This window comes from Aethalodelphis obliquidens, unplaced genomic scaffold (genome assembly GCF_003676395.1).
Source record: "Aethalodelphis obliquidens isolate GAN/ISIS:26980383/991018 unplaced genomic scaffold, ASM367639v1 scaffold2, whole genome shotgun sequence".
Lineage (NCBI taxonomy): Eukaryota > Metazoa > Chordata > Mammalia > Artiodactyla > Delphinidae > Aethalodelphis > Aethalodelphis obliquidens.
The window spans coordinates 46114796-46258974 of record NW_020837946.1 but is presented as its reverse complement, the minus strand read 5'-3'; the positions used below and the strand labels follow the sequence as shown (position 1 = coordinate 46258974).

The 144179-nt window shown below is 33.6% G+C and overlaps 1 protein-coding gene across 7 annotated transcripts; it reads right to left on the bottom strand.

Moving 5' to 3' along the window:
- Positions 1–26632: 26632 nt before the first annotated feature.
- On the bottom strand, positions 26633–131514 carry CALCRL (calcitonin receptor like receptor). 7 transcript variants are annotated; one of them, XM_027126277.1, is made up of 17 exons: positions 131309–131514; positions 111918–111985; positions 74986–75099; positions 71398–71487; positions 71121–71209; positions 69975–70067; positions 67545–67677; positions 64728–64838; positions 64518–64630; positions 63034–63125; positions 47068–47194; positions 43965–44118; positions 42547–42607; positions 42397–42463; positions 35287–35505; positions 35090–35131; positions 26633–29766 (listed from the first exon to the last, which is right to left on the bottom strand). In XM_027126277.1, exons 6-17 carry the CDS (start codon positions 70026–70028, stop codon positions 29551–29553), a joined length of 1389 nt encoding a protein of 462 aa, XP_026982078.1. In that variant the 5' UTR covers positions 70029–70067; positions 71121–71209; positions 71398–71487; positions 74986–75099; positions 111918–111985; positions 131309–131514; the 3' UTR covers positions 26633–29550. The 7 variants fall into 7 exon arrangements, with proteins under 7 accessions (XP_026982078.1, XP_026982097.1, XP_026982070.1 ...); XM_027126296.1 differs by lacking the exon at positions 74986–75099; XM_027126269.1 differs by lacking the exon at positions 111918–111985.
- Positions 131515–144179: the final 12665 nt, after the last annotated feature.

Here is a 144179-nt window from a genome sequence, read left to right as displayed (position 1 = left end):
TACTTTGTTTTAACTGAGATTGTACTTCATTTTACATTACAGCAAAAGAAGGTTTTTTGAACTTTCTTTTCTGAATTCAACAATACTGTTAACCAAAAGCCTAAATTATGTTAACTGAAATACCCATGTAGTGGGAATTTTAAAAAAGCTTTTCATCTCACACCAGGAATCATAATTTATCTGAAAAAGACTCTATTCAGCAAAGCAAATAAGAATTTTAATGTCATTAAGAACAGGGTGTTAACAATGAAGCACATCTTATTTTCAGTAATTAAGAGTATACTATTCTAGCAGTCTTTTCTACTGAAGTCCCATATGACCATTTCTTTAGTCTACTTCAGAATTCATTAAAGAGATTTTAAGATGAATACATACTGATATTAATGCAATAAATTATATTCGTGAGTAACAGCACAATTCTAAAGCAAACGGAATATTATTTGAAGCTAAAATTTTGTGAGATTAAACTTCTCAAATGATTTTTATAATCACCATTTCATACCCCTCCAATCATTTTTCTTCCTCCCCTTTGCAGTGGAGTTTTCTTTCATTAATTCCCTACTAGTGTAATTCAGTGTTCAAACACAGAAAGCAATCATTAGGAGCTAGCCAAATTGTCCTATATTAAGCAAACTGAGAGTTTTCCTTGTCATTCTATCTTTGCAAATTGGCGATGAATATTCATTAAGCTATGGAAAGATTTGCCAGCTGCAAATCTTTGTAGGGTGCCCTAATGCTCCAAGCCAAAAGGAAGACAAACATGATAAAGAGTCTATTTATTTGTATAATAAAGGATGAAGAAAATAATCTAACAAAAGTATTCTCAGGGAGGAAAATGTTCTACCACATATTTTAGAGGAATATGTACATTTTTTGTGTGAAACTATGATTTTCAGGTTTTTTTCCAAGATCACCTTAAAATGACAAAATGGGAAGGATATCTTATAATTATACTAGTCCTTAATTTTATTTCCTTTCTGCTATACTATGGGGATCTATAAAGAAACTAAGGTTTTTGTGTTTTTCTTAACAAATTGTGAGACTTTTCAAAGTAGCCAACACCTTATATTATATTTAGTCATTATGAATGAGGATGGAGCACTTCTGCCTTATGGGAACCATATTTTTCTTATAAAAATCTGTGCTAAATTCTTGGATATTAAAATATTTGTGTTAATTTTGTGTTTTCTTGTGTTGAAATTACCAGATTTAAACTGAAAAGAATTATGCTCATGTGTTTGAAAAACATTACATGTATTTACTGAATCATAGTGTACTTTCAGATTTTATATTTCTTTAGCTAAGAATGCTCCACATTTTAATGTATCAGCCCAAAATGCAAAATTTAAAAGTTTTAGCTTCACTTTTCTCTATACTTCAGAGTGAGAGTTAATAATTCTTTAAAATCTATGTTAATTTGTATTAAATAAGCATGCATTTGTTCACTTTAAGTCATAATTAAGAATAATAAAGCTGTTATTTTGCTCTCAAAATATTTATTTCTTAATTAAAATTATTAAAAAGATTTCTTCTTGGGCAGAGAACCAAGAAGAAGAGTTTCCCACAAGCCAACAGTAGCTTACTGATGGCTTGGAGCCATTTAGTTATACCATCTCAGGCCCTGGTCTTTTTTGGCAATTTGCATTAAGGTTTGCAAATTTATGTAATACATAAAATAGGCAGTGTCTGTTTTCCTAAATCATTATTGTCCAACTGGTTATTCTTGCTAAACTTCTCCATTTAAAAAATGATTGTGGGCTTCCCTGGTGGCGCAGTGGTTGAGAGTCGGCCTGCCGATGCAGGGGACATGGGTTCGTGCCCCGGTCTGGGAAGATCCCACATGCCACGGAGCGGCTGGGCCCGTGAGCCATGGCCGCTGAGCCTGCGCATCCAGAGCCTGTGCTCCGCAGAAGGAGGGGCCACAGCAGTGAGAGGCCTGTGTACCGCAAGGAGGAAAAAAAAAAAATTATTGTGATATAATTTACATAGAACATTGTGCAAGTTTAAGGTATACACTGGTTGATATATTTATACATTACAATATGATTATCACCATACCATTAGCTGACATCTCTATCATGTCACACAATCATCATTTCTTTTCTTTATGGTGGGAACAATTAAGATATAGTCTCTTGGCAACTTTGAAGTCATAGTACAGTGTTGCTTTCTATCATTTTTATGCTGTATATTAGATCTCCAGGACTTATCTATTGGTGCGAGTTTGTACCCTTAAATAACATCTCCCCAATTCCCCCACCCCTGACCACTGCCCCTGGTAACCACCATTCTATTCTCCGTTTTCACAGCTTTTGGCTTGATAAACTACTCAAAGAGGATTCTCTGACTTTCTATAATTTTGTGAGAATTGCAAGTGTCAATATCCTCCCTTCATAAAAATGAAAAATCCATTTCTGAAAAGAGTGGAGACTTCCTGTTTATAAAAGTACGCTGTATGTTCTAAGGCGATACCATTAGATGATCCTTTGGCTATAAAATCACCATAGTATAATTAGGTTGAAAGGGCTCTTAACTCATACTTACAAACATTTTCAGTTTTATAGAATATTTGGAAGATACTACTGATTAATTTTTTTTAATTCTCTATAATGTACTTGTATCTATGCATAAACATTTAGAGAAATCATTTCTAATGTAGTATAGTATATATAAAGAGGATTTCATATTTAAGTAAATTTCCAAATCTGGGTCACTGGATTTGGAATAATCTCCCTGCTGCCTCTCACCTGCTTGTTTGGTTGCCTTAGAGCTCACTGTAACTGTGACTTCCTTAGGGAGGCCTTTCCTAGACTAGGTGAATATCACCTGTATTTCCTCTTTCATAGCACCCAATACAATCTTTATTATTTGGGTGGTAGTTATATTACACCCTTCCCACAAATAAATGGTAATGATGGTACATACTCTATGTATTTCTGTTTTTTTTTTTTTTTTTTTGTGGTACGCGGGCCTCTCACTGTTGTGGCCTCTCCCGTTGCGGAGCACAGGCTCCGGATGCGCAGGCTCAGCGGCCATGGCTCACGGCCCAGCCGCTCCACGGCATGTGGGATCCTCCCGGACGGGGGCACGAACCCGCGTCCCCTGCATCGGCAGGCGGACTCTCAACCACTGCGCCACCAGGGAAGCCCTTGCTCTATGTATTTCTATCCATCTTACCCATACTGTATCCCCAGCACCTAGCAAGTTAACTGACTTGAAATACTCAATAAACATTTGTTGAGTCAATGAATAAATACATTAAGTTTTTAATCTTACCATTGGAATAACTCGATCTGTTATATTGACTTTTAGTTTCATGCTCATATGCATGTTACCTGATTGGCATATCTTTACAAGTTGCCTCCAATAATTGGTGAAACTGAAAATAATAGGTAGATAATTATGGCCACATCAGCAAATTAGAATAACATCAGATAACTAAACAAATAAGCATTCCATATCATTATCACCAATCATTGTTACGTGTATTCATCCATACATCTGTTCAAGTAATGTTTTTTTTGTTTCACCTTTTTCTTTTGCAAAAGTTTCAAGCTTTTAGGAAAACTGCAGAATTAGAACAATAAATTGTCATATACCCTTCACTAAGATTCCCCAACTGCTACTACTTTGTCACATTTGCTTTATCTCTCTCCATACATAACTATATGTATATATATTGTTATTTTATTGATGAATCATTTGAGAGCAAGTTGCAGACATCACAACCATCTACTCAAAAGATAGATGCGAAAGTATTTAGGAGTAGACGGTTGTTCAAGCAGTGTTTATTGAGCATGTATCTCAAAGCACAAGGGAGATAGCAGTCAGAAAGGTAGAAAATATCCCTGACCTTATGGAATCTACATTTTAATGGAAGAAAACAAACCATTAATAGGTAAGCAAATAAATGAAAAGATAAAAATAATTGAAGAAAAAATAAACCAAACAGGCTAATAGGATGAAGAGTAATTAGATGGGGAAGAGGAGTGGGAGGACACTTTGGGAGACTGCTCTGAGGAAGTGATATTTGTGCTCATTCATGAGGAGTCGGTCAATAAGTTGGTTATATCCAAAAATTCTACTCTTTTCTAAGATCGTTAATAAAATGATGGCATGAAACACACCCAAAGAGCATACCTTAATCATTCATTCATGTAGTACACAAATTATGGTTTTTCAAAATAGAAACTTGAGAGTAACAAATTAGAATTTAAAGACTATGAATTAATTTGTAAATTAAATTAGGTGAAAAAGAATTTCATTATTTTCAGGATCTTAGCAGAAAATATGAGAGATCTTCTTGGTATTAGTTTCAAAATTTGATACTGATACAATGTAAGACCTATGAAAACCATAGATTTTAGGAGATCGAGATAAAGCTAAAGATACAATTAAAAGCTTCTTGATGGATTTTTTTTTTTTAGTATTTCCTCGACAGCCATGTTATCATCCATAGGAAAATGTTTTTCCTTAAATACAGACAGTTGAGAATAATGATGTTAGCATTTATGGAATTTGCTTTATGTAGTGGTCATGTGCAAAGGATAGGAGATGGAAAGATTATCTGGTCCGTTTAGTTACTGCTAAAAGTGGGAAAACTTTACCACGGAGTTAATGGAGTTAATGACATCAAAGGAACTACTCACAATGTCTAAATCACAGAAGAACTGAATGGTAATGTGTAGTATTGCTTTGTCTGATATTTGTTAGACCCTAAGTGTTAATTATGAATAAAAATCCAAATGTTAGCTAGCACGTTTCAATTCTGTCAGTCCATAATTAACAGAAACAGTTTTTATAAGAACCATGTCACTTTTTAATATTCTTAGTTATACCTACATAAACTTGTGATTCAAAATTTTTATATCATTATTGCAACACAAGGAAGAAGTACCAACTGATAAAGAAATATAAAGTTAAACATAAAACCACATCCCTTTGCCTTCAGAATGTGAGAAAAAAATTTGGGAATGGTTTTATATGGCTATTTTTAGCTAGTATTAATTTCATTGATATTTGTATTTTCAAGAGTTATAATTCTTCAGACTGTATCAGGGAACAAAAGGGCATCTTCTTCTCTTCCTCCTCCGTTTGTCTGCATATTTAGGTACATGCACCCTTTGAATGTCTAAAATTAGACATTCTCACAGTCTTTCTTGGCATTTCAATGCTAGATATAAAAATATCAACAGTAGTTATCTGTGTTCTTAGTTTAACTGCTCTTTGATTTGATAGTTGCAAAATATTTTTCACCATATTCTTAAAAAATCATAAAATATGAATATAAACGTATATAAGTTATCTCTGTGTTTTGTTTTGTTTTGTTTTGTTTTGTTTTGTTGGTAGGGACTGGTTTGCAAACAAAAACGTCCGCTCCTTATCCTGTTTTGATTTTCTGTTTCTTTAAATGGTGAACATTTTCTTTACTCCAGACCTCTGCAGGCTTCTAGAACCATTATGGGGGCACCAAGTTTCCTTTATTAAGTTGTACAAAATCAGTACAATGTATGTACTGGTAGCACAGGCTCCAGAGTCAGAGGACCTCCATTCTAATCCTGGATCTTTGACTCTATTTCTCTGGAAATTTCTGGAAACTACCTACTCTGTACCTTTCTTCACTCATTGATAAAATGAGGATCATACTATTGCATTCGCTTCATTAAGCCACTGTGAGGACTGACTGAACTAATGTATGTAAAGTGCTTGGAAATACCCTGGTATATAGAAGCACTACACTAAATGTTACCTGCTGCTCTTATTCTCACTTCCCTCCATCTGAAGGAAGGGACATACATAGAGCATGTTATCCCACTTCTATTGGTGAGCCCCTGGGTAATGCAATGACACATGAAGGAATGAAATTGTTGTAATATCAGAGAAATTATAAAGATTATGTTGTAAAGTACTTAGGAGAGTACTTGATATGTAGAACATGTTCCCCTAACTTTATCTTTTCCTTAGTGCATAGAATTTATAGACTGTTTTTTATTGAAGGATAATTGACATATACCATAATTTTAGTTTCACGTGTACAACGTATGATTCAATATTTGCATATATTACAAAATGATCATCACAGTAAGTCTAGTTAATATCTTTCACCATAGTTACAAATGTTTTATAACTATGTTTAGATTTTTTGTTTGTTTGTTTAGATTATTTTTGATTCATTTACTTTTTAACCAAAATAGTCCAGTGCTGAATGGCGAATAAGAAGCCAAGAAATTTGATTTTTGTTATTATTTGAAAAAGGTCCCTCAGTGTTTATTGGCCTAGGATTTTTTAAAAATATATTAAATGTTCTGGCGAGTCATGTCTGGGATGAATGCTAGCTCTGCTATTTCCTAGTTATGTGATCTTTGGCAAGTTACAAAAGCTCTGTGAATCTCAGTTTTCCATCTGCAAAATGGAGACATAAGTATCTGAAAAATTTATTGTGAAGATTAAAAAAAATAGATTTAGAAAACTTAACATCATGTCAAGCACATAGAGTAGCACTAAATAAATGGTATTAGCTCTTCTCTAATTTTTTCCTAACAGTCTAAATGACAATTCACTGTCTGGTTTACCTCAGCTTTTCTTCTTGCTCTTACATGGCCATTCCTCTTCCCTATCAAGTCAAATGAGGCAACATGCACGTGAAAACATTGATGACACAAAATGCACTGTACACATGTAATTTTAAAATTAGCATTAATAACCTCTACTATGGCTATTATCATGTTTGACCTTAGACCATCTGTTTTCCTTTAAATGTTCTCTCACTATTCCTTCTCTTGCATGACTTCAATGATCATCTTTCCAGGCCCTTGGGCATAAAATTTCAGTGTTCCCCATCTCTTCCTTCTCTCTCTTTTCATAATCAAAATCTTACAAAATATTTCTCTGTATTCCTCTGAGAAACTTTTTATTTTATTTGTCCCCTTTTATCTATCCTAGTAGGATAATCTCTGGTGAAAGTTTTAGTCACATCATACAGTTTTCTTTCCAATCAATGCTCTTTTATTCTTGATAAAAATCTTCCACCTAACCCATTGATTCGCCTATTCTTAGACTTTCAAGTTCATTGCTGAGTACCTAAAGGTCCTCTACTTCCTCCTTATCTATGACTTTTCTCTTTCTACTTCCACACACACACACACACACACACACACACACACACACACACACACCTCCTTTTTTCAATTTTTGTTAGAGAACTGAGTAATTTTAAGACTCACTGGGATTAGTGACCATTTTCTGTAGTCACCAATGATATAAATATTTTAATTTGTATTACTGAATTAATAATATTGTTTTGAAAATTGAGAAATATAAAGATCAACAATTTTTTATTTGTTCACATCTAGTAAATTCTAATTCAAGGCATAATCATTGTAATATCAGTTAAACATCTTTCAGAAACTGTCATCTATAATAAATGTACATAAATATATTTATAATGATGTAATAACCACAGTTTTTAAGCAAAACTAAAGGACATGATTTTAATACACGTGAAAAGCCACATATACAAAAGGAAAGATGTTTTCTGGCTACATATGTGTTTGTTTAACTCACTGGACAGACAGTGGCTGGGAAAGTACAATTCAATCTGTGATACCTTTAAAACTGGGAGTGATTCCAATTTGATGAAACAAGAAAGGGGAGTGGGGGGATAGGAAATGTTTGAAAAATGTTTTTTCAGTGGCATTTGTCTTCTTTGCTAATCTTAATTTTTGCTACAACAGATTCATAAACTTTTGACATTATGAGTTGGATTGAATTCAGCTGTTTAGAGGAAAGTAATTACGACTATTGTCCTCAAGCCAAAATAACAACACACCAATTGTGACTAGCCAAGAAGCCTGGAATTCACAACCGCCTTATATTTATTTATTTCTTCGTGTTGGCTGTTTATCAGGAAGTGACTTCAGTAAAGAAGAGCTGAAATTCATTTATTAAATAAACTTTCAAGCTTTCACATATGCTATACTGAAAAACTAGTCCTTCCAAATATGTAGATGTTATTGCATTTAATTTGATGAACACTTTTTAATCATTTGGAAAAATAGGTCATAGTGACATGAGTGAATGTGACTTTTAATCTCTTTGTTTCTGAAACACCTTATTGATCTGTGTACAATACTTAATTTACAATAGTAAATATAATGATGATATAGAATACAAATTACAATTTCAGGCATCTTTAAGAGCAAAATTCAAAGTAAAGTTTACATGAATAAACTGAAAGCAAGTCTCGACTGAGTTGACTTTGATAATTGTAGATGTAAAAATACTTTCGCAAAAGTTGTTTGGAGCAAATGCTAAAACATCTAAATGACAGGGGAAGTTTTCTCTGTTTCAATTACCCCTTTTTCTCTATTCCAAATAGTAAACAAAATAACAACATTTTTGAGAGCTAATTATTTTTTAAAATATCCTGTTTTATTTTAGAATACTGTAAACTTAAAAAAAATTTTGGGCTCTCAAAAGTACTCTTAATTATTGCCTTGGAATTATTTTATCTCTGATCTATTTCCCTCTCTCTCTCTTTCTCTTACTCCCCAGCTTTTTGGGTTCTTAAACTTCTGGGTAATTATAGGTTCCTTGGAGAATCTGATGAATGCTATTGACTCTTTCTCCATTAAAAAATACTGCAAATTATTTCATGTCCTAAAGCCCATTCGTGGGGCCCACATTAAGAAACCTTGTTTTTCTATCTCACTCTTCTTTCTCATTTGTATACCTAAAAGCATATTAGCAGACAAAATAATATCTAACAACCCTTCACTCTCATCACCATAGGGCAAAGGAGCATGATGATCACGTTTATTAGAGTTGCCTTGAAAACTATGCTTTATCTTAAGAGCTTTTGTATTACAGTTCTGGGCTGTGTTTTACATGTATATTCACACCGTCACGGACAACTTATTATTTGGGGGCAAAGAATAAGAAAATGAATGTCCTTTTCCTTTTCTATATTTCTAATATGAGTTTATTGAATTTGTGAAAGTTGCTCTTTCTTTAAGATAGATTATCTAGTGGTATAATCGCATAAATAATATTTCCCCAATCGCCTCCTCTGTACCCTTTAAAACTTTCACATCCCACTTATTTAATAGCTATTTTAACTACTGAATTTCCTAACTTCTTTCTCTTTCATCATACATAGCATGCTGATTTCTCTTTTTATCTAAAATTTTTGTTAATTATAGGAATTTTTAATGATGCGTTTTAAGTAATACAATGCTTTGCAGATCTCTTGCCCAATAGACCTAATAATAGAAGACTGTAAATGCTGTGAGGACAGGCACACTGTCTGTCTTTGCTCACCATTGATTGCATCTCTTGCACAGTACCTTGCACAGTATAGAAACTGAATAAACATTTCTTTTTTTGCGGTTCGCGGGCCTCTCACTGTTGTGGCCCCTCCCGTTGCGGAGCACAGGCTCCGGAGGCGCAGGCTCAGCGGCCATGGCTCACGGGGCTAGCTGCTCCGCGGCATGTGGGATCTTCCCGGACCAGGGCACGAACCCGTGTCCCCTGCATCAGGAGGCGGACCCTCAACCACTGCGCCACCAGGGAAGACCTGAATAAACATTTTTTAAATAAATGAATGAAGTAAAAATAACGTAATTACAAATCAGGCAGGATATTGCAACTGCCACTGAATAGAAGTTGGTTACTGTAGTTCCTAGTAAACATCAGTATTCCTAAATATAACTCATTACCCTTGCAAGGAAGTAGAACAGATCATTGAAATACCCACAATATCTTTCATAAAATCCCATCAGTAAAGCCATAGATTTTATTCTCTAAGAGAGGCCAATAGATTCTTCCTTGAGGGGTATTTGTTCTTTATAACACAATTATAACTTACTTATAATATAAAAGCCAAATCAAATTTTAAAAATTATACATGAATAGGCTGTAATTTGTAGACTTAGCAATAGTAAGAGAAACCATGACTAATAACCTATCATGAAGGCCAACACAATAAGAAGCAGATTTATGGTAAGAGATGGATTTCATATTGATGAATCTATGCATGCCTGAAAGGTGGCATGCGGATTATATTAGTGATCATCATTTTTAAAAATATAAAATATTTAAATAAATAATTTATTTTAAATAATTAAAATTATATTAGGGTTTACCAAAATTTTGAACTAGCTAAATCATTATTACACTGACCACTATAACATTAAGCTGAAAGGACAAATGAAATAATTTAAAAAGAATATTTGAATGAAATTTTGGCATGCAGATATTCATATATGCATGCATAAATTCAAATTACTCTACAATTATTATATTAGGGATGGAGGCATGGATGAATAAAGCAGTACAGTGGAGAAGACAGATATCAGAACCAATTACTACCATAGCATGTAACTGCTGATATAATCACTGTGTGAGCATGACTCCTTTGGGAGAGGAAAACAGAACAACTACTTGCCTGAGGGAGTGAGGGAAGGCCACGGATGAGATGCATTTGAACTGGCGCTGAGTGACGAGCCGGAGTTTGCCAAGAGGAGGAGATGGAGTGGGGTATTCCAGGCACAACATTCTGAAAGCATATTGTGTGTTCAGGGAACAAGGAGGTCAGTGTGCTTGGCACAAAACCATAGAGAAGAGAGGAAAAGGTGGGTAGAGAAATAAGTTGTAGCCAGCTTACAAAAAACCTCCCTCCCTCCATCTATCTCTCCTTTCCTTCTTCTCTTCCTCCCTTTCTTTCTTTCTTTTCTTTCTTCTTCTTTCTTTCCTTCTCTCTCTCTTTCTTTCTTTCTTTTCTTTCTTTTTCTTTCTTTCCTTCTCTCTCTCTTTCTCTCTCTTTCTTTCTTTCTTTTCTTCCTTCCTTCCTTTTTTCCTTCCTTCCTCCCTCCCTCCTCTTTCACACCCTCCTCCTTGTCTTTCTGTTTCTTCAATATTAATGTAATAGTTGAAGCCATATCACTGATTGGGGTCGCTCAGAGAGAGTGAATATGATTGAAGAAGGTAATTAAGGGTGACCAGTAAAAACTTGCACTGTGAGATGGTTAGAAGAGGAACAGTCAGTAAAGGAGAAAAACTGATTGCAAAACTAGATACAGAAACAAAAATCTCAATAACATCATAGAAGTTAAAGAGAGTTTAAAGAAGTCAATTTGTCAAGCAGCAAATTCTGCAGAGGTGGAGGAGTAAGAGGATATTAGTGCCCTTGGTAAGAGCAATAAGTGTGAAAGATTTTAATTAATCCATTCGTTTATTTATTTAATCAGCATTTTTCAAAAGTCTTCTATGTGCTTGGGCTTGACACACAAATATCTGCAGTATATGTCACAATGTACATTGTAGTGAAAAAAGGGAATTTCTGCAGTGTCAATAATTTTGTCGGCGAAATAATCCATTATGGGTAGGCCATTATGCTCATGTTCAGGCTTTACACTGCAACCCTCTCCCAAAAATGACATTTCTATTAAAGATGCATTTCATTATATGGCATCTATCACTATCTGGTCCATAATCTCTTTTTAATAAATCAAAAACATGAACTAAATGGGATTTAGTTCTATAAGAATGTTTACCAAATAGCTGGTAACTTGAAATGACAGTTCTATAGAAAATTCTCCCAATTATCCCCACCACTCACCAATTATCAACAGCCACACATCATTATCTAAAATTCCCATATAAAATGGGATTTGCATAAGTGAATTTTTTAATTCATCAATTAGAAGCACAAATGTTCCCTGCATATTTTAACTTAATTTTTAAAAACAAATGACACATCCAATTGTAAGCTGTATGAAAGTCTGGTCCCAGATATAATCCTTCACTTTCTCACTTATGGCCACATGACTTTTAGACAAATGACTTAATTTCTCCACAGTTCCACAGTAGGTAAACTAAGAATTACAATACCTGCCTTGCAGAGTTATGAATTAAGAAGAAATGAACTAATATTAAAGAAATAGCTAAGAAAGAGTTTGGCACAATTTTGATATAGTAATTATTGTAGTAATTATTAATAGTAATTATAAATAAAACATAAAGTGTCTAGCAAAATTCATAATACAATAGTAGCTATTTACCAAGCCTAATCCTAAAACTGTGTTTTTTGAAATATCCTCCAGTTCTTAGCACCCCACTAGACATTATAAATACCTTAACTAATTTATTTCATACAAAGTTCTAAAAGTTGCTATTTTTACCTTCTCACTGAGGAGCCAGAGAAACAAAAGTACAATTCAAGTTACTCAAACTGGCTAAGGTAGAAAATGATAGAACTAGAATTAGCACAGTGGCCTTTCTAATTTAGAATCCTGTGCAGCTGAACACTGCATGACCCAGCATGCTTCTCCTTTAAAACTCCTCCTCACCATTTCCTCCATCTTTTTTTTTTTTTTTTTTTCGGTACGCGGGCCTCTCAGTGTTGTGGCCTCTCCCGTTGCGGAGCACAGGCTCCGGACGCGCAGGCTCAGCGGCCATGGCTCACGGGCCCAGCCGTTCCGCGGCATGTGGGATCTTCCCGGACCGGGGCACGAACCTGTGTCCCCTGCATCAGCAGGCGGACTCTCAACCGCTGCGCCACCAGGGAAGCCCTCCTCCATCATTTGATCTAATTTCTCTTCTTATATTTTTCATTTCCCATCAATCGTTAACAGGTATCCAGAGAAGCAATTGATTTTCTGAAACTCCTTTAGTATGTGCTTGCTCCCAAGATCAGTAACTTGGGAAGCCTCAGGTTACAGTTTCACATAGGGGTACTCTACTGTAAAATCCCTCTAGGGGTTGCAATGATTTTTATTAGATTTATTAAGATTTTACATATCAAATAGTTCAAAATATTTTCGGCAAGATTGAGATGTTTCCCCCTTTTCTGACAGACACACTAAATATCTCTTTATGTCACTGAAAGCAATCCCTTTAAAAAGTGGATCCCATGGACAAGAAAGTGGGAAAACATGAAATGATAATTAACCCCAGCCATTAGTGATGCAAGTTTCAGAGCTACATTATCTTTTCCTTACTTTTCACAGAACGAGAACGATATCAAATTAATCAAGTGATGGGCTATTATCATTTACTACTTAATAAGTATTCATCCTCCTTTGAACACTTGAAAAAATTAGAGGTGATAATGATTCTACTAATACTTTTCCCATACGCTTATTCTCTGAACTAGAATAGATCTTGAAATGTCTTTGAGATCTTGGATGCTAATGAAAACTTTCATTCATTTTGATTAAAAAGGAAACTAATGTCATTTTCCTTTATAGTTTAGCATCTGTATTTCAGTCATTTTCCTTGTTGCTTCTTTTGTGAGTAAAAAATAATGTTTCACAGTGAAACGAGCCAGGCCTTATCCTTTGAGAAATCTCAGTGGTTTTCTACTTGGGATTCTCAAATTCTAAATGCCTGCGGTCAAATTTGGCAGGAATTATTTAAATTTACTAAACCTATTTGATTGCTGATTTTCCCACATATTTATCGATGTATCTTCACTCTGAGCTTTGGCAGCTGCCCACCGTCCTGGGAATATTGTTTGAGTATATACATTTCCTTTAACAAACACACATTAACGCTAGTCCCCTGTACATTTTCTCACTCTAGCTCCCTCTATGCTCAGTCAAATATTACCTTTTCTTTTACTATGTAAGCTAAGTTTGAATAGAATGGTTGTATAGGCAAAGAACTTGTGTACACTGGGTCCAGGAGAATGGAATGATGTTAGAATTACCTCAATTTCTAGAACATAGTGTGTAGAGAATACCACGTGTATTGATTCACAGTCACACCATCTTTTTTCCTTTCAACTCATCTGTGCATCTGTCTCTTCCTTCTGCTAGGAAGAGTTGCTAAATGTATAATCTTATCCATTAACACTCACACGTATAACTCAGGAGCTAATGTTAATTAAGAATCTACAGTCACAAGGAGAAGAGGCTGTAAAACAAGAGTTTATCACCACACAACTTTTTAAAATACTTTTGCCTGAGATGAAATTGACATGCTCAAGACTCCAGAGGCAGCTAATCTAATTTGGAGCAACTAACTGAATTATAAACACAAAATCAACCTTCAGAATTTACATGAATTATAGATGTAAAGATTCCTTCACTATTCATCAGTTTATATTAAGATATGCAATTGGATTTAAAAATTTCCTGTCTTGGACAGGTTTTTGCAAAGTGACCTGGGTAGGAATAAGAGGAATAGAATGAGTTCTCTATCATTACAATGGATCATTCATCACTTAGAAGGGAGACTTCACATGCATGGTACATTTAAAGACACTGAGTTTTGAAGGAGATACATTTGAAAATACATCTTAACTTGCAGATTTCTTTCCTTAATCAAGGTAAAAATGTGTTTTGTATTTGATAATGGTGTTGATGTTTTCTATTGATTTATATTGTTATTGTTAGGAGAGGAAACCAGCTGTTTAAGATATAAATCTTCATACAGTGGATTTGCTGTGCTCTGATAGTAAGAAAATCATTTGAGCATTTCTTTTTAATGTGTGTGACCTTCAAGTTTTTCTGAAATCTTCCTTGCCAACATCCCTGTAGTATTTTTAAACAATTTTAGGCTTTGATTTTAAGAGCTGCCCATTCTTTCTTCCAAGCAATGCTGTTGCATTCATTTAAAAAGTTTAGTCATTGCACCAATTGAATCAGCATCACATGGGAACTTCTTTGAAATGCAAGTTTTCAGGTCCCCCCAGACTGGCTGGCTGATGAGAAAATCTTGGGATGGGGCTCAGTAATTGGTGTTCTAACAAGCTCTCTGGGGATTCTGATACACACTCAATTTTGAGAACTACTGCTCTTCTAAACTATGGCTTGTCACTATTTTGTATATTTTTGACCCCTTTCGCAGTATGGTAAAGCCCATGGATCTTTTGTCAGAATAATATTTTTAAATATCTGAAAGCCTATGGATCTTTTGTAAGAATAATATTTTTAAATATCTGAAATAAAATACATAGAGTACTAAAGAAATAGATTACGTTGAAATTTATTTATCCAAATATAAAAAACAAATGTGTGATACCATCATACATGTGCTTCCTTATTAATAAATTTAACTGATCAAGATCCAAGAGCAAGTCTAATAACTATCATAGTTTTAAAATATTGGTGATCAGAAAAAAATCATTTCCAGATATCTGCAACAATCACTATGTGATATGACTATATCTGTGATTTATATCAGTGACAAAGTCACAGATATTACTAATGCTGTTGTGGTTTATGCCTACATTTGTAATTGAAGGAGACATTGAATTTCAGCCAGCAGTTAATAAAAATAAACAGTTTTCTGTGCATCTAAATTCATGTATCCCCTGAATTCTATCCACAAACCCCAGGGGAATAGAAGCCTTGAAAGATGGGTGATTTTTAGCCCATCCAAAATATGCTTATCTTGTAATCTGATAAATATAATAATTGGGTTGGCCAAAAAGTTTGTTCGGTTAGAGAATATGTTGTTCAGTAAAGTTCTTGGTGAAAATGAAAAATGTGTCTTTTATTTTTACTTAAAACCAAATGAACTTTTTGGCCAATCCCAATACATTGTAAAATAACATGGGAGACAGGATGTGAATCAAATGTGTTCTGGAAGCCATAGAATAAATTGTTCTCCCCTGGGGCACCTTGTGGCCTAACACCTGTGACAGTTAAAGCATAGCTGATTTAATAGTTTACTGGAAGTTACCAACAGTGCTACATATTTTCCTGCTTAATCATACAAGACCTTCGTATTCATTATAGTTTAAAATTTCTTTCCCTGTGCTTTGCAGATCTTTACCTGTCACTTTATGTCTTAATTGACACCTCTTGATTCTTTAGAACTTCTTAGAAACAGTGAGTTTTCAACTTTTTGTATTGCCACGGCTAGCTGCATTTGAGGAAATGGATATTCAAAGATCACATAAACAAGTCAAGGTCATGGAGCACAGTTTAGGGTCATGACCCCCACTGGGTTCCACATTTCTGGTTCTGACCTTGCTGGGCATGGCTGCAAAGAGTCAGGCAGCCAATGAGACCTGGCCTGGCCACCGTTTGAGATAGCTGAGTGACCATATCAACTGAATGAAAAGAACAACAAATGATTCTTTCTCTTTCAGCCACTGATGACTGACTACTCAAACAGGAAATAATCGTAGTATAAAAGGATGAATCTACTTTCATCATGAGATAGAAGAGACAACAGACTGTCAGGGAAAAAAAAAAGTTCCTATTTTGTAGATGGGATTGTGCAAAGGAATTTTTGCCAATTCCTTATTTTGGAAGCCATTATTTTAAAACCATGTCTTTGCCTTTCAGCTCATTTTCTTTGACAGATTCTTCCCCCAAACCCTTATTATCAAATGACAGTAAAAGGTCTTCTGAGGGGCTTTCTTGTAAAGTATTTTATTCTATACTGTCTCTTTTTGGTATGAACAGTTTGATACTGTTTCTAGTATCAAATACGGACATTGATTTCTAGTCTTAACTTTATATTTTGGAAACAGTATGGCATTGACATAAGTTTGCGAAGCCTCAATTTTATTAATCAGCTGAGGATTACATTTGCCTTACTGATTCAAATATATTTTTTAATAGATGAGGGAAGAGAAACCATATTTACTGAGTGCCTACTATGTGCCAAGCTCTTAAAATATAGAGGAAGCCGTGTAAGATAGGACATAAGGTAACACCTCCTATTGGGCAGGTAGGGTAGAGGGAAAAGAAAGTCTCTGCAGTTGTTACAGCTACTCAGGGAGCCAGAGACAGTGAAGAGGCACAAAACAAAGAGACTACAGTGCAGAAAGAACCCATGAGCATCTTAGTGGGGTGTTCGTGTCTGCAAAGGATCAAGAGTAGCAGGCAACCAACAAAGGATTTTGGTCATGCAGAGTGCTGAGTTTTCTCCTTTAGCTTTAGACAGGGGTATAGAAATGTCTGCAGACACCTGCAAAAGGAAAGTTTAAGAAAGATAAAAGGCAGGGCAAATCTTTCTCACATGGAACAGAACTGAGTGCATTTTTACAGCAGAAAGAGAAGGGAAAGCAGTGTTTTCTGTTAGTTTCTATTTATCATACATAATATCTACATTTGGAGGTTGAAAAAAAGCAGAGAAGAGGACAACTTGCACAGTTTCTGTGCAGGAGAGAGTGGGAGGATCCTTTGAGGAAGAGGCTTCTTTGTGAGAACCAGTGTCTCTAGAGAAAGAACAACTGCCCCCCAAACTCTGACGTTTAAGTCAATGTTTAGGAATGCAGTAGATATTTATTATTATGTTAATGCCAGGAAATAAAGAACTTTCAAATGATCTTTAGAACAGCAGTGAATCTGGGTTTAAAATGTATCAGTAGAAGAAACATGACTTTTGGAGGAATCCTATTGCAATTCCACTTAGCAAGTCAAAGACAGAGATTATTAGTTACCTTCAGAGGTGGCCTATGCTTCACAGGACCACGCAGGTATGATATTTGATCAGTAGAGTTATTAGAATAACATGAGTAAAACTAGCTGTTTTCATGGTTATTGTGAAGAACTATTAGGTTATTACTGATTGAAAGTAATGGGAAAATGTACGCTTTAGTGTGCATAATAAAAGCATGAAACACATCTGTGGGTAAAAAAGAAAAGGAAAAAACAAGAAAGGTTTAACCATTTAATATGTACTTCTCAAATGGGGTTAGGGGAGGTTTAGAGTAGCAGTGAATAAGGGAACATATAATTCATTATCCAAACTAAGAAATGTTTATTCTAAGAAAATTGCTCAGGCTTTTCCCTAGTATCTGGAGCCTGAGGCAAGGGTACGAATTAAAGCCTGTGTATGTGACATATTCCAAGTATATAAAGGAAGCCACAACACTATTTGGTAACTTTCTATACCTATTTTTACACGTAAATATTCAAAACACCCAAGAAGATAAATTTCAAATTTACGTTTCTCAGAATTCTTAGGATCCTTGGAGTTTTGTACAGGAATATGCTGGTATGGGATAAACTGTTGCCTGTCCCCCAAAAGGGCCTTTTTTGTCCATCCCCAGTTCCTCCTTGCACTGATGGGGCCTCTCATGTGGATGTAAGTGTTCATTTCAGCTTGTGCATCTGAGTTCTGTTCACTTCTCGGTGTAAACACCCATCCCATGGCTACTTCTTGAGACTAGGAATGGGCACAGAAGAGGCAAGGTCCATCATGCGAAAGGAGAATCCAGCCAAAAGACCTGTGCAGTTCCTGGATATGAGCATAAGCCACTGGAGCTGGAAACTCTGGGGTCCCAGGGTTCTCAGTATATGGTTAGAAGGGCTAAGCTTTAGGTGGATATGTTTCCTTGGATCAGATAACTCCTTGTCACATGGAAAGGGATCAAGCTAGAATAAAGCCAGAATTAGAGTCTCTGAAGTGCCGGGAGAAGAACATAGCTCCTTTCTCATGGATCTGAGGCCAGTACTGCAAATGCTAAGCTGTAATTGATGCCAGGACAATAAGCAACAAACCTAGACTCAAGCAAACAAATGTATATGGTTACCCTAAATTTATGGAGCACACACTGGGGTGTAAATTGCAGTCTAGAAAATTGTCCTGGGTTTGTAGACTTGGATCAAATAGGTTTCTTTTCATAGAAAGAGCTCTTTGTATATCCTCAGAGATGAAGAACATTCTTATACAGACTTTGTATGACTAAGTAACAGTGAAAAATGATACAGCTGGGCGAGCTTCCTGGACACAGAATCCAAAAGAGAAAAATGACTGGCTGCATTTGTTACATGAACACAAAGAAATAAAAGTTTAAAATAACCAAAATGAACCTTAAAGGAGAGAGAATTTTGAAGTTTGTGAGGAAACTAGTTGTCCTATGAAGAATATCAAGAAGATAGCCATCAGCAACAGTCTGGAAATAGACTTAAGCAATGACATTTTTGCAGAACTCATTTCAGAAAAGGGGGCACTATCTGATTTACAAGAGGAATGCAAATTTTAGTTTTTTGTTATGTTTTGTTTGCTTTATTATGAGGTAATAGGTTGTACACAGAGAACTTGTAATGAAATAATGACGTGTTATGCATTGAATGTTTGCATCCCTCTCAAATTCATATGTTGAAGCCCTAACCCCCAGTGTGGCTGTATTTGGAGATGGAGCTTCTAAGGAAGCAATTAAGGTTAAATGAGATCATAAAGGTGGGGCCCTGAAAAAATAAGATTAGTGTACCTATAAGAAGAGACACCAAGTAGCTTACTCTCTCCACATGCCCAAAGAAGAGGTCATATGAGCACACAGCCAGATGGCAGCTGCCTACAAGTTAAGAGAAGAGGACTCAAAATTAAACTTTAATCTTGGCACCTTGAACTTGGGCTTTCTCTCCAGTACTGTGAGAAATAACTTTCTGTTGATTAAACCACCCAGTCTATGGTATTTTTGTTTTGGAAACTGACCAGACTAAGACATGCAACAAGCAGTAAGAGGCTAGGGTTTAAATATATAAATGAGTTTACAGAAAATTTATGACAATAATGGTTGGAATATAATATATACCCTGAGATAAGATAAAGAGAAAAAGGTCAAAGGAAAGTTAAAATGTAAAGGACAAATTGAAATAGCAAAATTATTTAAGAAATACCTTAAAACAAAATTGTATGGTGAAGATATTTGAGCTTTCAGAAGGCCTGAGAAATGCCTTCTAGCTGGAGTCTGAGAGAAGAGATTGTAGATGGAATTTAGAAACAAAAGAATAACTATTCAACTTTGCTGAAAATGTAGGCCAAAGGGATTTACTTAAGGTTTAAGTACTCCTAGGTCATCCACAGATGTAGTTCAGCATCCATGAATCTATGAAATCACTGAAATTATATGCTTATAACTGTAACTTGAACAAACAAACAACTGGCATCTCCACTTTTTTTCCCAGGCAAAAATTAATGAGGAAGATGGCTTTTTCTACAGACTTTTATACTTAATGGGTAATAGTTTCAATGAGTTTGGCATTTTAAAGCCAAGGGAGAAACCACTACCAGTTATGTCCATTTCTTACATCTGGTATTCCAGAGTTGGCACATTTTTAAAGAAGAGAAAGTGGGAAAGGACAAGAATTAATGACTCTCTGAGTGATAATGTCATTCCACTCCCCATTCTGATTACTGTTTTCTGCTCCAAAGAGTAGTCTGTATACACACTTCCCCTCCTCCTGTTCTCTCTGTTCTAATCATGTACCGTTACCACTGTTTTAATTGTGTTTCATAACATCTGTTAGGGCTTATCTCCTAACCACTGTTATTTAGAATCTTCATGACTATTTATTTTTATTACCCTACAGTCCACCCTCTGTATCCAAGGGTTCTGTATCTGCAGATTCAACCAACCTCAGATGAAAAAAAAATTCTAGAAAGTTCCAAAAAGCAAAACTTGGATTTGCCACCCACCCAGCAACTATTTACATAGCATTTACATTGTATTTACTATTTATATAGTATTTACATTGTATTAGATATTATAAGTAATCTAGACACGTATACAGGATGTGCATAGGTTATATATAAATACTATGCTTTTTTTATATAAGGGACTTGAGCCTCTGCAGATTTTGGTATTGGCAGGGAGGAGGAGTGCCCTGGAACTAATCCCCCAAGAATACCAAAGGATGACTGTATATGAAATTTAGAATCAGCACATCTGATTTCAAAATAACTACCTACTATTATTATTTAGATCATAAATACTTTATAATTTATTTAGGGGCCAAATTACATCTTTACGATGATCTTCCTATTTAAGAACATGGTGCCTTTCCACGTAGTGATGTCCTCTGTTGTGACCATAGTAGTGTTTAAAATGTATTTCATTCATTTCTTGCTTATTTTTTTCCTATATGTTTTATTTCTCTTGATGCCATTACAAATAGCATTTGCTCCTTTTTTTCCCACTGCATCTTCTACCTGGTTGGTATATGTATATACGGAAAATATTGAGTTTTGCACATTTACTTTGTATGTTCCTAAATTTCTGAATTCTCTTACTGCTTAGATTAACATTCCAGGTGTGTCTGTATCTATCATCAGAAAATCTTGATAGTTTTCTGCTCCTTTCCATATTTTTTACCTCTGTTTTGCTTAATTTTATTTTGTTTTGCATTGTCAAATTACATTGGCTGGTTCATTTAGCTGGATACTAAATAATGGTGGTTATATGTAAGCATTTACATCTTGATCCTGACTCTAGGGACAAAGCTTCCAGTATTTTTCTATTAACATGGTGATGATTTGGGGGCTGAGGTATCTTTTGTCATGTAAATGAAGTGTGTGTATATAAATTCCTTATTTATTTTTATTTTAAAAAATTAAGTATAAATTGAATTTTGTCAAATGCTTCTCCACTCTCATTGAAGATGATTATTTGATATTTTTCTCCTTACTGCTATTACTATGGTGTATTAAGTTAATAGATTTCTAAATATTGATTCATCCTTGCATTCCTGAAATATATCTTGCTTGGTTGTGAAAGATCTTTAATATGCATTGAATTCTGTTTGCCAGTATTTTACTTTAGTATTTTATCTACCAATATTCATAAGATATTAATTGTACTACTTTGGTGCAATATCATATTTTGACTTCGATGATATTCTCACTTTATAAAAGTAGTTTGAAAGGTTTACTTTTCTAAATATGTTAATTATGTCTTTTGGGGTTTTTTTCTGATATTTTTGTCTACTTTATCATTGTTGAGAGAGAGAAATTAAAGTCTGCTACTACTTTTGTGTTTTTGTCTAGTTCTCCTTATGCCTCCTGTAATTTCTTCTATATATTCATAACTTCACAGGTATTCATATGTGTTATGCTTTCTTTGGGACTTGTACTCTTTAGCATTATAAAGTACATTTATTTTTCCCAAATGATGCCTTATTAAAAAACCTAAATTCCTCCCTGACTGATATTAAGATCAGGACCATTGCTTTCTCGTTTGTTTGATTTCCCTGATATCCTACCCTTGCTGATCCTTGTATTTTCAAGGTTTTTAGGTTTGTCTTTTGTCTACCTCAAAGATATGGTTTTGCTTGTGATCCAAGTTGAAAATCTGCTAATATGTAAGTTAAGCCCTAGATGCATTGGATTTGATTCTGCCATATTATTTTTATGTCATGTTTTCTATTTTTTATTTTGTTCAAAAAAGTATTTTATGATAATCCATTTCTCTGGAACCCACTGTAATCAAGATTTTGTCTCAAAAACTCCACTGAAACTACCTTTGCCAATGTCACTAATAATGCTTATGTTGCCAAAAAATTAATGAAATTCTCAGCTTTATTTTGGTTAAGGCCAAAATGTCAGTGCACCACAAACTTTCAGACCATACCAAGTGGAGCGAACCAGGATTTTGAGAACTTTTTTAATTGCACAAGAGACATCTTAGTGACATTGCTAATGTGAGATCCACCAGACCAAGAATTAATTTCACAGAATTGAAAGAACTGATAAGGAAAAATATTTTTATTGTTATTTGTATGGAATATTTTTAATATTTTGTTTTAGCATTCTATTTTCTGGATATTATCAGTAAACCTTTTCTCTTTCATTTTCAGATATCTAACTCAAAATAATATTATAAATTTTGTTTTTAAACTGAAATAAAACATTTAAAAATAATAGATTCTAACTGATTCCCAAGAATTTTAGAAAAAAAACTTAAGTATTCTAACTTTTTATGATAATATAGTTATTTGAATAGGTTCATTAAGAATGAATCCTCCTTCCTACCAGTATGTAATAGGACAAATAGATTGTGTACTAAAGGCCTTAACCAGGAGTGTCATTTTTGAGAATGATGGTCATTAAATTATGGTCATTTGGGGAAGAAAGTGTGACTGTTCTTATGGAGCCAATGACTATTAAACCTTCCTAGGAAAACTGGCTTTGTGCTTGACTTACAGGTCCCACCCAGGCTTATAGGTGGTAAGGATGGTCAATTCCTAGCATGCTAGGAACTATGTCACATTTGGGAGACCTTGAGAAAAATGGAATTCACCCAAATTTATAGACACAGCAGGTGAAATCTGGCATAGAGACTTTTTGTGTGTGTGTGTGATTTATTAGTCCCAAGATGGCAAAAAAAACCCACAGGTTTTAAAAAGTCCAGTCCAAGATTCCTTATAAAATTTCCAGCCAAAAATCAGTTTGTGACCTTAGAGATTGTTCAATACTGTATGGTTAACAAATTAGACAAAGTAGATGAGACGGACACAGTCCTAGAAAAATATCAACTACCAAAACTGACTCAAGGAGAAATAGGCAATCTGAATAGGACAATACCAAGTGAAGAAATTGAATCAGTAATCAAAAAGCTGCCCTTATCTGGTCCAAGTCCAGATGGCTTTACCACTGAATTTCACCAAACATTCAAAGAAGATTTAATACAAATGCTTCAAGGAATTCTTCTTCACAAACTCTTCTAAAAACAGAAGAGGAGGGATCACAATCCAAATCGTTCTATGAAGATGATACTATTGTGATACCAAAACCAGACAAAAACATCACAAAAAAGGAAAACTACAGACCAATATCTCTTATGAATATGGATGCAAAGCTCCTCAACAAAGTACTAGCAAACTGAATTTAGCGACATATAAAAAGAATTAAACATTAAAATGACCAATAGAGGTGATCCCAGGGATGCAAGATTGTTTTAAAATCTGAAAATTAAATAATGTAATACATCATATCAGTAAAATATAAAACAAAAATCACATGATCATCTCAATAGATGCAGAAAAAGCATTTAACAAAATCCAACACCTTCTCATAGTAAAATCTATTAACAAAGTAGGAATAGAAGGGAACTTCCTCAACTTTGTAAAGGGCATCTACAAAAAACACACAATTAACATACTTAAGGAGGAAGGACTGGGTGCTTTTCCCTAAGATCAAGAACAAGACAATGACGTGTGCTCTTGTTGCTTCCATTCAACATTTTACTGAATGTTCTAGCCATGACATTTAGACATGAAAGAAATAAAAGGCATTCATATTCAAAAGGAAGAAGTAAAACTGCCTCTATTTGCAGATGGCATGATCTTTTATGTAGAAAGTTATGAGGAATCCACTAAAATATGTTATAACTAATACATGAGTTCAGCAAGGTTGAAGGATATACGATCAATACACAAAAGTTAATTTTATTTCTATACACTTGCAATAAGCAATCCAAACATAAAACAAAACAATTCCATTCATGATAGCATCAGAAAGAATAAAATGCTTAGGAATAAATTTAACAAATGAAATGCAAAACTTATACTCTGAAAACTAGAAAAATTATTGAAAGCAATTAAAGATTTAAGTAAATGTAAAGTCATCTAATGTTCATGAATCAGAAGATTTAACATTAAGATGGCAATACTCTCCCAATTATCGACAGGTTCAATGTAATCCCTATCAGAATTCCAACAGGCTTCTTTGTACAAATTGACAAGCTCAGTCTAAAATGCATATGGAAGGACTTTCCTGGTGGCGCAGTGGTTAAGAATTGGCCTGCCAATGCAGTGGACACGGGTTCGAGTCCTGGTCCGGGAAGACCCCACAAGCCACGGAGCAACTAAGCCCATGCACCACACCTACTGAGCCTCCACTCTCGAGCCCGTGAGCCACAACTACTGAGCCCACATGCCACAACTACTGAAGCCTGCGTGCCTAGAACCCGTGCTCCACAACAAGAGAAGCCACTGCAATGAGTCGCCCATGCACCACAACAAAGAGTAGCCTCCGCTCGCCACAGCTAGAGAAAGCCCGTGTGCAGCAACAAAGACCCAACACGGCCAAAAATAAATTAATTAATTTAAAAAATTAAAAAATAAAATGCATATGGAGTTCCAAGAGACCCAGTATGGCCCAAACAACTGTGAAAAATAAGAATAAAACAGAACAACTCACACTACCTGATTTCAAGACTTACTACAAAGCAAAGTAATCAAGATATGTGGTTTGGACACAAAGAGAGACCAATAGAATTTTTCAGAAATAAAACCATAAATCTAAGGTCAATTGATTTTAATCAGGATACCAAGACAAAGATATCCTTCAATGCAGAAAATATTTTTTTTCAACAAGTATTACTGGGACAAATGGAGAGCCACATGCAAAAGAATGGATTTGGCCCCTTATCTCACACCGTATACAAAACTTAACTCAAAATGGACCAAAGATCTAAATGTAAGAGCAAAAACTGTAAATTCCTTAGAAGAAACTGTAGGAGTAGGTCTTCATGACCTTCAATTTGGCAAAGGATTTTTAGATAAGACACCAAAAGCCTAAGAAACAAAAGAAAAAAGTAGATAAATTGTATTTCATCAAGATTATAGACTGTTGTGCTATGAAGGACACCATCAAGAAAGTGACAAGACAACCCATAGAATGGAAGAAAATGTGTGCAAATTTTATATCTGATAAGGGACCTGTACCTGGAATACATGGAGAACTCTTTCAACTCAATAATAAAATACAAGCAATCCATTTAAAAATGAACAAAGGATTTGAATAGACATTTCTCCAAAAATATACAAATGGCCGATAAAAACATGAAAAGGTGCTCAACGTCACTAGCCACCAAAGAAATACAAATTAAAACCACAAGAAACCACTTCACACCCACTAGGATGGCTAAAGTACAAAAGACACATAATAACAAGTGTTGGGAAGCATGTGGAGAAATCAGAACCCTCAGACACTGCTAGTGGGAATGTGAAATGGTCCAGCTGTTTTGCAAAACAGTCTAGCAGTCCTCAGATGTATTTAACATATGATCCAACATTTCCACTTCTAGGTATATAACCAAGTGAAATTAAAATATATGTTAAAAAAATTACCTTGTACACAAATGTTCATAGCAGCATTATTCATAATAGCCAAAAGATGGAAACAACACAGATGTCCATCAACAGACAGATGGATAAACAAAATGTGGTAAATCCATACAGTGGAATAATTTAGTCATAAAAAGGAATGAAACTGGAGCAAGTTATGGACTTGTGAAAACATTATAGGTAAAAGAAGTCAGTCAGAAAAGATCATATTCCATATGATTCCATTCATATGAAAGTCCAGAATAGGGAAGTCTATTGAGACAGAAAGTAAGTTAGTGCTGCTTAGGGCTTGGGTGGGAGCAGGGATGGGAGGATAGAAGAGTGATAGCTAAGGATACATGGTTTCCTCCTGAGGTCATAAAAATGTAATAAAATTGACTGTGGAGATGGTTACACATCTTTGAATATATGTAAATATACTATACCAATATAATACACTAAAAACAACTTTAAATGAGAAAATTATATTTTTAAGTAGTTCTTTTCCTTCTGTTTCTTTCTGCTATTCAACACAAAACTATACAGTAGAATATAATGGAGAAAGGAGACAAATCTTTGTGCATTTTCCTATTTCTGGGAATCTTTTCCTTTCATTTAGCCTAGGAAGGAATTTGCGTACACTGTACTTTATTTGGAATTTTTTAGCTTACAAAATGAATTCATAATTTTAACAAACAGGTTTATGGAATGATTTACAGGTTTATGGAAGACTTCAAAGAGGGTAATGGTGATATAGTCATCGATTTTAAGTATTACACTGATTGCTGTAAAGAATTATATTTGTAATTTAGATTATTCAGTACTCCAGTAAACATGAGTGAAAATCAACTTTAGCTCATAACTTTAATATTTTCGTACAATCAAAATATAGAGATATACACTAAGTAAGCATAACATGAGTTATTTTAATTGATCAGAATATTTTGGGTATGTTTTAGAAATAAAAGAAATGGTTTTTATTAGCATATTAAAACCAAGAGAAAATTAGATAAGTTCACATTTAAAAAACATTATCAAGCAATAAATACAGCACTATAGCTACCACTACTTCTATGTACATTGGATTACATTTGAACAAACACTAAATCCAGAATGAATATTTTATGAATAAATGCACTAAATAACTTTAGAAATTAAAAAAAAAAATGACAGACTAGAATTGTTTAGAAATTAAAATGACTTTCACAAATACTTTCAGAAAAGCAGCAGATTTGCATTTTAAAAGTTAGAAATTCCCCAAATAAGTTTTTAGATACCAAGGAAGTTTGCTTTTAAACAGTATTGATTTTACTTTTTTATATGAGTAAGATACAAAGGAGATCTTAATTATTAGTACTTCAGTTTTAGAGAAGTCTAATATTTAAAAATATTACTTCTAAAAAAAAATGGGTTCAAAATTAACACTGATTAATCATGGACTGTCTTCACCTAAAGATGGTACAATAGATAAATCCTGGCCACAAAGGAAATCTGATCTAAACTTAATATGATAAAAGCACAATAAAAAGACTTGAAAGTTACAATGTATTTTTAATATAAGGCTTGTTGATAATTTGACATTTTCTACTGTCATTTATGGTTGAGACTTGATAGCTTGTCTGGAAGAATGCTGAAATATATGAACAGTGCCAGTGAAGGATTTGAATCTGTATCTTTGAATAATAAATAGCTAAAATATGAGATTATTTAAAGGAATTATTGTATAATTTAGGCATTAGAAAGTTCAGAACAGCCTGAGTTCCTTTTTATAAAAGCTTGTTTTGAAATCCGTAAATCTGAAACTAACAATACAGCTTTTACATGTGTATAGATAAATCATAAATCTACTGACCAGGCCTTTTAATAAGTGAATTCTTACTAATTTAGATAATTTACCTGGACAATTTCAAATGACTTCTGAACTTACCATCTATTGACAGCTTAAGAAACAACCTATGATGACTAAGTCATTAGTTTAATCCATTTTAAGCAGATTGACACACCACAGCAACAACAACAAAAACATATAGATGTAATGAATTCTCCTGCCAAAACTGACTTACTAATTGAAGGCATTTTGGTTTTCAGAAATCAGTGGAAAATGACATTAGGAAAAATGAATCCCATTTAAATGTCACTTTAATTCATTAGCGAGGATTTCTTCCATCTTAATTTAATTATTCCATAAATGTTCTGACAACGATTCTTCCTTACTGATACATTCAGGTCTTTTACTATATTGCATCATCATATATAGTATCTCTATTAAAATATAAAAACATTGTATATGATATATATTGTGTTCCTCTAATTTTAAAAAATAGCCTTGCAGCATTTCCAAAGCTTCATATAGTAAGTCAGAAAAGTAATCTTTTTAACGGGGTAAAAACCATAAGAATAGCAGATTGGCATTTATTATAGGAGTCATTTAAATTTTCTGGATTAGAATGAAAGTTCATCATCAAAATAAAAAAAGAAATATGTCAAACATATCTATTATTAAGGTATGAATCACCAAAGCTAATATATTCAATAAAACAATGGCCTTGAGGATTTTTTAAATAAATATTTTATATCTTATCATAGATATTTCTCAAACTTAGTTCTCAAACTTCTGATGCTGGCATCTGGTTGTCTTTAAAATAGTTACCAAATAAGAATTCCAGATTCTATTTTATTATAAAATCAGCCCAGACACAGTATCAGATATTAACATGCACACATTGTTACATTAAGTATTTGTTTTTAAAAAAATTACCTAGATTGTATATATTTGAGACTATAAAATAGAATAACAGAGTATTTACAAGCTTACTTTTCACAATTTTTTTACAAACTTTTAAGAAAATAAGAAATCCTTCATTGATTTCCTTCATGTAAAATAATTGCTAATTTGTCCACAAAGTAGAAATGGAAGGGGCAAAGTTTCTATTTACAGGTATATGGACACGAATTCCTTCCCACTTGTGTAGTAAGATGGGAAAGTAGTCAACTACATGTTTTGTAGTATCAACCAAGATTTCTCCCTAATGTTACCAAAGTAGGATTGCGTATCATACATACTATTCATCAAGCCTCAAAAATGGATATGACAAGGGGTATAACTGTGATGAATCAGCAAATGAGTAGCCAACAGCAATTCTGCTCATTTATTTTTTGGGAGGAGAAGAGGGTAAGCAAACAGGAATAATTAATTCTTTATCTGGTCCATTTGAAAAAATAAAAACAAAAAGGGCTAGAATACTTTCTGGGCAAAAAATCAACTTCACCAAGGAATATGGGATAAAGATTTTAAAAACAAATGAAAAGCTCATTTTCTTTCCAAGTCTATAGGCCTTAGCTAGGTCTCTTTAGGCAACAGGAGTGGAATTGTGCCCATTGTGTCTATGAACTTTTATGGTCTATTCATTTGTGGATTCATGCAATGGTGTGCTAGAGCTGGCTCACACCAACCTACAACTGACTGTGCTCATTTTTACCCAAGTCCACATTCACTGATGTCAAGTTGGTAACTTGAAATCAGCCATGGCGGGAGTACTTACACCATAAAAACTGGCAAAACTTACAAATCAGGACTGTTTTCCCCCATGGAGCTAGTGTGAAACATTTATCAACACACTACTGAATTCATGTGAGGGTTTTCTTTGTCACCTTCAAATAATTCATTTAATATTGAAGTCTTCTGGTTGTAAAGTCATGGATCCAAGTCCTTGAGTTAGGAGTGGAACAAAATAGTTCAGCAATACACGCTCTATTATCAGTCGTATAACTTTTCTGGTTTTATGACAACGTTTTCAATATCGTGGATGCTTTTTCCATTTAAGTGTTCAGTTGGACAGTCATGACTGTAACCTGCACCATCACTGATTGTTGACACTGTGTAAGATGCACTACGGAGAGCATCTGAGTGGGAAAAGCTGTTTCCAAATTGGATTTTATATTGATTCCAGTTTCTTCTCAGAATTGCTTGAACCTATAAAACAAAAAGAAACAGAAAGGGTAAGAGCAATTCATAAATGAAATGAAGATAATGTATTTAATAATACAATAAAATAAGTTATGTACAAAAGCTTTTTTTAAAAAAAGCATTGATATTGAGTGAATAATATTACTTTATTTTCTTAATTAAAAAATGAAATTGAGTAAACTATCTTTATATTAGGAAATCTTTGCAATTACTCTATACTTTAGTACAGACTACAGAAAACTTCATATTTCTCTTTCTATGCCTTCTCTTTGAAGCTCTAAAAATGCACATGAATGTTTTGCTGTCAGATAGTTAATCTACACCCTTACTTACAAGTTGGCATGTGCAACATTTAGTTTTGTATCAATATTTTTATTAAAAGAATGAGATAATTAGTGAAATATAAAAGAAGAGAGAAAAAAGATTTAAAAACAGGGATACAGGGAATATAAATAATTATCACCATCATCATCAACAGCAGCAGCAACAACATTTTACTGTGATTAGCATGTGCCAGGTATTGAGCTACATTCTGGAAAAAAAAGATCAGGGTTTTTGTCCTCATGGAGCTTACCCCCAGAGGGAAGAAAGTGTTGAACAGATAATTACAGCACTGAACATATAATGGGATGAGTATTGTGGGAAAAAAAAGTTTAAGAATGTCACCACTCCACTTTTTTGTATTTAGATACCCCCCTGTCTGGATAAATTTGAAGTGTAATGACTCTTCTATCTTTTCTGCTTGGGGATAGAGATGAGAACTAGGTAGGTCATATACAATGATTTTGGTTTTAACTGAACATAAGACATAGATGATTTTCTTCATATTGAGTCAATGAGCATAAATGAGAATATCAAATGCATCTCCAACTCAATCACCTGTACATTTCCTGTCTGCTTCTAGGTTAAGAATGTATTAGCCACATGCTGTGACCTGATCTGTGTCTTTGCAAAGCATGTATAGCTTTGAATTGTCTTCCCCAAATCTCTACTGCTCTTTGACCCTTTGATTGTTTCCCCAAAGGGAATCTGAGCATCCAAAAACAACTTTCTAGTAGTTCATGTCCTACAAACATACTCATACAATATTGTTTAACTTTCTACGAATTACATAAATTCCTCAACTTTTTACTCGTTACATTCATGTGTACATATCAATATTAAACTTTAAAATAGGGCTGCTTATTTAAGTCTTTTCATTTTCTTATCTCTTCTCCAAATTACAAACAATCTATAGCGAATAGGTATTCCCAGGATGTCTGCAGCTCTGTGGGATACTTTAAGGTCCTGTTAGTCTCCTCTAATCTGTCGCTTAAAAGGAACACAAAGTTTTACTGTCTCATTTCATATTTTAACATGTAGAAAAACAAAACAAACAAATATAAGGTCAATCAGTTTCTTCAGTAAGAATTCAGAATGAGTTATTAGAAATTCCAGGAGGGGCTTCCCTGGTGGCGCAGTGGTTGAGAGTCCGCCTGCCGATGCAGGGGACATGGGTTTGTGCCCCGGTCCGGGAAGATCCCACGTGCCACGGAGCGGCTAGGCCCGTGAGCCATGGCCGCTGAGCCTGCGCGTCCAGAGCCTGTGCTCCGCGGGAGAGGCCACAGCAGGGAGAGGCGTCTCCCTACTCTATAATTCAAAAATTATGTAGTTAGGAATGCAATACATTGTTTTATTAATATGAAATTCAGAACTTCAGGAATTTCAAGCTTACTTCTTTACATATGGCAACTATATCTGAAGGAAATAATTTTTATTCATATAAATTTTCTTTGAAATAACAGCACTTATAGGAAAATGAATACATTTATCTTATAAAAATTATACTTTATTCCTCTCATGGTTTAGTGATGTATTTCTAAGTTCTCCAAATAACATATTTAAATTAAGGTAATTAAAAAATACCATCTGCGTATGTAATATCTTCAAGAATATAAGCAAATGACAAATGGAATGGCTTTAGAGTATGACTTTTAAATAAATATTCAGAGATTTAAAACAAAAATGACATTTGGCCAATTATCTAGGTATTTCTAATGGGAGTTGTTTTTGATCCTGATTTTTATGCTTAATTAACTTCTCACTTTGTTACTAAAAGCTGGACTGATTGAATCCATGTGCTATATAGTTTCTGTTTGAAAGGAGGTGGAATGTAGCTTTGTACAAAAGATTCTACATAAATGTTGGGAAGAAGCTGACATGAAGAAATATTTTAGCTATGAGAGTAGTACTTATAGTCTTAACAAGGAAAGCTTAAATTCAATTCTAAAAGCGAAAATGGCTTTGAAATGTATGACTGTTTGCTCTTGAAATATCTACTTTGATTAAGATCATCACCCTATTTCTTCCTTGCAACTAAATCGTCAGAAAAACCATGGAAAGCCAATTTCCTGACTTATTTACTAAAGCTAAATATAAAGGTAATTAAAGACCCAGAGGCCTTGTAGACATCTGTTTGTTTATGGTACTCTCTATAAGGATGTTATTTTTTTTCATCTGCTTTCTCTAACACAACATCACACCTGATTAACAGAACATTAAAGTGGCCACTCTCAGTAAACTTACAATGAGAAGAATGTAATGGGGAAAGATAAAAAGGGAAATTGCCATTGGATGGCAAGAGAGCCTGCCTGATGTTATTAAAGATATGAAAGTGTTTTCATTAATTTATGCATAAGTGTTATATAAATAGTAAGGCCAACTTTTTAGAATATAACACTGCAATATATAATTTTGTATAATATAAAGAATATGGGTTTATATGACCATTAGTACCTGATAAGAAACCAACTCTACACTGCTTAACCTAAATCAATTAAAAGGTGTTTAATAGAGCTGTATATAAAAATTCTACCTACTTCTCATTACAGGATGTGAGTTTGGTTATTCTCAACAAATCTTTTTGTTCACGTTGTAAAAATATCTACTCTCAGGTGTTGTTAAAGATACCCGTGAGACTAGGGAGGGCCCTTCTGATGTCTAGAGTCCCTAGTTTATGCTAACAGTGCACATTTTTTTGATTGAGAGGACTAGAGATGAGATGAAAGTGACCTGAGTACTTGTCAAGCCACGGTTATTTAATTAGTGAGAAATGCAACTAGGAATATTTTGGCTAATAAATAAAAATAAAATGTGAGAATAAAAAATAAATAGAGATATTAAGATAAAGGCAAGCTATTTGACCTAACGTGGAAAGCAAGAAGGAAACTAAGCCTGAGCAAATGATTTCAAGAAGTACATGACATAGTTGGAACCACACAAAATGGGTTTGGCAGCTGTGTCTTCATGTTATGAGAGTGAGAAAAACTAGAGGCAAAGAGACAAAAAAAGGAAGCATTATAGTATTTCTTAAGATGAGAAATGAATCATACACAAACAGGGATTGTATCTAGAGATGAAGACAAGGGGACAAATATTGGGGATGTTGTGAGATGCTGAAGGATTTGCTAACAAGTTGGCTCAAAGATTTTTTATTGTAATTTTCCAGTGCCAAAGTTTTCTCAATTTTAGAACATGGCAAAAGATCAAGGCCTGTGTCTCTTTTCCTTGCACAGGTAGAGTGCAATAAGAGTGTTAGGCATTAATTTAGATATTCCCTGGGCACTTTTTCTAAATATAAGGGCCAATTTGAGATTTGATTCCGATATGATTAATGTTCCCATTTGTACATATATTTTTGTAAATGAGCGATTTGACAAATCTAAAAAGGAATCTATAATGTACTGAGTATCTACTGTGGGTGGGGCATGGTGCTAAAAACTTTATATTCCTAGTTTACGTTAATCCCTGTGAGATTTGTGTAAAGAACTTGCTTTTATTTCCCTTTAATAAAAGTACACACTGAGACCTCTGGAAGTTCAGAATATTTCCCAAGATGTTACAGCCAGGAACAAAAAGGCATCTTTGGGTTTAAATGAATTACTGTGTCAGCGCCTTTATTCTACACTGCCTTCCATCACAAAATATTTTAGTAGTGGTTATAATTTGTACATCTAAAAAATACCCTTTATAAAAATCAAATCTGTTTCTGCAGATGCAAACGTGTATCTTACTTATTTCATACATGCTTTATGGCATATTGTCTGTAGCTTTCTCATCTATATTTAACTGTAAAGTCCTATGTAGGCAGAAATTGGATTGTCTAATCCAGTTTATACAATAATTAATTTATAGAGTTATATAATAAATGCTAATTGAATTTTATTATCAAAACAGATGATGTATCTATTCTTCCTAATTGCATTCTCTGTCCCTACTTCTCACTGACTTCAGAAAAAGTCACTCTTGTCCTCGATACAGCAGAAGAATCATGGAGACACCACTCAAAGATATGAAATATAGTCTACTATGTTTGATAGTTCTATATGCCATTATAAATAAATAAATATATAAAATAAATATCTATATTTTAAAATTAAGAAATCAAATATGAAATTTTATTGTATGCTAAGAGAAAGAATTAAAATATTACGTAAACAAGGGATAACAATATTTTATAGTTTTTTATGACATGTACATGATTTCCAACATTGATTAGTTGTATAGAAATGGTTCTTATAAAGTTATGACGACTGGTTCCATGTGTTGCCCATCTGAAGCTTTGTGATAAGCTTCACCATTACCAAATATATGTTTCATTAGTTGCTGTCTGAATTTCTAAACTTTATTGAATTTTGCCAAAATCCTCCAACAGGTTAAATTTTGTCAAGTAGATTAAAATCATATAAAGAACTAAATCAACATAGCTCAAACCACTGAGTTATAGCCCTATTGATATGCGTAAGAAATATGGTACCAGTTTCTAAGATGCCTGAAACTTCCCAATTAGAAAAAATATATTGGATAAAAATCTTGAAATATCCAAAAGCACATTTCCATGTTACAAATCAGAGGGCTCTTCTGTTTCCTAACCCACTGCAGCTCTTCCCAGAAGAAAAAGGGGAAAGGGGGGAAATAAAAATGACCCAATTTTATTTCCTGTTAGAGTGTATGTTCTATGAGGATAAGGATTGCCTAACATTGTACCTAGGACAAAGTCCAGAATTAGTAGGATTAGTTCAAGAGGTAGGTCGAAAGACTAGATGAATAAAAGTCATTGATGGAATATTTTAAAGTGAGGCTGAATTTGCCCCAGCCTTGAACTCCAATATGACCTGAGCTTTTGGGAAGGAGAGTTACATCTAGTAAAAGAGATTCCATGGTTCTTTTTCCTGACAGAGATGGAATTTGAAATACTTGTTCTTAGGGAATTTATAATTCTGTCTAATTTCTTAAAGTAAAAAGTATTGCAAATACAAAATGATAAGAGGAATAAAATCAATCACCATACCTCTCCATTAAAGAAGCAGAAAATTGTAGATACCAAAAGACCCTGTAAAAGAAAAATAGAATTATCTGATTCCAAATGGAAAAGATACATTATTTGTAACCAACTTGATGCACATATAGTTAAAAATAAAACCAAAGCTATATGTAAATTTAAAACCAAATTTCATAAGGTGCCTTCCTGATGCAAGAACACCATACCTGATAGTGCATGAGGATGTGCATGATGTAATCATATACCTCCTCTGCAATCCTTCCTTCAGGTCGCCATGGAAACAGTACAAATTCAATGCCAAGTAATGGCACCAGGATAAGCGTAGCTCTCACAGCTTTCATGTAGAGATTGGATTCTGCTTGGTGAGTAACTTTTAACTTGGTGATAAGAACACGTACAATATTTAATAGGAAAAAAAGATTCACCTAAAAGAAAATAAAATGGCATATGGAAATTATTTCATATTTAATATTAAGAAACATTACTGAAGGATCTTTTATTTTATGAATCTTAGAATATTTTCAGTACACAAGAATATGTTCTATTGATGAGAATATTTGCCTAAATATTAATTTGTATTTCTGCTACTGAATTTTTTCATATTTTTCCCAGTTTTACTGAGACATAAGTGACACTATATAAGTTTAGGTTGCATAGCATGATTTAACTTACATATATTGTGAAATGATCATCACAATAAATTTAGCTAACATCGATCATCTCATAGAAATACCAAAGATTGTATATATATATTTTACCTTATGATGAGAACTCTTAGAATTTACTCTCAGCAACTTTCATGTATATCATAGAGCAGTGTTAACTATAATCATCATGTTGTACATCACATCCCTCATACTCATTTATCTTAAACATGGAAGTTTCTGTCTTTTAACCACCTTCCTATAATTCCTCCTCCTCCACGCCCTGCCTCTGGTAACCACAAATATGTTCTCTTCTTTCTATGAGTTTGTTTGTTTATTTGTTTAGATTCCACATATAAGTGAGATCACAATATTTGTCTTTCCCTGTCTGACTTATTTCACTTAGCATAATGCCCAACCAAGTTGTCTCAAGTGGCAGGATTTCCTCATTTTTTATGGCTAAATAGTATTCCATTGTGTGGTGTGTGTGTGTGTGTGTGTGTGTGTGTGTGTGTGTGTGTGTGTGTATAAATACCATAACTTCTTAAGTTGTTTCCATGTCTTAGCTATTGTGGATAATGCTGCTATGAACATGGGGTACAGATATCTCTTTAACATAGTGTTCTTGTTTCCTTTGGATATGGAATTGTGATTTATTAATTTAAAAAGTACATCAATCTTAATAGGTTTAGATTTTAAAAATTAAATTTATGGTGGAATTATTGTGGACCACCTTCAGCTAAGTAATATTTGATTGTTTTGCTTAGTTCATTTTCTTATGCAAAATTTTAAAATTTTGCTATGATTAAAAAAACCAAAGCTTCTGAACATTTTCAGCTCAAAGAAAGGAAATAATTGTTTGTAGCAAAGGCTAATTATTTTAAGTGTCTACTCTGAATTAGTGTTCATACTAGGTACCTACCAAATATGTATTATGCCATAATAACCATTTTCATCTTTTTGGTTTATCCTTCCTGCATTATTTGTATGTGTATGTGTGTAACAACAATCCTCACAACTCCCCATGATAGTAATATAATCCTCTTTATCCTTATGAGGAGGCTGAATCACATATTGGAACCAGTTGATATTCAACCTAGATCATCCTAGAGTTAAAAAAATTTGGCACCCAACAAGGCCTTCTGTCAATTACTTTCTGTAATTATAAACTTACTATGAGTTTACAACTTTCCCCAAAACAAATCATTCTCTTTGAAAGGGAGACATGAAACTTTAAAAATATAGTGTTCAGGGATAGAAAGTCCAGAGATGAACCAATGCACATATGGTCACCTTATCTTTGACAAAGAAGGCAAGAATATATGGTGGAGTAAAGATAGCCTCTTCAATAAATGGTGCTGGGAAAACTGGACAGCTACATGTAAAAGAATGAAATTAGAACACTTCCTAACACCATACACAAAAATAAACTCAAAATAGATTAAAGACCTAAATGTGGGCTTCCCTGGTGGCGCAGTGGTTGAGAGTCCGCCTGCCGATGCAGGGGACACCGGTTTGTGCCCCGGTCTGGGAAGATCCCACATGCCGCGGAGCAGCTGGGCCCGTGGGCCATGGCCGCTGAGCCTGCGCGTCCGGAGCCTGTGCTCCGCAACGGGAGAGGCCACAACAGTGAGAGGCATGCGTACCGCAAACAAACAAACAAACAAACAAGCAAACAAAAGACCTAAATGTAAGGCCAGACACTATCAAACTCTTAGAGGAAAACATAGGCAGAACACTCTATGACATAAATCACAGCACGATCCTTTTTGACCCACCTCCTAGAGAAATGGAAATAAAAACAAAAATAAACAAACGGGACCAAATTAAACTTAAAATCTTTTGCACAGCAGAGGAAACCATAAACAAGACGAAAAGACAACCCTCAGAATGGGAGAAAATATTTGCAAATGAAGCAACTGACAAAGCATTAATCTCCAAAATATACAAGCAGCTCATACAGCTCAATATCAAAAAAACAAACAACCCAATCCAAAAATGGGTGGAAGACCTAAATAAAGCTTTCTCCAAAGAAGACATACAGATTGCCAACAAACACATGAAAAGATGCTCCACATCACTAATCATTAGAGAAATGCAAATCAAAACCACAATGAGGTATCACCTCACACCGGTCAGAATGGTCATCATCAAAAAATCTAGAAACAATAAATGCTGGAGAGGGTGTGGAGAAAAAGGAACACTCCTGCACTGTTTGCAGGAACGTAGATTGATACAGCCACTATGGAGAACAGTATGGAGCTTGCTTAATAAACTAAAAATAGAATTACCATATGACCCAGCAGTCCCACTACTGGGCATATACCCTGAGAAAACCATAATTCAAAAAGACACATGTACCACAATGTTCGTTGCAGCACTATTTACAATAGCAGGACATGGAAGCAACCTAAACGTCTATGGACAGATGAATGGATAAAGAAGATGTGACACACATATACAATGGAATATTACTCAGCCATAAAAAGAAATGCAATTGAGTTATTTGTAGTGAGGTGGATGGACCTAGAGTCTGTCATACAGAGTGAAGTAAGTCAGGAAGAGAAAAACAAATACCTTATGCTAATGCATATATATGGAATCTAAAAAAACAGCACTGGTGAACTTAGTGGCAGGGAGGGAATAAAGACGCAGACGTAGAGAATGGACTTGAGGACACAGGGGCAAGGGGAAACAGGGATGAAGTGAGAGAGTAGCATTGACATATATACACTACCAAATGTAAAATGGATGGCTAGTGAGAAGCTACTGCGTAGCACAGGGAGATCAACTCGATGCTTTGTGACAACCTAGAGGGGTAAGATAAGGAGGGTGGGGGGGAGGCTCAAGAGGGAGGGGATGTGGGGATATATGTATATATATAGCTGATTCACTTTGTTGTACAGTAGAAACTAATACAGCATTGTAAAGCAATTATACTCCAATAAAGATGTGAAAAATATATATATAGTGTTCAAGAAATGAACAGAGTTCTATTGAAATACATTTCTCTCTCTCTTCCTGAATACTACGTTCTCTCTTTCTTATCTTTATCCCTGTCAATATCTGTTACTTTTGTCTATATCCTCTATGCCTATTCCTTACGCCTTCCACAGAATTATGGACAATAGCCCCAGAAAAGTCCCTTCGGGCTCTTATTCTCCTATGCTGTTCTCTTTCCTTTTTTCTCACCCTGACCCTGATGTAAATTTCTGTAATTTTCTCACCCTGACCCTAATGTAATGTAAATTGTAAATGGTGTAATTTCTCACCCTAATGTAAAAATTTCAAACTGTGTACTATTATGCAATTTATATCCACATACTTTAATCAGAAAAATAATGGTAGCATCTCATTTAATGTAGAAAGCAATGAAAAAATAACATACATTTGCTGATTTAAGGCATGTGTTATGAAAATAACTGGGCATAAAAATATTCTATTCTTTTAGAGAAATCAATGGAACATATGCTTCAAAAATAAACAGCTAACTATAATCCTGATGGAAACACATCTATGAAAAGTAACATGGTTACAGACACAGGACTGTCTGCTAAAGACAAAAGCAGAATAAGCTATTGCAACAGGTGTAAGAATGAAACATGATGAATCAACACATCAGCTGTTATTCCACCCATCCTACTGTATTCCCTTCCCAAGCATTCATTACTGTTTTAAAAGTTTTGACTAAGTGGAAATTACTACCAGCCCATTGAATAAAAAATAATAATGCCATTTTATCTGCTTGTAAATTTAGAATTTAGAATATTTTATAATCCTAATATGCAAAAATTATAAAAATCACTATAAATGTTGCAATTTAAATGCCCATTATATAAAAATTTCTAAATGCAAAGTGCTTCTCCAAATGGCAAGTCTGATTTAAAATGTGAACCTAGAAACTAGAAAGTCATCCTACTTTATTTTCTGCAAATACTTCCATTTATTTTAAATACAAATAGAACAAGAATAGTGAATTTCAGATGAATTACATCTGAATCTCATCTATCTTAGAGAAAAACTAGGTAAGGAAAAGAGAAGAAACTTGTTTTTACTCCAATACCCATAAAGTTCACATAGATGGTCGTAGGTACAACAGGACATTTTCACATCATGATACCGCCTAGGGTCATGGCAGGAAGCCCTGTGAATCAACCCAGTGGCAGCAGGATTCCTGGAAGCCATTCCTCTACTAGATTAGCCAGCAATCACTTAACTGCTCACTGAAGTGACCTAAACATCTCTCACTAAACACAAATTAACCGTATCCCCTCTCAACTTCCCCTTAGCAAGATCTCAAAAGTGCTGTAGACACTCCAATACCACCCTGCTCGAGGGAATATGGGACAGAGGAAGTCTGAGTGGAAAGAAACTGATTGTGGTTGAAATCTCTTCATTTATAAAAATTGTACAAAAATATGTGACCATATAAAAAATTGCTAGAGCCCCTCCCAAGACCTTGGAATTGGCCAGGACCAGTGAGGAGCCCTAGAGCTTAAACAAGGACAGATCATATTACCCTGTTAGAAAAATAGGCTCCTAATCTTTGGTTAGGCCAGAAAAATGGAAAAAGCTTTCTGCAAATAATGTGGATTTTCACTTCCTTTCTTACTGAGCAGCTTGATGGGCTATATTCCTATGTGATATTTTATCCTAACTGCACCATCTACTCTTCCCTCCCAAAGTTGTTGTGGACAGGCTCTTCCAAGGATTGTGTTAATTGCTGTTATATTTTTCATTTGTTAGGTGCTTTTACTTATTTCCTGAACCTCTCTGATTTAGGACTCTGAATCACATACCCCTCTCTAGAGCCAGATCTCTTATAATAAAATTTTGCCTTGTATTTGTTCTGTAAGCTTCTGGATGGCCCAAAAAAAGAATCTTAGTTTCTTTGTATTTACCTCAAAACAGAATCATGGTATCATGTAGAAAATATAAGTGAAGAATCTTTTAAAAGCATTTTTTGAGAGTTTATTATATTCTAGGCACTGTGTTAATTGCTTAACAGGATACATCTCAATCCTTACAACACCCTATGAGGTATTTATTCTTATTACTGCATAGTCATAGATGAGAAAACAAAGGCATAGAGAGGCTCAAAACAAAACAAAACAGAACTTGCCCTGAGAAACACAACCAGCAATGGTAGAGCTAGGTTTCAATGCTGGTTCTTTCCAAGAATACAAAGCTAGGACTTCTCAGGATACAGCTTAAACAATGTGTTATACATGTTCCTAGTATGTGCAAGTAGCAAGGGAAGGAAATGCTTCTGCCTCTGAAATTTTCATAAAGTCTGCACTAAGGTACATTAAAATTTCCATGAGATATAATAATAAATTTCATGTGTTGATTTTTTGAACTGGCTGTCTTGTGTAGCCAAGCACAAACCAGAAATTTGACACTTGCTCCATGATTTATACATGCCAGGCTAAGCACTCTTTATGTATTAACTCATTTAATTTCTTGTTAAAAAAAATTAAAAGTATCTGTAATTACATTCTCTGTTTTGCAAATAAGGGACTTGAGGCCCAGAGTGATGAGTTTAATTGCATAAGGTCACATAGCAAGTAAGAGGTAGAAGAATTCAAACCCAGGCAATCAGCTTCTAAAATTTACCCTCTTAATTATGGCAAACTTTTGAAAATAACAGTGATACACTTGAGAATGGCTTGAATAGTGTTCTAACATAACCACATACTAAATTGCAGCTAGAAAATGTAGTAAAATAATAGAATATTTCTCTAAAAAAGGATCTGAAAAGAAGGGTTAGGAAGCTTTGAATTTTGGCTGAGAAATGTGCCCCCTTCATCTTTTTATATATAATTAAATATCAGCTATAGTTACAGTCTTAAAGACTGTAATTGCAATCTGGTCTCTAATGCTCTATGAGAGAAAGCATGTTAATTTAGATTAATTTATTTCCCCATTGAAACAATGTAATAAAAGCACTGAATTTGACTTCTGTTTTCCTGCAACCACACTTAAAAATGTCCAATTCGTGCACTTGGATTAAGTGCTGATTATTATGATAAAACAACAGTTTAAGCAATACTTTCTTTTTCCAAATTAAAGTCTTTTCTTTATGGGGATATTAGTCTTATTACCATCACAGGTGTGTGGTTTTTCCTGTTTGCCATCCCCACTCACTAGATCCATCCTCTGCCCTTCTCTGCTCTGCTCCCCAGCAGGCTCTGAGGCAGGTCTGAGGACTGCATCATCACAAGGCTTTTTTACCCTTGGCATTTGCTGCATTTGGCCAATGGGAGGATCCAAGAGATCAGGGCATGGGAAAAGAGAGAAGTTTGAGTATTTCTTTCTCCTTTTTCCCTGTCAGGCTGTGGTTTTGACAGTAGCTGTGTTCCTCTACCCAAGGCCAGACCTCTTGTTGGGCTACCCCTCCTAGCACTCACCCAACCCCCTCTTAAAGTCTATCCATGATAACAGCTTCCCACTGTTGGTGCCTGGTGCCTCACCATCCCTTATGAATTAGTTCCTTTCCTCTTCCTGCCAACACTTCAAATATAACACCTTCCTTTAACCCTCTTCAATCAAACACTGTGAGTATGCCGTCTATGTCTACTGAGATCCTGAAGGATACCATAGGCCAGATGTTTCAGGAAATAAAGTTGAACTATGAACAATGATGAAAAAGGGAGCATTTTAATTACGTACCAATAAAGCAGCACAAATTGGGCCATGGATAATGTAGAGGAGATGGGTATCAGAACTGATCCAGCAGCTAAGGGAAAAAGCAGGGAAATTATGTTGAAGATTTTCATTGTAATTATTTCCAATTGAAATCAAAAAGAGAGATTATCTTACTTGTCATTGTAATATAAGCTTCTGGCAACAGCATGTATACAAGCAGGAATCAGTGGAAATCCTGTAAATGTCAAACAAAAAGAAAATAAATAGGCATCTTTCTCTGTAGATGGAATTCCTAAAATATGTCATGAAATATGAAACTCAGAGATACTCTAGGAGCAAAAATAGCTGGTCACTGTGTGCTTCTGATGTAAATATTATCTGTCTACTCATACAGTAAATGTGATGAAGTATTAGGTATCTGTCTTCAGGCTTGTGTGTGTGTGTGTGTACAGTTTCTTCTAATCTGAGCCATTTTGAATCAGTGGACTCCAGACCTAAGTTCATAAATGTGCTGCCTGGGCTCAAAAGCTTAGAAGAAATTCAGCATCCACATATCTTCCATAAGATGGAACTGGCCAATCAGATGTGGGAAGAAGTTGAGACTGACTATGTGAAGAAGAAGAGAAGGAAGAGAGAGATGGCTTATATATCAGAAAGTTTGCATGTTCTTAGCATTCTAAATCAGATCTTTCAAATGTAAAATGAAGGTATATTTTATAAAGGTAACCTGAGTGTACTAATAGCCTCAACACATACATACATATAATTGAGCAAAAATTGGACTCACTTGGAAAATATATATATGACACTTTTATTATCAATAATATCAAACAACCAATAGGAACAATATTTATTTCAGTAAAAAAATATATAGTGTGTGTGTACATACCTCTATATATCTACATCTATTATCTGACTGGATAAATAGGTAGATAGATGGATAGATAGATAAGTATCATTTCAGTTATGTTTCTGGAAACTAGTCCTTTTGAATTCATGTACAGTGAATTCATTTTCAGCATTTTATGTTTTGTATTATTCTGGTTACTTTTAAAAAATATGCTAGAAGTGTATTATTTTTTGCTTTGTGAATAATATCATGTCAGGAGATTGTGTGGAAAAAGCAGATTTTTTTGGCTGTCTTTATTCAGTTACTGTTGCCTCTACTCTTAAAATAAAATAACAATTTTTTTAAACAATCATTTTTAGAATGGAACTTCAAAGCTGGTTAAGCCCAATGCCCTCATTTGGCACATGAGGAAAAAGGAGATTCAGAATAGATCCCTAATTTATGATTCTAATTCTATTTAATTAGAAACAATTCTATTGTTTTAGTCACTACATATTTGGCCAAAATATACACTGGAATATTAAATAGAAAAAAATTGTATTATTAATTGACCTGTGGTTACCGAAAACAGTGAGTCAGTGGTACTTTAAATATTTTAATTTACAACAATGAGCAAAGGTTAATCACTTGATATTGTTTAAAAAATGATTAATAATAAGAATATTTTTATTACAAAGGAACTCTGCATCCTCCAAAAGTTTTCTTAAAAGATGAGTCAGTAGATATGCATGATGGCACTTACCCCAGCCAAGAAAATAATACCACATCAAGTGCTGCTTCTCTGCAAACACAGCCACCACAATAAGTGTGTGTAGGTAAATGCCTTCACAAAGCATCCAAAAGTAGTTACAGCCCATCAGGTAAAGATGAATGAATTGGAACACTTTACAGCTAACCTATGAGGAAAGAAAGATATATATATTAGATATAGATATATAGATATATGTATGTATGTGTGTGTGTGTGTGTGTGTGTGTGTGTGTGTGTGTGTGTGTGTGTATATATATATATATATATATATATATATATATATATATATATATATGTTTTGGCTGTGCCATGTGGCTTGGGGGATTTTAGGTCCCCGAGCAGGGATTGAACCTGGGCCCTGGCAGTGGAAGCACAGAGTCCTAACCACTGGACCACCAGGGAATTCCCAGAAAGCAATCCATATTTAGTTGTTTATAAATGTACGTGTAAAGCAATATTCTAGTTTAGCTTAGTTATACAGAAACACAGAATTTTCTCTCCTCTACACAAAATCTTTCCTACTAATGATTCAGATTTATAAAAGCCAGTCTTCATCCCCATCTAATGGTGCCTCTAAAGTATTTAGCCACTGACTTCAGAGATTTAAAATGATACACCTCCCAGGAAATGTGTGAATGCCGAATTTACTACATTTAGTGGATGTGTATTTTCTTAATATTGTTTTAGTTATTGTGTAATTACAAGTATCAAAGTTTTGCACATGAATGAATTTACATCTATTTTAACCATGTCATCATGAACTCCTCAATTGTTGCATTCTGCTGGAAAAATCTTAATAATTTTAAAAGCAGTTCATGAAAAGTGCCAAATACTTAGGAAGTCTTGCATATCGTGTGCCACCAGTGCAGATACTTATTAAATAATAATCTAATGAGCCCATTCTTTGTTTTATTTAAATACGGGGTTTGAGGGTTTCACGTAGGTAAAAAGAAAAAAAAGTTATGGTTTTCCTTCCTCTTTTCCTGAGGTCTCACTTTCTCAAAGAGACAGGAAGAGAGAGGTTTAAATATTGGGTAAAGAAAATACAAAGGAGTAAAAGAGATATTTACCCCTTAACAAGGGGAATAAATTTAAAGCTCTCCAATTAACTCCCATCAGCTCCAGTTTCCAGACTGGAACTCAAACATTTAGTGGCAATTATCACTGTTTTTGAAATAAATATCTTTTTCACTAAAAGGAAAACTGGAAATTAAATGCACTAGAAAATAAATATTGTATTATCATAGAATAGTAGTAATAACATTGGCATATAAGTTAGCTTAAAAATATTTTAATATGTATTGTTTTATGTAATCCCTGAGATAATTCTGTGAGGCATGATTTATCACTAGCCACATAGTTTATAGATAAAAAACTGAGTACTGGAGAAGTTAAATGATTTGCTAATTCATACAACATCAATCAAAGCTACATCCTGAACAAAATTTTGTTTTCTCGACCATACATAATGCCTTCTGACTGAGGATATTTATAAAACTATTCTTTTATTAAATACATCTGCAGAATGTATGATATTAAATTTTAAATATTGTACATTGATGTCAAACATTGTATTAAAAAGTTCTCTCAAAAATAAAGCTGAGTTATTTAACTATGTTATATAGAAATGATAGGCTTCAGCTTCAAAATTTTATCTGAATAGTTTTTAGATACATATATCTAATTGGGCTTCCAACTCCTGATTTCATTAAAAATTTAATCTATAAATTATTATGATAAAAAGAACTTAAAGCATGCTTTAGAAAAATATTTTTATGATGGCATTGGCAATATAAGCAGACAATAAATTTTCCAAGAATACATTAAAAGTAACTATACTACATTTTGCAATTTATGTGATAAACAGTATCACATGTATATAAATGTAAGATTTAGGGTCTCTTTCTCTGAAGCTTCATGACAAAACTCCGACTTTCCTTGCTCTAGAGAAATGCACTCTAAAATGGCAGGATATTTGCCAATTTTTTATATTGCTAATTATACCCCAGTGTTTCCTCACCCAGTGACTTTAGAGTGGAACATATACAAGATTAAGCATCCAGCTGCATATGTGCAGACAACGCAGGGAATTTTAGAATTTTGGAAATTACCCTAAAAGCACACATAAAACACATATGAGAGTATCGTTTATTGAACAATTAAGTGAAAATTCCTTCCCTTCCCTGATTTCAGTAACCAGAACTTAATCTTTTATAATCTTAACCTTAATCTTTTATATAAAAACTATTTTATATATCATATATACACACCCTTCCCAAATCTACATCCAAAACTGTATTATAGATACTACAAATATAAAAGCAGGCAATTAAAAAATCTCAAATATATGCTTGCTATTTATGGAGATATTTTAATTTAAATATAGTTACATATGCATATAACTTGCATAAAATATATAAAATTGTATTGTAAATGTCAGGTTATATTTTTAAAATATAGCTTTTGTATTGTGATAGTCTCTGTACTTATTTTTGTGTCTCTTTTTATATTTATCCTAAAACCTGTGCTTCCAAAGGGATTGTAAGGGAACAATTTACAAATATTTGCTGAGACAGTTAGGATTTGGTAGAGCACTTGAAAAATTTTATGTTGATAAAGTTCAATATTATATAGGCATAATTCATTTTCCCTGGTTTTATTAACTCTTTAAAGTCAGCCTGATACCAAACATATAATTTAAATTAAATTTTCCATTTTCACGTGCTGCCTTTCTCTAACTGCACAGTTAGTTGCTTTGCTTGATTTTTTTAAAATTTGATTGAGGAAATGTTATGTCCCACCAGCAGTAAGACTCTAACCATAAATGAGGTGAAGACATTTAACATATGTAGGTAACTGAAACAAAGAAATTACTCTTCCTTTTGTTATTCAATATTTATAACTTGGGGAATATTGAGATATATTTACCTTTCTAAATTGGAATATAGCTACATATACATACTCTTTATATGGCAGACATAAAATATACATATATTAGTACTTAATTACACACATATACATGTATCTACCCCTGCCCCCCACCTCTCCTATTTCTTCCCCACTAACCCCTTGAACCTAAACTTCATTTTACTTACAGGATTTGTGGCCACTAAGGGCTGGTTGTTGGCCACTGCAGTGAGATGAATGATTATTACAATAGAGTTACAAACGAAAGAGAAGAACAAATTTTTGTGCAAGGTAATTCTTTGGCAACTTAGGCTCCTGAAAGGCAAGAGAAACCAAAGTGTGCTGACATCATAAAATGTTTCCACATTTTGTATTAATAATCATTCAAATAAGATACATTCACAATTCATAGCAGCTGCTCCAAATTTGGAAGAATTATTTTTTCTCCCCAAGATTCACTCATGATAAAATTTTAATTGGGGAAAATCTATAATTCCTTAAAGCATAGAGACACATGAGTTGCTTCAGTACAGGTAAACATATATAAGGAAAGGAAATTTGTCTGTACAAGGCCTCTACATAAATTTCTTCCCTTAATCTCTCATCATGATTAATATTCTAATTCATTCTGAAGATGTAGAAACTGAAATTCAGTGAAAATAGATAATTGATCAAAAAGCTGCAGCTAATTAATTTGAAAACTTTGGATTTGTCATCAGATTCTCACATAGATAATGGTCTTTTCATTATACCACATAGGCTGTTCTATTTATATAGCCTGTTTATGGTTATTTATGGTTGTTCTGTTTATATAGCTCCTATGTGGTAGTGGTGATTATGTAGACCAATCATGAGAAAAATAACATTGTATTTAGAAGAAATGAGTTGATAAAAATATAGATTTAGCAACCAATGAGGTTTGCTCAGCTTCACTGAATTTTTTTCCAATTGGCCCAGTCATGCATAAGATATAAAAATATTACCTCCTTTTACTGAAGGTCCTCATGTGTAAAACAAAATTTTAAAACTGCCTAAATGGAGTTCATATAGAAATAGATTTCAGGAGCAGATGTCATTCGTGACAAGTAATGCTGGTCTTCAGATTGAATCCACATCTGCTCTACAAGATTGTATATGACTGCCTTACCCATGATCAAAGACCAATTCAAGTACTACCTCTTCTATGAAGCATTATTCAATGGCTTATTATGGGTAAAGTTTTAAAATAATATAAAGGAATCCGTTTGAAACTGAACACTTAATATCAAAACAAAACATATGTAGGAAGACATGAGGAATCATTTCATTACAAAGAGTTAAAAGCTCATTTTGGGTTTTACACAGTTATACAATTAATATGATCAACCTAGATAATCTGCCTTATATAACTCAAATCAATGACTTTGAGATTTTAACCTAGTTTTATCACTATATCACCTTATTTTAAATAGAATATGTGCCCAGGATATTATAGTTAGGCTGGGATGCCAAGGTTTTCTATATTTAAAATGCAAAGTTTAGGCTATATTGTCTCTGAAATTTCTTGCAGCTAAAGGTCTGTGATCCTGTATATAGTTCTAGTATTTTAAAGGATCTGAAAGTGAATCCAATCCAAATCAAAATTTATGGAATTTCAATACATGCCTTTCACAGAAGTAGATGCTATCAGGGAAACTTCTTTGAAAGGCTTCATGAACAAGAAGGCCCTCAGATCAATCATTGTGTGTGAGACAGTCATATACCAACAATTGTGAAGTCCAGATGGAGTCCATCAAAATAGAAACAGCTGAGAGTTGCTAGTATTTTCATATTAGAGAGTCTTTAACTTGACTTGACTTTGCAGTGCATGACAGTAGTGAGAAGCAGGCAGGGATCAAGGAACAGTGTAAAAATGATACTCTATAGAGAAGAAGAATCTTTGAAAGTTTTTGAATTAAGGAGTATCATGAGTTCTGCTCTTTAACTGAAGTCAACATTGAGGCAAAGATGGCTCTATTTTTGATAAAATGCCACAGCAGTGACTCGAGTGCTTGTGTTTACTGAGAGTGAAGAGAATTAATGAATATGAGGAGAGGTCTAATAAAAAATACTCTTTTCAAATCATTTATACATATTATGTGTAGTTTATTTCTTATAATTTATCACTCTTCTGTGTTGAAAATTATGAACACATAAAATTTGTCAACATGGTCTTATTTTAAAATGCCTGTCTTGGGCTTACCCTGTGTCTATGGAGTGCCAACTATTGTTTAGGGAAAAACTGCTTATCCATGCAATTATAAAACACCCATGCCCTTTTTTAGTAACAGAATTTAGATAACTCAGCTACCATCATGGGAAAAAAAATAAAATGTTTTCCTTAACTGGGTTGTTTTGCCCTTTTCTGCTGAACACACTTATATCCAGGTCCATTGGTTAAGACATATATACATAAACAAAATTTCATATTTTTCAAATTATGACCAAAAGACTAGGAGGGTTTGCTTACAGAGCAAGTCAGAAATATTTGTAAAGAGTAAATTGGAATGCAGGAAAACAAACATTGAAGAAGGCTTTCAAAAATAGCAATTCATTATAGAAGTAAGAGCTGAAAGATATGAACTGAGGAACATAAAACAAACAGCATTTATATAATAACTGTTGATATTTATAGTATTCACATGTGAAAAGATTGAAAATACGTAAAATAAAATGCCAACTAGTTAGTTGAAAAACCAGTTTAATTTTCCTTGTGTTCATTTAAACTTCCTTCTCTTCTCTATGATAGTCTGTATTTCTGTTCCTCTGAGAATCCCCTCTTTTCTAATGACTCTGCTCCCACCTCAATCTTGCTTGAAAGTTAAAGACTTAAAAATGAGCTGCTGGATGTAGAGAATGGACTTGAGAACAAGGGGAGGGGGAAGGGTAAGCTGGGTAAAGTGAGAGAGTAGCATTGACATATATACACTACCAAATGTAAAATAGATAGCATATATGTACACGTATAGCTGATTCACTTTGTTATATAGCAGAAACTAACACACCATTGTAAAGCAATTATACTCCAATAAAGATGTTAAAAAAAAAATGAGCTGCTGGTATCTATTCTCTTCTAAAGATGTAATTATTGTGACTACAGTCACCAAAAAAATGGTTTCTTATTCTCTTACTATGTGATAAAAGAATATACCATATTTCCCTCTTTTAGACCCAAACAATGCCATATTATGGGCAAAATTTTGAAATGATAGAGTGAAATTCTATGGTAAATGAATTTTTGAATACCAAAACCAAACAAATACTTAAGAGGACACATGAAATCATTTCAATAGACACATGAAGCTTATTTTGAGTGTTATACAAAATTATCCAAGTAGTATGGTCAACATAGATAATCTACCATATATGACTCAAACCATATACTTCTGCATTAGGAACCCTGATATCCTGTTTAGCTGTCTATATCGTTGTAACATACTGAACCACTGCCAAATCATTTCAGTTTGTGTTGTGTAAAATAAGTCCTACTCTCTACAATACTAGACTATAGTTTTGGTTTCTTCGATTTTTTTCCTCCAGGTTCTGTGTAACTTAAATGTAGACAGATGCCATCTGACATGTTTTTTCTCAATGTCTAGTGGTAAAAATGGTTCAGATTTTTCTAGTGATGAGTATTGTTTTCTTTTAAACATATTCATTAATACGTTTAAGTACATTAAGCCAAATAAAATAAACTTGAAAATGAAAACCAAAATATGTACTTGGTAAACACACTGGTTTGCTTAAATGAAATACTAAAATATTTTGCTATTTTTTCAAATGTTAATCTGCAACCAATTTAACCTATCCTAAATTCTTTAATGTGATTATTTATTCAAAATATTTTAAAAATTGTTTTATAGGCTTATAGAATGTTTTACAAAAATCTCTGTCTGCTTTCTTTAAATGTTATCCTAGCATAACCATAGAATAGAAAATGTGGTTTGTGGGTCTGGATTGTTTCCGTTTCATATTCTCTACATATAATTATTTTAGAACACTATTTCAATATGCAATTTTGACAAGCAGAGTAATAGAGGCAGTTGGCATAAGTGTGGCAGCAAAACAATTACATTCCATGTGTAATGTAACCATGCCTTTCAATTCTCTTTTTGTGCCACCTACTGAAAGTGTGACTTTGGACAAGTTATTTAAAAACTCTAATCCTCAGTTTCAGTTTCCTTTTCTGTAATATAGGGATAACAATAGTACTTCATAGGATTGGCTGGAAGGTTAAATGAGTTAAATCATGTCTAGTGCTAAGCGTAATATCTAACCTATAGTGAACATTCCAAGTTAACTATTATTTTTAACATAGTTTTCATGCGGTTAATTTTAATCAAATTCTCTAATGGTTTTCTCTCACAAACAATAAAATAGCATCAAGGTTCGTGTCAGTAATATAAAACTGCCCATGTTTTAAGTAACGCAATGATACATTGTCATCTTTTTGTTACAAAACACAAGAATTCAGCGTCAGAAAGATAATTTCCATGTGATGAAGGGCAATAGATCAAGCAACCTAAATTATCTTCCCAAGGAGTTGTCTGCAAATTTCCACTTTCCTTATCATGCTGATGCCAGGTATTATGCTACTCCATATTCAAAGTTCTGCCACAGTATAGACAAAATACTTGCCTTTGATTCCCATTTGGTTTTGACATGAGGTCGAAATTTCCAAATTACTTTCCTTAGTACTAATCCTGAGCAAAACTAGTCATGGAAGGAGGAAATACAAGCAATAAAAGAATAGCCCACTCTACAGTGTACTACTTCCTTATGCTAGTTTATCTAATTTAATTTCCAAATGCTCAGCTTTTTCCACAAGAAAACACAAATCATGTATCCGAAAGGAAAGCCTGTGCCAATAGGAACACTGCCAAAAACAACAGGCAGAAAGCAATAAATGTATTAAAAGAATAAGCAGTATGGCTATCTTTTGTCTACTGGCAATGGAACTTTGAGTTGATGGAATCACCTGGTTATGTGACACAAAGTAGACATAACCTCTAGCATTAGCTTTCTTTTGGAGGCTGCTGGTGATCCATTCAGCCAGATTAGAAAGAGTCCAAGAGTGTTTCAACCAAGGTGCTCAGTCAAGTCCTGCTAGAGAGGAAATGGTTGCCCTTCCTCTATCATGCTCTCTCCTCCACTGCCCATGCCTTTCAAAGTTGCTCATTTAATATTACATATAAATACAGGCTGCATAAGGAAGAGACCTGCTCATTTTATGTGGCCAAATGGTTTGCTCTCATGTGTGAATTGCCCCAGTGCAAGTGTGCTTCTTGGTCTCCTAATGGGCAGAAAACCAGAGAAGAAATAGTCTGGCTTTCTGAATGCCTGTGATTCTTATGCTCTAAAAAAAAAAAAAAAAAAAAAAAAAAAAAAAAAAAACCAAAAAAAAAAAACAAAAAAAAACCCTTTTAAAGATAAAATTCATAATAATAGCATACACCATGATATTGAGGCTTTACAATATCCCAGGTGCAGAGATAAGTACTCCACATTCATTATCTCATTTAACAACCCCTTGAAATATCATTATCCTTTAATAAAATTGAGGTAAACTGCTCCAGGTCACAATCCTATTATGTGATCTTTTGAATTTGAACGTTTAAGTTTTTAATAAAGTATCAATAATAAGGCTTTTGTCTCCTTTAATATTCATTTAGTCACATAACTATTTTTGATGCATAATAATATATTGTCACTGTTTCTAGATACTGGGGAAACAGTTGTGAACAACACAGAGCAAGATCCTGATCTCATGTTACTCATGGGACAGTGGAGGGTAAATAGACACATATATTACATAAAGTAATTCTACATAGTGTTATATGCTTTTTAGAAGTTAAAATAGAATTAGGAGATAGGCAAAGACTGTGGCAAGAGTGAGGGGAATACTCCAGATAGAACTGAAACAGAAGATAGGGAAGGAAAGCATTTCAAGCAAAGAGAGCATCCTGTGTCGAACATTTTTTTTAAAAGTTAAAGCTTAAGGTTTTTGAGGGACAAGAAGGACAGACAATGTGAATAAAGCATAAGGCAAAACTCTACACTGTTTTTTTTCCATACTAAATGAGGAAAATTAAATTCAAAGAACATAACTTACTAAATGACTTTTTGATTCTGCAGCTCTTACTCTCACGTTACATCTTAATGTTCCATCAGCAAATGTTAGCAATGTAATATCCAGTCATTCTTGGGTTTTGTTTTTCCCTAACTACTAAAAAGATGCTACAGTTGGGAGGGTTTACTTTGCTTTGCCTTCTCCTCATATATAGTCATATCAGTGGGTATGGTCTAGGAAAATAAACTATGTCTGCAAGAGTAGGAAACCAGATTGCAAAACATATTATGATTTGGGGAAGAAAGATGTTATATTATTTGTGTTATCTATTTCAAATTACAAAATTTTAATCCATTCTAGTAACTGTATAGTTTTTACACCAAGCAGCGGATCATTAGCATTCTTAAAATAATTTGTCATTTTGTTCCCATGAAAATTCAGTTATGCTTAAATAGTACTTACATTTAAATATGCGTTATAAATACACTTATAAAGAAGTTGCATATTTATTAGAAAAATCAACATAAATATGTAATCTTTAACATTTAGTTATAGTTTAAATAATAAATTTACTCTTTAAAATAAGTCCAAATTCTTTAATTCAGTTATATTTCCATACTTGGGACTCTTCTCCATAAACCAGTAATAGCAATTACATTATAGAGGAACTGGATTTTGTTAGAGTAAACCCATTACTTCTTGCACCAGTTTGTTCTGATTTAAATCTGATACTCTAATGTAGAAATGCAATGCTTTTATTATATAATTACAGTGGACATATTTAAAAAGCTTTCCAGCCAAGACTCGCATTCCTGAATAGGTATGCTTTCAGCTCTCATCACGTTCATTTGAGAGGGAAGGATGTTTCAGCACATTGATTAAATTCATTATTTTGGAAGTAGACTCAGTGAGTATGCTCTAATAAAACATTATATGAAAAACTATAACTAACAATATCCAGTGTTAAGCTGAATGAAGTCTAGAATACATACAATAGAATAGAATGTATCTCAGAACTGTAGTGCACAACAGACTTACAATGAATGCACTCTTACAAGAGTGGAGAAAGCAAGGGTGGTCCTGGGTAGGCACTCAGAGGTATGTTATTCAAGGATCGCTACGTGACTATTTCTGAACTCAGCCATTGTCAGACTTCTGACAGTGCAGATTTGCCAGGTTTTAAACAACTTATTTAAGTGATAGCTCTGATTTGCAAATACAGGGACATCAGAACATGATTTGTAGATAAGACTCTCTATTCTCTGTTTCAATGTAGGATTTCTTTAAATAGTTAGCTTTATTTGAAACCAATTTAAAGATTGAATCATGAACAGTTTTCAGGAGAATAGTTATAGCTTAAAGAAGAAAGCCATACTTGTTCTAATTCAAGAGATATATGAAGAAACTGGAAATGAGAGAAAGGTTCACAATATTGATTGAATATTTTCAAATATGATTTTAAAAAAAGAAAGGTGAGAATTTGTGTCACTTGTCCTGAAAAGCAGAAATATAAGCATTAAAGGATCATTTTATTAAGTTGAGAAATAGATGTTTTGCTGAATTTTATTCAGGACTACCGAGAAATATCATCTTCTATATAGTTGTAAATATGCAACTTGGCTTTAAAATTATTTAGAATCACTGTCTGAAATGTCAGCAAAATTAAGATGGTTTAAAAAAAAAGAACTACCTTCTTCCCCATGCAAGTTACGTGTGCTCTTTTATGTGCAAGAATATGGAGCCTTTTGTCTGGGTTGCAAGTAAGAGCAAGATTTGCTATGCTCTCAGATTTTAAACAGTAATTAAAATATAATTTATAATTAATTCTGGTAAAGCTTATTTATTTTTTTTATCTAAAGGGTTCTGCTTTGTTTTTCCAAGGATCATTATGAGTAAGAGTCATTGCCTCTTAGGGCTTGGCAAATCCCAAATTTCTGTCTCTCTCTCTTCCCCTCCCTTTCTGTTCCCTTTCTTTTTATTTCCCACTCTCTTTCCTTAATTGGCTCTAATATAAAACTGAAGTATATCTGGTAAATAGTGTTTCGTGTTCTCTGCTTCTAATTTAAAGCATGGATGAGTAGTAGACTTTTCTTTTCTCTCTCTAAATAAAAAATAACAAACAGTACCCTAAATCAACTTTTTGTATGGTCTTGGTTTTTATTAGGATGGATCAGTGACCCTCACTCAATTAACAAATGAAAAAAATAGTTGCCTCTACCCTAGACTAAGCAAGAATGACTGCAGCATGAGGAACTGGGTTCAGAAGCAGAAAGGAGATATTGATAGATTTTTGTACACACAATGATTTTATGTGAAACATCAGCTCTCCTAGGAATTGTTTCCAGGTTAGTTGGAAGAAAGCTAAGATTTCTATTGCTCCTGACTATATGAACGTGCTTCATTAACCATTCAGTTAAGCATTTTCTGAGATGGCTTTGGTCTTCTTTGGATCTAGCTGCAGGGTATCCTATGTTATTTTACACAGTTGCTTCTACTGGTTAGAATTGTAAAGAGTCTTACTCTAATGTCTTTCTTTGTTGATGGAGACAGCCAAGGCCAGACAAACTCAAGGGACTTGTCCAAGGTCACAGATAAGTCATGGGAAAGTCTGTCCTAGAAATAAGTTTCCAAGTCAGTTCATGTCTTCATTCCTTAAAAATGTATTAAGTGCCTACTATGCACAAGGTTATGTGCTAAGCCCTGGAATGTGTAAAGGAACCAAGCAGTGATGATTCCTGCTCTCATGGAGCTAAATTTGTGCTGTTCTTTCCATTATTTCCTGTTTTAGTGGATAGTTGTTTTGGGTTGATAGTGGCTTTTCCTATTTTAGTAGATAGTTCTGGGAGTATATATTAAAAGTGCCTTAAAATCAAAGACTACAAATTCAAGTACTGAGTAAGCTATGTGGTATCTTGTGGGCATTAAAAAAGTTTTATTATCTTTGACTAATTTACTTAACCTCAATTTTTTCCTGATATAATTATACTACTACTTTGTTTTATAAAATTTTTCATTCATTGTATACTTATTTTTCTTATAATGTGAACGTTATAACAATTTCTTTAAAAATGTGGTACACATAAAACTAGAAACTGTGTTCTTTAATTATGTTTTAAAAGAGCCCACTGTTAATTATGTTTTAAAAGCGCCCACTGTTAAAATATGCCAGTCAGGGCTAAATATTTATATAAAATCTTTTAATGGACTAGAAAGAAAGAGCAAGAGTGACAACTATGCCAATAATAGTGTTTTCCAAACGAGACTCTCCACTTAACAATGCATATATATCATCTCAGCTATGATATAGATACTAATAGAATCTGCATTTTAAAGATGTGAAATTGAGGATTAGAGAAATGAAAGAAGCTGCTCGATACTATGCAGCAAGTAGCTGACGAAGGTGGAATCTAAGAGAAGATGTGCCTGTTTAGAGAACATACTCTTAACTACTCACCTGTAGTGAAGGCTGTCTAACACATAAAAAAGTATTTAGAATGGTATACCCGGGCCTAACTTGACCCAGGTTTCTCATAAAGCCTGAGAATGTATAATAAAAAAGAAAAATTAATTTGAAGCTTTGCTTCTTTCTGGTCAATTCTCCATTTTTAAAAGATAACTAAAGTCAAATAAAATTACTAAGCCAAACAGAAAGTACATAGATGGGGAGGAACCCTAGATAACTTAGTTAACTACTTAGAATATAAGTAAAATTAGGTGTTGAACTAGATAATCTCTTCAGTTTTCATGGCTTACAATTTCTATCTGTTGAAATTCTACCCTCTTTATTCAACACTCATTTCAGTGAGATTATCACCTCAAGAATCTTCCAATTCTATGCGTCAAAATGAGTCTTTCTTTCCTCTGTCTTCCCATAGCTCTTTGTAGCTCCACAGCAATTTTGGGGGCTTTTGTTGTTGTTGTTGTTTACTTTGTATTACTATTTATTTATTTTTTTTGCGGTACGCGGGCCTCTCACTGTTGTGGCCCCTCCCGTTGTGGAGCACAGGCTCCAGACGCGCAGGCTCAGCGGCCATGGCTCACGGGCCCAGCCGCTCCGCGGCATGTGGGATCTTCCCGGACCGGGTCACGAACCCGTGTCCCCTGCATTGGCAGGTGGACTCTCAACCACTGCGCCACCAGGGAAGCCCTGAGTTACTATTTATATAGGGATAATGTTAGATGACTAAGTAAGTGTAGTCTGTGTGCCTACATGATTGATATTGTCTAAAGACAAAATTAGTACCTTTTACTGTATATTGAAAGTTTGCTACATGCCAGGTACTGTGTGTGTCTTCTCTGCCCAGTATTTTAAACGTTAGGACTCATTATAAAGAAACAGGCTAACTGAAAAACAGAAATCAGGATAAGTCCATACTATTAGTAAGTGGTGATGGCAAGATTTGCATATATCCCATGTTTTTAATTACTGTATTACACTATCCATTAAAATTAACTTGTGCCTGAAATCAAGTATATATCTATCATGCTAACTCACCATTAAAGCTTTTTTATAGTTCACTATAGAAAATGAATAGTTAATTGTAGTTTCAGAATAAACTCTAAAAATAAACAATGCAACTAGTTAAAAACCTTAATTTTTCTTTTATGTAGAGGCCAAGAACCAATTTCCATATATTGGCAAGATATTTATTTGTTTTAATGAGGTTTTGCCTATGTAGCATGTCACAAATCTTTTTTCTAAAGCATTGAAATTTTTAGTAATTAACATATATATATATATGTTATATATATATATTGCATATAGTATTCTTGATTTTAAAAAAAGAAAACCTGTTTTTCTGAAAAAAATAAGGTCTATCAATATGTTGAACATGAAGATGATGTTTGGGGCAACATGAAATTTTTAGCGTCTCTTTTTAAAATGAGAAATGGGTCTACAGATTATATCTTTAAAGCTAAAGTACTTAGCATGTATATACACAATTTCAGTTTTTTAAAAAGTGTTTTTCTACAGAGAAAATAAATTAATTCTCAAGTTTAAAATTTTAACCCTTCAGTTTAAAATTACTTGTATTGGTTGAATAGCATTTGCTTTTTAAAATATAATATATGTAAATGCAGATATAAAAATATTGAACCAGATTTTCTTTCAATTCCTAATCGATAATAAATGTAGTTTACCTGTGTAGATTGCTTTCAGCCTGCAAAATACTTTCACAAATGCTAACTTTGCTGATATTGAAATTATATATTTTGTTTTAAAAAATTAACTCTTTCATTCTAATCTTCTTTCCTAAATTATAGACTTGGGCTTGAAAGTAGCATTACAGATCATTAGGTGCAGCTATGAACCCAGTATAGAAATCACCTATTTCAAAATTCCTGCTAGGTTGACACCTAATATCTGAAAATCTTGGGTGACAGAAAGGTCAGTTGGTCAACAGATGGTTCAGTCTATTTTGTTATTGTTTTTAACTGAGCCAACTATTTTTTCTCTCTGTTATTATACAAAATCTATTCCCATTTTAGTCTTTCAGATTATTGAAGTCATCTGCTGTTCCCTGTTTATTTTGTTGTTTGGCTTAACATTTTTGGTACTTTCACTCCCTGATCAGCAGATATTATTTTCTTTAATTTCTTCATTGTCCTGATAAGTCAGTTCTATGACATACTCTTTTCCTCTTACAAAGTCAGTCCATAGTAGACAGAATAGATGACTGGTCTAATTAGAGCTTTGAAACTGGATACTTTGCATTTATGTATAGTCTGGCTTGCAATATTGTTTTCCCTTGGCAGTCCCACTATTGCCTCATTAGTACACAGCAAGCATTTGCTCAGTTAAATCATGGCTTTTTCATAAAGAAACTGTTAATTTTACATTTGGTTTTATGGAGTTAGTTTAGAACTTTATTTATATCCTTAAATTTCAAACTTGATTGGAGCCATAGGACTTGGAATTCTAGGACACCCTTTGTCGTCTTTTTAAATACTGATTTTGGCATGCAATATAATTGCTATATTTAACTATGTGTCCTTCAGAAATTTAATGTGTCTAAATATTTTGGCTTATTACATGCAAAATAAAAAGAGATCATTTAATCTGAAGGGTCTCAGCTGTATTAGTATTAAATCTGAAGAGATGGTGGGCTCCTAAATGGTAATTAAAAATTTATTCCACATTCAGCACAAACTAGTTGCAGTTTCAGAAGTACTACAATAAAAAAATCACAGAGATTTCACTGAGGAAATGATGCTAAGGTTTAGGTCTGAAAGATGACTACATTTAACTAGACTAGAGGAGCAGGGAAGAGACTATACAGAATATTCAATTATAGGATACATTAATGACTTTGATTTTATATAAATTATAATAGGAAGTCTAAAATTTTTAAAGCAAGGGATGACAAAATCAGATCTATATTTAATATAAATCTTTGAAAATATTCTGGCTGCGATGTTTAGCATTGAATGAAGATGGTGAAAGTGGACTTACTGAGGCTAGATAAGACTAGGTTGGTGGTGGTGGCAGGAGAGATGAAACAAAATGGATAGATTGGAGGACTGTTAGGAGGTTTTATCCACAGAGTATGAGGAGAGAATGATAGGAAAACTGAGACGGTATCAAAGATTGCTCCTAAGTCTATGGCTTATGCTACTAGATTGCTGGTGGTGTTATTTGTAAAGATGGGTCGCTCTGGAAGAAAAACTGCTTTGGGTTAGGAGAAGGTAGATAGTATGAATTTGTTTTGAACATGTTGATTTTGAAATACTTCTGAGATGATATATCTCCAGAGCCATAAAAAGATAAATACCCTTTCACCAAGAAATCACAAGTCTGGGAATGTAGCCTAAAAAAATAGTGTAAAATATGGGGAAAGTTATGGCTGAAAATGTCCATTGCAGTGTATTTTATTAACAGGAAAAGTTGGAAGCAACGTTAATTTTCAAAAATACAAGAATGATTTAGTAAACTTTTGTCAACTTACTAAATGCAGTATTAGTTAGCCAATTAAATAGCCAATTAGCCAATTAAATGGTTGTTTTAAAAACTTCTTAGTGACAGGGAAAGAATTATATAATGCTAAGTTGTAAAAATAGTTAAAATAACTTGTACATTACAAATAAAACTGAGTAAATACAAATGAGTATGAAATAAAACTGGAAAAATAAATGAAATTGCCCGATAGTGTATTAGAATTATAGGTGTATATATTTCTTTATTTAAAAATTTATTTTAAAAAATTAAATTGTTCTCAATTTTTAAAAATATTGCAAATATAAGTGCAGTTCTCAAGACTAGTTTGCTTTTAATTAATGGTTGCATTCTTTTTCCTGAGGTTAGAAATATTAAAACATAACCTTTTCTCCAAGAAGCTTTTTAAGATAGTCTTAAATAACTCTTATGATTTCTATTGTATGCCTTTAGGGTAGAGGCTGATCTACTTTATACTTAGTCATGGTCATAAAAGTCTCCATGTTAGAAAAAGAATCTTAGCTGATATTAGTTACATTTAAATTAATCTTCTCTGTGTTTGTATGTGTGGTAATATGTAATTTTAATGAACTCAGAATCTGAGTTCTAGAGTACTGCATAGATTTTAGGGAATTACTTGTATCATTTAGTTCTAAGTTCCAAGAGAGTCATTTTTTCAAATTTAGATACATTCATTTTTAAATTGTAAAGATTTTGTTTTCAGCAATAAAGAAGAAAAAAGAACTATATCTTGCTTAAATTTATACTAAGTGAGATTTTGAAATTTTAATTTTATTTTGTGTTTTTAAATGTACTAAATAAAATATTAGCTGAGTTTTAGTGCCATATTTTACCAATAAGCTTGTTATCATCAGTAACATTATTTCACTTTGTCAATTAGCATAAATAATTTACCACTGTAGACCCGAGGACTTTATTTAAAAATTGTCACTTTGGGAAATGGTTTATTTTCCAGTTTTCAATCTATTAGACAGTGATAATGAAGTTTTTCGTACTCCAAAATATTCATTTCAAAAATCTTACATAACCTAAGAGTATATTCAAGAGTAAAGACATGAAGTTTTATTAAACTGTATATAAGCAACTGATATTATGTAACTAATTATAAAGGCAGTGACCGAGAATTGACAGTTTGTTTTGAGCAAGAACATTTTGGCAATTTGTTACAAAATATAGTATAGTAAATTTTATTCTTTAAGAAATGTTTTCCATATTTTAGGATAAAGAGTCTCTTCAACTTATTTTGATGCATGTTTTAACACAATTTAGTAAAAAAAAAAAAAAAGTCACATTTTAAAATGTACTCAAATGTTGAATTAGCTTTATTCAGAGTGGAATATTTTTAGTCGGTTTCTAATGGTGCCTCAATAATGTTATAAATCAAAAGTGCCATTTAAATTCCCCAAAGTAATAGTTAGGGAGTATGGGACCTACACGTACAGATTGCTATATTTAAAATGGATAACCAACAAGGACCTACTGTATAGCACAGGGAACTATGCTCAATGTTATGTGGCAGCCTGAATGGGAGGGGAGTTTGGGGGAGAATGGATACATGTATATGCATGGCTGAGTTGCTTTGCTGTGCATCTGAAACTATCTCAACATTGTTAATTGGCTGTATCCAATATAAAACAAAAAGTTTTTTAAAACTTCCCCAAAGTTGAAGATTCTTAAGAAAGCGCAAGTTTCCAAAAACAGCAATTATGATGCAATCTCTAGATCCCATGATTTTGATCCCATGAAAAATAATCATTGGTTGGTTCGTATATTATTTCATGTACTTTGAATATTTGATGAACTGTGGGCTAAAAGCTGGTGCTCCAGTTACAAATGAGCCTAACATCTAGGTGTCTAATAATTTCTGGATTTGGATTATTTTGATGTGCAGCTACTACTTTAGTTGGTTCTGAAGCTGCTAATGTTCCAAGATAATTGTTGAAGAAGGAGAAGGAGGAGGGGCAGGGGGAGAGGGAGGAGGAGGGAAGAGGGAAGAAGAAGAGGAGGAAAGAGAGGAAGAGAGAGACAATGGCAGTGACACTGGTGATGAAGATACAATAAAATATAGCTCTATATATAGAGCTGTATTTTATAATATAACTCTCTCTATATAACTCTCTCTTTACACTGAATTCTTTAATTACTGGTGATGATCAAAATCATGAAGACCATGTTAATGCATAAGATAATTATGCAGTTTTAGAATTTAGTTTCCTGTCAATTAAAAAAAATCACAGTTGATAGGTTGAATCAAGAAATTGGAGGAAGGCAGATAAATTGGGAATTTGGGATTAACAGATAACACTACTATATATATGAAATAGACAAACAGCAAGGTCCTACTGTATAGCACAGGGAACTATATTCAATATTTCATAATAACCTATAATGGACAAGAATCTGAAAAAGAATATATATATGTGTGTATATATATATATATATATATATATACACACACATAACTGAATCACTTTGCTTTATATCTAAAACACAGTAAATCAACTATATTTCAATTAAAAAAAAAGAAATTGGAGCTGACTCTCCCTCCACCCTAAAAAAGAATAAACTGCAAGTAAATTTCAAAATATAATTTTAAAACTATTTTAAATATGTCCCCCCCAAACCAGAAAAATTAATCTAACCATAATATATTGAAATTATTATTTTTAATAATATATATGAAATGTCATTGCTATTTTTTGCACAAAATACCAGTTCTTATAATGTACCATGTATACTGATACTAAAATTGACCAAGAAGTTGAAAATTTAATTAGGAAGGCCTATAATATTTGGCAGTTTCCAAAGCAAATAAGGATAGGTTTACGTATTCATTTTGGCTCCCTTTTTACTGCATGACTTCATTCTTATAAGCATACTCATTTTGTAAAGTTAGGCTTCAGATATTTTATCAATCTCCTGATTCTCTACATTTTATAAAGTCAAGATAAAGTCAACATATTTCTAATTATTTTAAACATTCAATTTATTTTAAACATTATAAATCATCTATATTTCATAAATTTTATCAGCACATGGATAAACATGCACATGATACTGCATTCACCAAAGATAATCAGTAAGTTAAAAAAAAATTTTACATGTACTTACTTGAAATAAAAGAATATACCAAGTGAGATAAGCAGTGATGCAATAGATAATCCATGTCCAATTATAGTCAGATAAAACAAATTCAGTGCAGTCTGTAATTTGTATGGATAAAAAAAAAATTAAGGCTCATATCAATACTATAATTCTACATGTGTGTAAGCTCAAAATCAATAAAATAACTTATATTTTTAAAAACATGTGATCTGATAGCCTTACCATTTAGTTTGCAAGCCAATGAGTATTAGAATACATCTGGAATGAAGAATATCTACGAAAATTTATCTGGTGATATCAAAATTTATAAATTGCTCTTTTTATTGAAGAAATTAGGAGTCACATATTAAACATATGAAGAAATAAATTTCTTGATCTGCGTTGTATAATATATGAAAACCAACATTTATCATTTTGGAGGACATTGACAATTTTCACTCTATCAGTTTGTGCACTTTAAATCAATGATTTTTGTTTGTTTCTTTAGACTTAAATGCCAGATAAGGCTTTCTTTCCTAACTGGGTTTTTTTTTTTCGTTTGACAAATTTGAGGCTCCAAAACAAGTCTCAGAACAGTAATTTACAGGCGCCTCTGATCTGTACAAATAAATTTTTTATCTTGGTTTTGACTTTTTCTCTGATTTTTGTCTTTATTCTATTGTAACTTACCATTTTATTGTGTATTTTTATAATTCTCTTCAAACCCTTCTCTGAGTAAGCAAAGAATACATGATTTATAATTATGATAGCTGGCAGTTATCAAATGCTTACTATAGGCTTGTTAGTTTTCTAAATATTTTCCTTGTATTAAGTCAATTCTTATGAAAACCTTGTGGATGGGTTTAGTATCCTCACTTTACACAGGAGGGGACTGAGGCAGAGAGAGGTTACAGCTTGCCCAAGGTCACAGCTGGTAAGGAGCAGAAACAGGAAGTCAGAAATCAGAACTCAGCTTTAATCACTGTGACAAACTGCCTCAATATACACACACGTGCAAATATATGCAGGCACTTTGTATCGAAGCTTTATTGTTGAGACAAACTGTGAATAACCTTGACTTTAATGTATGATGTTAAAAGTGGGAATGCCAGTGAAGGTGACCTAATAGCCAGTCAGAATGAAAGCCTTCTGCTGAGGGAACTGCGTAAACCCCGCTGGGCTTATTTTGTTTATTTGAGCACAATTCCTGACCGTAATTATAGGAATTCCACCACAGATGAAAATTTTCTTTTTTCTTACATTTTTAAAGTATGTTTAATTTGGAAAATTCTGAACTCCAATACTGAGACACTGAATTACCTAGCAGGATTGCTTCCTCGGTGTAATGACCAAATCAATAATTATTTCTACAAAGATATTTTTGTTCATTGTTTTTATGATGAAAAGGCTTTACAATGGAATGAACACTAGCTAAATTTTCTCCAATATTGTATCGGCAACTAACTTTTAAAATAGTGTAAATTAAATCTGAATTTATAATTATTACTTACCTTCACTTTCTCATGTGTGTTAACATTACATTGGGTATAATTTGTCCATGTTCTGTTGCTTGCTGGATGTCTAAACCAGTTTCCATCTTGATCACAGATTTTTGTAACTTTTTCTTTAAAATTAAAAAGGAAAAAAGGAAACTAATTTAGTTAACCTAGGGTTTATTAAATAGATGTCAAGGATATTTGTATATAAATTTCTGCTTTTACCTGAAGGATCAAAGTCCTGAAAGTAATCTGGGCAGTGCTGCATTGATTCTGTTCCGGCAGCAACATCATTCCAGCACAGCCATCCATCCCAGGTTCTGTTGCAATAAATGCCTTAAGGGGAGAGTAGAAATTAGGGCTTACTAACTCTCTCTAGTTATATAGAAAGACATAAATAATGGTAGACTCACACTGACATGGAGTAAAGACTGTCTACTGAAAATGAAGGCATCATATAAAATCTTTATAACAATTACTTGGATTATTCACAAAGTAATTATTAGAATAACTAATTGTTAAATTAAATTTAGAAATATCTAAAAAAATATGAGGTTTAGCTTTAATTCTAATTCTCAAAGGTAGCTATTTATTTAATAAATCACATGATCTTTGCTGGTTTTCTTAACCATAAAGTAGTGGTTAATTAGTGTCCCTATGCTTGAAATTCAAAAACTATGGGAAATTGAAAATATGTTTTATTTTAGAAACTGTATTCTTAGGGCAAGTTATAGTATTTTCTGAAGTGAACGGATGAACATTCCAATATTTCCTGTTTCACCACATTAACCCTGACACATACTTATTTAGGTCCCTCCACCAAATTCTAGCTCTTACTTTCCTTCCTTTTCTTTTCAAATGAAGTAGAGTGTTTAATCTCTCATTCTTTTCTTACCAACATTAAGAGAAAGAACCTCTTACATGAAAAAATGTAAAGTTTTTTAAAGACATAGAGAAATAAAATGACCAAAATGTTCCAAAGTTATAAGTCTGTAATCAAAGAGAGTAATTTTCCGCCTTGTTAGGTAAGCACACATAGATAGAAACTTGAATGTTGCATGAGATGTTTATTATTATTAACAGATTTGTACAGCAATCTCAGAATCAATCTAGGCTTCACAGAAATAGAAAAAGTTCTATTGGCCTGAAAATCTAAATAATTCTAGTTAAAAAAAAAAAGCCTCAGATAGTCTGTTTTCCCTCCTGAGATTTTCAAACTCATATAAATAGCTTGCATCCACATATTACTAAATAAAGTGCATTTTGTGGCCTATCAGAGAAAAATTTCCTGATACCATTTTAGAAAGCCTCACAAACAAGTCCTTATACTGCTTCAAAAGATTCCACAACACTGGCTGCATGATAGATTGCCAGGTCTAGAATTTTTCCAACTGTGTTGTATGGCATTTGAGTGAGACATGAGTAGGTATTCCATTAAAAAATTATGTAATCAAATAGATTTGGAGAACACAAAGTTAAAATAAACATTTCTTTATAACAAGATTTTCTAGAGTATTTAAAATTACAAAGTGTATTATGACTCTCCAAGAGGAAGATTTACTTTGCAGTGATCTTGAACTTATTTTATCACAAAATTATTTTATTATAAAACCCTCATAAATATATTCCTATTGTTAAACAATTAGATTTGAAGCTAGCTTTCACACATATCTAGATGATTTGGAAGGTGTTAATTCAATAATTTTAAACTAATAACACTTAGTTGTTTTGTTTTTTTTTGCGGTACGCGGACCTCTCACTGTTGTGGCCTCTCCCGTTGTGGAGCACAGGCTCCGGACGCGCAGGCCCAGCGGCCATGGCTCACAGGCCTAGCCGCTCCGCGGCATGTGGGATCTTCCTGGACCGGGGCACAAACCCGTGTCCCCTGCATCGGCAGGTGGACTCTCAACCACTGCGCCACCAGAGAAGCCCAACACTTAGATTTTAATGGAATAAAGTGAGAAGCCAGATCAGTTAACAAAGAATTTGTATACAAATTTTAATTACTTGATAATTGAATCCCTATTGAGCTAATATCAGATAGTTTGTCATTGTGTGGCATATTTTAAAGACATGTTTTAACTGAGTATATATTGTAATAAAAATATTTGGGCAGATATATCTAACTACTTCTCCGAAGATGAACAAATTGTATTGTTCAGTTAGATTAAGGTTTCAAGAGTTGCCCAATGTGGAAAAATTGCTTTTTTTCTCTTTCTCACAAGCAAGTTCATTTTGACAGTTACAAATACTAATAATAACCTACTTTTAACATTTCATGTATATAACAAACATTGTATTTTATACTATCAAATATTTTCCCCCAAAGTTAAATTCTTTGTTTCCACTGATGGTTTAAAGATTTTAAAATATCTAAAGTCTTCACATTTTGCTTTGTTTCACTATGAGTGTTGCATTTTACATTTTGAACATAACTCTGCCTTTAGGGTTGCCAGGTAAAATACAGGACTTGTTTTTGCTTTTGCTAAATTTGGCAACTCTACTTGTCCTTCTCATAATTGAAGCATATATACGGCACTTAGTAGGCCCTCAATAAATGTTTCAAAAATACCTTAAAAATATCTTAATGGAAACAGAAGCTCTTGGATTTCATTAGCTTTGCTACCAAATGTATCACACAAAGTATGTTATGTGCAAAAAAAAAAAATTATTTGTCATTTTATTAAGCTATTATCAAGGAGCTTTTGAAAAAAAAGACATACAAATCACATAAACTGAAGATCAACTGTCACTGATTTAATCCAAGACACATACTTATTTGATATTTTAAATATCTTTATACCATAAAAAAGTTACTAAAAATGTCCCTGTCACACATATTTTTATTAGAATTTTTAAAAAGAGGCAAGATAATTGCATCGTAAAATGTTCTTCATAAGTAAATAATTAAAACTGCACATATACCAGAAAAACTAGCAATTAACCCGTTTTTAAGAATGGACCTAAGGGACCCATAATAATGTAATGAGGTAGTTTTCTTTCAAAAATATTTTAAATGCATTTAAAATTAGTCATGTTTACCTTCTGTTTGTTGAACAGGGTCTTGCATAATTTTTTGGTAACATTCATATTGAGCCGTCATGATTTTATTTCTAGTAACACCCAACTGAATTAAGTCACCAGGGTTCTCTTCTGATTCTGCGATGACAAGAATCTAAGGGATTAAAGAAAAATAAAACTTCAGAATTGTGAGAATGTCTGTGAGAAGCAGTCTGTCACATTGAAAAACAGTAAGTGCAGTGATGTACTGCAGGGTCATCAGGCTCTGGGGGGAAATTCCTGATTTGTAGTGTTTGCCAATTTCCATGGTGTAAATATCCCTACTATGTCCAATTTCAAACCACCACCAAGAGTTGCCAATGGCCCCAGTGAGCAGCATAGTCCACAGTTCCCTCTCAGAAGACTGTGGGAGCCAGCTCCAGGCCATGTATCTGGAATGCAGACAGCTGTATTCAAAATTCACCTCTATTTTTTGACCTGGGAGTCAAAATATTTAACTGGGAGTTTAAAATATTTAATATTTAATAGACAAGATATTTAACCACCCCCTCTACCACTACCAAAACTTCTGCTTTCTTATTGTAAATGGGATAAAATAGTATCAAGATAACAGAGGGGAAGTGTCTAGCACATGGTAAATGCTTAAAATTGTTGCCATTTTTATAATTACATTTTGATAATCAAAATAATGACAAGTTCATTTATGATGTTGGTAAACAGAATTTTTATTGTATGCACATCAATAAAGGTTTTAGGCAAGGTATATATTTATATTCTTCCACTTTAGTAGCTTTATTTTAAGCTTCACTTATACTTTAATTTCTACATGACTTTTTTTCCTGTTTTGTAGCATGAAGCCTGTATAAACCTTTCTTCAACCTTATTTCTTCTTTGCTTTTGCATAATTCCTATTAATTATTTTCCGTAAACAGTTATCTTTCTATTCCTATTTTGTTTCCTTATTTTTGATTTTCTATTCTCTAGCAGGAAGTTGAATTTAATTTAAATTTAAAATAAATAGTAAAAGCCCCTCAGTATGTGGCACCACTCAAGTTTCACCATCACCTCACCACCATTTAATATTAACTTTTTTATTCTTTGATTGGCTTTAATCTCTTAATAAAGATTTATGCAGCTGTTGTGCTGCACAAGTAATAAATGGAAATTTATAACATCAAGAAAAAATTCTTTCCTCCTGTTCTCAGTTTATAGAATTGCATAAAATCAATATCATTTTTATTGTTACTTAAAAACTCAAGTTTGCACATTGTCTGAATGAATTCAAGAGAAACGGTCACAATTCCTTAAATTACAATAATCAGATTGGTAATCTGTTACAGAACTACCTACAGGGAACCAACTTTGGCCTGTGCAGCTCATTGGCATGCTCAATGGAGGGTGGGAGTTGAAGAAACAGGAATCCTGTTTCTTGAATTTCAGTCTGTTTACTTAAGATAACATCTAAGAAGTGCAGAATTTGGACTGCTCCTAGACTTGAGAATGTTTTTAAATACAAAGGATGACAGGAGAGTAGTTGTGCTTTTTTCCCATTTAGGTTTTCTATATTTTTCTTGAGTTTCTTTGTTTGAATCTTTGTGGGGTTTACTTGGAAACACCACAAGAAAATTATTTGCTGGCACAGAATTAGGTGAGATTATGTCTCTGAGTTTCTCAACATATAATAAGAGTATAGTCACTGTTTTAATGTGAAACAGGGAAAAATAGGAACAAAAATTTCTGTAAATAAAAATAAAATTAAATGTCTATGACCTATGACCCCTCGAGTACATCAATTGCTTTTTAGTCATCCTTAGTCTACCCTCCACCTCCAGCCCCACGTCCCCTGCATATACATGCAGAGGCATGCAGGAATGCACATACTCACATACACATCTGCCTCAAACTTAGCATCCATGCCTGTCAGAAAATGGGCACTTAATAATTATTTGAGTGAATGGGTAAGGAAATTAATTTAAAACATAGTGCATGATTCCGAAGTGCTTTTCAATCAATACAGGTCAATCAGTTGGCAGAATGGGAGAAAAATCAACAGGTTGGAATTGCTTTTTTAATAGATCTAACTCAGAATCAGCAGGTCTGATTGAAAATATTCCATCTATTATGTACGACTGTACCATAGAGCCATTCCATTTTTCTTTCGAACTCTGGTAATGGCTTTTCTCTGGCGTCCGCACATTTGTGTTCATCATCCCTCCACCCACACTGCACTATCATACTGTTGTGCCTGCTACAGGACTAAAAGCCTAAAAAGGTACACTGAAGGGAAACAAATGATTGCTGTGTTGATTAGATATAAAAATGTACTTAATTTATGCATCCAATAACTACATGTATTTTTGTGTTATTAGCCTTTATCAATTATGGGTATGTTGGAAGTTAAAACAGAAATAATCATAGATAGGGAGATACATTAGAGAAATTTATGCTTACCATAAGAAAAGGCAAGAGAAACAGAAAATACAGGACACTCTTTTTCTCCATCATTAAAGCCAAGATGAAATATGTTATATAATATAAATCAAACTGCAATAGAAAATAAAAGAAATATAATTTAGCAATATTTATGAAATAAACATAGATGGCTCTCAATGGAAAAAATGTTAAAACTACACAATAATTTTGCTTTAAGGATTGGATTAATAGTCTTACATATTACAAATGTTAAGAGCATCATGGCTTAAAGTACTAAAGAGCTTAATTAAATACATTTTAATTTAACTTAATTAGCCTTACAAGCAGGAAAGCCTCTTACAGATATATTTTTAAGTAATTAGAAAACATCTCACTTTCTTTACCTTTACCAAAGTTGGGATAAAAAGTACAAAGTAAAGAGTTTCACGAGAACATAAAAGCACAAATTTTGATAGCATATTTTACTATAAAGCTTACCTTTATTTCCGATAAGTATTAATATTATTTTTAATTTTATGACTCTTCAACAGTTTAAGGGAAAAATTTGTATTTGGGCCAATTTCTTGAGAGTTAACATCCATAAGTCATAAAAATGGCCTTATGATTTAATAGAAATTATTCTTCACTTCAGCATTCAAGTTTTTAATCAAAAATAAAAGATTCCCTAAGTCATCTATATTATTAAAATAAGTTTACAGGAGATGGGAAATACCAAATAAAAGTATTTCTGTTGAGTATTTCTAATGATAGATACAGTTCTCTGCTAACTTCTTAATTCTAAGAGACAAACATTGCAGGAGTAACGTGTATAATGCTTACTCCCTCTAAGTTCCATGATCAACATACTCTGGCAGTATTTTTATGAAATATAAATGACCATGGTTTAGTCATAAAATATAGTATTTATTTAACTGAATGAGTAAAAAATATTTTTCAAAGGAGATAAAAATCTAATCAATAGATATTTGCCAGTGGACTATGAACTTAGATTTGATTTTGTTAGGAAACATGTCATGATTTTTATTATAGGGCAAATGTTAGAATAAGAATTATAAAAAACTTTTCTTCATTTTACTTAGCATTTGCATTATCACATGCAATGAGAGCATGCCATTAACTAGCACACAGAATCTATGCCATTGCTTGCCCTCATCAATGACTTACCTAGAAGAAACTTTTCTTTTTATTGTAGCAATCTTCCCAATAATATTTTCTCTTCAATCAGCTACACTGGGCTTTTATTATTAGCTGATCTTTAAAAAATACAACCCAGAAAAAAAAAAAAAATAGGAAGAATTCCATTAATTTTAGATGTAAAAAATCGTGTTGTAATAGAGAGAAAACAATGAATCAAAGTTTTTGCAATTCAAAAATTAATGAGTTGATATTTTAGTTTTTATTGCATGGAACAATGAGAAAAATCTAATTTTCCAATACTTACATTCACAATTGTCTCCAGACTCAAATCACATTTTCTCTTGGATTATACTCAAAACTGTCTTGAAAAATTTCTTAAATCCAGGGTCATGACCTGAAATATTGATATAATAATTTAATATTATTTCAATGAGCCAAAATCATTTCCATAATAAATTTAAAATTTCAAAGAAAATGCCACTAGAAAAATGATATTTTTATTAAGCTATTCCGTTTTTAAAAATCTGTTTTGCTTACAATATATTTGAGTTTTGTCACAAATATTTGTTGTTTTCCATTATATGGAAAAACTTAATGTCAATTTTCATTTATCCAGGATGGTCAAAACATTAGCAATTAACTGAATCTTTTACTTAAGTAAATTTCAAAGAACTAGAGTATGATAAAAGGACTTTTAAATTAAACTGTATTTTAAACTTCCTTTGAATAATTTTATGTAATATTTATTGGAATGTGTTAATCTTAGTTATATCTATTTCCCTAGCTTGTGTGGTGTCTCACAGGCAGAAACCATATCTGATTGATCTTTGTATCCTTTGTCTCTGGCAGTTAATTTACATTTGCTGTATAAATCAATGAATAAATAAATAAACAAATGAAACAATAAAGTACTTTAGAATTTTAAGCTTACAATCAGGAATACTAATCATAACTATTAGTGAACTGTCATTTCTTCTATTAGAAGACTTTAAGTAGTGTTTGAATCTATACTGACACTGAAAATTGGGGAAAAAAGTTCTTATATCAGCATGTTTACTTTCCTACAGAATAAAGTCCTTTATTCAGTTTTTGAGTCCTGTGGTCGTTTGGATATTGAATAAGCAGTAGTTTACTGTACTGTCTTTGGAAGTCATAAAGCTTAAGCCAAATTTAAAACATTAGTCGTCCACATTTTTCTGTATTAAATACATATAAAACACACAGATTTACAAACAGGAATGTAAAGAAATATTGATATTGTTTTATTTGGAAATCAGATAGGTTTTTATGAAGCAATGCTTTGATGATTTACATGAGTCAAGACTAAATTACCTTCCATGTGTACATGGGCTCAAAAATTGAAGGAAAAAGTGCCTTAAAAAACATGTTTGAAGTTTTCCTATATCCAACATATTTGAAAAACAGTTCATGTAACAATAGCAGTTATTTTTGTTGCTTATCTAATGGGTTTCAAAATCAGAATTCCAAAAAGTATCTTAGTGAAATATCTCTTAGCATGCAATAGCTCATCCTGGCATCAATAATTAAGAGGACTTTATTCAACTCACAAAATATTGATCAGTGCAAGTAATTCCACTTTTACAGCTTTCTCTCTTTACCCTATTCCCTAGCAATTTGGAAAATGGGCTACTAGGGACAAGATTGTATTCTGCACTGTGTAAACTTGTAGCACTCCTAACCAAGGGGGCAGGTTCATGATCTCTGATTTTATCAAGGATGCAGCAGCAAGTTTGGGTGCCAGTCTTTCAAAAACGTGGTGGACACCTGTACTCTTCATTAGATCTAGCAATGTCCATTTCATGTGGTGATCCAATTCGCTTGAGGCATCTACTCTACGAAGGACTCATTAAATTTCCCTACCAGCAGACACATATGGCGAGTGGTAGTTATGGAAGAATCACCTCTTTCACCAAGAGCTCCCTAGGCCAATAATGGAGGGATCATGACTGGGCATATAGATAATGCCATTGCAGATACATATGAAGGTCAGTTTAGATTGAGCCTCATATTGGTAGGTGTAATGGCATGATTATTACTAGGAGAAGTATGTTTACTTGTACTCCTAGGTTTAGCTTATTGGTTCTTTGTATACAGCCTCTCATATGTTCATTCAGCAAGTGGTTCTCTCTTCTATGTTTAGCTTATTCCAAATTTATCTTTGCTGAAGTTCACTTGATATCAATTGACCTAAGCTGTTAAGTAAATTATTGTAAATTTCTCAGTTCTAGTTAAACCATTTACTGACAACTGAGTTGCATGTTGCCTGGTGAAATACATAGTAGCTCCCATTCAATTTGGAGGAGAGATCAAGTACATAATTAAAGGAGGTCAAGTTAAATGACTAAATCTGGAAGTGGATTTTTCCAAGTGAACTTAGGTTTGTTTCATGGGAAACGCACTTCTTCAAAACTGAGAAAGCTCTAATTTAAACTTAAGTGAATCTGTAATCACAGTGGTACTAGTAGTAGTTACTGGCATTTTCTGTTTCTGCTAGCCTCATGGATCCTATAAATACCATTTCATTATCACACCTCAAAATTAAAGTGGAAGATTTGGTTCTACTACTAGAAACAAAATAACTTTCTTTACTGTACACATAGAATAAAAAATAGCTTATAAATAGTCTACAAGCTTCTTGACCAAAGAATCACCAAAATAAAATTAAAATGATTGATTTCATCACAGAAAGAACTTTGACTTGAGACCTCAACTAACTTTTGAAATATAGCTTCCTAGTCACTCAAGGCTTTATGTAGCATCATTCTGGGTTCATTTCTTAAAATTTCAGTAGATCTGCAGCCCAAGACAGTTCTACCTTTTTTTAAACAGTTCTACATTTCCAAGTCCACAAAGTTTAACCAATCTTCTTGGCTTACTTCAGTGTAAAAACATGTTTTATTCTACATAAACATAATAGATTAGTGTGACTTAATCAATACTAATTTACCAGAACATAAAAGCATAAATCCAGTGCCTTTCAAACCCGCTTCTTATTTTCTCAGATTTTTATTATACATATACACATTTTCCATTAATTTATTTTTCTTAATAATAATTCTTATTTTTAGTTGAGTCACCTAACCCTAATATTAAAAGTGTATGTTCACTCCAAGATTAAGAAAAAAAACCCAACTTTTGTTTTCCACTCCTTCATTTCCAAAATATCTTGGATTTTCAGAGGCCCTAAGCCATATTCTCTCCTCCTTTTATTTATCCAGTCACTATAAAGTTGGCTAACAGAAGCATTTCCCACACATATCTAATTTGCCGTTAAGTATCCTGAACCTTTGTGTGAGCAAAGTGAGGCTGTTTCCTATCTAGTTACATGTCTTCCTTTATGGCATATTAAACAAGCTATATTTCTCCTGAATCAAAACAAGGGAAAAGCACTTTTCAATCTCAATATTCTACATGTCTATGACAAATGCAAACTTCTTTCTGTCACTTTATACTATGTGGAACAGATTGTGCCACTAAAACAAGTATCCAAGTACAAGACCTGGTTACCTGTTATTCTCTCCTCACTGCTTATTTTTTGGCAAAACGTAAGTCTTTGTGCTAGAATGATTCTTGCAAATTACTGTCTTTACTTCCACTAGAGTCTTTGAGAAAGAAATTCCAGTATAAGGTTTTAATTCCCCACCCCCATCCTGACCTGGAATGTTCCTAACACTTTCAATCCATGAAGCAGTAAGAAAATTAAAATATAAATAGACTTCCCTTTCCTGAAGATCTGTTACTGATGTAAGAAAATCAAACTGTAAGTCCTTTTTTATAATATGGCTTGGGGTTTTCATTATTTAATGAACAGTTACTAAATTACTGTTGTAACATAAAACAGAATTCCACAGAGTGTGGGTTAATGGATCACCTGTATCAGAATCACCACCAGAACTTGCTGAACACGTGAGAATGTCTAAGGCCCACAACAGAACCTCTGCATCAGAACCTTCAGAACTTTGGAATCTGCACGTTTTGCAAGCACCTGAGGAAATTCATGGCCTGTTAAATTTTGGGAAGCACATTATAAATACATCATCATCATTTGGCCATGTTGAAACCTGGACACACTTATATTCCTCTGTCCCTAGGTACTAGCCAGACTATTTTAAAAGTACTATTAAGTATAAATCAAGCAAAATATTCTGCAGTGTTCTCAGGCATAATTAATATCTGAGAACTTCCAGAGCAAGTTATTCAAATATCCTATTTTAAAACATTTCATGTACTGTTGTAATTATTCCTTTGTACCGTTTGTGCCTCTAGATTGTGAGCACAGGAAGAATAGGACATGCATCATATTAATCTCTGTGACTCCAAACCCTAGCAAAGTGGGGGCATAAAGAGGGTATATCAAGTATGTTTTGAGTAGGTTACTTACAAAATGAATTTAATCAAGTTGAAGAAAGCTTGTGTTCTGGGATGTTCTCAACCCTCTCAAACATATTAAAATTTTCTGATACCTTAAAAAAGTCATTGCCTGGATTGTAGTCCAAGAAATTCAGATTCAATTCATCTTGACTATGGCCCAGGTATAAGCATTTTATCAAGTTTCCTAGGTGATACAGGAATATACAGCTAAATTTGAGAACCAGTGGGATAGACAGAAGAATACTGTGGTAGGCAGAATAATGAGCCTCTGAAGATTTCCATACCTAATCCCCAGAATCTGCAATTTTAAGGTTATGGACTTTAAAATAGGAAGATTATCCTAGATTCTCATGAATTATCCTGGTAGGCCTAAACCCAGCCCTTCAAAGTAGAAGAGGAAGGTCAGAGTGATGCAGCAGAAGAAAGGAAGCAGAAGAGATATGGCAACATAAGGAGTTGATGCACCATTACTGGCTGTGCCATGCAGGAGCTCATGTACAAGGACCAGAAATAGGCATCTAGAAGATAAAGGTGGCCCTCAAACTAACAGCCAGCAAGCAAATGGGGACTCAACTGTACATCCTCAAGGAACTGAATTTTGCCAACAACCTGAATGAGTCCAAAAGCAGATTCTCTCCAGGATCTTCAGAAGAAAACACAGCTCTGCCAACACCTTGACTTTGGCCTTGTGAGACTTGGGATAGAGAAACCAGCCAAGCCCATAGGACTTCTGACCTATAGAACTGTGAGATAATAACGGTGTGTTGTTTTAAGCCACTAAATTTGTGGCAATTTTTTACAGCTGTGAGAAAAAACTAGGTACAACTACTTACCTGATCAAAAATTAATTTTACCATCAAAACTAAGTGGTAATTTTCTGCTTCCCAACTGGTCAGTCATTCCTCCTAACTCTAGAATACAGATCTTTTTCAATTTATGATAGGGTTATCTCCTGATAAATCATAAATTGAAAATATCATAAGTCAAAAATGCATTTAATATACCTAACCTACTGAACACCATAGCTTAGCCTAACCTACTTTAAACATACTCAGATCACTTACATTAGCCTATAGTTGGGCAAAATCACCTAACACAAATACTATTTTATAATAAAGTGTTGAATATTTCATGTAACATATTGAATACTATACTGAAAATGAAAAACAGAAGGTTTTATGAGTACAAAATGGTTGTAAGTGTATCAGTTTTTTACCTTCATGATCTTGTGGCTGACTGGGAGCTGCAGCTGCTGCCACTGCCCAGCATCACAAGAGAATGTCATACCACATATTGCTTGCCTGGGAAAAGATCAAAATTCAAAGTAGGGTTTCTACTGAATGTGTATTGCTTTCACATTATCATAAAGTCAAACCATTGTAAGTTGGGGACTGTCTATGTATTCATTATACTGCAAGGCAATCACGTTAGCTAGCAGAATTTCTTTCTAGCTGCTCCTAAATTGCTGTGTGATTTTGAGAAAATCGATTCAACATTTTTTCTGCATGGTTTACCCAACTAGAAAATGGGTACTCAACTTGATCTTTAGCTTCTTGTTTGCTACTGCATCCTTGTTAGAAGAGGTATGCTGGAGTCAGAGAGCCATATTTTCAAACTTAAGCTCTTGCAACACTTAAACTCACTAAATCTATTTCCTGACCTGAAAGTGGGTGTACAAGTAGTGGCTGAATCAATGTTGCCTAGAATTTTTATCATAACTCATCTTGTCAGTGTGTTAAATTGGATAATAGATATAAAGAATTTGTCTAATAATAAATACACAATAAGCATTAGCTCTTGCTATTATCATTATTACTATATTATTTCAATCAGTTGTCACAATGCTAATCTCAACTGAATGAACCAGCATACATATTTTAGTGATTTGGCCAAGGTCACATAGAAGCTTAGGGCTGACGCAAAGCTAAGAACTCAGATTCTCTGACCCTAAATCTGGGCCCCTTTGTCCTGCACCATCCTGACTTAGAGGACTGAGTCATTTATTTGGATAATTAAGGTTTAAAAAGTGCAGAATACATTTCTATTTTGCTTATTCAGTTGTTTTATTTAACCGGCCATTCATTCATTGCATTGCATTTTATTTTTATTCATAAGACACATTTATAATTTTTTTCTGGCACAATTTCTTCTTTTAATTCCTTTCCTTAGAAATGTTGTGACATTTGATTTTTTTTTTTTTTTAACTTATATTAGTAAATGGCTTGACAACTCAGACTTGCCATTCTGCTAAGGTACCAAAATCAAAAACACATGTATTGTCTCACTTGCAAGCACTTTAAAATGCAGTTTAGATTAAGAAGTACTTCTAGAAATTCAATTAGTCATCTTACCCTATTTTTTGAGCAACTACTTTCACTTAGTTGTGCACGGAGACAGAAGTGAACACAAGTTAAGATTTCTGCTCTCAATGAAAATATTTACCAAGTTAGATAGTGGTAATCTTACACTGATTTTAGAGGATTCGTTCAGTACTTTTAAACACAGTCCATAAGAGTCATTCATGAGGTTCTAAAAAAGGATGATTTCACAACATTTAAGAAAGGAAGCTAGTGCTGGGCCTCAGTCAGTACACTTGCAATGAGCTTGAGCAGGTTACATACCTTCTCAGGTGTCTCATTTGTAAAACAAAAGAGTAGGATAAGATAAATTTAAATATTGAATAAAGGTTCAAAATTTATATAAAAAGAAAAAAATGGTTAGTATAGGAACAGTTTTGTTGAAAGTAACCCAAATCCCAAGTATCCTTGAAACCAAGTCTTTCCTGAAACTTTTTTCTGGCTCAGGAAGACTTTCTCTAGGTCTCCTACTACCAATTACCCAAAAGGAGTTTGAGTTTGAATCTAAGACAGTGGAAAGTGGATCATTTGGCTAGATGCTCTTTCTTTTGTTACATGGGAATTCAGGGAAAAGGTATCTAGGCCAAAAAAAAAATCGCATCTTGATTTCACCTCTTCATATACTGCCTCTTTTTAAGAGCCATTCTTACTTCTGAAAGGCCATTTGTAAAAAAAAAAAAAAAAAAAAGGGCTAGTTCTCTCTTCTGCACTGCAGAAAATTGAAATTAGAAAAGCAAACATACTTCCTCATAAGCCCCCTTGCCAGACTTCTCAGAATGGAATCTGATCAGTTCATCTAGGCCAAGCTAAACTTATTACCATCATCACTGGAATAGCCTTAATGCTCCTAATACTGGAAACCAACAATTTCTGAAATTTAGCTACATTGGTTTTTATCTGTTTTTCATTTAACAGAAAATGACTTAGGTAAAAATTTAAAAATCATACAGTGCCAAAAATTACAGGACATGTTAAGAAATGATGCAACAATATACCCAACAAGTTAATTAATGAAAGAGTAAGAAAGATTATTACATTTAATTTATCAAAATCCTATGAGTGACTTAGTATAAAAACACATCTAATATTTAAAAAGGCAATAAAAACTCTCATAAAAACCTCCAGAAAGTATTTTATTTTTGAAATGACACCTTAGTTTAATAATAACCATTAAATTCCAAATGCTAAGAAAACATATATTGTAAATATTGTCCCATTGCTAAAGATACAGTTTTCCTTTTTCCAAAGTTATTGAAATAAAGTAATATCCAACTGATATTTATAATTAGCATAATTGAGGGACAATGTGTGAGGTCAGTTACAAGTAGAGGCAGTAGTTGTACTGATTACTAATATGAGTAAGATTTCCTGATTTTAAAACCCAACTCAGCCTCACACTTGCAAGTTAAAAAACTTCATTAAGAATAGTTTTCTCATTTGCAAAATAGTTTTTAAACCAAAAGGCTATTGTGAAAATAAAATGAGATAATGTACCTAAACATTTTAGAACACAGTAAATGTTAGTTATTATTATTATATCACATTAAAATTTTTAATAATATAAGTAAGTTCATACATGTTTTAAGTTATTTGTTACAATTTCAATAGCATTATAGGTGAAAATTAATCCTATATTTCAAGGTGATCATGATAAGCATCTTGACTTTTTATCTTCTGTAGAAATAATATGATTGTTTCTATTGTCATTTAAATCAGTTATGAAAATATTGAGTTAAGTGAATGATAACAAGTATATTCCAAATATAATATCCATCTAGTTAATAAATAACTGCATATTTCCTAATGCTGAGCTTATATAAACTAAAACTCTAGCAAATTGTACACATTGTAATCAGTCACACTGTAAAGAATATAACATGCTAATCCAATTAAAAACAAGATATAAAACCTCTCAAATTTGACTTTAATTTTAGGTTGACTGTAACAGCCTTTACTAACATTGTATTGGAACCAAAAAGAAAAACATTGACTCTATGCTTACTTGCTTATCTAATGAACATTCCAGGGTGAATAGTTGAATAACCATTAAAGAGAGATAATATTGTGATTAAATTTAGGACTTCATTTTACACTCTGAAGTACTTACTCATGGGAATAATTTTCCCATTGTGGGCATAATTAGCCATTTCCGGTGATTTTGGTCACCTTCTTTTTATTTGAAAGAGGCAAGTGGCCAAATATCAGCCTAATTAGTAAAAGGTAGGTGGGAACCTGAAAAAAATTGCTTTGTACTTGATGGAACAATCTCCCTCCAGGAGATCTAATATGGAAAGAATTGCTTGCCCAAGAGCATAGAAACAAAATACATCTTTCCAGCTCTTTGGACTACGAGCTTTATACCTATTTCCCTTCCACAAAGTCAGGAATCAAGTTCTATGCGAAAACATGTTTTCTTCCTCAGACAATAAAATCAGAAAGTATATAATTCTGCTGGAGTTTTAATTTGAATTAACGTAATAGTCCATCATAAAAGTTATGGTATTTTTGTTATTTGTTTTCAATCTTTCTCAAAAAAAAAATTTTTAAACACCACCTACTAGCATATCTCAGCATTTCGGAACCACGGGAACTCTGTTGATACTGTTGGTCTGGCACACTTTCTTTTTTTCCCTGAAAAAATGAACCTCTCTTTCCACTAGAAAATCTGTTCCCTCTGGTTCAAGTGAGGCTGCTCTACTGAGGTAGGAAGTGACTGAAAACTGGTCAGATTAGCACAATCCTCTGATTTAGGTTGATTTAGGCATGAAAATGTGATCCAATCTGTACTGTCAAAATTCTCCCTGGGACATTTCTTTTAATGTTATCAGGGAAAAACCATCAAGTTACATTTTATGCCTAAACAGGATTGATTTGGAGTTTTGTCTCTTGCAACCAACACGTTTCTAACTAACAATTTGAGAAATGCTAGTGTAGTGGAAAGATTACTAAGAAGGTTCCATTTTGCATTCTGCCTAGCTTTACCGAGCCTAAGATAGTTACGCTGCCAGCCCCCAGTTTCCTGACCTGTAAAATAAGATGACTTCAATCTCTCTTATACCTTGTAATCTAAATATCTCCAAATTATTTTCTTTTTTACCAAGGCAGGACATCATTATTCATTTCCAAAGCATATTCCAAGCCCAGCCAATATGAGTTCATAAACTAACTTTTTCCACCCAATATATCTATGATGTGATTGTTTTTTTCTAAATTTGAAATAGCCTTAACCATATATGCCCTTGGATAATCCACAGCTAATATGTGCCTGCAATAAGATATTTATAGCTAATTCAAAAAGTAAATGCAACTCTTACATGAAAACAAGTGAATAAATTTTTGTGACCTTGGGTTAGGCAATATTTTTTGACATGATACCAAAAGCACAAGTGACCAAAAAAAAAAGATAAATTGGACTACAACAAAATTAGAAACTTTCGTGTTACACATGATACCATCAAGAAAATGATGAGACAACTCACAGAATGGGAGAAAATATTTGCAAATTATGTATTTGGTAAAGGACTTGTATTCAGAATATACAAAGAACTATTACTACTATTAGATAATAAAAAGACAATCCAATTAAAAATGGGCAAAATATCTGAACAGACATTTCTCCACAGAGATATATGAATCACCAATAAGCATATGAAAAAAATGTTCAACATCACTAGTCATAGGGAAATGCAATTCAAAACCACAATAAGTTATGAGTTCATACCCACCAGGATAGCTGTAGTGAAAAAGATAGACAATAACAAGTAGGAAAGGATGTGAAGAAATTGTAACTTTTATACATTGCTGGTGGGAATGTAAAATGGTACAGCTGCTTTGGAAAGTGGTTTAACAGTTTTTCAAAATATTAAACATAGAGTTACCATATAACCCAGCAATTCTACTCTAGATATTTACCTAAGAGAAATGAAAACATATATCCAAAAAACCACTTGTACTTGAATGTTCATGGCAGTATTATTTTTAATAGCCAAAAAGTGGAAACAACTCAAATGTCTATCAACTGATGAATGGATAAACAAAATGTGATATATCCCCCAAATGATATATTTTTTGTCAATAAAAAGAAAGGAATACTTATACATACTACAACATGGATAAACCTTGTCAACAGTAAGCTAAGTAAAAGAACCCAGCCACAAAAGACACATATTATGTGATTTCTTTTATATGAAATGTCCAGAACAGGTAAACCTATAAAAACAGAGACCGTATTAGTGGTTGCTTTGGGCTGGGGGAGAGTGGTAAAGGGGAGTAATTGCTAATGGGTACGGAGATCCTTTTTAGGGTGATGAAATGTTCTAAAATTAGATTGTGGTGATAGTGGCACAACCCTGTGAATATGCTAAAGCCATTGAATTATACACTTTAAATCGATGGACTATATGTTATATGATTTATATCTTAAAAAGTAAATGCAAAATAAGGTGTGTATATCTAAGGGAAGATTTACACTAGATTTAGTAGAACATCTAGTCTCATTTCTCTCTTCTTTGTCAAGGGACAAATAATTTTCATGTTGTAAACCAAAATACATTGACCAAAAACCCTGCCTAGTTTACACGGATGTATACTAAGTTGTCCCTTCAATTTGATGCATTATCTCATGTTCAACAACACCCAATCAACCCTATTTTACATGCTTAGTACTGTTTTGATTTGTAAGGAAAAGTACATTTGCATTGAAATTTGCTTTCACCTCATACAAAAAAATTTTACATTTCCCTTGAAGAATAAATATGTTTACTTAAAATAACCATTGTACACAATTGAGCAAAAAGTATAATGATATCTAAGAAAATTTCCCTTAGTTTTAAATAGGATTTGTAGTTGTTTATCTCTTTTCTCTTGACAGTAATTTCTTTTCTCTACATTTCTATAGCATTATTTCATTTTCTGATAGGAGTAGAAACTGACAATTTGTATATAAAAATGCAGATATTTTTATCTCATTTGAGGCATATTTTAATTGTGTGATTACAAACCATAACAACAAAGAAATAGCACACAGGAGTATTAGCAAGAAAGAGAAGAGAAATTATTGAACTTTGGTTCATTCTTGGAAATAAACCCTGGTTAAAAATCCTATATCCCAGGACTTCCCTGATGGTCCAGTGGTTAAGAATCTGCCTTCCAATGCAGAAAATGCGGGTTCCATTCCTGGTCGGGGAACTAAGATCCCACATGCTATGGGGCAACTAAGCCCCCATGCCACAACTAGAGAAGCCCACGTGCCGCAACAAAAACCTAGCACGACGAAAAAAAAATCTTATATCCCAAATATTTCCCTTTTATGACGTTATTAATAGGTAAAAGAAAAGTGAAAGAAGAATAGAGAAAAAGGAAAGAAGGAGGGAAAGAAGAAAGAGGGAGGGAATGTGTGTCTCAAGTAAATGCACACTTTATTTAAAATTAACTCTATTTTTCATTATTTTTATAAAGAATCAAACAGAAGGTTGATAATACTAAAATTTGTTCCTTTACAGATTTCTTTTTCTCACAACCAATAAACATAATTCCACCTTAATATTTTTTAGTATATTCATTTGAATATAAAATTTATTTGTTTGAAATATATATATCAAAAGCTATGTTAAATACTGGGGATCCAGAAATGCTATAATTTTTTACCTTAGAGATAGTAAAAAATCTTGTAGGGGAAAAAGATGTACAAATGTAGATAATAAAGTATTATAGATGGTCAATAAATATTTGTAGTGTCTGATCAGATAGAATGATGCATTTTAGATAGGAGAAGTGTGTGTGTGGGTGTGCACGCTCATGCATGTAGAGAGAAACATATAGAATATGACACTTATGTGGAGTTTCAAAAAATCAGTAATTTGGAAGTGTCAGGTGCTAAAAAGATGCACGTACTTATGAGATAAGGCTTTCTTGAAAGACAGGGATGCAAATTAAAGATGATATTTTCTGTCATATTGAAGAGTTTTGATTTAACGCTCTAGGCTATAGATTTTCATCTCTATGCCTACTCTGATTTGCTGTTGATGGCAGGCAGTATTGCTGCACTGAGCAGTGATGAGGTTGAGTCTAGGCTCAGTGAGCATCACTGATGCATCAGTGATGTCTGCCATGGGCATCATCCTAAGAAGGAATGACAAGTATTCAAAATATTTGCTAGCCCAGCTGCAGAAAAATCATAATAATAATAATTGTAGGGGAATTAAGTAGTAGAACAGTACGTCAAGATTTTCATTTTACAAAGTATGAGGGTTAATTCAGAGATGGTGACAAGGGCAGTTGTACAGAGATGAATTAGAATACTGCAGTGACTTCTAAGTAAGTGAGGCAAGAAAATACTGTAATTATGGAGGCTGGAACTAAGATTAATAATGATGGGGATGGAAAGCAATATTTAAAAGTCAGAGATACTAAAAAGGTTAAACTATGAAGATATTAGAATTCAGTTGAGTGTAATTAACCTAAATGAATCCCCCCAATTCTAATATGAGTATCTGGCTTCCAGTCAGTAATATAGGGTCTACAACAGAGGAAAACAAGTGTGGGAAAATATCTGAGTACAGATGAGATATTCTGAAGAAGAAAATGCCTGAGAGTGTTTGTCTAGATAGTTCTGGAAATTAGTAAGGAAGGGCCTTGAAATAAAATGTTCACACTCATCATAATATAATAGAACAGTAAAAGGTGCCATTTTTTCCAGAAACACTGTCTATAATGGGAAAGGATTAGACAGTGTACTCTAAGAGATGTACATGGAATTGAATTGGAGCATATTTCAAAAACACTGGTGGAATTTAAGGAATTCCTTCCTTCAAAAGGAAGACTGTGTGTTGATAGAGGATAGATGTAGAGCTTTCTAGAGACTAGGAACTAGAAACACAAAGGCATAGGTTCATGAAAGAGCAAGGTTTGTGTGAGTAAGGGTAAAGGGGCAGGCTTGAAGGAACTTGAGAATCTTTAGGAAATCAATGCGGAGAAACCTGGATATGTGACTTGAAACATTTCCCAGGCACCCAGTCCCATGATGTACTCTACAACTGCTGTAATTTTGCACATACCAAACACAGCTTATTTTTAATTATTTAGTCCTGTGACTAAATCTGGGTTGTAATTTAAAAATAGATATTCCATTGCAAAAGAAGTTACACAGGAAGAAGCTCCTTGCTGAATTAAGCCATGCTTAAGTGAGAACTGCTGCTTAAGAACAACACGTTCCCTGTGAAAAAAAGATGGCAAGTCCCTTTCAGCGAGTCTAACCTTTATGGAGTGTTATTATCAACTCAATTTTATGTTTTTTCCTGTTTCACAAACATGTTCCCAAAAGACTTTTAAAATAGCTTTCTTTCCTGCTAAATTGTTGTGCAAGCACTTTTTCTGAATCTCAGCCTTAACTGGACCAGGATGTGTTAAAGAAAAAAAATGCCCTGTCACTCTTGACATGGTATAATAGGCCTTAACAACAACAGTAAAACATTTTCCTAACCTGACTGCCCCTCCTCTCACTGAATCTTGAGACAGTGCATTTTCATGAAAATGCAAAATACCCTGAAGAAACAACAGAAGAGACAATTTACCAAAAAAAGTCACCATTTTAAATCAAGTGAAAAATCTGTCCACCGAAGTAGGATTTTTCTCCAAATAAAGAGAAAAAAATTACTACAGAAAATAAATGTTTTGTAAGAGTTAAAATAACCTAAAAGAAAATAAATTAGTCATATGAAATGGTCCCCTAGGTACCCAGTAAGTTGATCTTTCTTTTTTTTCTTCTTTTGGAGGAAAAGAAAAGAATCACAACATCCTGAAATCTGTCTTGGTCACTTCAAAACAAACCCCAAGCATTTTGGGGGCAAGTTCATCAAACTGCAACTCAGGTTGTAGTGTTATGCATGTCTATCTTTGCAGAGAGAAGTGTTTCTCCATCAAAAGTCTTTCTAAACAGCAATCAAAATAGCAATCTCAGAAAAGGAAAAAAAAAGGAAGAGAAGGAGGAGAAGGAGGGAGAGGAGGGGGAAGAAGAGGAAAGTAAATAAAAGATAAACACAGCCTCATGGCCACTTTGATGGGGGCTATGGCTAGAAAACTCACATGTGGCTTTCTGGGACAGGAGTCAGTGCATTTATCTGAACAGTATGCTGCTTTTGGCAACGGATAACGACAACTTTTTAAAAATAACAGTAGGGACTTGTATTGGGGAAAAAAAAAGACAGGAAAACGGTAGAAAGCAAGATGCAGGGCAAAGAGCACAGGTTTTTGCGTCAATGGGCTCTGGTTTTGGATACCAGCTGTAGTATTTACAAACTGGGAATGTAGGCAGAAACCTAACCTGCAACATTTACCTGGGTTTCTGTAGTTCTCAGATGGGCATTGCACTTCTATCTTAAGTATACCTATGGGGGTTAAATGTAATAACCCACATAATCACCTGTTGCTATCTGGGAAGTGATAAGTACTCAGAAAGTAGTGGTCTCTATTCTCCCCTGCAGCGGACGAGAATGCCATGGTTTGCCTTAATCGGTCTCAGTGACAAGACTTGCAATTTTGGGTAAAATTATATGTGAATATTTAACAATGCCAACCTCCTCAGCTTTCTGTAAAAGAGGAGATTATTGGCCATCAAAGGCCTGGGATTTACCATGTTCAAAGGGGAGTGACAATGGACTGTAAATCCAAAATTGCTTGTTTTCTCATGAACACTGCTTTGCTCAATACATAGCACTGCTAACCCTTGCTCTGTTAGGAGGTACCATTTCATATATATACATATACATATATATATATATATATATATATATACACACACACACACACACACATATACACACATACACGACATCAGGCCTTTTTACTAAGAAGGTAATAAACACCAGTGTTCCAGTCTCTTCTTTAGATCCCCAGGACAATATTATTAAGGAGGTGAAATCTTTTATTCTTTGTCACAAACACATACCCTATGAAGATTTCTACATCTGCATTATCAATTGTTTTTGATTTTCTTAATCCCGGGATGAAAAAAAACAGTAAAACTGAAGACATCAGATATATTATCTGGAAACAGGGAGTTTTTAGCTGGAGGCAGAATAGTGCAAAGATATAAAACGTAAAGAGTTGAAGGAGAAAGAAAGAAAAAACTTGGAGCAGTTCTTAGGTAAGCTTATTTTGTTGTCCAAAACAATTAAAATTAATACAGACATATATATAACACAAAATAATTAGATTAATAATTTATTATTTCTTAATTAAATAGTACTCTTTGTGTTTTAAGACATAATGTTGCCTTTTAATATAAAATAGTATGAATGTGGGGCTGTAAGTAGCTGGGCTTTATCCCTTCATTCTTATGGTTAAAACTGAATTCTGGCCCACCTCACCACCATCCCCAGCCAAAGAAAGAAAAAGAAAAGAGGGAAAAAGTTGATATGTTTGTTCGTGGCAAAGAAACAATAAAAACAATACCTTATCTCAAAAAAAGATTTTGAAGCTCAAAAATAATTTCTTGTTCTGTAAAATTGCATATATTTTGATTTAGCTTATTGTTTTATGAAAATTATTTGTAACTATTTGATTTAGCTCTTACCTTTTATGAAAATTATTTGTTAGCCCTTACCATTTTATGAAAATTATATGTACTTAAAAAATTGGAAATAAATTCATTAACTAATGAAGATGTTTAGAATACTCCATTCACAATTCAACGTAAGTTTTCTGTTAAATATCTTTATTGTGAAGAAAATCTTAGGAGGATTCTACCTCTGCATAATGGTGGGTACAATTGATAAGAAAAAGGAGGAAAAAAAGAGGACGTATTGGGGAACCTAAGATTATAAGTCTGTTTGTTTGGGTATATCTATGGTCTCTTAAAGTAATCATTGCTTAAAACACTGTGGTTGGTACTTAAAATAAGCAACTAATAAGTTTTGAAAAAGATGTGGTTTGATCCTTTTGTGTGTGTGTGTGTGTGTGTGTGTGTGTGTGTGTGTGTGTGTATTCTTACATAAGAGAGGGAGAGAGAGAGAGAGAGAGAGAGAGCTAAAACTGGAAGACAGAAGGACAGGATTTCCCATTTTATTTCCTACACAGGGAAGGAGTGATGGAATCCACACCATTAAATACACACATTAACTACTTAACTGGAAAATCTTTTAGTCAGATATAAGAAGAGCAGAATTCTCGAAAAAAATAGAACTGTTTGTCCTATAATGCTAATGATGCTTTATGAAGGATCTAATTACTGTCTTTTCAGGACTTATCTTTGGCTCTCTCATCCTCAGGAAACCCTCTCTGAATTCCTTATGTCCCTAATGTTCCCACCACAGAGAGACTGCACCCTCTTACAGCACATTATCACACTAGACTTAGTTCAGTCTGGTTTTTTACTTTCTCCCACCAAATGTGAGTGCTATTTGAGGGCGTTTGAGGGTACTGCCTTACTAACCTTTGGGTCCCCAGGACATTGCCTGGTGTGTAGTAACCTTTACCAGTTTTTTTAATGAATGAACAAATGAAATAAATATTCATCACAAAATATGTCTATAGTTATAATAATTAAAATCGTTTTAATGATTTACAAAGACTGATCACAGCAAAATTCATGTGTATTTAGGAAGAGTGTATGACTATTTAAAAATGGTTTGTCTCATCCATTTGTCAAATAAAGAAATACACTTAAACTAGTCCAAAAAATGTTTTCTCTCAGACGGTTGAAGAAAATTTTTAAAAATTAGTGGGTGATAATATCATGGCGATTAAAATTGGCAAGTTGTGAACATTTTCAAATGAACTGCTTCTTTTAATTCTAAAATAGTGCATATTCAAAAATTTAGTGGTATATTTTTGCTGTTAATCCTGGAAATTTGTGCTGACTTTTATATTCTAAGAGAAAAAAAAAAACAAATTTAGAAATAAAAGAATGAGAAATATTTTGGCATGAGGTAAGGGCTGAGATAAAGTGAGATATAAATATATGCTGCTTGATATTAAAGTTTTCTTTAACGTTAAGCATATATTTAGGTAAAATGTTGCTATTCTAAAAAATTCGAATAGCTTCAGGTTGAGTGTGAATAAAACCAGCGTTCTAATTTTAGCCAAACCTGGGGATCACAGCGGAAAAGGAGTGAAGGCCGGCTCTAGTGTGACCTAAAGCTTCTTGTGCATAGTGCGGTAAGATTACTAGTATTTTCACCTCTATATGTTGTCTTGGTTTCTGTCACTAAACAAGCTCTATATAATTTGAAAAAAAACCATTTACCTTTGGTAGTCTCAGTTTTGTACTGTTTTGTTTTTAAATCTGTAAAATAAGGGTATTGGACTAGATTCTTAAGGTCCTTTTTTGTTCTTTAATTCTACTGTTCTGAGGGGAAATATCATTGTTATTTTATCTAAGATATATATATTAATGTAAATCCATTAAGTATTGAAAGCTAAACTAAAGAAAATTTTCCTCACTAATTTGTTTCAGATCTACATGCAACAAATATTACAGTTTGCAAAATAATGCTATTTTGATATCTATTTAAATATTTAGAAAACATTTTTGGATTTCATTTTTTAGCTTTAGTGAGTTTTTTTCTTTTTTTTTCCTCCTCCCAATGCCTTAATAAATGAGTAAGGCAACACTTTTAAGAAGCATGACAGTATATTTTAAAGTTTATTTAAAACATTATTAAGAAATAGGCAATCTGTTGATAGAAATAAAACTCAAAGATGCCTAATGTGATATTCATAAAATTATATTACATGCTATATATCTTTCTTTTAAAAAGGTAGGATGATATGGAAGCCCAAACACCTACTAAATGAAATATATGAATAAATTCACTATAACCTTTCCCTGGAGTCTCTGTTCTGTACAAATGAAAATTTAAAAACTCCCTTCTGTAGCTGGCTTTTTTTTTTTTTTTTTTTTTGCCCTTGTGATAATCCAGAACGTATCTTGAATTTTATTGTAATTCGTATACAAATCCTCCCATCTCAGAAATGCTACCAAGGAAATTTTAGTAAAAGAAATTAAGTAATTTAATCACTGTATAGTTGACTGAAATAATTATACTCCAGTGATAGCTAAAGAATAGCTCAACCAAGAAGAAAAAGGTTTATAAATGCAGTTTTTTCTTTAACATTTTTATTCTATTCTCTCTTCCTCCATGCTCTATATAGTTTGTAATTAAAACAACATTTTATGGAAATATAGAACTTGCTTTTTCCTAAAAATTATGTAGCAATTACATTTTCAAGAAAGCACAAATAAATTATTCCAGCACACGTAAAATGTTTACAATTACTCTTGGTTAAAGGTCTGAAGTCTTTTTCTTTCTTCCCTTTTTGTCTCCTTCTCCCCAGTTTTCTCCCTTGACTGCAGCAGTCACTGTGAGCTCTTTGTAAAGGAATGTTTTACACGTGAATGCCTTTAATTGACTCTGTTTACCAAATAATGATGGATAATAGCCTTGAAATCCCTGGGAAAATGTTTACAACACTAAAGTCTTTTTTTTCCTTCCCCTCCATTGGATCAGCTTTTCAAACTTATTTGTTTTGATTTAGGAGATAACTTTAATACTGTCAGGATTGTTCTCTGGACCAATAAAGGAGATATTATTGTGATCTAATCATCTGTCAGAGAGGATGAGAGAGAGAGAATATTCCAAATGGGGGAAGGACCAAGTGCAAAAAAAATCTTTTTTAAAGACATGGAGAAAAGCATGAATATCAAAAAGACACAGTATTTATCTCTCAGAATTTTGAAGTTTAAAGAGATTCAAACATTCATTCTGTTTCCCCTGACATTGTATATGTGATTATTGTCAGCTGTTATATTTTAAACCTTTTAAGGTAATTGCTATCTATCTGATGGCTGCCCTACCATAATTGTTATATCATATTTTTATCAGTTAATTAAATTTTATCTCCCCCCCATATGAGGAAAGCAAGAGAATGTTATAGAACTATATTATTTAAGACTTTGTTATTCATATACCAAAAGGACAAAAGTAGGTTTGGGGCAGCTAAATTTTCAGCAAAATAATGGAAATTATTCTTCTCTTCAACAATTCTGGTAGAAAAACTCCCTGAAGTAATTGTTATTGGCCTGACCTTAAAATAATCTCTATTCAAGCTAAAATTTGTATGTTGACAGCACCAGGGCTGACGCAAAAACTGTGATTTATGTCTCAATAGATATAAAATACCAGAGAAGGCAACCCAGAGTTGCTTTGCTTACATTTTCATCTTGGGAGAAGTGAGAAAGACTATTTTTATAGAGTTAGTCACTGATTGAGTCAGTATTTCATTGAGTGCTGATATAAACTGTCACTATGTATCTAAATAACCTAGGCAAATCATTTTATCCCTCTAATTTTGATATCTACATAAAATGTGAATAATTGTAGTATATCCTATTTAGGGTTTATGTGTTAGTATGTAGTGAGCTAACATTTTCTGACACATCAGTAAGCACTCAATGTGAATTATTATTATGATACAATTTTAATATTGGTTATCATTAATTTTCACACAGCAGGAGGAATGGGAAGTACAATATGTAAATAGGGACATCAGCATAGCAAATATTTTATTTATGCAAAAATTTCATTTATGGGAAGAAAGTTCTCTTTTCTACCATGTTTTATTAGGGTGCAAGTATGGAAAGTTGTATAAGTGTAGTTGCCTAAGAGGTCAATTAGCATATTCTTAGCCAAAAAGGTGTTTGAATTCCTCAATATTAGTCAATAGTATTTCATTCCTAAATATAAAAGTAACTTTAAATAGTAAAGTTATAAATAGATGACCACGTTTTAAACTCACTGCTCACATATTAATGTAGGCAGCAGCATGCCATAATGAACTCATTTAAAATCTACTTTGCTCTGAGAGGTCATAATTATTAGCAGCTAGATCTGTAGGATGTTGAAAACACAATCTTTCCTTCATCATAATAGAATAAATAATGTCTAAAACCAAAGTACACATGTGAATCTTGGCTAAAACTAGGATCTAAATAGCAACCTATGCACCGTATGCCATCTACTATCTTTACACCAGCTACACACTGAATACCCAGAGGTTGAAGAAAAACACATAGAAACATGGACATTTAAGACAGATTTTCCCAGGACCATGGAGGCATTCCAATTAATGTAGAGGTGGACTCAGAAACAGCCAGTGCCTACCCAACAGACAAAAAATTGACACACACTCCATCCCAAATTTAACATCTTCTCTGAAGCTCAGAGGATTGTGAGCTGTACTCACCAAGAAATTAGTAAATGTAGGTGTTTTTGTTTTTAAAACAAAACAAGGCCAGAGATGTGTGTCTATTCTTTTTGTACATTTTCCCCCCATTCATCAGGAATTTTATTTCCCAGAAAACAAGAAATACATTGTTTTTGTTGATTGATTAATTGATTTGGTTAGGAGTAGACACTGGTGCTGTCTCAATAATCTCTATGGTTAAGGGTTAATCCCGTAAATCAAGCCCTACGGGGAAGGAAGAAGTAGCAAGGGCCCTGGTGAAGAGGTTTCAATGCATTCTATTGGTCAAAGTGTGAGAGTTCCAGATGATAGGATATAGGATATGAGACAATTCCACTCTAGAAAAATCTAGATAAATGCTTTGTAAATGTTGGGACTTTGGCTAAAATTATGCTTATCTGCTTGCCTTTAAACTTCTGACATGAAAAGGGGTTTTGATGAAAGCCTAGAGAACAGTGAGCATAACCAAGGGAAATTCTCAAGATGTCTGTCGGCGAGCAGGTCTATCTTCAGGCCATGATCAGCAACCAAAATAAAATAAACTTTTTTAAAAAGGGGCATGCTTGAAAAATATTGAATCACAAAAGAAAGAGAAATCCTTCTGAAGAATCTGAGGAAGAGTATAGATTTGAAAAGTATACTTACTAACAGAGAAACATTTTTATAAGCCATTGTGTCATCTAATAGTGTCTATAACAGGAAACTAACAGTGTTTCTGACACCAGTTTGATATTCAGCCATGAAAGGGTTTATCATTATGAATGGTTTATAAAATATTTGGCTAAAAGTTCTTACTGAAGGGCTGATATGTAAGAAGCTCTTACATAACAATTTAAATTGGGAAGTTATTGGCATATAGAAGATATCAATTGTAAAAATTAATAAACAGACATCTCAATTCAAATAGAGCCAGGAGGCCAGAAAGGGGAGCTCTCATGCCCTACAATGATGGTAGAGCCCAACAGGAAGAAGACTTCATCTTCTTTCTTGGCAAGAGCTCAGCCAACAAGAGACTATCACAACTCAGCCAATGGAAAGCCATAGACTCTGTTTACTATAGTCCTCCCAACTTCCGTCTCCTTTCCATTTTTGGGGGGAACTTGCACAAAACCAAGCACCAACTGCAAGGTTTTTTCAGGCTAGTTGGTTATTGCCGAAATTGGATTCCAAATTTCTCTGTTATGACAAAACCTCTGTATGTTTCATTCAACAACAACAGCCCTGACCCAATTTTGTGGGAAAAACTGGACAATACAGTCTCTAAGTCCTTAAAGGAGAGTCTGATGAACCCACCTGCTCTTGGGCATCTCAATTATCAGACTCCCTTTTTTTCTTTTTGTATATGAAAAGGAAGCAAATGTCCTTGGGGTAGTCACCCAAAAACATGGGGACCACCGTTGACCCATAGGGTATTATAGCCAGCAACTGGACCCAGGGACATTGGGATACACCTCTTGCCTTTGAGGCATTACTGCCACTGCCTTTTTGGTTAAGACTACTGAGAAAATTGTTGTGGGATTTCTCCCTAACCATTTTTGTACCTCATGCTATAGAGGCTTTCCTGAATTCCCATCACACTTAACATTTCTCAATCAGCCACCTCACCTCCTATGAAGTCCTTTTTTAAAACCGCTCCTCATATAACTCTTTCAAGTTGCAGTAATCTTCACCTTGCTACTCTTCTCTCTCTCACTGACAAAGTTCCTCACAACTGCTTAATGCTGACAGTTCACCTCCTGACTCTTCAGGATGATCTGCTGGAAATTCCTTTGGGAAACACTGACTTCTCATGGTTCACTGTTGGTTCTTATTGAAAAGGTGACAATGGCAAATATTGTGCTGGCTATGCTACTGCAACACATTTTGATACTGTTGAGGCAGCATTTCACCTATGTCTACTTCAGCCTAACAGACTGAATTATATGTTCTTACATGGGCTTGTACTTTAGCCAAGGGCAAAACTGTCAATATTTATACTGATAGTAGATATGCTTTCAGAGTAGCTCATGATTTTGGAATGTTGTGGAAGCAGTGTGACTTCTTTACTTCCAGAAAAAATAAAACAAAAAATGACCCTTACATTCAGGAATTACTAAATGCAATTATTGCCACTTTAGCTATTACTAAGATTCCAGGGAATTCTAAACTTGACTGCCTGGAAGCTAGGGGAAATCATTTCCTTAAAGGAACCAACAGTGGTTCCTTTAAGGAACCACTGCCATGGTCAAAAGGGATATTTCCCCAAATGATAAGTTATAAAAACTGGCTAGAGAAGCCCAACAATTGGCCTCAGAAAAGGAAGAACCAGATTGGGAATTCAATAATTGTTGCTTTGACAAAAAGAGAAGGCTCTGGTTTGGACCAAAAAACAACCCAGTCCTACTGCAGACTCTCAGATTCTCACTCCTCACTGTTGTACATGCATTAAACCATTGGTTTACTGACAAAATGATAGCATTCATGAATCAATATGGGTGGGGAAACATTAACAAGGCTACAAAAAGTGCTTATGTCATTTGTCCCACTTGTCCAAAATACAACCCAGGGAAGCCTATTTGTATTGCTCCTGAACATTTTAAACTTCCTAATGGATCGTTTGAGGTCCGTCAAATGGATTTCATAAAATGTCCTCTGTCTCATATAAATATAAATAAGTTTTAGTCAGGGTCTGCATGTTTTTACACTGGACTGAAGCCTTTCCTTGCAGACAGACTACTGTAGCAAAGTCATTTTGGAAAAGATTATCCCTACCTGGGGGACTACTCTCAAATTTCATAATGATCCAACAACTCATTTTACTGCTCAGGTACTTCAACAAGTCTGTGTTATTTGGCCGGTTTTACGCTTTCACTGCACTTACCACACTCGATCTTCTGGTTTAGTTGAATGCACTAATAGCAGTATTAAGACTCAATTGGCAAAGTTTGTGAGGCCCTCCAAATACCTTGGCCAAAAGCATTGCTGTTGGTCTTTCTAAAGATTAGATCCACTCTTTTGGAACTCATAGAACTTTCACCCTTTGAGATAATCACAGGACACCCAATGCATTTGGCTCCTGCCTCTTTTGACCCACAACTTATAAAAGGAGAGATACTCCAATATTACAGAGGTCTAACTGCTTCTATTAAAAATAATCATGTTTTGGTAGCGCAGTCTTTTCACAGTGTGTTTCAGGAGATGAAGACCTTAAGCATAACACCTTGCAAACTGGAGATTACATCTATTGGAAAAGATACCTACAGAAGGCTCTCTTCAACCTCACTGGAAAGACCCCTATCAGGAGCTGCTAACCAACCTTTGTCCTACCAAATTCTAAGGAACAGACTGTTGGATTCACATGACACACCTAAAGAAAGCACCAAACCCTGACTTACAGGCATATCATCTGGTGACCTGAAAGTAAAGATTTCCAAGAATTGAAGGAAACAACATCTGATGAGATAGCTTTCCCAAGATATCCAGACCAGGCCTTTTGCAAGTTCATCTGCCAAACCTTTGATTATGACATAACACTTCAGATGACTGTGATCCTGATAGCATATGGACCTTAAATAAAAATTACCTGAGAGCTCTCCTTCCTACCGCTCATTTTTACTTAAATATGACCTCAATAGGTTTCCAATTTGTGCATTCTCCCTTTAACAAGGGACACTATACCCAGGAAATATTCTTCCTGGCATTGAGGGACAAAAAGCCACTGAAACTGGAAAAACTGACTCTTGACCACAATGATTTTAGAGAAAGATCGTGCTCAAAAATGGGAAATGTAGAAATTAATAAACAGAAACCTCAATTAAAATAGAGTCAGGAGAACAGAAGCAGTTCTCACACCCTACAACTATAGCAAAACCCAACAGGAAGAAGAAAGACTTCCTCTTTTTTCCTTGCAAGAGTTCAGCCAATGAGAGACTGCCATAACTCAGCCAGTGAAAAGCCACGGACTCTGTTTACTATAGCCTTCCCAAATTCCTTTTCCCCTCTATAAAAGAGGTCTCCTCTCCATTTATTGTGGGTGACTTGCATGTGGCTTGCCAGGATTGTAGACCCTGAATTGCAGTCCTCTGCTGATCCTGAATAAACCCCCTTTTTTTTTTTGCTGTAGAAATAACTGGCAGTCTATTCATTTTATGTCAACAGGATGCTTAGTTTTTTACTTAGGGAATAAACCCAGTTATTACTTGGGATTAATTAAAAAGTTTCCAATAACTCTTACCTATTTCAACTCCATTTTCTTTGAAAAATTTCTTAGAAATTCTTGGCATTATGGAGTAAATTTTCCCCCCCTCTCCAAACTTATTCTGTTGAAGATATAACCCCCAATGTGACTGTATTTGGAGATGGGGCCTTTAAGGAGGTTATTACGGTTAAATGAGGTCCTAAGTGTGGCTCCCTAATCTGATAGGACTGGTGTCCTTATGAAAAGAGAAAGAGACGCCACGGATGCTCACATACAGAGAAAAGGCTATATGTGGACATAATGAGAAGGTGGACATCTGCAAGCCAATAAGAGAGTCTCAAGAGAAACCAAACATGTCAACACCAAGGTATTGAACTTCCAGCATCCAGAACTGTGAGAAAATTAATTTCTGTTTCTCAAGGCTCCCAGGCTGTGATTTTTTAGGATAACCCTAACAGACTAATACAGTTGGGTTGAGTTAGTTCTCAGAGCTAGAGTCTAAATAAAACCTGAAGAAAAATTTCCCAGAATTTCATAAAGGTATTTTAAAAATTATCTAATTTTAAACACTTCCTTGTTGATAAATATACCATTTCGTATATTCAAAATTAAAACAAAGAAATACATTTTCTTTTGCTAAAGAGCTATTATTTAAAGAAAATATTTACTGTATGTGAGGTTAAATTAAAATGCATTAAAAAGGCCTTCCTTAGATTATTTTAACTAGAGGTATAAATCTACCACTAAAGGATCTATGCTATCTGCCTGAAGCCATTATGAAGATAAATAGCATAATATTAAGCCATTAAACATAGTTTAAAAAAATGCTATGATTAATAACTATTAGTTCAGGAGCCACAAGCTAAGCTTTATGGAAGCAGAGACTGGCTCATATGCCAACTTAACCTCTGTTTGCCCTAATAATCAATGAACCTTCAGTTGCCACTCTCACACTGAACTATATACATTCCTAATAGAAAGTACTCTAAAAGCTATAAAATGAAATAGATACTAACATTTCTAAAAGAGCCTTCATAGTAAGAGCATTAAAAATCATTTTCATATAGTGCTTGAAGTTAATTAAATCTGCTGATATTTCATGTGTTTAAAAGATTGTATCTTTGCCAGATGAATTTAAGAGAAAAGTTTCTGTCTTTTGTGTCAAGAACCAGTCTGATTAAAAGAATCATTTAATGAACTAATTCTGGAAGAGATGAAATTTCTTTCATGAATTTATAATGCATTTTACTGTTCATAATGCATATCTTGGAAAAATCTGTTCTTTAATGAACCGCTGTTTTTTCAAAGTATAAAAATGACATTGCAATGAAACTGGTTGAATGTACAGCTCAAATAGGCTAATGGTCATAATTATATTTCTTCTTCTGAAATTTTTTAAAAGGAAAGAATTGGACCAGTAGGGAGAGGCAGCTGTCCCTATGGTGAAGATCATCGTAGAGCATGATTCTTTGCCAAGTTTCACCTATTTGCCTACAGCCACAAATAAAACTCAGGGCAGGCTAAAAAATTTTTTTAAATCTATTAAAAGGATACATTGAAAGCAGATATGAATTCTTGTCAAATACTGGCTAGAGGAAACCAAATCATTAAGGGCCTTAGGCAACTTAATTTGGAATCTGAACTTGGCAGGAGATAACGTGAGTTTACATTTCAGGAGTACATATGTTTGAGTGGTATCTTGAGTAAAAAGAAAGAAGCATTTTGAAATATACGTGTAAGTGATACAAGAGAGTGGAGGTGTGGGGAAAGGCTAGTGTTCAGAAAGGAAGATGAAAGAAAGACAATCTCTAGTATCCACTCTTAGATTATTTACACATAAATACAGTAACAATACATGTCTAGAAGTTTATTTTAAGTAGACTTAAGATATCAGGATATTGAATGCTTTGCATGGGTTTTGAGAAAGGATTAAGGGTTTTAAAGCCATTTGAGAATTTCCTCTGAACACATTAGAGGGAGGGTATCTGTGAATGCTGACTTACAAGAATTTACATGTTACCTTTCTTAGGTAGAACTATCTAAACCATGAATAGATTAATCCTTAGGGTTACATAGATCAGTAGCAGGACCTCCCATGTGGAAGTAGCTATATTCATTTTTTCCCATCTGAAAATAACTTTGCTAGGAAATATCACATACCTCCTTATTGCCAGGTGACTCATGTAAAAGCCCAAGGTACCTTAAATCAGCTGGGTAATCCCATAGTTCACTTACAATTTTCATAAATTCAGACACTTTGAAATCTATTCTTGGCTCCATACTAGTTAAATATTTATCTTAATTTATATCTAAATAAACTTTTCCATAATTATTCTTGTGACTGAAATCTCGTTAGACTGTAGAAGGCTCTGGATACCAAGTCGTATCATCAATAACCCCCAAATTTCTAATTTTGTCTGCGCCTTAGAACATGCGACCTCCAGCATCCTGCAAAGTCCCACATAACTCTTGAAATCTCTAAGGAAATGCTTCATAGGCCAGTCTCTTTCGTAGGGCCAACACACACCCTACTTTGTCTAGAACTCTGACCTCTTTATTCTATGCCCTCTGTCTTTAGAATCACTGGAAGTGACTTTACTCTTGATATTTCTTACTGCTTCATCCTGAAAATGATAGCACAAAGGCACTATCTCCTGATAGTGAAGGCTCTCAAAGCCTTCAACTCTTGGGGCCAGAGACCTGTTGTGTTCTGTGCAGAACTGGTGGAAAATGGTCTTTAATATTACCCTCTGCTGTGTTGACACCTGGGATCTATGCAGAGTTTTACTAATACTCTCATGAAAACGTTTCCTTCATCTTTAGCTCCCTAGCAGCTCCACCCGATTCATGCCCCGTAAAGCATAGGTGCCATGCCACCCTCTGAGTTTTACGTCCTCATCATCGTAGGTTAGGTCCCATAAAACAGAACAAAACAACCCCCTCTTTCTTTCTTCAGCAACATTCAAAGTTCCCTGCATATTATTTCAAGCATATAGATGCTGGTAGGGGAAAAGGAGGAAGTGGGGAAAAGGAGGGGTATTTGGACTAAGCATCCCATCCTAGTTCCACTAACTAATAAAGGGAGAGCAGAAATTGTCAGAAATTCCTTGAGGTAACATTCAGAAATCTATTAGCAAAAGATCAAAAGTAGATAGTAGGAAATAAATCATTATAAATCAAGTCTTAATTTGGTGTTATTTGCAACAATTGAAATCAGAATTACAGGATAATTTAAATAGTAATAGCTACCATTTACTGAGTGTTTACTGTGTGATAAGCACTGTCCCAGCCACTGTAAGCATGCTACCGTATTTAATTCTAAGAGTAACAAATTATTACACTCTCTCTTTTATTTTTCCAGATAAGGAAACTCAAAGTCACCTCACTAATGCAGTGAACAGCTAGGACTCAAGACTGTGACTCTGACTTCTAAACATATAATTTTAACCAGAACTTTCTCTGGACCCGGATATATTTCACTCCCCCAAATAGTCACTGGCTATGCAGATATTTATCAGCAATATTTTAAAGTTTATGTGAAGCACATTTCTCCCACAGAGCAAAATTATCACTGAAAGACCAATGTTTATGGAGTAATCCCTTACTATGTGCCCACCATCATGCTAGATCCTAGAGGAAGGATATTAAAATGAATAAACCTCACCATTCTTTTACATTCAATTTTGTTTCTCTGCTTATATTAAGAGCATTAAAGTATACTTCAGGGAAAAATGGACCATATTAAATAATATTATGTAATTTCTACCTTGAAATTGCTCATTCTATGAGCAATCACATAAGACTTGAGATCTTTCTGACTCCAGAAGGGATCTCTTTTTCAGAATTAGAAAAACAGTATACAACATGACTTTTGGAAGTATATGCATTGCATGTTATTATTTATATACTTTGGAAGTATATGCATTGCATGTTTATTATTTAGTATATGCATTGCATGATTAAATATCACTTTTTCACAATATAAATAAAATCAATTTGGTACAAAAATTTACTTTATAGATGAGGACAAAATACCAAAGAAGTGAAGTGTCGTGATCACATTCACGCAACAGGTCTGAGGCAAAGGAGAGACTAGAAAAATGTCTCCTAACTTAAATCCCTTTGGGTACTCTATGCTGTCACTGGGAACTTATCCCAGGTATGCAAAATCCTGTGAAATGAGCTAATAACATCCTCAATATAAAGTATGAACACCTAACTATACCCACAAGTGATCAAGTGATCTTTATTACTGAGATTTCACTTGAAAATTAGTATTTTTAGACTAATGTATTTACATATGGGTTCAGGCAGATATAAAAACCAATGACTCAAAAGAGTTACATTTAGTGAACAGTGTGTGCTTTATCTTTGTTTTTGTCTACTTCACCAGTGTTTGAAGTCAGCTTGATGCTCCTGCTAACAAGTCCAGCTTTATCTTGTGTAATATGTATTTTTTCAACATAAATACTAATTGCATAATAATTTCTTAAGGCCCTGGGGCTAAATAGGTCCAACTTGCTACATAAAGAGAGAAAAATAAAATAAAATGGCAGTTGAGAGACCTCATATAGACAGAGTGGGTACAAAGTCTCTAAGCACATGTGAATGCCCTCTGTTAACTGAGTGGTACCCTCATCATGTCAGGATATGGAGAGCAATTTCAGAAAGTTATTTGATAGGGCCAAATTTTTAAAAATAGAAATATCAATCACGCTGCTTATTTGATCAGGGTTTGAACTGAAACTGCATGAGAGATTCTGTGGCAACAACTACCTGAAATTTAAGATACATCAGCATATTATGTGATCCCAGTTAGAAAATAACTTGACAATTCAATGGACAATGGATAGGACATGAATCCAAAAATGGGGTAGTTTTTTGAAGTCCAGATTTAGCCGTATGTGACAATTTGTTTTAGGGCATCATGAAAGAAGACTTATCAAATCTGTCAATAATAGTGATGATCTTAGAGTCAATATCAGAGAATGCTTTGTTAAGTTCCAAGGGAAACATATAAGAAAATGTCCAGAAGAATACGGGGGAAAATTAAATTTGTGTGAAGAGTGGAGTGTTGCTTATAGATAACTTTTAAGGGACATGATTAGGTAGTTTGTGGGCATTTTATAGAATAGTCAGTATAAGTGTACTGAAGTAAAATGGATACTAATTCTGTTGGTGACACCAGATTACTATTTTGTTTCTTTTAATCAGTCTTTTTATTTACCTGATTCTCAGTTTTTCATTTCAAAAATGTGGGGTTGTCTCAAAAAACTGTAAGGATCCATCTAGTCCTACAAATCTATGAAGCTAATGTATTAGAAGATTGAATATAGGGCTTTTTAAAGCTCTGTACCTGGAAATGGCACCAAAGACTTCCAAGCAATAGAGCTGTAATAGAGAGAATAGAAATTACAGTTTACATTACAGTATTTAGGTGGGACTTGTAAGAGAAAAAATAACTCCTCCCTGTTCACTACTAAAAATTTTTAAAGACGCAGTTAACCTTCAAAGACAATAATAGAAACTAACAGACATTAAGAATAGAGTATAATAGAAGAATTGTTCTGGCTACAAAGATATAACTTTCCAAACCAGCCACTACAAAGTGTGAACCAAAAATATCACCTTATTCTTTTTAATTTAGTATGTCTTTGTGAACAAACACACCTCTTTCTCTTTATTTTCATTGCATGTATTTTTTTCTCAGAATGCATCTGAATTTCCGCTGTGTTTCAAGTTACACGTGTGTATGTATGTATGTTTGTGTGTATTCATGTATAATTTCCACCAAATAGTCTATGAAATACCAAGTAGAATCTGAGAATTTATAAAAGCATACAATGTCTTTTTCCCCCAGTAAAGAAAACACAGAAACTATCTTAATAGGATATTGTTGAGGTATATGTTTATGATTTGGCTGAAAGATGAATTCTAAGGTCTGCTATGATTCAGAAAACTTACTCTTATGATAGTAAAATTCATTCTAAAGTATTTTGTGATTTTATGTGTATGCATGCATTAATGTTTCCAGTAATATGGCAATCTTTGTGTCGCAGCACTGTTTTCCGGATCCCTTATTAAATGTCCAAAGGCTTTGGAAAAAATTGAGAATAAATACACAATAATAAATTTTTCAGGAAATATGTAACTAAGATTAGCACACTCTATAAAACGGAATCCCAAATGATTTGAAGTTAGAGTTTGTTACTAATTTTATAGTAAATGTGAAAAACAAGTTTACTCTATGTGTGAGATAACAAATAATAAATTCAGCATGGCCATAATTTTTTCTTTATAGATAGGAGGTCTCTTGCTTAAAGCCTAATTAACAATAGCCAAATTTTATTTAAAAGATGTGGATATGCCCAATGAGGTAATTTTTACCATTGGCAGTTGACAGTTACTGGTTACTCAAATTTCTCTCACTTAAGGTGATATTTGGTGTCATACAGACAAAACATTTGACAGAGAAGTGTTGAACTTTCATCTGGAGGTTTGATTTCTCTAAAACAACCTAAAACAGTAATAGTGCATCTGTCTTGTGTTATTGTTGCCAGGTATATTTGCCAGGCTCATTGAATCATAGCATTCATTTCCTTTAAATCCAGGGTCTGTTTCTCATTGGTAGAAATGCTTTACATTCAGCATATTAAAAGCTATAATTATCTGTGTTGCGTTTCTCTTTGTCTTATATCTACAGCAGTCTGAGAGAGCAAAGAACTTTTAGTCACAGCAGGAACTTCCTGTAAAATACGGTAAATGACTGTGGTTTCCTCACATGCCACACCCTTTATTCTTCCTAGGTCCTAGGCATTTCTCCACTACTTTAGGTAGAAATGTGGTCACTTAAACAGGAGTCAATAAATGTAAATGTGTTTTCATTTATTTTCAATAACTAGTAGATGTATAAATATCATTAAATTTATTAGCAAGACTCTATACATTAATGGAATAAGCCAAAAAGTGGAAAGGCTTGCCCATCTGGCCATTTATAAATATATTGTGACTGATGGATTAACACAGACAGAAAGTTAGATAATCTAGGAACGTTATAAATATGGGCAGTTTAGGAAGAACTGTCTCAAAGTTAAAAACTAGCAAAATTATGACCCTGACATGTATAAGTGAATTGTGGCATAGGCTGATTGATAATTTCACTTTGTTGTGTTCATGTTAGGGTCTGCATAATTGGGGAAGAGGGAAAATTTTGTCAAAATTGATCTATTCCATAGAAAGGTAAATAATTTGCTTTGAAAGGAAGCTTAAGGAAGGCCTGGGAGATAGGGTGAAAGACAAATGACAAAATAATAAAATATCTAAGTGAAACAGACAAGGTTTCTGTAGGGGGAGAGAGGTGCTTTTTTTTTTAATGCACGGTTTTCCTACAGAGGGGAAATCCACACCCTAATGACTGTTAGAATTAATCTGGAGTCTAATGGACTCTGGCTGAGATTTGGTTGAGGGGTCTGATTCTTAATCATAAGTATGGGTCTATCCCATTAAATAAGCTTTTCAAATATGATAAAAAACCCTTTCAAGATAGGTACTCTTTGTTCAACTGATTGCTTTTTTTTTTTTTGGCGGTACGCGGGCCTCTCACTGTTGTGGCCTCTCCCGTTGTGGAGCACAGGCTCCGGACGCGCAGGCTCAGCGGCCATGGCTCACGGGCCCAGCCGCTCCGCGGCATGTGGGATCTTCATGGACCGGGACACGAACCCGTGTCCCCTGCATCGGCAGGTGGACTCTCAACCACTGTGCCACCAGGGAAGCCCGTGATTGCTTTTTATATGGGTCAATGCATCTTGGAAAAAAGCTGTGGAGTTTTCCCACATCTAATGACAACCTCTTATGTTTTTGCAAATTATAATGTTCTTCATTATCAAAAATAAAACTTAATTATCAAAAAATAAAAGTAAGTTATTTGTTAATCATAAGTTACAAATATAAATTATTACACATAGAGCTATAAGCTCCAGTTGCAAAGGACCTTTCTTAACCTCCTTATAATTTATTATCCTTAACAACAAAAGAGAAGCCCTTATGGTATCTTCCAACCCACTGCTTGCAAAGCCTTATATTTATTTTCTTACTAACAACAGCAAGAGCTCATTTCCATGTGATATGTGTAGTACCTAGTCACCTTATCCCAGATCCAATACATCCTCCTGTAATTAAGTCAAGAACATAAAGTTAGTTGTTTTGGTTACAGATCCATGGTACAATGAAAGGTATGATATTATAACTCATCCTATTTTCATGATAAAAATGCTATATTCATATTTATTAATAAACTTATTTTAAGTGTACTTTTCATGGAAGAGGAAATGCAAAGATGAATTAAACATGCCAATCTAGTGCAGTGTTCTAACTTTTCTGTTGACACTATTTATAAAGTAATTTTTTAAAAAACTTCACTCATTTAAGTTACTAGGTCATTTGCAAAACGTAATTTTGGGCACATTTTAAATGATGACATTTTAAACTATGACTGTTATAGTATTCTTTTTCAATGAAATGTAAATGCAACAACAATTTAATACCTACGCAATCATTTGTAGAGAAATGAATGCTCTCTTCTTGACAGTTGGAAATTTTACTTCATTTCTTAATCTCATTGACATCATATTCTACTCCACTATCCATCTTTCCCTGATAGAATTTTATTCTACTGAACTTTATTTTTCAAATTCTTTTAAATGACCACATTGAAAGAGAGCAGGAAAAAGCATAATACAGAAATAGAAGGAGTAAAGACAGAGTGGAGCAGGAAAGATGGAGGGATGTAGAAATAGATTACTGAGTGAGCAGGTGACACTTAAACTATAATGTTGCAATATCTTCCTTTTCCTTTGAAGTGTTTGCATGGCTACTATGCAAACCTCTCCTAATCTTTTCCTAGCAAAATTTTCAATGAAGTCTTCTCTGCTCAAAATCTTTTATACAACAAAATATGTATACCTAGGTTGAAATTTCATTAAAAAAAATCCTATCTGAATGAATGTTTTAAAAATCCTTCCCAATTGCATTACCATTACAATTTTTATTAGAAATAATAATACTAATAACAATGATGATAATAGTAGCTAAAACTTTTGGAAGGCTTACTCAATTTCAAGCCATGACCTAAGCACTATATACTTCTGCCTCTACTTCCATCAGTTCATGTACAGAGTGGCCACCAAGTCTGGAAACACCAATGATACATAATAAATGATATGCTACTTTATATTATAATACATGAAAAAATAATATTTACCTTTTCAGACTATATGATCACATTATTAAAACATATAAAGTAGGTACTGTTTATCCCAGGTTTACCTTTGAGGAAATTGAGGCACAAGTACGTTTATTAACTTCAGCAGATAATTAAAAAAATTGTTTGATTCAGGATTTGAACCAGTTTGGCTCTAGAGTTTATACTCTAGATGAAAACATAATAAATTTATTATAAATTTTGATACATAATTTTTAAACACATAAAGCAAAATTTTATTAGAACTACATCATTAATGAGATGAAGAAAGTGGGAAAGTCATGTGTCCTTTTTAAGAAGGCTTGGCAAACATCAGTGTATCCATCATCCCTGTCCCCTCATTTATGCCCTAGGAGATTGTTACATCCTGCAGAAATGCTTTGTAGTAAGGCTCAGAAGGGTGAAATAGTGCGTGTATGTGTGTGTGTGTGTAAAGAAGTAAAAGGAGCACTATGAAAGAAAAAGTGAGAAGTGGCCTGAAGCTTAGACCTTAGTAATTTTCTGTGGCAGATCAGTTCTAGGATGGAGTTCAAATGAAGGTTAAGAATCTGGAAATTGATTTCTGTAAAACAAGCTGTTTCTGCTTACTCCTTAGGGGTATGCATACCCCAGTTTGTAGATCACTGGTTTAAAGTGTAAGACATATTAAATGAAGAAATTCAATTCTACCAAAAATAAAAATGCATTGCATTTGAGAACTATTATGCTGGGCACTGTAGTGAGAAAAATGAATCAGACAAATTGTAACTTAATGTAAAGCAAATGTGAAAAGGACAAATGATAAGTAAATAAATGTATGAAAGTTTATAGTGTCTATACTACATATAACATGGTTCCCGTTAAACTTCAATGACAACTTATTTTTACTTATTAAATTAAATATTAAATAATTGTCATTATTAACAAATTGTTACCATAACTTATTAAATAATGATCATTAACATTGACACCAGAATTCTTCTTATAGAAGGAATTATATTTTTTTTTGTAAAATACATCAAAAGTAACATGGGATAGAACAGCCACATGGCCATAAGTGTTAGCAGTTGCTCAAATATAAGAAGCAGAAATCTCCTCTTCATGCTTCAAGAATAGAAAATGTATTATTTCCACTCCTAAAAGGGAAGAAGGAAAATGAGTGATAAAGAAGAGCGTGGATCCAGAAAGATGGAAAGAGGCTGGAAATAGATAAAATATTGGAAGAACCAAGTGACCTTTTTATTTTTTTAACATCTGTATTGGAGTACAATTGCTTTATAATGGTGTGTTAGTTTCTCCTGTATAACAAAGTGAATCAGCTATACATAACCTATATCCCCATATCTCCTCCCTCTTGCGTCTCCCTCCCACACTCCCTATCCAACCCCTCTAGATGGACACAAAGCACTGAGCTGATCTCCCTGTGCTATGTGGCTGCTTCCCACTAGCTATCTATTTTACATTTGGTAGTGTATATATGTCCATACCACTCTCCAAGTGACCTTTTTAAAATGGTGATGTCTACCACTTGATTTGAAATTGTTTGCATTGCTAATCTGTGAATCTCTCCTGAATCTTTCATATGAAAATCTGCAGTGAAGTCTACTATGCTCAAAAACAATTTAGTGTATGGAATTTTTTATAGATGTCAAAGAAAGGACTATTTCAGGGATCAATGCAAAGTAGAACAACTTTATGCACTAAAAGGCAGTCTGATTAAAAGTAAGTTAGCAGGGCTTCCCTGGTGGCACAGTGGTTGAGAGTCCGCCTGCCGATGCAGGGGACACGGGTTCATGCCCCGGTCTGGGAAGATCCCACATGCCGCGGATCAGCTGGGCCCGTGGCCCATGGCCGCTGAGCCTGCGTGTCCAGAACCTGTGCTTCGCAACGGGAGAGGCCACAACAGTGAGAGGCCCACGTACTGAAAGTAAGTTAGCAAGGTGGTTTCAGAGAAGTGTATTTGTAAAGAATACCACCATTTATAGGATGCATAATAATACGGAAATCTCTTAGAGATTCAAAAGAATATTAGTAGACATTTTTGGCACTGAAAATGAGAACCCCAAGTCACTGGATCAATAACAATACTGACTTACTGAGGTGGTGTGTTATACTTAGGTTCATGCTTTATTTTGCATGTGAGATATGTAAGTTAACATAAATGACAGGTATATGTAGCAAATGTTCCTCATCGTTTGTGCTAAACTCATTTTGTTGAATCCATAATTTTTTTGAATAATTTTTATTGGAAACATGGCTCATTACACAGAAAGATGAGAATAGGTATTTTTTGGACATTCTAACTGTTAGAATATTGCATCTTTTGACTCTTTTAAGAATTACGTTTAAAAATATATGTAAATGGGGCTTCCCTGGTGGCGCAGTGGTTGGGAGTCTGCCTGCCAGTGCAGGGGACACGGGTTCGTGCCCCGGTCCGGGGGGATCCCGCATGCCGCGGAGCGGCTGGGCCCGTGAGCCATGGCCGCCGAGCCTGCGCGTCCGGAGCCTGTGCTCCGCAACGGGAGAGGCCCCAGCAGTGAAAGGCCTGCGTACCACAAAAAAATATATATATATGTAAATGGAGTGTAACCTTTAAAATAGTTTAAAAATAAAAGATAAAAATAATTTTTTAAAATATTCAAAAGAATTCCAGTTTTTAAAATATATATATTTTACATATTTTTATACCTACTTTTTGTAACAGGTCATTAATTATGCCTTCTAGAATAATGATATCTCTTAGTTTACCTGTTTTTAACTGAGCAATAAGATAGTGTGCTATAAATTTTTCAAGGGACAGTAAGACAATCATGCATGAAGTTGATCTATAAACATAGTTTAAACAGTAAAGATATAATTTCCAGGGAGCATTTTAATATAATTTGTAAACGTACTTATTGAGTTTACAGGCACTAAAAGATGTACTACAAAGAGGTTTAAAATAGCTCTTTACAGATGCCTCTGTATTGTAGCTCCGGGACAAGAAAGACGGACATGCCAAATTAAAGGACAAAAGACAGAACGTAAAATGTACCCTTTGGAGATAGAGATAAAACCATGAGCCACAGTGCCTGGGAAGAGTTAGAATTAAGGAGGATCTTAGAGCAACTTTCTGGTTTTTTTTTTCTTTTTCTCAGATTTAGTTTAATCTCCTATTTTACGGATGGGGCAGCCAAACTCCAGTCTATTTATGTGACATGCATAAGTCAAAAGCTTAGCTAGGAGGAGAGATGTGCTACACACCAGACCAGCCCTCAGTGGCCAGTATCTCATATTACACACCCGTGGCCCCCTTGCTCCTTGGGTACCCTTACTGCCTTAACAGATGAGATGTAGGAATCAAAGCACTGACAACTTGGGGACTTATATGCTATGGTCTTGGATTGGAGAAAACTAACACACTTATAGGATTCCTCTTTTAAAAAAAACAGCACCAAATCATAAACTCAAAGTTAAATGCAGGGTCTTGAAAGGGTCTTATTCGAGTGAAAGTCCTGGAATTTAAGTTTCATTAGTTTAGTGGAATACGAATACTTTTTAGTTTCCAAATTTACCTTAATTTAGTTCTTACTGTTCTAACCAACTGGACTCACTCCTGATTGTCTGAACTATTCATATTATTTGCTGAGAAAACTTTCATCTTGCTCTGTGTAAAAATCTTCTCTGATCTTTAAGAAACAGGCACTTCTCCTGCATGGAGAGCCGTTCTGAAGAAAATATATAATTATCTTATGGACATAAAATGATTTTTAATAAATAAAGAGACATTTGTATTAATACATACAAAACTAAAATGTATAAAGATGCTTAATTTTTCCCCAAATAATGTGTAAATGTAATGCAGTCAAGATAATAAATAATTTTAAAGGTCAGCTAAACAAATAACAAACAACAATAAGACAAATGTACTCTAGAATCCAAAATAATTTTGTTAATATAATTTAGAAAATAGAACAATTTAGTTATGTTTCAAATCAGTAATAGGAAGGATGAATTGTTTAGTAAAACGTGTTGCTACAACTGTCCATCAATTTTGGGAAAAAGTTTATATCTGAGATTCAGTTTCAGTTGGTTTAAGATTTAAATGTAAAAATGGACCTTTAAATTATTATAAAATTAAAAGTTAATATTTTTACTATATTGGAGTCAAAGAGAATTTTCAATAAGAATATATGTTAGTGATAAATAGAAATGGATCCTTCTATTGCCAAAATTCAGTCTAGCCAGAGATATTCTCTTTGTTTTTTCCTCTTTATCACCTCTTACCCATTTGTCAAATTTCAGAGTCTACTGAATGATTATGTAAATAAAGCAAAGCAAAAATATTCGAAGTTAGAGGAATTGAGCTATTACAAATCACAGTATTTGTTACAAAGAACTTCAGATGATATTTTATTTCCAGCTCCTGTCTTTAATTCAGAGTAGTTACAGTTAGAGGATCCAGAATCTCAGAGCTGGAATAGACCTGAAGGTCTCACAGTATAACCTGCTTATTTTACAGATTTGGAAGGTGGGAGTTCAGGAGAGTTTAGTGATGTGCCTCATATCCCACAGTAGAGGTAGATGAGCTAAGGTAAAACTAGGAGTTCTCTTTCCTAAGTCTCATTTCTGTGCTTCTTTTATTAGGTTAAAATTAAACCACATGTGAGTCAAACTAATATGATAGCAAACTACAGTCCTGTTTCTCAGTTATATTTTTTAATCTCCCTAGAGATCATTTTTTCAACCTCTTTCTTGCTAGAATTTAAATATTTAGCCACCTTAAACTCTACTTGTTAGAAATAAAATTTTAAAAATTACCATTAGGCCTATTAGTGTCTCACAAAAAATCTTCCCAATACTCTGCAAGTCAGAAATCAATTTAACGAAGAGAATGCAGCTTAAATTTGGACCTTTCATTTTCAAGCCACTTCCAATTTATCTCCTTCAAACTATCCAATATATGTTAGAATTTATAAGGTGGAAAGACACTTAGAAAAAAAAAAAAGGGTAATCCTCTTAATTTCCATAGGAAGATGACTGGTGCTAACAGATACTGTAAGTCAAAATCAGTTTTCGCCTAGTAAGTGACTCTTTTTCCATTTTCTGCTCTTTCTTGTATGTCTTCAATAAGCAAAATTGGGGCTTTAAAAATTGATCTGGCACCACTTCACATAAAAAAGTTCAGGAAGAAAAATCCAGCTGTCAGATACAAGTAGGCATTTTGAGCATTCAAACCATGCTCTAAGGAACAGTGAGTCATATGAGATGCAATGTGCAAAGGAAGCTGACACATAAAAAGGATAGAACAACAATGATGAGTTCCCAAAGACATGCTGTGGGACAAAGAATAATTATAGAGGGTCTATTTTGGGGTCCAGCAGAATGACTTGGGAATTTAAAATCAGAAGAAGGAATTATGTCACTCAGCTTTGAATTTAAAGTAAAATAATTCAGTAGCCTTTATTTTTCATTAATGCTATTATAGTTTATTGGGACGATGCATGATTGAATTGTTAAATACTTCACAGTCTAAAAATAAGTAAGGACAGGAAAGCTACTTTAATTTTGTCAGGAAGGAGGATGTGAGGTGTAATAATAATCACATAATATCTTATCTGATATGGAACTATAATACTAAATATAAATAAGACACATCTGTCTGCAACAGTAATCTTTTTGGAGGCACCAATGCCCCTGAAGCTTGAAATTAATGCCCAGGATTGAAATTGAAACTGCTTTGCCAGGGAGTTCTAAAAATAGTATCTAGAGCAACTTAAATCTTTAATTCAGCTAACCCCCCATTTTCCTGTTCCCTTATTTATAAATAATATCTTTTTACATTCCAATTATGGGAAAGGTTTACAGACATTTATAAGAATATAATAGTGACTATGTGGATCAGAAAACAAAGAACTCTACAGAGGAAAGGAATTTAGTTCAAAAATAATAGTTCCTATTATTTTATACAGGAAACATAATTTGTTTTTTATATATGTATATATAGAAACATATACATAGTTATAGTTAAAATAAGATTAGCCATAGACATTATATACGTGTGTGTGTGTGTTTGTGTGATGTTTGTGGCTAATACTACCAAATTGTTAATATTAATAAATCTTATAAGAACTGTTCGTATTAATTTAACATTCCTAGTCCTCTGGCCAAGGGAAAAAATACATGGGGGATAAGTTCATACCCAAAGGTCCTAAGGAAATGACTTTGTAAGTCTGACAGATGTCCCTAAGCCTGTATTTTGTTAGATTGCCTTTCAAAGTTTTCCTTGATTCAGAAGTTATTTGGAGTTATGTATCATTCTGTGAAATCTTTCTGATGATTGTTAACATGTTCATATTATCCTCAATTTCATTGGAATTTCAACATGTTACTTTCATCAAGTCATGAATGTTCTTTTGTAATATATTCATACTCAATACCTGAAGGTAGGGCCATCCATAGTTTTGACAGGTGGTAGCACAAGTGGCTGGTGTATCATCATAGGACCCTGGATGACAAGAGAACATTCCTGTGAATTTGGTATTATTAGTGGATAGTGGGATTTTACATAACTTAAAGTTACATACTAGTGTGGTTTTTTTTTTGTTTGTTTTTTTTTTTTGCGGTACGCGGGCCTCTCACTGCTGTGGCCTCTCCCGTTGCGGAGCTCCAGACGCGCAGGCTCAGCGGCCATGGCTCACGGGCCCAGCCGCTCTGCGGCATGTGGGATCCTCCCGGACCGGGGCACGAACCCGCGTCCTCTGCATCGGCAGGCAGACTCTCAACCACTGTGCCACCAGGGAAGCCCTAGTGTTTTTTTTAAAATCACAAACATATGTATTTTAAATGTCTCCTTTTAATGGGAAGTAGGGAGGCGTTGTTTCAGGCACATTTAGGTTGCCACCATGCTGACCTGAAAGTAATCAGGAACTTTGTTCTTGGACCTTATTTCTTAAGAATGAGTATTTTAAGGAGCACGAACATGGAGGATGGTCCCTGTTGTTCAAGATCTTAGCACTAGGGAGAGGTGAATGCCCTGAAATGTTCAGGTGAAAGGTTGTTCCCAGAAGAAATGGTGGCTTGGTCAATGGTTCTGAGAAGGAAATGACATGGCTAGTTCAAAGTACATAAAGAGAGCCAACGTGATCAAACTGGAGTGATAAAGGGGGAAAGAGTGACACAGATCTTGTCAAAGAGGAAGCCAGAGGCTAGACCATGTCAGTAATGAGATTTAACTCTCCTTAAACATAGTGTATCACTAACAGGTGAGATTCATCCACTGCTAAACTGAGTTAACGTATATAAATGTGGTTTACATCATTTTTTCAGCCTCAAAATAAGGTCGAAGGCAAGATATAGCTATAATCTTGTTTACCTTGCTTTGCATTTACACAGTATTATTGGGACTTTAGAACTTCAAAAATATCAAATTTGCATTTGCAAATTTTTTATCTCCATTAATTTATATTGTGATTTGAGAGGCTTTTATTAAACTTGTTCTTATAGATCATGAATTTGCTACTTCCAAAAATAATTTCTGAATGATTGTCAAGGATTTCCATGAAGGCACTAGGGATCCTTACATGAAAACCCAAAAGTATGAAGAAAGCTTATGTTAAAAGCAATCTCTGTAATCAATTTTTTTTATATAAATCAAAAAGTTTTGATTACTTTGTAAAATTATTTTGTAAATTTTCACACCTTCATATATTTTAATAATTTATTATATATTATAAATTTTCTAGTATATGTTGTAGTTAGGATCATGATCTGGTCATCTTAAAGACTTGTGTATTTTTACACCAATAGACATTCCACATATATTTAGAATCTGAATTTTCTACAAGCTATTTTGGAAAAAATAAAAACTCCTGTCAGTCTCAGGCTTTACTGGCATTCATATGGAATTCACAAGGTTCAAAGTTGAAGTTTATTTTGAGTATTTTCCCAACTTGCTAGAAAATGCCACTAGAAATAGACATGACCATGGAGTGTTTTCTTTTTCTGCATGGGTCTAGAAGTTTCATTTTTCATCCGAGCTGAAAATGCTGTGAAAGAATGTTTGCACCTTTTTGGTGATAGGGAATAAGTAAAAAACAAATATGTCAACGATTACTTCTGACTATCAGTAAATTTATTGATGAGTTAACTTTGGTTAGTAAATGCATTGCACATATTAATAAAATATAATGTATATGTCAGCATGGTCTTACTTCCACTTTCCTCTGAAAATATCAGTATCTGTAGTACCAAAAAATAGATTAATATCCAAGAAGAGAGGATACGAAGAAAATATTATAAAGCCTTAATGAAAGTGATAGCGATACCTAGAGAAAACTCAAAAGAAAGCTAATTTTGTGGAAGTAGCACCACTGACTGAAGTAGACAATGAAATCAAAATCAACTAAGCCTTAGAAACACAGAAAATAAATGTATTAGGTAAGAATACTGGATAAACTTTCTTGATATTTGCCGTGGTGAAGCAAAACAATCAAGCTGGAAAAAAAAATGCAAACCTAAGTGTATTTATTAAGAGGAAATCAGAATCTTGAAGAAATATATTAGTTAAATTCAGCTACGGGATATAAGGGAAATCAAGTGGTTTCCAAAATGTGGAATTACATGAAAGACACAGACTCCAATGCTTTCTATGATATTTTTATGTATAAGAAATAATTTTTACAACAGTAGAAAGAGAGACATTATCTCTTTCAGGAGACTTGTAAGCTCCATGAATGATTTAAAATAGTCAAAATATTATAAAAACACATAATACTTGTCGTGATACATTTGTCCTAACTCATAGAATGTACAACATCAATGGTGAATCCTACTGTATTTTCAGTGGGCATGATGTGTCAATATAGGTTCATTGGTTGTAACAAATTTATAACTTTCGTGGGAGATGTTAGTAATAGAGGAGGGCTGGGAGAGGGGTTATATGGAAAATGTTTCACCTTGTACTCAACTTTGATATGAATCTAAAACAACTCTAAAAAATAAAGTTTATATTTTAAGAAGCACACATGCATCCGAATGGAAGTGTTCACTTTCTTCCTCTCTTTTTTTTTTTTACTATATATTTTTATTTATTTATTTTTGGCTGCGTTGGGTCTTTGTTGCTGTGCGCAGGCTTTCTCTAGTTGCAGCGAGCGGGGGCTACTCTTCGTTGTGGTGCATGGGCTTCTCATTGCGGTGACTTCTCTTGTTGCCAAGCACGGGCTCTAGAGCGCAGGCTCAGAAGTTGTGGCACACGGGCTTAGTTGCTCCGTGGCATGTGGGATCTTCCCGGACCAGGGCTCGAACCTGTGTCCCCTGCAATGGCAGGTGGATTCTTAACAACTGCACCACCAGAGAAGTCCCTTCCTCTCTGTTTTTAAAGAAGATATGTATTTGATGGGGTTTTTGAATAAAAGGAAATGGAAAATTTGGGGTATGATTCTAGGTATTATCAGTCTATGTTCTTGATCATGATGAGAAATGCCATTCACACATACCCAGTTTTAAAAGCAATAAAACAATCTTTCCTTTCCCTGGACCACCTAACCAAAAATAGTCCTTTTCTTAAATAATTATAAGCAAAAAATAATTCTACAACATCAAGTCACTGCTACCCAATTAGAAACAAATATTTCAGAGGAAAATTTTAACTTGTTTTACATGTAGATTTGCTGTTACTCATAATTAGGGCAATACAAATTAGAACCACAGTGAGACTATGTTATATCCACCAGGCTGGCAAAAATTTAAAAGTCTGACAGTAATACAAAGTATTGGAAAGGATGTGGTGTCATGGGAACCTCATACACTGTTGGTGGGACTATAAATTGGTACAAGAATTGCTAAGATCCTGAAATCCCACTCATAAATTTATTCCCTAAAGAAACTCAACCATGTGTACCTGGAAATATGTTAAAAAAATGTTCATTGCTTCATTGTTTATAATAGCAAAATGGTAGAAGCAATCCAAATGTCCCTCAGCAGGAGAAAAGATAAATACATTGTGCATTCATACAATGGAACACTGCAACAGTGAAAAGAACAAACCCAAAATTACACACATTAACAGTGATGCATCTTTGGAACATAATGCTGAATGAAAGAAGAAAGTCTCCAAAGACTATATTCAGAAGTATTCCACTTTCATAAAAGTAAAACTAAAAACATAACACTAAATAATACATTGCTTAGAAGTACATATATAGGTAGTCAAGCCATAAAGTAAAGCAAGGGAATGACTAGTACAAGTTTAGGCTAATGGTTTACTTCTGGGGACATACATGTGAATTAATCAGGGAGGAACATGATGGAAAAGATGGGTTCTAGGTATACAGGCATTTATTTATTTAAGCATTGTATTTTTTTTTATAAATTTATTTTTGGCTGCGTTGGGTCTTCATTGCTGCACGCGGGGTTTCTCTAGTTGTGGTGAGTGGGGGCTACTCTTTGTTGCGGTGCATAGGCTTCTCATTGCAGTGGCTTCTCTTGTTGTGGAGCACAGGCTCTAGGCACGTGGGCTTCAGTAGTTGTGGCACGCCGGCTCAGTAGTTGTGGCCCGAGGGCTCTAGAGCGCAGGCTTAGTAGTTGTGGCGCACGGGCTTAGTTGCTCCGCGGCATGAGGGATCTTCCCAGACCAGGGCTTGAACCCGTATCCCCTGCATTGGCAGGCAGATTCTTAACCACTGAGCCACCAGGGAAGCCCAAGCAGTGTATTTTAATAATCTTTCGTATGCATGAAAATTTTAAAGTTTAGAAAGCTTTTGTAGGACAATGTGCAGAGTGTGATTCCTTACTTTGGAATCATGTACTTGTTATGGATCTGTGGATCAAAATACATAAAAACGCATGTAATTCAGATAGGTCTGGGGTGTTGGGTGGGAGATGGAGATGCCTCACACAACACGCATTCAATTTTAAAGTTTATTTCCTTTTGTCAGAATATTGTTAAGATTAGACCCTTTTTAAGATTTCACAGTTAAATCATAGTATATGTATGATTTAAACACTTTGTGAATTTTACAAGTATGATTTAGGTGTGTGAATTCTATTTGACTTTAGGTTAGTTTCTTAGCTACATGGAGGGAATTTTGGAACACCAATGATGACCAACCTGTGAATCAATGTATATGTGTGAATATTTGTGTGTGTGTGTGTGTGTGTGTGTGTGTGTGTGTGTACTTACCCCCGAGTCCAGTGAAAAAGGAAAGGGTCAGTAAAGTTGTGTTTTGGATTATTACCAAGTTTCTAAGACTTTTAAGTTATAATGATGCAGACATGGAAAATGTGCACCTCAAATCACAAAACTACTAATTCTCAGAGCCAGAATTAGAAGGGAAAGCAATATATATCTTGTTATTTATGTGTAGTTCAGTGTGAATTTATACTTATTATTCCATTATTTAGAAAATTAATTGATTTAAACCTGTGCCTTGTTCACTCTTATTTTGTTACTGTAAGTTTGAACCTAATCAGGTTATCATCTCTTATCTCACAATATGCAGTGTAAAGTAAAGGGAAAGTGGTTTTCAGAGCACATGGGACTCAAGTACTTAAGTATCACCTCCTTCTGTATGCTGAGCCACCCCAGATTGATTTGGTAGGTTTGGAATGAGCCAAGAGATTTGCAGTTAACCAAATAAGCTCTGCTGTTTTAAATGTGGTATGATTAATGTAGCCCAATTTCTGGGCTACCTTTAGAGAAACTATCCTAGACAGACTAAGATTTCCCAGGGGGTCAGTCTCTCTGAACCCTCCCCTTTTAAAAGTAGAGTCATTATCTTGACTAATTGGGTCCAAGTCTTAGAACATGATTACCATCCAGGTAATCTTGGAGGTGGTACCACCTGGTACCAGGAGGTGGTATTTGCTTCTCACAACTTCTTCATAAACACTCCTCACCTCTTATCAGAAGGAATAACCCTTAGGCTTAACACTCAACCCCATTCTTCAGACAAAAGAGCAGGTAAATTCTTCATATCCAAAATGTTATACCAAGCAGCTGGAGAGTATTTGTATACTAACTTTTTGTTCATGACCATGTATCCGAAGTATCTCCACATCTTAACTGATGCAGTTCAGTGCTGGATTTTTATTTCCTAACTTTCTGGCAAATACTATGTCTTATTGAACCAATTTATCTTCTCTTACAGCTTCTCCTTTTATCTTCTCCCTCTTTTCCTCTCTTTATTCTATTCACTCCCTTTTATTTTTCTGGTTTATTTTACTTACAATCCCATCCCTCACTGTGGCTTTCTATCAGTTTTTTGACTCAGTAAACAATAATTACTAAGTTAATTACATTATTACAGTCATATATATTTGGTCTCTGAATGAGAATTTTTCTGAATCTTTCCTGTTCTCTGTTCTCCTGATTATTCTCTAACTCCCTAATCTTGTTCCTTTCATTTCCAGTTTCATCAACTTCTGGTTGAATCTCTAAACCTTTCACCTTGACAGACACTGTCACCGGACCTGACATGGTTTTACTTCAAGGCAGAAAAGTTTAGGATTTGTATAGTTTTTAAATTATATGTTTAAAAATATGCAATTAAAAAATAAGATCCATGTAAACAAGGAGAGCACATCCACTCCTTTAGAAACAAATGAGGTGAGGACCTAGTAAGTAAGAGGAATTAGTTAAAATAGAACTAATCAGAGAATTGCTAGTAATGTTTGTGGACAACATCATGGATTACAAAATTGATTTATGGTTATATTCCATGCTATAGGCTAGCAAGCTATTCCTCTAGAATAGAGACACTTTAACAGAGTCAAGGAGATCCAGTATATAAGAGCTGAAGAACTACTAAAATTGATAATGAATTTTGTTCTATACCCTTAAATCCAATGTGCAATGAAGAGTCAATTATAATAATTAGTGAAACGTTTTTGACAGCAATTTTGTTAGACTTAATTTAGTATTAGACAATTATTCAGTCTTCAAAAGAGCTTTTTCATCCTGCAAGTAACACTCTATTAGAAAAGGCTCTCAAGAATACATGGTACCTCTGCTGAATCTAGATGAGAGTAAACAAATGTTTTGGCATTGCCTTTTTCTGAACAGGACTACTGGGAGCACCCATTTTTCATTGTAGGGACTGATTCTAGCTTGAGAAAGTGTGAAGTGTCTCTGCTCACTGTGAGAAATTAGTTATTTTTGCGCTCCAATTTCTTGAACTGAAAATTCATTATTATTCTATTAATATGTAAAGCGTATTTTAAGTGCCCTTTCCACCATTTCATCAAGCCCTTCTAGATTAGAAATTGTCACATTTTGGTCTTTTAAGTTATTGTTGATTTCAGCTTTATTTTATTATTGTTGTTTTTAAGCTACTTGGGACAAAGAAAATGTAGATTATTGGATTGTCATGTTATATATAAACATACCAGAAATTAATTGAATGTAGAATAATTCTTAAAACAAATACAATTTTTTTAGGGTATTATTATCATTTGTGTTTTGTAATAGTAACTTTATTATAAGTTTACCATTCAATAATACCACATAAAGTCAGAAAGTTCAAGAAGACTTAAACAAGAAGCTATTTCACAACTTACTTTTATGTTTTGAACAATACTTCATTGAGGACAGAGCGTTGTTTAATCCAAGCTAGTTTGTTGCTTGTGGTTTAAAATCCAGTCATATTAGACAATATACTGAAGGACAGTAAAGTTACAACCTTGACACATTTTATACACATATTTTTTTTCTGAATACTATGGACGTATGTTTAGAATCAGTCTTTTTCTCAAAGGAATATTATTATTTCCCTGAATGATATACATTCTAGACTCAGAAGAAAGAAAACCTCAACAGCGATATTTCTAGGTGAATGAATGACTAACGCCTGTTTTAAAAGAAAATAAAGTTAGCTCTATGTGTCTCAAACACATGGAGAATCTTAATTAGAAAAGTATTGTTATAACTTATGAGTTGTGTCAATTAAAAGATACATTTTGTGAAAATTCATCATTAGGCTTTCAAGCAAATCATGATTTTATTTAATGACAAGTATGTATTTTAATTTATAAAATAGTCCTTTGGCTTTAAGTTTAGAAAACTTTCAAAGCTATACAATGATGAAAGGGCATTGACAGTTGGCACACTTTAAAATTATCTTTAAATATTTATAAATCAACACTTAAAAGCTTGATAAATTATAGATTTACAAATATGTAACTCTTCACTTATCAAACAGAGGTATAATTTTTTGTCAATTAAACAGGAGTTGTATTCTACCCTATATGCTTTATTAAAAGACTGATTTACTTTCTTTCTATTTCACTGCTAAGGGTTTTTTTTCTCCTTCTATAGACTTTTTAGTGCTATTGTCCAAAAAGGCAACAAGTAATGGAGGAAGACTTTTGTTGGGAGGCAACAGTGGGCAAGTCTGCCAGTTTCAACAAGAAATTCTGCCAATTTCAGCCATTGTTTGGCCATTTGGGGAAATGCTTCAACACTTTGTGTTAAAACACTGACCAGCCTTCTCATTTACCCCAGTTTGAAAGGTCATGCTTTGGAATTCAGTGAAACCTGAACACTAAATACATTACCGAAAGCATCTTTATTAATTTATTTTCCTTTACAAAGACAGTGAAGGGGTAAATATTAGGTTGACCTAAGAATAATGAAATGCTAATTAGCTTCTGAATATTTTCTCTTTGGCAATGTGTAGTGATTCTAACACCTTCAAAATTTCAGCTCTGACATCTACTGTGTACTGCATACAAAATCACAGTTACTAGTTTTCTGTGGAGACTGGTAGAAAGAAACATATTCATTCATTTAATCATTTATTAAGCAATCTTTAGCACCTACTAGTGCAGGCACTTATTTAGGTGCTTAGGATATATTAGTGAAAAAAAAAATAGAAATGCTTGTACTTGTAGAGCTTACATGTTAGTTGCATGGACAGAAAATAAATAAAAACAGAAAATATGTAAATTATAGTGGATGGTTTGTTGCAAGGTGATTGGTGTTAAAGGAAAAAGCAAGAACATGCTAAAATAGCTAAAGATGAACAATAGGGTTGTGGTGGTATAGGTGTAGGTTTATCTTAAATAGTGATTAGTTTAGACCCCATAGAAAACTTTTTACTTGAGCAAAGACTACAAGGAGGAGAGGGACCTAGGCATATGGATATCTGGGAGAAAAACATTCTATGCTCATTAAAAGAGACTCAGATAAGTTTTAATCCCTTTTTAGATAATGTGTTGACCTTCCCTTAAATTTATGCCAATTGATATCAGAAGTACTAGCAAGAAGTAAACTTGTCTGGAGGTGAAGGACTCAACAAAAGAAAGAAGAGCTACTAAAATCTGGAATCCAGGAACTACACACCCACAAATAAGAACGATTAGCATTTTTTTTCATATTCAGATGCTATAATGATGCATATGTGATTAAGAGTAAAGAAGACATAATAAACTTAGAAAGTTACTCAATTCATTCAAGTAAGTATTCCTTCACTAATTTCTATTATAATTTTGTATTAGTAAAGTAATATGATACACAATGATCTTTGTTTTATTTATATGTTTATCATTTATTGGCCACGCCATGCAGTTTGCAGGATCTTAGTTCCCTGACCAGGGATTGAATCTGGGCCCACGGCAGTGAAAGCGCGAGTCCTAACCACTGGACAGCCAGGGAATTCCCTGATCTTTGTTTACTACAAATTTAATTCCAAGGAGTTAGTCAAATTGGAATTGATATACTGTGATAGCTCTCCAGATAGAAAAGCTTAACACATTGTATTTACAGACTGCTTCCCTTTCGTGATAATAAAATTATGCAGTTATGTGTGGAAGAAAAACATAGACCAAGATGTAGGACAATCCTTGAAGTCTAAATGATTTTGAGTAATTAGGAGCAGAGTGTTGTCTCAGTGTAAAAATCTAACTTTTTTTTTAGAGCACACGCTATGTCAAGACCTACATCATAGTTACACGTAACGAAACCCTCTGAAGACACACTGAGCTGGAGTCTCCTATTTCTAAGTTAGGATCCCATTGACTAGATTTATTTAGCTTATTCTAGCTTCTAGCTTCAGAAACTACATGTAACATTAAAAGTTTTTAACATGTAGTCTTTTATGGTATGTATGGTACTATAACTGAGAAAGTTGAGAATATGTAGCCTTAAATATGTAGTGTCTTATATCTAGGGTTGTGACAGTTACGAACTCAGTGAACTGTGAGCTGTCAGAGTTAATCTGAAACACACAATTAGTGGATTTTTGAAGGATTTTTTCTTTTTTAAAGATTCCTTTTTTGTTTTTTAAATGGTACAGTTACTTTTGTATTTTATTTATTTACTTTTGGTTGTGTTGGGTCTTCATTTCTGTGCGAGGGCTTTCTCTAGTTGTGGCAAGCGGGGGCCACTCTTCATCGTGGTGCGCAGGCCTCTCACTATCATGGCGTCTCTTGTTGCGGAGCACAGGCTCCAGACACGCAGGCTCAGTAGTTGTGGCTCACGGGCCTAGTTGCTCCGCGGCACGTGGGATCTTCCCAGACCAGGGCTCAAACCCGTGTCCCCTGCATTAGCAGGCAGATTCTCAACCACTGCGCCACCGGGGTAGCCCTGAAAGATGTTTGAGTTATACAAAAACTCTAACATAAATTCTTTGATTTTGGTATATTTATTTTGAAGGAAGTAGGCTGGAATCTGGTTCATTAAATATGGACATATATTAATTTTATGATCAAAAGACTTGGTAAGTCTTCTAATAATTTTTGAACTGATAACATGGAGCACAGTACAGGAAATCCTTTTGGAAAGTGTATAATTAAGGAAGTTAATTCATGTGAAGAATTCAATTAATTAAAATATTAAACAATATTTAGGAAAATCATTTATGGATTACATCCCTCTCAGTTTGCTCTAGACCTTAAAACTTGCTCATATCTCATTTGAAGACCTTCCTGTTCAAATTAATGAAACCAAACATTCTTCAAACTTTATTCTTAATGATATCACTTTCTTTAACCACATTCTTTTTGTCTAAAAAATGAACAATTTCTGCTACATGACCATGACATTTGTGGTGGATTTAGATGCAAGGAAATCTTTCTGTTAAAATTTAAAATGTCAAAGTTATATCAGAAGCAGTTGAAAAGAAGATATTTCAGAATATCAAAGCACATACAATTGTGAGCTAAGTAGAATCCATTATATTATTCTTTATTTCAGTTTTTTTTTTCTACTTTTAATCTATAATCCAAGGTTTCTTAAATATAATAAATATATGCAGAAAGTATCTGATTTATCAGGTTTTGTCATTTTAGAAACACCCTAGTTAAGGCATTCAGTCCTGATCTTGCAACAAAATGAAAAATAGAGTGGCAGCCAGCAGTATAGCTTAAGAGTTAATCAGCACTGTCTTACACTGCACTGAGGTGGAGCTGATGTTGTCCAGACCCGGGGTCTTACCTTTAACATCTAACATAGAGGCTGGCACATTGTGAGTGCTTTCTAAACTGAAGATCAGGCTGTTTAACCGTAGCACCCCTAATATCAACGATGACATAGTCACTGGGTTAAACTACAACTGTTCTCTGACAAGATTAAATTCTGGTGTGAACAGAAATTTCCCCATATAAAATATATTGCAGTGAGAACATATTTTAACTTGATAAGAGGAAGAGCGAATCTGGAAGATCCTGTGTGTATGTTATCTTTTTTAAAAAAAGTGGAAACCTTATATCATTTCTCTTTACCCTCCCCCATTCATAATGTATTTTTATGTTATAACGTATATTATATTTATTTTAAATATACCTTTAACATACATTTAAGCCCATATCAGACTGCCCTACCAATCCCCTAAAAAAAGTCCTGAGTAACTAGAGAATATGAACCATGCTCATGGTTGGATGACAACATTAAGGTCTCAGTTCTTGTCAATTTAACTAGTGAATTCACTACAGTTCCAGTTATCATTCCAGAAGGAATTTTTGAAGAATTTCCCAAATCTAAAAATCTAAATAATTTTGGAGAAAAAAGAGTAAATATGGATGAATTCCCCAAACTAGTATGATGGTTAATTTATGTTCTAACTTGGCTAGGCTATGGTGCCCAGTTGTTTGATCAAACAGTAGTCTAGATGCTGCTGTGAAGATATTTTGTAGATGTGACTGACATCTACCATCAGACACTTTAAATAAAGGAGATGACCCTTGATAATGTGTGTGGGCCTCTTCCAATCGGTGGAAAGCTTTAAGATTAAACACTGAGGTTTCCCAATAAAGAAAGAATTTTTCTTCAAGATTTTTTTCCATGCTACTCTTGACTATCTGAGGCCAGAACGAAGCTGCTGAGTATTTGGTTTGGAGGAGAGTCCAAAGGTGTAGGTGTAGGTATAGAAACATCGTGAATGGAGAAGGGTACAGAGAGGAGATAGAAAATTACCAATTGCGGATTCTACCTACTGTGTAGTTTTTTCCTAGAGCCCTGCAGTATTGCCCTGTAGTTGATGGAGATAATCTTAAAAACCATTTGTTTCTGATGTTCATGTCTATTTTTTGAGTTCATAGGTACTTATAAAAGTATCTGAAGTAACTGAAAAATATATACGTATAATTTACTTCATTCAGAAGAAAAATTGTCGTTTGAATTAATTAGCAAGTTTCATAAATGAGATCCAAAAACTCTTAATGGATCCATCAAAAAGGGAGATCCCATGAAACTCATGCAACTGTATGCAAAATGTGAGTCCCTATGAATGTAGTTAGTTTTGTACTGGAGAAAGAATTTGTAGTTTTCATTATATTCTCAATATGGACCGTAATTCATAAAATATTCAAAAACAGATTTTTAGAATAAATTATCTTAAACCAAAACTTAAATGAATGTTCACTGTCCTATTGCACAAGTACTCTTTCATCCTATTTCTGAAATATAATACATAAGAAAATATAAGTGTCTACCATTAGGCAGTAGTAAGAAGTCCCTGTAATAAAGACATTTTTACAAAAAGAAAATAACCACCAAAAACTTGGAGCCCTACAAATGAAGTTTAATTTGATCATTCTAAATGTCCTTTAAATTTTGAGTTTCTACAGCTGCTATAAGTAGTAAAAACTAAAAATTTCTTGACAAACATCTAAATTTATCTCTAATGTACCATATTCCACAAAATCCACATAACATAAATAAACTTACTTTTATTATCTTATGTTAGAAGAAATTGAGTTTAAATCTGGTGGATCATTATGCTTATTCAACTTTGTGCAATGTTAGCAATAAGAGATCTAATAATAGATAATATATAATAGTGCAACAAAATAGTTAGGATTCAGAGTCATGGTAGATGTACGTTAAAATCAGAGCTTTATCAATGATATCATTTGACTTCGGGAACACCATGTACTTCATTGGGCATCATGTGTAAAAGAAAGAAAGAAACAATAATTTCTGTATAATATACCTTTACAATTCTTAGCTTGAAGATACTTTTTAGGTGCTCAAGCTCTGTAGAAATGGTGATTAACAATGTCAGTTTTATTAGGTCTGGCACATATTATATGATGATGGCAAAGTGTGATCAGTCTAAAAACTGATTACAAATCACACTTGTTCACTCTCCCTGTCCTGTGAAGAAGTTGTATTCTAATTGTCTGTATGTTTATTGTTTGGAATGAGCTTTTGCATAGAGACAAGTTATGTCCTCAGTCTTGTTCACAAAAGATTTATGATGAGCACTAAAATGTGTTGAATACCTACTATGTGCCAAGTGCTGTGCTAAACATTTTCAATGTATTGTTTCTTGGATTCCTCACAAAACCTTATAAAGCAATGTGATTAATCACTTCCATTTTACAGAAGAGAAAGGGGAACTAAGAAGTGGTGAAGTTTGGGTTCATATGTGAATGACCTGAAGCCAAAGTCCATTAAGCTGCACTTCTCATATTTCATATGCACAGCTCATATTTCAGCTGTGGTATTGTAATTTTTTTCTTTTCATTTTATTTGCAATTGATAAGAAAGCAGTGGGAAATAAAAATCTACTTAAAAATTAAACTTATGGACTAACCAGGAAACCCAAGATTATTTACTCTATCACTGTTTCAAAAGAATTTCAGTTCATTCTATACTTAACTTAAGGTTCCAGGAACAGCATCCCTTTGCAATAGGAATGATGAGATACCAGCCACCAATTGGAAAGGGAAGAAGAGTGGTTCAGAGCATGAGTCAGAATTTAAGTTCTGGTTTTGCCACTTGATAACCATATGAACTTTGGCACATTACTTAGGAGTTCTGTGCCTTGGTTTTGGAGTTTCTTACCTGCAAACAAAGATAATAATATTTGCTAGGGCTTTGGGGAAGATTAAATGGGTTTATACATGAGTAATTAATAATGTCCATAGCACATGGCAAACCCTTAAAGAAATTAGCTAAATCAGGAGCAGCAAGCCACCCTTTAAAAGGGGGTTCTCTTGTATGAGTGCAGTGTGGACAAATTCACCCATGCTGACTTCTGGTGGGAATGCTGCAGCAGGGAAGGCAGACTCTACTGTTTGAGGCAGAAAAAAAAAAAAAAAAAGTTTCTGTCCCTCAGGGATATTAAGATAGATGCATCCAATAATGCATCCTTCATCCAATAATTCATCCTTATCTAATAATGTCAAGGACCAAAAAGCAAAGCTGACAATAAATATATTTACCCAAGTAAACCTGACAATTCCAAGATATTTTAGTTAGTTAACTGGGAGTTTAACGAAATTGTGTTTAACACATTTAAAATGTAGCAATATCCTTACTAAATGTGATATGATTGATGTCTAAAATGTACTCCATTCCAGGGAATTGCTTCAAACAACAACTATATCTAAATTTCTAAAACACAAATCCATAAGTTATATTTAGCTAATAAAGTATAGGGGCATGTCCTAAAAAAAAAGATTTAAAACCAAAAAAATTTCATTGAAAATAGATTTTTAAAGAAGACATATGTAAATTGATTAATAAAATATTTAAGCATGTTACCCTGATATTAGATCTGCATTATTTAAGGAAAAACAAGTCTCCTATTTTGCCTCACATTTGAAAATAACAGAATTACGAAAAAAACCCAACAGTTTTGTATTGATGACATTCTTTTCCCATAGTTTTAATCCTCCTTATTTTCTGCTATAACATTACTTATTCTTCTCTAGTACTTACTGAAGTTCCAATTTTCCCTTCAAGTTATCCTTGGAAGGGAAGCAAAATTGAGGTTCATGCACAAATATCTGCATAATAATTGGTGTCAGGTTAACTAATGGTTATGGGTTCAAAATAATGCTCGTTTGTAAAATGTATGAAATCAGTGCTTGGATATAAGACAAATTTATCTTAGTTTTGATTGATAAAACAAAGCTTATGTGTTCATGAATATGCTAATGACCTCCCAGCTGACTAAGCTGGAAGGAGAGGGGCACCTTGTAAACCAGCTAGCCGCTATTTCACTATATCACTGCTATTTAATATACCAAATGACATGCTCACAAGTCACTATGGTTTTATGAGAAGCACAATTGAGTTCAGGTTAACCTAAACCTAAATAGAGAAATAATGACAGATTTATACAAAAGTTTATGCCATATTAACATTTTTTATCTAAAAAATATGTTCCATGTTAAAAGGAATAAGATTTCACTAAAAATTGGCCTCCATCCAACAACTTCAATAAAGTATAAAGCAATAGCCTCAATACCACAGGGTTGGTTTGGTTAATTGTTTATTTAGATTTATATTGGGTCGAGCTGAGTTTTTGATCTTTTAATTGGTAGTAAGGTAGGAAGCATATGATGCATTTAATTAAACCAGGAAGGAAGAAAAAGATTAAAACTTGTTTTATGTTTAAAAGTAAATAAACTCTTTTGACCATTTTTGCAAACGACAATATGTTGTGTTTGTTTTGTATAATACTGTTTCTTTTAAGTAAACTAATTTAAAGGAAAAAGAGGAAGAAACATGTTCTAGGAAAGTATTTGCAACTTATCATCTGATAATAATTCTGGTAACCTAATAAACATAGACTCTAACTCAGTTCACAGCCAGTGATTCCATTTTATTTTTTAACATTAAGAAGCCTTTTATTGGATCTTTAAAATCCATTTCTTCATTTTTTTGTAAATAACATTAAATTAAAAAACTAACTTGATTTTAAGTTTACTCAAATATGGAAAAATACAGATTATTTGATCTAATCTGATTTAATGAACAATATTATAATCCAAATTAGACATGAGAAAATAATAATCTGGATTTATTGAGGACAAAAAGTTTAAATTATTTAAATGGGAATGGCAATAGGATGTATAAAATATATTTCCTATTATTTAAATGGGTTTTGGTGATTTAATTATCATATATCTAATCATATGCTCTTTTTTCTTAAATCACACTAGTTCAATATTTATATTCCAAAGTTTACAATTAAATGTATTCTATATTATTTTTTCAATTTTACACTAATTAAGGCTGTATACCTTCAAAATTATAAACCAACTTATAAGTAGGTAAACTAAAATTAAGGTGTGAAAACTATCCAGTTACTTTGAGTTGCATAACTACTATTGATGAAAGAATTTGGGCAGGTATGATTGTCCATGTGAATAAATGGGAAAATGATCGAGATATCTGGTTAGCATATAGACCTTGTGTTTCTGGTTAAGTATTTGTTTTCCACCTAATTGCATCAGAACATTTTCTGATATTAAATGAGAGAATTTCTTAAATTTAATAGTGCAGCATGGTAATAGTACTTTGGTAGAAAAAGAGAGATTTCCTAAGAAATTATAAACATTTATATAGTGCATCCATGAACTTCAAAACCAGACACAGACAAATCTTTTAAATAGGTGTGTACTGATTTTCCATCTTACGTATATTCTCTGATAGTCTAAGTCAAGAACTAAGAGACACTACAAGTCAAGAACTAAGAGATACTACACTCTTTGAGTGTCGTCTTTAACACTGTTGCAATGACGTATCTTATGTTTATGGTTTAAGAGCTTCTCTGAATCCTAAATAAAGATAAGGAATAAAACCAAAGACTCAAATAATGTCCTTTAAATATATTTGTTTTCTGAAATGTTGACACCATTATCATGGTATCCCTAAAAACAATTATTTTTTCAAGCTGTGTTCAAAGTCATACATAGAGTATGAAATAAGTTTTGTTTAGTGAATGCATATTTAGATCTTTAAAAAGTTTATTTTAATTGTTCTATAGCAGTCTCTAAGGCAATTCTTAAAAATTAAGTAACTATCAAATTTTAACCATGGAACTAAAGGTTGAAAACAAAATATTGTTATAATGGTTACAAATATCTAAATTAGAAATATGTAATAATACTATAAACTGAATTCTGATTAGTTTTTTTGTATTTATCAAAGAATTTTTCCACATTAACATAAAGCTTATAAGGTAAACTTTTGTCTTAATATTATTTTGAATTTTTTACTGAAGTAAATATCTGTTATGCATAAAATAATGATAAAATATGTACAGGTTAATGTGAAAGTTCTCACAGTATACTAGGGTGTTGACTCCATTTAAACTTCAGTATGTCCTAGGCATCACCAATGAGTAAAGTACATATACCTTGGCCATTCATTTAACATAGTTTTTAAAATTACAGACCCAGTTCTAATTTCTATTTAAGTTTTTGTTATTCATTTTTTTCAAAGTGAATGAATACTCTTATATATTCTAAAAATTTACATATTTTAACTAACAAAATAATATTTTGGCATATGCCAAGATATACTGGGGAAAAAAGAACTTGTAGCAATAACCAAAAGCATATTCTTAAAGATATCTAAATCTTGCAGGTGGAACATAGTTTTGCTCACATTACCCATGTGATTTCTCAATTCTGTATTTTTATCTTACATATTTAGAACTGTAATTAGATTCTGTGTATTGATTTTATGATCCTACAGGGTAATATCATCCAGAAAAGTAAATTAATTCTTAATGGCTGAAAGCATGCATTGATGCTCTGATATTCTCTTACCATTAAAGAAAGCAAACTGTAGAATTTAATAATATGAATTCTTATTTCCAACTTTCAATTATTTTCTCAAATAATAAACCTTTGCCAAATGACCCTCAATATTCGTTGCCTAGTGTTTTTCCACAGTATTTTTTGAAAATAAAGATTATAAACCATACTATAAGAATAGTTACAAAAAATAAATTAAATTATTTTAATAATTTAAAGAAAATTTTGGGGTTTTGGCTAGCAATTAAATAAAGATTAGAGAATTTGAGGGAGTTCCTTATTATAAAATATAATATTAATGTAATACCTCCTTGTAAGAAAATAATCTAAATTAAAAACAGTGTTATTTTAATTTTTGTTACTAACCCATGGCATTGGGTTAGGCATTTAGTGTGTTCTTTCCATTTCTTCCCCTAATTATCTAATGGCTATTTACAAAGTCACATTCTAAAAACACTATCCATTTCCACAAATGTGTCAGGGAACTCAGTACAATTAATGAATGACAGGAGATAGGAAACCAGCCATAATATTTTTAAAGAATCACAAAAATAAGACTTAATTGAACTTTCCATTATTTGGAGAAATTTGTGGGAGAACTGAGTAGAAAATTATGAAGGAATTACTCAGAATGTGTTGGTAGTCCACCGTTAATGTGCCAGATTATGGGTGATTAAGTACAGGATTTCTCCACTGAAGGATATTTTGCAGATTATAATTTCACTTAGGTAAGAAAATATATTAAAATTATGTCAATTAATATAATTTGAACCCAAATCTGACATCTAATTTTTCTTAGCAACAAATTTGTCATGTCTCTATACCAACAACTTATTAAGTAGATACTAGTTTCTTAAATTGTCCAGGACGGTCTGTGCTGTTGAAAGAAGCATTAACAGATGATTCATCTCAACATTTCAGTAAGTTTTATCCTGGAAGTTCTTTTTTTAATACACACTTTAATTTCCCTGTTTAATTATCTGACATATCTATTTGGGAAATATTTTGTTACTTTTCTTTACCCACGGTTATCTCAGTATCACACCCTCCCCGAAAAAGTTTGCAGAGGGATACCAGACAAATGGAAGTAACACATTCTATTAGCTTAAGAGCTTTGAAATTAGAGTTAATATAGAAATATCAACATTTTCTCAACCCTAGTTGTTTTTTTCCTTTGTTGCCCACCCCATGATCCAATACAGCGGAAACAGTTCAGAGTTAGTAAAAGAGAGACTTAGACACATCTGGCAACAGCGAACAATGAAAATTCCATTAGTTCAATAGTTAGAGATGTATGTGTAAATAGGCGTGAGTGGCAAATAGAAGAGAAATATAATAAATCCAAAGTGATTCCTTTTCTTTTAATTCTCCATCGTGTTCAACTACAGAGTGAGACTCCGAGACCCCCATAAGTAGTTATTCTTTCACCCCCTTTTTAGAATACTGATTATATGGAAAGTTTAAAGACTCTTCCTGGGGGAAAAATGTTTTCCAGCTGTCAAAATTTAAGCTTAGCTAATAGTAGAGCTAATTTTAAAAAGCATTGTTCCCTGATTAAGATATTTGTTCAAAAGTATGCCTTTTAATCCATTTAGATGTTTTATCACTTCCCAAATTTATTTTTCTAGAATATCACTGTACATAATATTATCTAGTAGTAATAGGTATTGTGTACATCTTGGGGAGATATACTCTCATTTTTCTAACATGTGAAATAAATGAGAATTGTTTCAACATAATTTCAATGTCACTAACTAAATTCTATAGTAGAAACATTGTCAAACTACATGAGAATACGACTCCGAATAAATATATTTATTTTGAATAATGCACTTACCCAGCACAGCTCCTAAGGAAATTCTTGGTGAAATATTCTTAGGATGGAATTTGATTTTCTGAGATTCCGCAGAAGAAATGTACCCCCAGACAAGGTGCGGAAGGGTGAAAGCTTTGCAGTGTAACCCTGCAGGCAGGGTGAGGTCCAGTTAGCAGAGCTTGATGATCTAAAGCAGGAGGTGACACTCTCTGCTGGAGAGAGAGGGTTGTTCTGAGTAGATTGGAAGGGTTGTCACATTGTATGTGCTCAGCAGCAGAAGGGAAACATCAGAGCTTCCTGTTACATCACTCTGACCCCGCCTGCAGTTAGTGTTAGGTTACTTTCTTTCTCAAATGGCATACCCCAGGAAAGCAGCACTCCTTTTTTATTCTGAGACAAGAGCAAGAAGCAGCCTGAACAGACAGAGATCATATGCTGTATGAATACATTGTTAGCAGCAAAAGCTGGCTGTATTTCACCTTGACTGAGTTCTGTTAGAACTTGTCAAACAGAGATGCCTATGATTTGAAGGAAATCTGAACATAGTATTCTGCTCAAAGAATTAAAGGAATTAGGAAGTGTGTGCGTGTGTGTGTGTGTGTGTGTGTGTGTTGAATTACACTTTACAAAGCATCAAGGGAATTTTTTAATCTAACATGTCTTTCTTCATAAAGGAACACAGAAAACTAATAACTATTTTTCCCTCATAATTAGTTCTGTGATCTAACTCTTGTTAATTTGGATCTCTGATAATCAGAGCTATTCCCTGATCAGTTTTCCACAATTAAATGATGAAACTCTATCCTGTAGGTTTTTGAACATTTTTTTTATTTTGTTCATGACATAGATATGTGTGTATGTGTCATAACCAAAACCATTGTGTGTGTATGTGTTGTGTGTGTATACATATACATACATAATTATTTTTCATTATATATAAATATATATCTTAGAGAAAATAACCTTTTGAGAACGTGTTTATACATTTAAAATAATTGCACATATTTAAAAATATTTGACTTGTTATCACCTATGAAATAAAAGAGTAATTAATACCACTACACTTATACCTCAAAATAGCCTTAACAAAAATGCCAATAATTTGTAGACTTAAATTATGAAACAAGGTAAAATATGTAACATACTTTAATGTTTTAGAAAAAGTTTTGCCTCAAAACATAAGTTTATTCTAAATGTGTTTAATAAATCATTGGAAGTTATCAGGGGAGAAAGTTTTAAATTTGAAATGAACTTTTTTTTTGACAATGTGGTGTATGTGTGAGATACAACAACAATAATAATTTCTGAAATCTAAACAGCACTAAAAGTCACTTATCTGGGCATCAATTTTCTATCTGTAAACTAGAAGAGATGTATCAAAGAATATCTAAAATCCATATATTTTTAACACTTTCAGTCAACAAATTAGGTAACATTTAGAAATACATATGATATGATGATGATTACTCAATTCTTAGTAAATCTGAAATCAGAGGCAATGAGATATTGGTGTGTTACTGCAATTCCAGAACAAAATGAGATTCTCATATTCCTTGTAGAATAACACAGGAGGACCAGGCAACATAAATTAAAGAGAATTCACGTATTTTAAACAGTATGTTCCTGCTGACACTTTTATTACTTGGAAGAAACTTATTACACAATTATTGATCTTAAGATCAAGAGGATCAAGGTTGATAAAAATAAATACATATAAAAATTGGATACATACTAATCTCTATCAAATTATAGTTATAAAGCTTGTAAGAAACTAACTTATACCTATTTGGTTATTGAGAAATAGAAAATAACCATAGGTTCCAAGTTTACAGAATATTGTCATTTCCAATTAGGACTAGGTTTTGCTTTGCTTTGGGAGGCTGCTGAGATGTACTTCATTTGGAGTTATTTCTTTCAGCCCATGAGAAGAAAAGTCAATGTTGCAGATTATGACCAACTCCACAAACAGTGGCTCTTTAATCAGAATACTGACATGGATATTGCCAGGTGAAAACTTTACTGAATTCTGCTGCAGAGTGAATACACTAAGGGAACCACTAATACAAAGCACTGGGATTGGACCAAGAGACATGAGATTCCAGTCCTGGTTCTGATACTTTCTAGTGTGACCTTTGACAAAACATTTTACGTGTTGCTGTTCCCATCTTAAAATTCAGAGCAGAATCAAATACTAGACTTTAATATGTGCCTGAATGATTACTGTCCATGTCTTCTGATCTCTCATGCTTGGTATATCATCTGACTCCTAGTAAGAGATCAAAATATAGCTTTTGAATTTAAGTTATAAAAAACTAAAACTTTTGCCAATAAGTTTGCAAAAGTACTAATATTTTTTCTTCAAGAGTCATTGATTTCATTTGCCCAACACTAGTAAAGTCTAGGGAATAAAAAAATCTATGCTTTGGACTTATGTCCTAAGAATCTGAAACCAACCCTGTTTCTCCTCTACTATACATCCTCTTTCTCCTTTACTAATACTACACTAAATGGGAAGGCTAATAGAGGCTATAGTATTTATATTTAAATTATTGTTCAGGCACATGTTTATACTCCATGAAGTCCCTTGGATAATTTTTATTACTTATCATTTAAAAGCCTTATTTAGAAATAACAGGCAAACTGCATCCCACTAATCAGATTCTAAATTGCCATTTTATAAACTCCAGATGAAATAAATGGCATGAGGACTTTCAGGGAGCCACTCTGGATATGAAGGGACAGGTGAAAAGATGGATCTCAACACTGAAACATGACAACAGATATTTGGAAAAAATGCAGTAGAACAAAGTGAAAGCATTTCAATAATCATTGAGGTGATTCTTAACCAGTGAGGCATTAATCAATATATTAATTTAGCCTTATGTATTTTATTTATAAAATAATTTTTTTCCAGAACAGATGATTAAAGACACTTGCAATCATTTAATAAGTGATCAAACCTATATTTTGAGCTAGACACTGTACTAGCTGTGTTGGGGAATTAAGAAAAAAATAGGATGTATTCTGTTATCTAGTTTATACAGCATAGATTGACGAGCACATGAGGAATCAAGTGCCAAATTCTCTGCAATTAACAACTAATGTTGCAAACGCAGAGTCTAGATGTAACCATGCAGGACGCTGTCAATAAGGTTTTCTATAGAACTCAGGAATGATGTACAATGCAGAATGAAATATATGATAATAATTAGTCATGCTTGCCCATTTCAGAATCCTAGACACAGATTTGTGCCTACATTTGTGGTCCCATGTAAGGCACATGAGAGCCGTAGTCTACCAGTAATGAGTACCAATTACCATGTGAAATGCACTTTGACTAACACTCAGGAGGAGATTATCTCAAAATATCTGGATTACTGTTTATATTATTTGACTAACTTAGTCAAATTAGACCAAAAATGTGGTTTGGGTTGAACTGACCACTTATTTTGAATTCGTGTGGCTACTGCCTTGGAGCATAGTTCTGCCACAAACAAAACAAAACAAAACACTTTTAAATGAAACATATTATGAACAGACTGTCCTTCGTGAGAGTGCAAGAAAGAACTTTAAAAATTATTTCTATGAAGTTTTTCAGGTATTATTGTGAATTAATAATTCCTCTGTGTTCTCAACTGTTGGAAAGTCATTACTTATACTCAGAAAATGTATGCATCAACAAAATTATGTATACCATGCATTGTTTAAAATGAACCAATAATTTGGAGAGAAACACAATTTTTATAATCTTTAAATCAAAAAAATCCTAGTAAGGAAGTCGACCTGACCTTCTATTATTTTACTTAAATTGCTTAACATATTTAAAATTATTTTATTACTAAATGAATTGCATTTAGTAGAAGGACCCAGATCTGATGGCTGAGCCATTGAAAGTGAATATGCTATTTTCCATTATTAAAACCAAAGGGCTGATTTCACTCTAATTATACACATAATTTATCATTTCAAGGAGATCTTGATGTTGTTTTTAAAATATTTACTATAAATACAAATTTGAAAAGAACAGAAAACTTTAAATTTGAAGTGAGTACCATGACATCAGGTCCCTATATGGATAAATAAAACTATTTTACTAGTTTATATAGAGTATTTCTTTCAGTATTTTATAATGTGTTTCCCCAAGAAAGTCAAACAACATATCAGTAACAATTGGCTACAAACCTGCCTATTCTTTTCATTGATTCTTATGAAGTTCTGATGGATTTGGATCTTCTAAGGAACTCAATATTTTCTTATAGATATTAATGAGTGTTTGAGCCTCTCCTCCTCCAAAAGGGCTAACTGTTGCTAGAATTAAAAGCTAAGACTGGCAAATGAGATATGTCATGGACTAATTAAAGATTAATTTTAAAATACAATAAAATTATAAATGCTCACAAAATGAACTTTCTGAGGGTGAAGTCCCCTAAGCAGGGTGATCATGTGCCCCAGTTTGCTAGGGCAGTTCCAGTTTATATATTTATATTCAAAAGTGTCCTGGTTTGGATGAAAAATTATATATGGTCACCCTAGCTATACTTATCCATATTGCACTGACCAGTGGTACATAAATTCTGAGAGTGAGTAATTCATCTGGGAAACTAGAATCGCTTTTCCCAGAAGAGTTTAAAATAGTTCTTATTTCTAGGATAGTATTAGTTGGCATTGAAAAAGATGCCCTTTTCATCGCTGGATATGTATTGTGAACTTATTCTGAAATGCTTCTTATTTGCTGAATATCCATCTTCATTGTGAAAATAAATGGTTTATTTAATTTTGTGTTTATGCATGTTGACCTAAGCAACATTTGATTAAGTGACCACATCTTACATTTTGCTTAAAAAATTAATTATTAAGTTCTAAGAATGCCAAATAGTATGAATGTTTTCCCAGTACAGACTATTTTATTCAGCTATTGTCATATTTATATAACTTGTAAAATTATTAGCAATTTATATTTTCTTTTCAATAATTTATTTGTGTTTAACATCACTCTATCATACACAGTGAAAGCTTTTAAATATAAAGTAGTGTGGAACTATATATAATGCATATATTAAAGAATAATGCAATGTATTTGCCTAAGAATTCTTAACACCTTTGAGAAAGTATCATTTTTTTTTAATACTTAGCTTTGAGGAGTTGCGTATCTACAGTCTCATCCTGCCATCTAGTGTTAAACATTCTCAAATTGCCAAAGTTGCTCTCTTAAGTGAAATAATAATGGAATTCTGTCCTTTTTTCTTTAAATAAAAATCCCAATAACTAGGGAAGATTTCTAAGAAAACAATCTGATGCACATGATGACTAGAGTTATAGTGGGCATGTACTTATGGTAGCTATACAATTAAAATATCCTTTTATATACAGCAAAAAGAATATGTACTTCATACAGTATTTAGATGCAAAGGCAAACAATCATTAAATAAATATTAAAACATGAGTGAAACATTACAAATTAAAATGACATACCACCTTTTTTCTTCCAATGAATGTACATATCACATATATGTAACATACATACATTTAAATATTTGAAATGATCTAAAGCAGGACAACTCTGAAGCCTATGGCTACGTTAAAGTGGATTAACTCCTACATATCTGATCAGGAATACAAATCAGATTTTCAAAAGCTCACAACAGAGTGAAAAGTGTCTTTCACATTTGATAAACAAGGACCTCACTGTATTCAAGCATGAAAAATATTTGTTTTACCACTCTGTGTTAGGAAAAAAAATCAATGATTAATTGGTTATAATCCTGCCAGTCTGGCTTAATACAGCTGATATTTGAGAGACAGTATTTGGGGGCATATTAATTCCCCCTGAAATCTACCTTTCTAAACAGTTGTATCATCAGAAAGCAAGGTTTCTGAACTAGAGCCATCCATTGGATGTTAACTGATCATCATATTAATTGATCATCTGCCATGTACCAAGCATTTGGATGGTTACTGGGAGTACAAAGTTGGATAATAGGGACATGGTCCCTGCTCTCAAGGAATTTAGTTTCTATCCTCAGGTAGACATTTAGGGAAATACACTTATTTTTACTCATATTGCTCAAATACTCCAATTGCTTAAAAGCAATATGTTCAATGACTGAAACACATCAGGACTGAGTGGATAGGAAGGTAGGATGGAGGGAGGACATACTTCTTGCAGAAGAGCATTTTCTCTGAAGGTAATAATTACTCTGGAACCTAAAAGTCAAGAAATATGAGGTATTCCATGGATTAGAAAGGAGTCTGTTCTCCGTAGGGCCCAGAAGCAGAGATTGAGAGAAGGATTTAGGTTCCCACAATTTACTGAAGGAGTGCTCTTTAGACTTTAGGAAAAAGCATTAAGGGAGGGAATGAAGCAGGACTGGAAGAAGAATGAGGTGAGCAAGCATGTGGTCTCAGGTAAAATCTGGATTTGGCCTAATGCATAAGGCTAGGGCTCTGGAGTATAAATTGCCTGTCAGATTTGTCCTCCCCTGCTGCACAGGAGTCTGTCTTTTCATAGCTTCTTCTTAGTCAGTCCTTGTGTGAAGCGCTCTGGGAGAGGGAAACAACTTCTAGGGAAAGTAACTACTATCAGCTGAGGACAATTTGCAGAAGGACGCAGCTGGGAACTATTAGCAGCCAGTTCTCCCAGCAACAGGGAGGTGAGTGCACCAGCTCAGAACGGGTGGTAAACCAAAACAAAGCTGACTCGGAATACTACTGCAAGTAAGCAAAACCTGTCCAAGTGCTGCACCTCGATTGTTCCTAGAGTCTGGAGATCAGTGAGCAAGAAGAGAGTTCCAGGTGAGTATATCAGGACATAGTAAGTAGGGCCATGTAGGTTGTGATAAGGAATTTGTATTTTAATCTATTTGCAATGGTCATGCACTCCAAATCAAGTTTTATGCTTTATTCTGTGAGGCTGGGTGGGACTGGGGTGGTGGGGGTGGCGTGAGTAGGCAAGTACAAAACCTTTCCCTGAGAAATGTTTCTATGTCTTTCTGCAAAGTTATTAGGAAGTTAATGTCTGCAGTGTCGACCATGGTCCCTTATATATGGTATCCTTAAAATGCATTTTTCATGGTATTTGTGACTACTCAGAAAAAAAAATACTATGGTTGGAGGACCCTCTTTTTTTGGATTAATTGTAAGGAAGCATAAAAAATAGATTCAACTTTGAGTTGTATTAATTAGTGTATCTTTAAGTACTTAATATCTAGCAGTGCTTCTGTGGTCTCTGCTCTGTTTTAGGGGAAGTTGAGGAAGAAGAGTAGCATTGTTGATGACTGGCGTTTTTCCAGAAATGTGCTGTATGCTTTAGACATTTTCTTTAACTCTGAATAAGATTTTATTTTCACTTTTCAGGTGAGGAAATAGAATCTTAGTAAGTTTACACAACTGGATAAATTGGTAGAACTGGAACTTGAAACTTAAGTTGTTTAGTTTTCAAACCAGTCCTCCTTCTTCGTGACATTATGAGTAAAGTATTTAATCTGGCAAACTACTTCAGATATTTCTGGGAGAAAACTGTATGGAATATAATTCAAATGATATTAGCTACTGGAGTTTCAGTTAGATGATTCTGCACTGAGAAAAAGAAAATAATGAGTAGTAGCAATATAGGAAAACACAGAACAGCGTTCAGAAAGTTTGCATTAAAGCATCACCAGACGCAGATGTAGAGAATGGACTTGAGGACACGGGGAGGGGGAAGGGTAAGCTGGGATGAAGTGAGAGAGTGGCATGGGCATATATACACTACCAAATTTAAAATAGATAGCTAGTGGGAAGCAGCTGCATAGCACAGGGATATCAGCTCGGTGCTTTGTGACCACCTAGAGGGGTGGGATAAGGAGGGTGAGAGGAAAATGCAAGAGGGAGGAGATATGGGGATGTATGTATACGTATAGCTGATTCACTTTGTGATACAGCAGAAACTAACACACCATTGTAAAGCAATTATACGCCAATAAAGATGTTTAAAAAAAAAAAAAGCATCACCACTAGCTTGGCTATTTTTCTATTCAAATATATTTATAATCTGGTTTCTATCCAAAGCACACATTTCCAATATTACTCATATATGAATAATAGTATAAGTTTCTGAATATTTGGAAGGATGACACAAGGAATAATGGTGATCATTTTTTAAACTTAAAATTTCTTAGAAACATAAGATATAGTTAAATACTTTAATATGAGTTTTACATAGGTTCATTATAAAAATAAAAACATTCACTGCTTTTTACCCCTTTTACCCATGTTCCATATTAAAAATTTTATAGCACCTCTTAGGCAATTATCTCAAAAACAAATTATTAAAAATTTCTAAAATTCTAAATATAAAATTTTTACATTTTTCTTCATTAATCTTGTTAACAGTAAAACTACTTAATCTCATTTCTCATTTTAAGAAATTGTTACTTTAGCAAACAAAATTTACCTAAAATTTCCTACTCTAACTTTTAATTGCCTAATTTATTTGAATAATTCTTACAGCTCAAACTATTTTTTAAAACTTTGGGAAATAATAAATATTCAACACATTTTAATATCAATAGCTATCATCTTATGGATACTTACGGTGCAGCAAACACTATGCTAAATACTTTCCATGTGTGCTCTCATTTACCCTCATAATCATTTCACAGGCAAAGAAGAGAGAGTCAGGCTTATTGAGTACAAATCCAAATTGGTTTGAATCCAAATCCTATGCTGTTTATTATTGCATTTGATTTGGTGTTTTATGTTTTTCTTCTACAATACTTAAAATATTCTTCATTTGTGTCTGACAGTTTACTGGCAGCCAGTAGATAAAGAGAAACTGTGGGATTTACTGGATTTTAAAGATTTTCTTCCCAATTAAATGATGGTATGTATGTGTGTGTAGCTTGTGAAGGAGAAAAATAAAGAGAATATGCAAAAGGTTGAATAAAATTTTTCCTAACGTATACTTAGCTTTATAATTCCACAAACTTTCTCATCGAACAGTGGCAGATATTTTGAGTAAAAAAAAAATGGTAATTGTTTATTTCTTCATCTCTGGAGTAGAAACTTCTTGGCAAGATGGATCATTTAGGTAGCTCACAGCTGTTTGCATTTTGAAACTCTCTGGAAATCTCCCTAGAGTGATTTACAAATTTTGTAGAACATTCTGTTGAGAATAGGGAATAAGTTAAAAAAAAATTGACTTTTGAAGGTCAAAATTCTTGCTTTCTGATTCCAAAAATTGACTAAGAAGGAAGTATTGAAAGTTTCCTCTGACTTCTAACTTGAGAGCACCTGCAGCTTAAGAAAAGAGGTCAGTAAATTGGAATTACACTCTTTATGAAAATACAGATTAAATATGGATTAAAACCCCAAAGACACTCAGGTTCATAACTGACTTAGCTGATATTATCTCATGATAAATGAAGAAGAGCAAATTATCAGTAGTGTTGACAGAAATGGCTTAATTTTGGTTCAATTGAATTTGCTTAAAACTTATTAGTTAGAATAAATTGTAGATTGAAATAAAATATTTTGGTACTTGAAATAATTTACGCTTCACTAAATTTTGCTAGCTCTTTCAAGAATTATTACAAAAAGAGATTAAATACTTTATCATAAGCAAAAGCCAAATGTTAAGGCATTCAGAATCTTCCAAAGTGAGTGGGCCCCCTGTAAAGTAGTAACTTGGAAGCTTGTCATAAAAAACTTCTGTTGTTTATGGACTAATCAGGCACTGAAAAAGAAAATCTGTTGCAGGTGTAGTCAGTTTAGATAAGGCAAGCTGCATCCACATAGGCTAGTTTTGGAGGAATATAGCAGACCACTGAAAATGACTTCCTTAATCTACATGGAATGCGGTTATTACCAACAGAAGAGCCTGGCCAGTGTTGACTTTTGTTTTTTAGTCACAGAACATCTTCACATTTGTTTTGGCTTACCATGTATCGGTGTTGGAGGCTTTAAAATAGAGAACATTTTTATAAAATTCTAAAATGCCAAACTGGAAGAATTTTTATAAGCAGTCAAGTCCAAAACACTATTTCTAAATATGAGTAAATGTGGGGTAAACAAATTAGATGACAAACAAATTCATCCACCAGGTAGTGTCAGTATTTGTATAATAAACAATATCTCTTAGTTCACACTTCAGAACTTTTCCCCACAGCCTCTGATGGAAAGTGAAAGCCTTAAACAACTTTACATTTATTTTAGTTAACATCTATTTTTCAGCTAAGCACTCCAGGCACATAATTGAAAGATCAATTAGTACTAAATGTGTATAACAAGTAAAGAGCTATTCCTCATCCCTCAGACTTCCACATCCAACTTTTTTCTGGCTTCCGTCAATTCTTGCCATTGAGAGGCACAATTCCTTTTTTTATTTCTGCTTCTCTGTATGTGACCTATTCCTCCATATTTTCCCCTGTTCTTTAGAATTTTCTCATCTGTAGTGTTTGAAATTTTGTGTGTGCATGTGTGTGTGTGTGTGTATGTGTAGGGAGTGTGCTGGGTAGGTTTCCCTTTGTTGAATACAATATCCCATTTCAATAAAGGAAACATGTTAGTTCTATAAAATTTCCCTCCCCTCAATTTTATCTCTTCTATTTTTGTAGAACTTCTATTACAACAAGTTTGGGCTCTTGAATTGAATTCCGAATTTTCTTACTCTTTTTTTCCTCTCCCATTTTCCTTTTCTATGGCTTTTTCCTTCTATAGCTTAGATATTTTCATCACTTTTCTCTCCAATTTCTTAATTTTAAAAATGTTTATTGTATTTTTTTTTCTTCATAATCTAGTGTTCTTTCTCTGCAAATACTAATTATAAGGGTTACAATAAATAGAAAGGTATTTAGCTTTTTTTACATCCCTCAATAACATATTGAATTTTTCTGTGGGGTTTTTCTGTAAAGGTCATTTACACATCTTTTGTGGGATTTACTGTTAAGTAGATTAGGGTTTTTGTTCTATTGTCACTAGTATGTATTTTCTGTTTTTCTTTTTTTAAATTTATTTTTAATTTTATTGCTATTTTCCTATTTAGCCTACAGAAATACTATCGATTTCATATGTTAAAATTGCATAAAGTAATCTTGCTGAACTCCAGTGTTCTGTTGTTTTAGATTCTCTTGGATTTTCAATTATGACAAGCATATTATATGCAAATAACTAATATCATGGTAATATTTATACCTAATTTCTGTTTCTTGTCTTTTTGCTTTGACTGCAAAACTAAGCCTGGATATGTTAATAGCAATGGTAATAGAGAGCATCTTGCTCCTGTTCCTGAGTTTAATGAATATGTTTCTAAAAGTTTACTCTGAAGTATTATATAATTTTTGGTAGATATCCTTTACCAGATTAAGGATGGTCTCTTCTCCTAAATTTGCTAAATTTTTAAATCATAAAACAAGTATCAAATTTAATCAAATGATTTTTCTTTATATATTGAAAATGATAATTTGGCTTATACTTTTTATTAATATTTTTTCATTACATTAAACAACAATCGCATTTGAACCATCTTTATATTTCTTGTAAATCATCAGTATTATTGGTTTTTCCTTTTGCCTCAAATAACAATATGGCTCAGTTACTGACCCTGTCTTTAAAAAAATTTTATATTTTCATCATGGATATTTGCTTTATTTTTGATTTATAAAAATACTACATTACAGTATATTTATCTTACTGAGTTTGTTTATGTCCCTTCAAACTTTGTGCCTGAGGCAAGTGTCTCACTTGTCTCACTCTACTCCCAGCCCTGCCAGTCAGATCACATATTTCAGATAGTGCTGATACCAACCAGATATTTGGGACTAAATTTGTGAATCAAATCTGGTCAGTCAGAAAGTTACATTTCTCTAAACATGGCATTTGGCTCAAGGCTGGCCATAAGACATTTGGGTCAAAGAGAGGGAGGCCAGGATTTGTTTTTGTTTTTAAGTTAAGATTTTTATTATTATTATTACTGCTACTACTACTATTATTATTATTAAAGCAGTTTTAGATTCACAGCAAAATTGAAGGTAGAGTTTTCCCATGTCTCCTCTACCATAACACATGCATAGCCTCTCCCATTATCATTATCCCTGACCAGAATGTTACATTAGTTACAGCTGATGAACCTACGTTGACACATGATCACCCAAGGTCCATAGTTTACATTATGGTTCACTCTTGCTGTTGTACATTCTATGTTTGGACAATATATAATGACATGTATCCATCATTATAGTATCATACAGAGTATTTTCACTGCCCCCCAAATCCTCTGTGTTCTGTCTATTCATCTCTTCCTCCCCCATGCCCCCAACCCCTGGTAACCACTGATATTTTTACTGTCTCCATAGTTTTGCCTGTTCTAGGCAAATGCCATATATTTGGAATCATACAATATGTAGCTTTTTCAGATTGGCTGTTTTCACTTAGTAATATGCATTAAGGTTCCTCCATGTCTTTCCATGGCTTAGTAGTTCATTTCTTTTTCGTGCTGAATAATATCACATTGCCTAGATGTAACAGAGTTTATCCATTCATCTACTGAACCACATCTTAGTTGCTGCCAAGTTTTGGCAATCATGAATAAAATTGCTATAAGTATCTGTGTGCAAGTTCTTACATGAACATACATTTTCAACTCCTTTGGGAACACCAAGGAGCATGATTACTGGATGGTATAGTAAGAGTATGTTTAGTTTTGTAAGAAATTGCCATGCTGTCTTTCAAAGTAGCTATACTGTTTTGCATTCCTACCAGCAATGAATGAGTTGCTCTTGCTTTACCACATCTTTTCCAGCTGTTGGTGGTGTAAGTGTACCTTATGCAACCATCCTAATACGTGTGTAGCTCACTGTTGTTTTAATTTGCATTTCCATGGTGACATATGATGTGGAGCATCTTTTCATAAGCTTGT

What these genes read in the sequence shown, in the direction of transcription:
- CALCRL (XM_027126277.1), bottom strand. Translation starts at nt 70,028, where the DNA reads ATGATGGAGAAAAAGAGTGTCCTGTATTTTCTGTTTCTCTTGCCTTTT. An exon ending in GGTATATTCTTTTATTTCAA is followed by an intron (nt 47,195 to 63,033) that starts GTAAGTACATGT and finishes CTTGCCTTTCAG; the next exon opens with GAGCCTAAGTTGCCAAAGAA. An exon ending in CAATTTGTGCTGCTTTATTG is followed by an intron (nt 35,506 to 42,396) that starts GTACGTAATTAA and finishes ATTTTCTTTTAG; the next exon opens with GTGAATCTTTTTTTCCTATT.